General features: G+C 40.7%; 2 protein-coding genes across 4 annotated transcripts; one reads left to right on the top strand and one right to left on the bottom strand.

The window, feature by feature from the left end:
* The first annotated feature begins 23918 nt into the window (after window positions 1-23918).
* On the top strand, window positions 23919-63708 carry FAM98B (family with sequence similarity 98 member B). 2 transcript variants are annotated; one of them, XR_009606068.3, is made up of 9 exons: window positions 23919-24024; window positions 32336-32481; window positions 33588-33722; window positions 40596-40774; window positions 43588-43668; window positions 44233-44349; window positions 57148-57315; window positions 59609-61977; window positions 63430-63708. XR_009606068.3 is itself a non-coding variant. In XM_060618987.3 (8 exons), exons 1-8 carry the CDS (start codon window positions 23954-23956, stop codon window positions 60014-60016), a joined length of 1305 nt encoding a protein of 434 aa, XP_060474970.1. In that variant the 5' UTR covers window positions 23919-23953; the 3' UTR covers window positions 60017-63708. The 2 variants fall into 2 exon arrangements, 1 of the variants encoding a protein (XP_060474970.1); XM_060618987.3 differs by having other exon boundaries at window positions 59609-63708.
* A 1515-nt stretch (window positions 63709-65223) lies between these two features.
* On the bottom strand, window positions 65224-143566 carry RASGRP1 (RAS guanyl releasing protein 1). Of its 2 annotated transcripts, none has more exons than XM_081795885.1 (17): window positions 143336-143566; window positions 138723-138907; window positions 99484-99589; window positions 93750-93812; window positions 92650-92781; window positions 90389-90542; window positions 86146-86319; window positions 85053-85169; window positions 82598-82873; window positions 81198-81278; window positions 79828-79932; window positions 79002-79111; window positions 78078-78222; window positions 77089-77125; window positions 76190-76342; window positions 74660-75045; window positions 65224-66063 (listed from the first exon to the last, which is right to left on the bottom strand). In XM_081795885.1, the coding sequence occupies exons 1-17, from the start codon at window positions 143368-143370 to the stop codon at window positions 65929-65931; spliced, it is 2394 nt and encodes a 797-aa protein (XP_081652011.1). In that variant the 5' UTR covers window positions 143371-143566; the 3' UTR covers window positions 65224-65928. The 2 variants fall into 2 exon arrangements, with proteins under 2 accessions (XP_081652011.1, XP_060474968.3); XM_060618985.3 differs by lacking the exon at window positions 143336-143566 and adding an exon at window positions 141060-141266.
* Between the last annotated feature and the right edge of the window lie 613 nt (window positions 143567-144179).

The following is a 144179-nucleotide window of genomic DNA, read 5'->3' as shown; positions in this document are numbered from 1 at the left end:
TGCAGCAAAAGGAGTCAAAAGAATATCAAAGTAATGGCTACATGTTCTGGAAGATGTAGAAAAGTTGCTTCCAGTTTGGGTAAACGAGAAGCAACCAGAAGGTGATACTGTGACTGAGAACTTTATCTGTGAGAAGGCAAAGGCCTTGTACACCAACCGTGTCAGTGAACTGCCAGGTACGTCAACAGAAAATAAGAAGGCTTCAAGGCCAGCAGGGGATGGTTTGATAACTTTAAGAGGAGAAGTGGCATTCATAGTGTTGTGAGGCATGGAGACACTGTGAGTTCAGCCACTAAGGCAGCTGAGGCATTTGCTACTGAGTTCCAGAAGCTCATGTTTTCCAAATGTTACCTGCTGGACTGATTTTTTTTTTAACTGCAATGAGATGGGGCTTTTTTGGAAAAAGATGCCAAAGAGGACTTACCTTACAGAAGAAGAAAATCTAATGTCTGGTCACAAGCCCATGAAAGACCGTCTCACCTTCTTGTTTTGTGCTAATGCAAGCGGGGACTTCAAAGTCAAGCCCCTGCTCATGAGTATCATTCCGAGAATCCACGAGCCTTCAAGAAAGGCAGGGTGCAGAGGAGCCAATGTTATGTGGAGGTCCAACAGCAAGGCTGGAGTCACTCATACCTTGTTCACTGAGTGGATCAACAAGGTCTTTGGTCCTTCAGTGAAGAAATACCTTTTAGGAAAGAATCTGCCACTCAAAGCCTTGCTGGTTATGGATAATGCCACTGCTCATCCTCCAGGCTTTGAAGACAACTTACTGAAGGAATTCGAGTTCATTAAGGTCAAGTTTGTTTCTCCCAACACCACTCCAATCCTCCAGCCCATGATTTCAAACTTTAAAAAACTTTATACCAAAGCACTATTTCAGTGAACCTTGAGATGACCGAAGTAACAAAGCTTACCCTCCAAGAGTTTTGGAAAATTCATTTCTGAATCGTGAACTGCCTCAAGATCATTGATAAAGCCTGGGATGGGGTCACCAAGAGAACCCCCAAATCTGCTTGGAGAAAACTGTGCTCTGATTGTGTTCTTGGACATGACTTAGAGGGGCTTGCCCACCAACAGGAGCCATCAGTTGTCAATGAAATTGTGTCCTTGGGGAAGACCAGGGGACTAGAGGTGAATAAGGAGGACATTCAGGAGCTGGTGGAGGAACATGGCCAGGAGCTGTCTACCGATGTACTGATGGATCTGCATCACCAGCAACAGCAAGAGGTTATGGAGGAGATCTCATCTGCAGAAGGGGAGGAGAAAAAGGCAGAGTAATCTCTCACTTCATATGAGATTAGGAAGATGTGTAAAACGTGGGAAACAGTGAAGAATTTTATAGAAAAGCCCCAGCTGAATAAGGTTGTAGCAGTGAGAGCGATGACTCTGTTTAACAACAATGTAATGTCACATTTCCATGAAATCCTCAAAAGGAGGCAAAAGCAAGTGGCATTGGATAGGTTCCTTGTTAAAGTTGCACGAAAAGAAAACGATTCCATTGATCTAATAGGTAGCAGTGATTCTGTTAGTGAGAGTGAAAGTCGTCCTGCACAATGACCCTCTTCTTGCTCATCTCCCTCACACCAGTCACAAAGGTTTTCAAAAGTAAGTGCAGGTTAATTTATTTTTCTTTATATTTTGTATTTTCTGTATTATTTGGTATTATATTACAGTACTATAATGATTTTTATGTGAATATTTTTGGGTTGTCGAATGAATCATCTGAGTTTCCATTATTTCTTATGGGGAAATTCACTTTGATATACAAGTACGTTGGATTACAAGCCTATTTATGGAACAAATTATGCTCACAAACCAAGGTTTTACTGTATTTGTTTCTACTTATTTAGGTCTTCTTTATTTTCTGTTGGAAATATTTTGTAGTTTTAATGTACAGATCTACATACCTTTTGTTGTATTTATGTCTAAATATACTTCATATATTTTGATGCTATAGAATTAGTGGTTTTAAGTTTCAATTGCTGTTTGTTCCTTGTTATAGAAATACAACTGATTCTAAAATCATTTTTATTGACATATGACATTATATTAGTTTCAGGTATACAACATAATGATTCAATACATGTATATCATGAAGTAGTTACCACAATAAGTCTGGTTAACTTCTATCACCAAACATAGCTACATTTTTTTTCTTATGATGAGAACTTTTAAGATGTACTCTCTTAGCAACTTTCAAATACATAATATTATTAGCTATAATCATTACGCCATACATTATATCTCTAGGCTTATTTATTTTATAATCAAAAGTTTGTACCTTTTGGCCACCTTCACCCATTTTGTCCATCCTCCCAGCCCCCACCTATGGCAACCATCAATCTGTTCTCTGTATACATGAGTTTGTTAAAAAACAACAACAACAACACCGAATTCCTTTTAATTTCACACACAGGTGATCTCATACAGTTATTTGTCTTTCTCTGAGTTATTTCACTTAGCATAATGCCCTAAAAGTCTATCCTTATTGTTGCAAATGTCAGGATTTCCTTCTTTTTTATGGCTGAATAGTATTTCATTGTATATATATCCCATATTCTTTTTTTTAAATAGATTTTATTTTTTACAGCAGTTTTTTAAACTTGTTTTATTTTTTATTTTTTTAAATTTACATCCAAATTAGTTAGAATATAGTCAAACAATGATTTCAGGAGTAGATTCCTTAGTGCCCCTTACCCAGTTAGCCCATCCCCCCTCCCAAACCTCTCCCGTAACCCTCAGTTTGTTCTCCATATTTATGAGTCTCTTCTGTTTTGTCCTCCTCCCTGTTTTTATATTATTTTTGTTTCCCTTCCCTTATGTTCATCTGTTTTGTCTCTTAAAGTCCTCTTATGAGTGAAGTCATATGATTTTTGTCTTTCTCTAACTGACTAATTTCACTTAGCATAATACCCTCCAGTTCCATCTACATAGTTGCAAATGGCAAGATTTCATTCTTTTTGATTTCCGAGTAATACTCCATTGTGTGTGTGTGTGTGTATATATATATATATATATATATATATATATATACACCACATCTTCTTTATCCATTCATCCATCGATGGACATTTGGGCACTTTGGCTATTGTAGATAGTGCTGCTATACACATGGGGGTGCATGCATCCCTTCGAAACAGCACCCCTGTATCCCGTGGATAAATGCCTAGTAGTGTAATTGCTGGGACGTAGGGTATTTCTATTTTTAGTTTTTTGAGGAACCTCATACTGTTTTCCAGAGTGGCTCCACCAGCTTGCCTTCCCACCAACAACGCAAAAGAGATCCTCTTTCTCCACATCCTCGCCAACATCTGCTGTTGCCTGAGTTGTTAATGTTAGCCATTCTGACAGGTGTCAGGTGGTATCTCCTTGTGGTTTTGATTTGTATTTCCCTGATGAGGAGGGATGTTAAGCATTTTTTCATGTGTCGGTTGGCCATCTGGATGTCTTCTTTGGAGAAGTGTCCATTTCTTCACTGGATTGTTTTTTGGGTGTTGAGTTTGATAAGTTCTTGATAGATTTTGGATACTAACCCTTTATCTGATATGTCCTTTGCAAATATCATCTCCCATTCTGTCAGTTGCCTTTTAGTTTTGCTGATTGTTTCCTTTGCTGCGCAGCAGCTTTTTATTTTGATGAGGTCCCAGTAGTTCATTTTTGCCCTTGTCTCCAGAGATGTGTTGAGTAAGAAGTTGCTGCAGGCAAGATCAAAGAGGTTTTTGCCTGCTTTCTCCTTGAGGATTTTGATGGCTTCCTGTCTTACATTGAGGTCTTTCATCCATTTTGAGTTTATTTTAGTGTGTGGTGTAAGAAAGTGGTCCAGGTTCATTCTTCTGCATGTTGCTGTCCAGTGTTCCCAGCACCACTTGCTGAAGAGACTGTCTCTATTCCATTGGATATTCTTTCCTGCTTTGTCAAAGATGAGTTGGCCATACGTTTGCAGGTCCATTTCTGGATTCTGTTCCATTGATCTGAGGGTCTGTTCTTGTGCCAGTTCCATACTGTCTTGCTGATTACAGCTTTGTAATACAGCTTGAAGTCTGGGGTTGGGATGCCTGCAGCTTTGGTTTTCTTTTTCAAGATTACTTTGGTTATTTGGGGTCTTTTCTGGTTCCATACAAATTTTAGGATAGTTTGTTCTAGCTCTGTAAAGAATGCTGCTGTTATTTTGATAGGGATTGCATTGGATATGTAGATTGCTTGGGTACTATTGACACTTTAACAATATTTGTTCTTCATATCCAGGAGCATAGAACATCTTTCCATTTTTTTGTGTCTTCCTCAGTTTCTTTCATAAGATTTTATAGTTTTCAGTGTATAGATTTTTTAGTTCTTTGGTTAGATTTATTCCTAGGTATTTTATGGGTTTTGTGCAACTGTAAATGGGATCGATTCCTTGATTTGTCTTTCTGTCACTTCATGGTTGGTGTATAGGAATGCAAGTGATTTCTGTGCATTGATTTTATATCCTGCAACTTTGTTGAATTCATGAATTCTCGCAGTTTTTTGGTGGAATCTTTTGGGTTTTCCATATAGAGTATCATGTCATCTGTGAAGAGTGAGAGTTTGACCTCCTCCTGGCTGATTTGGATGCCTTTTATTTTTTTGTGTGTTGTCTGATTGCAGAGGCTAAGACTTCCAATACTATGTTGAATAATAGTGGCAAGAGTGGACATGCCTGTCTTGTTCCCTAACTTATGGGGAAAGCTCTCAGTTTTTCCCCATTGAGGATGATATTAGCACTGGGTCATTTCTATATGGCTTTTATGATCTCGAGGTATGCTCCTTCTATCCCTACTTTCTTGAGGATTTTTATCAAGAAAGGATGCTGTATTTTGTCAAATGCTTTCTCTGCATCTATTGAGAGGATCATATGGTTCTTGTCCTTTATTTTATTGATGTGATGAATCACATTAATTGTTTTGTGGATATTGAACCAGCCCTGCATCCCAGTTATAAATCCCGCTTGGTCGTGATGAATAATTTTTTAAATGTATTGTTCGATCCGGTTGGCTAATATCTTGTTGAGGATTTTTGCCTCCATGTTCATCAGGGAAATTGGTCTATAGTTCTCCTTTTTAGTGGGGTCTCTGCCTGGTTTTGGAATCAAGGTAATGCTGGCTTCATAGAAAGAGTTTGGAAGTTTTCCTTCCGTTTCTATTTTTTGGAAGAGCTTCAAGAGAATAGGTGTTAACTCTTCCTCAAATGTTTGGTAGAATCCCCTGGAAAGCCATCTGGCCTTGGACTCTTGTTTTTTGGAAGATTTTTTATTACTAATTCAATTTCTTACTGGTTATGGGTCTATTCAAATTTTCTATTTCTTCCTATTTCAGTTTTGGTAGTGTATATGTTTCTAAGAATTTGTCCTTTTATTCCAGATTGCCCATTTTATTGGCATATAATTGCTCACAATATTCTCTTATTATTGTTTTTATTTCAGCTGGGTTGGTTGTGATCTCTCCCCTTTCATTCTTGATTTTATTTATTTGGGTCCTTTCCTTTTTCTTTTTGATCCAACTGGCTAATGGTTTATCAATTTTGTTAATTCTTTAAAAGAACCAGCTTCTGGTTTCATTGATCTGTTCTGTTTTTTTTTGTTTGTTTGTTTGTTTGTTTTGATAGCATTAATTTTGGCTCTAATCTTTATTATTTCTTGTCTTCTGCTCGTTATGAGTTTTATTTGCTCTTCTTTTTCCAGCTCCTTAAGGCGTAAGGTTAGGTTGTGTATCTGAGATCTTTCTTCCTTCTTTAGGAAGGCCTGGATTGCTATATACTTTCCTCTTATGACTGCATTTGCTGCGGCCCAGAGGTTTTGGGTTGTGGTGTTACCACTTTCATTGACCTTTATATGCTGTTTAATTTGCTCTTTAACTTCTTGGTTAGCCCATTCATTCTTTAGTAGGATGTTCTTCAGTATCCAAGTATTTGTTACCTTTCCAAATTTTTTCTTGTGGTTGATTTTGAGTTTCATAGTGTTGTGGTCTGAAAATATGCACGGTATGATCTTGATCTTTTTGTACTTACTTAGGGCTGATTTGTGTCCCAGTATATGATCTATTTTGGAGAACGTTCCATATGCACTGGAGAAGAATGTATATTCTGCTGCTTTAGGATGAAATGTTCTGAATATATCTGTTAAGTCCATCAGGTCCAGTGTGTCATTCAAAGCCATTGTTTCCTTATTGATTTTTTGATTAGATGACCTGTCCATTGCTATGAGTGGGGTGTTTAAGTCTCCTACTATTATGGTATTACTATCGATGAGTTTCTTTATGTTTGTGATGAATTGATTTATATATTTGGGCGCTGTTACATTTGGCGCATGAATGTTTACAATTGTTAGGTCTTTTTGGTGGATAGACCCCTTGATTATGATATAATGCCCTTCTGCATCTCTTGATATAGTCTTTATTTTAAAGTTTAGGGGTGCCTGGGTGGCTCAGTCAGTTAAGCGTCTGACTTCAGCTCAGGTCATGATCTCAAAGTCCGTGAGTTCAAGCCCCACGTCGGGCTATGTGCTCACAGCTCAGAACCTGGAGCCTGCTTCGAATTCTCTGTCTCCCTCTCTCTCTGACCCTCCCCTGTTCATGCTCTGTCTCTCTCTGTCTCAAAACTAAATAAACATTAAAAAATAAAAAAAAAAATAAAGTCTAGATTGTCTGATGTAAGTATGACTACTCTTTCTTTTGTTGACCATTAGCATGATAGATGGTTCTCCATCCCCTTATTTTCAATATGAAGGTGTCTTTAGGTCTACAGTGGGTCTCTTGTAAACAGCAAATAGATGGATCTTGTTTTCTTATCCATTCTGTTACCCTATACCTTTTGATTGGAGCATTGAGTCTATTGGCATTTAGAGTGAGTACTGAAAGATATTAATTTATTGCCATTATGATGCTTGTAGAGTTGGAGTTTCTGGTGGTGTTCTCTGGTCCTTTCTAATCTTTGTTGCCTTTGGTATTTATATATGTATATGTGTGTGTGTGTGTGTGTGTGTGTGTGTGTGTGTGTGTGTGTATTTTTTTTATCTTTTCTCCCCCTCAGAGAGTCCCCCTTAAAATTTCTTGCAGGGCTGGTTTAGTGGTCACAAACTCCTTTAATTTTTGTTTGTCTGGGAAAATTTTTATCTCTCCTTATATTTTGAATGACAGCCTTGCTGGATAAAGAATTCTTAGCTACATATTTTTCTGATTCAGCACACTGAATATATCCTGCCATTCCTTTCTGGCCTGCCAAGTTTCTGTGGATAGGTCTGCTGCAAATCTGATCTGTCTTCCCTTGTAGGTTCAGGACTTTTTTTTCCCTTGCTGCTTTCATGATTCTCTCCTTGCCTGGGTATTTTGTGAATTTTACTATGATATTCCTTGTTGATGGTCAGTTTTTGTTGAATCTAATGGAGGTCCCCTGTGCTTCCTGGATTTTGATGTCTGCATCTTTCCCCAGGTTAGGAACATTTTCCACTATGATTTGCTCACCTAACCCTTTTATCCCTATTTCTCTCTCTTCCTCTTCTGGGACCCCTATGATTCTGATCTTGTTCCTTTTTAATGAGTCACTGATCTCTCTAATTCTTAAATCGTGCTCTTCTGCCTTAATCTCCCTCTTTTTTTCTGCCTCATTATTCTCTATAAGTTTGTCCTCTATATTGCTAATTCTCTGTTCTGCCTCATCCATCCTTGCCGCCATGGCATCCATTAGAGATTGCAGCTTAGTTATAGCATTTTTAATTTCATTCTATTTTTTACTTCTTTTATCTCTGCATAAAGGGATTCTAATTTATTTTCAACTCCAGCTAGTATTCTTCTTATCATGATTCTAAATTCTCATTCAGACATCTTGCTTGTGTCTGTGTTGGTTAAATCCCTGGCTTTCATTTCTTCATGCTCTTTCTTTTGGGGTGAATTCCTTCATTTTGTCATTTTGAAGGGAGAAAGGGAATTAATGAGGTAGAAAAATTAAAATTAAAAAAATATTAAAATTAAAAACTTAAACACACACACGCACACACACACACAAAATCTAATAAATGATGCTAGATCCTAGGTGTTTTTTGGTCTGGGTGTTGAAAGTGGTTTGACAGATTAGAGAAAAAAGGGAGGGGGGAGGAAATTGTTTGAGAATTTGGAAAAATGAATACACTGAAGTAGACTAAAATGAGATGATGGGAGTAAAATAGAATCTGAAAAAATTTACACAAAAGTAAAGAATATAGTACCAAAAAAATTAATGAAAAATATTTTTAATAAAAATTAAAAATAAAAATGAATTTTTTTCTCTTTCTGTATTCAAGAAAAAGAAATGAAAAAAAGAGAAAAAATCCAAAATTGTTTGAAAATTTGAGAAAGTGAATACACTGTAGTAGACTAAATAAAATGATGGAAGTAAAATAGAATTTGAAAAAATTTACATAAAAGCAAAGAAAATGTATAGTAAAAAAAATTAAAGAAGAATATTTTTAATAGAAATTGAAAGTAAAAGTGAAGTTTTTCACTTTCTGCATTCTATAAAAAGAAAAGAAACAAAAATGAGAAAAAAAGAAAAAAGAAAACAAGCAAATTGTTTGAAAATTTGAAAAGGTGAATACATTGAAGTAGACTAAGATAGAATGATAGAAGATAGAGTTTGAAAAAATTTGCACAAAAGTAAAAATAGAGTAAAAAAATTAAAGAAAAATATTTTTAATAAAAATTGAAAATAAAAATGAATTTTTTCTCTTTCTGTAGTCAAGAAAAAGAATAGTGTAAAAGAGAAAAAAAAAGAAATAAAATGGAATAGATGGACCTGCTAACAGATTGAAATAGGACTGAAATTACTTCATTTTTCCTTAGAAGTCAGACTATATAGCGCTTCATAGTTCATAAACTAGGCGGTGAGACTTGTGTTCTTGAAGAGCGAGGTTGGGCCATTTGGGCAGGGCTCAGTGTAATGGCTCCATTCTCCACTAGATGGTGCTGCTAGCCTACCGGAGTGGATTGTTGCGGGGCTCATAGGTGCGTATGCGCATGCGGGGGAGCGGTGAAAATGGCGTCACCCAGCTACCCAGTCTCTAGTATGGGAACTTTGTTCTCTCTGATCAGCAATCAAACACCCATCCTCTGTCTTCAGCTTTGTCCACTCCCTGCTTTTTCACTGTCCGGGACTAAGCTCCAGGCAGTACCTCTCTCCCGCGTTTTGTCTCAGATGCGGCTGTTTTCCCTGGTCCCTAACTTCTGAGGGACTGTGGCTTTGACCTGTTCCGCTCCTCTACAGAGGGTCTCACTGAGCAATGGAGCAATGGCTGAATGCCACCTGCACCCAGGAAAGTTCATGAGACCGTGCTGCTGCCGATGCCCCGAGACTGCGGCCAGGTGCCAGCCTGCCTCAGAAAAAGCATTTCGGGGATTGTGGAAAATCACAACACACATCTGGCACCAGGCTTCACCCTTAATGTACTTGTTCCAGCACCAGCGAATGTGGCTGTTCTCTGGGGTCTGTTGGGACCAGGTGGCCTCAACAGTTTCTACCAAATGTCCTTCCAGCAGTGGAACCGCTTTTCCCCGTGTGGCCCGGGAGAACCTCCTGGACCCCACTCTGTCCCTGGGGAATCGCCCTTCCCACCAGAGTGTCACCAGGTATTGAGCTGCGGAGTTGCAGACTTTGCGCTCCCCTTGTTTACAGTATTAATGGAATTTAAACCCTCTCATTTCTCTTTTCTCCCTTTTTAGTTAGTCCCTGTGGCTGTTTCCAGTTTTCCACTTTCTCTCCAGCTTCTTTTGGGGAGGGGTGCTTTTCCCATAATCTCTCCTGCCCCCATCTCCGTCCTCTCACTGCCTGCAAAGGTTGTTCCCTGCCCACTGCCAGCTTCTCTCTCCCCAAGTTCACCTCTCCACGCCACATACCTGCTGAATTCTGTGGTTTAGGTTGTGCGGATTGTTGTGCTAATCCTCCAATCAGCTTTCTAGGTGTGTAGGATGGTTTAGTGTTGGTCTGGCTGTATTTCATAGACGTGAGACACAACAAAAAACTTCCATGCTGTCCCACCATCTTGGCTCCTCCCCCATATTCTTTATTCACTCATCCAACAATGGACACTTAAGCTGTTTTCATGTTTTGACTATTGCTAAGTAATGCTCAACAAAAAGGGGAGTGTAGCTATCTTTTGAGTTAGTATTTTTGCTTCCTTTGAATAAATTCTTAGAATTGGACTTGCTGGGTCATATAATAGTTCTATTTTTAATTTTTTAAGGAATATCCATACTATTTTCTATAGGGGCTGCATCAATTTACATTCCCATTAGCAGTGCACAAGAATTCTCTTTTCTCCACATCTTTGTCAACATTTGTTATCTCTTGTCCTTTTTCTTTTAAGTTTGTTTGTTTGTTTATTTTGAGAGAGAAACAGCACAAGTAGGGAATGGGAAGAGAGAGGGAAAGAGAGAGAATCCCAAGCAGGCTCCACACTGCCAGTGCAGAGCCCGAGGTAGGGCTCGAAACCACAAAGCCATGAAATCATGACCTAAGCCAAAACCAAGAGTCAGACACTTAATCAATTGAGCCACCTGTGTGCCCCTCTTGTCTTTTAATAAAGCCGTTCTAATAGGTCTGAGGTGTTATCTCATTGTGTTTTGCATTTGAATTTCCCTGATGATGAGTAATGTTGAATATCTTTTAATATGCCTGTTTGCCATCTGTATGTCTTCTTTGGAAAAAAAAAAGTCTATTCAGTCTGTGTCCATTTTTAAATTGTTTTTTTTTTCATTTTTAAATTGTTTATTGGCATTGAGTTGAATGAGTTCTTTATATATTTTGGGTATGAACCCCTTATCACAAATATCATTTGCCGATATCTTCTCCTGTTCAGTACATTGCCTTTCATTTTGTTGATGATTTCCTTCACTGTGCAAAGCTTTTTAGTTTGATGTAGGCCCACTTGTTTATTTTTGTTTTTGTTGCCCTTTTCTGGGGAGACAGATCCAGAAAAAATATAGCTAAGACCAATGTCAAAGACTTTACTGCCTATGTTTCTTTTAGGAGTTTTATAATCTCAGGTCTTACATTTAGGTCTTCAATCCATTTTGGGTTTATTTTTGTATACAGTGTAAGAAAGTGGTGCAAATTCATTCTTGTGCATGTAGGTGTCCAGTTTTTCCAGAACCATTTATTAAAGAGACTGCTTCTCTCCATTTTCTTGTCTTCTTAGTCATAGGATAATTGACCGTGTATGTGTGGGTTTATTTTTGGGCTATTATGTTCTATCGATCTGTGTGCCTGTTTTTGTGCCAGTGCCATACTATTTTGATCACTATAGCATTGTGTACAGTTTAAAATCATGGAGCATGATATGTCCAGCTTTATTCTTCTTTGTCAAGATTTATTTTGCTATTTGGGATCTTTCTTGGTTCCTTACAAATGTTAGGATTATTGCTCTATTTCTGTGAAAAAGGTCATTGGAATTTTGGTAGGGATTGCATTGAATCTGTAGATTGCTTTGAGTAGTGTGGACATTTAACATTAATTCTTCCAGTTCACGAGCATGGTGTATCTTTCAATTTATTTGTGTCTTCTTCAATATCTTTCATCATTGCCTTATATTTTTCAGGGAATAGTTGTATTTTTATTTTTCACTTCCTTGGGTAAATTTATTTCTAGGTATCTTATTCTTTTTGAGAAATTATAAATAGAATTGTTTTGTTAATATCTCTTTCTGATAGTTCATTTTTTTAGTGTACAGAAACACAACCAATTTCTGTATATTAATTTGTATTCTGCAACTTTACTGAATTCATGTATTCATTCTAATAGCTTTTTGGTAGAGTCCTTGGGGCTTTATTTTTTATTTTTTAAAAATTTTTTTAACATTTATTTATTTTTAAGACAGAGAGAGACAGAGCATGAACGGGGGAGGGGCAGAGAGAGACACACACACAGAATCGGAAGCAGGCTCCAGGCTCTGAGCCATCAGCCCAGAGCCTGACGTGGGCTCGAACTCACGGACCGCGAGATCGTGACCTGAGCCGAAGTCGGACGCTCAACCGACTGAGCCACCCAGGCGCCCCAAGTCTTTGGGGCTTTATATATGGTATCATGTCATCTGCACATAGTGACAGTTTTATTTCTTCCTTGCCAATTTGGATGGTTTTTATTTCTTTTTCTTGTCTGATCCCTATAGCTAGGATTTTGAATAGTCTATTGAATAAAGGTGGCAAGAGTGGCATCCTTGTCTTATATCTGATTTTGGAAGAAAAGCTTTCAGCTTTTTATTATTGAATATGATGTTAATTGTGGGTTTGTTATCTATGGCCTTTATTATGTGGGGTTGTTCCCATTATATCCACTATGTAAGAATTTTTATCATGAATAGATGTGGAATTTTGTCAGATACTTTTTCTGCATCTGTTGAGGTGATCATATGATGAGCCTTCATTTTCTTAACATGGAGTATCAGGTTGACTGATTAGTGGTTGATTGATTGGTTACTGAACCATTCTTTCATCCTTGGAATAAATCCCACTTGATCATGGTGTATGATTCTTTTAATGTATTGTTGAATTAGTTTTGCTAATATTTTGTTGGGGATTTTTCCATCTATGTTCTTCAGGAATATTAGCCTGTAATACTCTCTTTTTGTAGCGCCTTTGTCTGGTTTTGGTTTCAGGGTAATGCTGGCCTTGTGGAATGAGTTTGGAAGCATTTCTTCCCCTTCAGTTTTTTGGAACTGTTTAAGAGGGATAGGTATTAATTCTTTAAATGTTTGGTGGAATTCACCTGTGAAGCTGTCTGGTCTTGGACTTTTGTTGGTTTTGAGTATTTTGATTACAGACTCAATTTCATTACTACTAATTGGTCTGTTCAGATTTTCTACTGCTTCCTGATTCAATTTTGGAAGACTGCATGTTTCTAGGAATTTATCCATTGTCCAATGTTCATTGTCCAATTTGTTGGTGTATAATTGTTAATAGTCTCTTATAATCCTTTTCATTTCTGTGGTGCTGGTTCTACTTCTCTTTCAGTTCTGATTTTATTTACTTGGGACCTCTTGCTTTTTTTGATGAGTCTGGCAAAGATTTATCGATTTTGTTTAACTTTCCAAAGAACCAACTCTTAGTTTCATTAATCTTTTGTACTTTTTTTTCCCTCTGTATTTCATTTATTTCTGCTCTGATCTTTATTTAGTCCTTCCTGCTACTAATTTTTTGTTTTGTTTTGTTTTGTTTTGTTCTTCTTTTTCTATTGCCTTTCATGTAAGGTTAGATAGTTTACTTGAGACTTTCCTTATTTCTTGAGATAGACCTGTATTGCTATAAACTTCCCTCTTAGAACTGATTTTGCTGCATGCCATAAATTTTGGAACATTGTATTTCCATTTTCATTTGTCTCAAGGTATTTTTTGATGTCCTCTGATTTTTACATTCAACTCATTGGTTGTTTATTAGCATGATGTTTATCCTCCATGTGATTGTGTTTTTTTCCAGTTTTTTTTTTTTTTGTGACTGATTTCTAGTTTCATACTGTTGTAATAAGATAAAATGCTTGATATGATTTCTATCGTCTTAAATTTACTGAGACACATTTTGTGGCCTAACATGATCTATCCTGGAGAATATTTCATTTGGTTTGCTAATATTTTAATGAGTATTTTTGCATCTATGTTCATCAGGAATATTGGCCTACAATTTTGTTTTCTTGTGGTGTATTTGTCCAGTTTCAGCATCAGGCTAATGTTGGTCTCATAAAAGGAGTTTGGAAGTGTTCCCTCCTCTTCTATTTTTTGAAATATTTTGAGAAGCATTGGTATTAACTTTCCTTCCTTCTTCCTTCCTTCCTTCCTTCCTTCTTTCCTTCCTTCATTGTTGTTTTTATTTAAATTCAAGCTAGTTAACATATGGTGCAGTATTGGTTTCAGGAGTAGAATTTAGTGATTCATCACTTACTTATAACACCCGTTGCTCATCCCAATAAGCGCCCTCCTTAATGTGCATCACCCATTTAGCCCACCCCTCCAGCAACCCTCGGTTTGTTCTCTGTATCTAAGAGTCTTTTATGGTTTGCTTTCTTCTCTGTTTCTATCTTATTTTGTTTTTCTTTCCCTTCCCCTATGTTTATCTGTTGTATTTCTTAAATTCTACATATGAGTGAAATCATATGGTATTTTTCTTTCTCTGACTGACTTACCTCGCTTTGCATAATAAACTCTAGAGTCATCCATGTTGTTGCAAATGGCAAGATTTCATTTTTTTTATTGCTGAGTAATAATATTCCATTGTATGTATGTGTATATATATATATATATATATATATATATATATATATATACACACCACATCTTTAGCCATTCATCAGTTGATGGACATTTAGCCTCTTTCCATAGCTTGGCTATTGTTGATAGCACTACAATAAACATTGGGGTGCATGTGCCTTTTCAAATCAGCATTTTTGTATCCTTTGGATAAATTCCTAGTAGTGCTGAATTTTACGGTAGTTTTACTTTTAATTTTTTGAGGAACCTCCATACTGCTTTCCAGAGTGGCAGCACCAATTTGCATTCCCATCAACAGTGCAAAAGTGTTCCCATTTCTCCACATGCTCACCAACATCTGTTGTTTCCTGAGTTGTTAATTTTAGCCATTTTGATAGGTGTGAGGTGGTATCTCATTGTGGTTTTTATTTGTATTTCCCTGAAGGTTAGTGATGAGCATCTTTACATGTGTCTGTTTTCCATCTGGATGTCTTCTTTGGAAAAGTATCTATTTATGTCATCTACCCACTTCTTCACTGGATTGTTTGTTTTTTTGGGTGTTGAGTTTGGTTAAGTTCTTTACAGATTTTGTCTACTAACCCTTTATCCTATATGTCATTTGCAAATCTCTTGTCCCATTCCATCAGCTGTCTTTTAGTTTTATTGATTGTTTTCCTCACTGTGTAGAAGCTTTTCATCTTGATGAGGTCCCAATAGTTCATTTTTTCTTTTGTCTCCCTTGCCTCTGGAAACATGTCTAGTATGAAGTTGTTGCACCAAGGTCAGAGAAGTTGCTGCCTGTTTCCTCCTGTAGGATTTTGATGGTTTCCTGTTTTACATTTCGGTCTTTCATACATTTTGAATTTATTTTTGTGTACAGTGTAAGAAAGTGCTCTAGTTTCATTCTTCTGCATGTTGCTGTCCAATTTTCCCTGCATAATTTGCTGAAGACACTGTCTTTTTTCCACTGGATATTCTTTCCTGCTTTGTCAAAGATTAGTTGGCCATACATTTGTTGGTCTATTTCTGGGTTCTCTATTCTGTTCCACTGATTTATATGTGTCTGTTTTTGTGCTAGTACCATACTGTCTTGATGATAACAGTTTTGTAATACAGCTTGAAGTCCAGAATTGTGATGCCTCCAGCTTTGGTTTTCTTTTTCAACATTACTTTGGTAATTTGGTGTCTTTTCTGGTTCCATACACATTTTAGAGTTATTTGTTCTGCTCTGTGAAGAATGCTGATGTTATTTTGATAGGGATTGTATTGGATGTGCAAATCGCATTGGGTAGTATAGACATTTTAACAATATTTGTTATTCTAGCCCATGAGCATAGAATGGTTTTCCACTTCTTTGTATCTTCTTCAATTTCTTTCATAAGCTTTCTATAGTTTTCAGCACACAGATCTTTTCCTCTTTGGTTAGGTTTATTCCTAGTATCTTATGCTTTTTGGTGTAATTGTAAGTGGGATCAATTCCTTGATTTCTCTTTCTGCTGCTTCATTGTTGGTGTATAGAAATGCAACCAATTTCTGTATGTTGATTTTATATCCTGAAACTTTGCTACATTTATGTATCTGTAATAGCAGTTTCTTGGTGAAGTCTTTCAGGTTTTCCACATAGAGTATCATGTTGTCTGTGAAGAATGGAAGTTTACCTTCTTCCTTGCCAATTTGTATGCCTTTTATTTATTTTTGTTGTCTAACTGCTGAGGATAGGACTTCCAGTATGATGTTGAACAACAGTGGTGAGAGTGGACATTTCTGTCGTGTTCCTGATCTCAGAGGGAAAGCTCTCAGTTTTTCCCCATTGAGGATGATATTAGCTCTGGGTCTTTGATATATGGCCTTTATGATGTTGAGGTATGTTCCTTCTATCCTTACCCTCTTGAGGGTTTTTATCAAGAAAGGATGCTGTATTTTGTCAAATGCTTTCTGCTATGGTTAACTTTAAATGTTTGGTAGAATTCACCAGTGAAGCCATCTGATTCTTGACTTTTGTTTTTTTGAATCAGTAATTAAAAACCTCCAATCTCCTTAGTAGTAATTATTCTGTTCATATTTTTTATTTCTTCATGATTCATTTTTGGTAGATTGTATGTTTCTGGGACTGTATCCATTTCTTCTACATTGTCCAATTTGTTGGTGTGTATTTGTTCATAGTTTCTTTTATCCTTTGTATTATTGTGGAATCATTTATACCATCTTTTTTTCCGTCTTATTATTTATTTGAGTCCTGTCTTTTTTTTCTTGGTGAGTCTAGCTAAAGGTTGGTCAGTTTTGTTTTTTGTTTCAAAAACCAGCTCTTAGTTTCATTGTTATTATTTTATTTGGTTTTTTGTCATTTAGTCCCTGTTTCATTTATTTTTATTTTTTGCTTAATCATTTTATTTTATTTTTTATTTTTTTAAAATTTACATTCAAATTAGTTAACATATAGTGGAACAGTGATTTCAGGAGTAGATTCCTTAGTGCCCCTTACCCAGGTAGCCCATACCCCCTCCCACAACCCCTCCAGTAATCCTCATTTTGTTCTCCATATTTATGAGTCTCTTCTGTTTTGTCCCCCTCCCTGTTTTTATATTATTTTTGTTTCTCTTCCCTTAGGTTCATCTTTTTTGTCTCTTAAAGTCCTCATGTGCATGAAGTCATATGATTTTTGTCTTTCTCTGACTAATTTCACTTAGCATAATACCCTCTAGTTCCATCCACGTAGTTGTAAATAGCAAGATTTCATTCTTTTTGATTGCCAGGTAATACTCCACTGTATATATATACCACATCTTCTTTATCCATTCATCCATCGATGGACATTTGGGCTCTTTCCATATTTTGGCTATTGTTGATAGTGCTGCTATAAATACGGGGGTGCATGTGCCCCTTTGAAACAGCACACCTGTATCCCGTGGATAAATGCCTAGTAGTGCAATTGCTGGGTCGTAGGGTAGTTCTATTTTTAGTTTTTTGAGGAACCTCCTTACTGTTTTCCAGAATGGCTGCACCAGCCTGCATTCCTACTGTTTCATTTATTTTTGACCTAATCTTTGTTAATTCCTTCTTTCTACTAACTTCAGGCTTTGTTTTTCCTATTTTAGTTCCTTGAAGTGTAAAGTTAGGTTATTTGAGAATTTTCTTGTTTTTTTTTTAATTTTTTTTAACGTTTATTCATTTTTGAGAGACAGAGACAGAGTGCTAGTGGGGGAGGGGCAGAGAGAGAGAGGGAGACACAGAATCTGAAGCAGGCTCCAGGCTCTGAGCTGTCAGCACAGAGTCTGACGCGGGGCTCGAACTCATGATGCGAGATCATGACCTGAGCCGAAGTTGGATGCCTAACCCACTGAGCCACCCAGGAGCCCCAAGAACTTTCTTGTTTCTTAATATAGGCATTTATTGCAATGAACTTCCCTCTTTGGACTACTTTTGCAGCATCCCATAAGTTTTGGTATGTTTCATTTCCATTTTTATTTATCTCAAGGTAGTTTTCAATTTCTAATTTGATATCTTCTTTAACCCCTTGGTTGTTCACTAGCATACTGTTCAATGCCCACATATTTGTGAGTTTTCCAGTTTTCTTCATCTAATTGGTTTCTAGTTTCATACCATTGTGGTTGGAAAAGATGCTTGATATGATTTCAGTCTTCTTAAGTTTATTAAGACTTGCTTTGTGGTCTAACATATAATCTTTCCTAAAGAATGTTCCATGTGTGCTCGAAAAGTATGTGTATTCTGTTGTTTTGGGATGAAATATTCTGTACACATCTGTAAGTTCATCTGGTCTAATGTGCAGTTCAGGCCAATGTTTCCTTATTGATTTTTGTGTGGATGAACTATCCATTGACAAAAGTAGGGTATTAAAGTTTCCTACTATTATCATATTGCTGCCTATTTCTCCCTTTAGTTCTGTTAATATTTTTCGATACATTTAGGTGATCCTATGATAGGTTAATAAATGTTTACAAATATAATATCCTTTTATTGGCTTGACACTTCCCCTTATTTCATACTGATAAAGATAATGTCACGCTCATTCTCTCAAGGAAGATGGGGTAATATTAGACCAAATGACCCTGCTCCTGGACTGACTGTGAGACCAGTTACTTTAAAGCATGGAGAAGGCATGCATGTCTAACTTGAAGTTGTGTTAGGAAAGGTGAATGGGGAATGGATGTCAGGGTGGCACCCGAGCATTTCTAATAAATCTGATTGATCGGAGGAAGCCCAACTAGATGAAGTTCTAGTGTGAGGGATTTTTTTCCCCAATGGTTGTGGGAAGCAATTATTATTATTTTTTGCCTTTGAATATAAATGAAGAAGCATGTAGCTTTGGTTCTACTGGCCACGAGTCATCCTGAAAATGAAAGCAGCGATGGGACCAAAGCACAGGGATTCATAGAGAAATGGATAATTAGAGCTGGAACCCTGACTAATCTATGTGTGAGGCTTTATCTTGGACTTTTCAGGTACCCAAGCCAATAAATTCCCATTATTACTTAAGCTAATCTGAGTTGAGTTTTTGTTGCTGATTTATTTTTATTTTGTTGTGACTTAGTACATTTCTAAACAACAGAATTCTGAGATATAAAGGCTGATACAACGTCACAGGCCAATATTACAGTCTCCAGCACTAGAAAACATTGAACTTTCAGGAAAGAGCCAGTAATAAGAGAGTTATATCTAGCCAGCAAGTGGGATAAAGGGGATTCAGTTAGGTACTTTTTGCCAGATGTTTCTAACTGGGGAGATAAGTCTTTTGAAAGAGTATTATGGTAGAAAAAAATGTTATGGCTTTACCAACAATTTATTTTTGTCTTCTAGGCACATAGGAAGACCTGTCTCTGAAGACAGGTTGGGATAATATGTCTGTGACTGAGTTTTAATCTGTGAAGTATAGGCAGATGTGATATATTTTCTTCTAGTCCTTACCATGAAAGTCTGTGTATAATCTGTCATTCTCATTTTCATTTCTATGTAGACTTTGGTTGCCGTTTATCAAAATAGCAGAGTTTGAGAAGAATCTCAGGTTCCTGAATTACTACATAGAAAATCATTTTTTTGGTTAGCTACTGCTGCATAGTAAACTGCCTCAAAGGATATTGGCTTAAACAACAGTGTATGATTATTTGTTATGATTCTGCCATAACAAATGGGCTTACCTGGTGGTTCCCACTTGAGATCTCTCATGCAATTATAGGCAATTGTTGGCTGAGACCATGGTCATCTGATGGTCAACTGACACGGATGACCAGAAGGTACACTCACACTGACAGCTGAGGCTGGCTATCTGCTGGTTATCCCCCTGGGGCTGACAACTGAAGTGCCTATATGTGGCCACTCTGTGGCTCAAGAACCTCTTGGCCTTGTGCCTGAGTTCCAAAAGGAACCATACTGGAAGTGTACATTCTAAGAGGCAGGAAATGGAAGCAGCCGACAAGTTAAGGACTTTACCTGGAGGGGCACAGCATCATTTTCAGCATATTTTATTGATTAAAGGAGCCGCTAGCCCTGCCTCAATTCAATGGGGAAATAAACTACTTCTTGTTGTGGCAATGGCAAAGCCACTTTGCCAAAGATAATATGGTACTGGTGACATTGTCACGACCATCTCTGGGAATATGATATGTCATACCCTCCCAGCAAACACTTCATTGAACTATGACACAGGTAGACATAAACTTAATTCACTGAGATTTTGAGATGGTTACAGCAATCAGTTTATTCTATTGTACATAATATTAAAAATGTTTTTGAGTATAGTTGACACATAATGTTACATTAGTTTCAGGTATACAACATAGTGATTCATCATCTCTATACTTTATGCGGTGCTCACCACAAATGTTGCTACCATCTGTCACCATGCAACACTACTACATTATCATTAACTATATTCCCTATTGCTGTATCTCTTATTCATATCACTTATTCACTCTGTAACTGGAAGCCTGTACCATACATAATATTGCATTAAATGGGGACTACACCTTTTTTCTCTGGGGTTCACAATAATGCCTCTTCCCAGCTTGAGCCTTCTCCTACACATGAAGATAGTATAATTCAAACAGAATATTTAGTCCTAGGTGCAAGGAGGTACCTGCTGTATCCACTTAAAAAGCCATTTGGTGCACTAAGTTCCAGCTGCCAACTTGAAGGTCTGGCTTGAGTTGCACTGGAAAATAGTCATATTACAGGTGGTGCCATGCATGGAACTAGTATAACTTCCCACCTCCAGACCTTTGGTCAGTTCAAGTCCGACATCCATCTCAAATCCTGGGTTCTATTATGCAAATTGAAGGATCTTATTTCAAACGCCAGTGTGTTTTCCAAATGTGCTCCCCTCCTAATTTCAAGGATAGTAAACGTTCAAATAAATTTTATACATTGCATTACTTATAAACATCCCTCAAGAGATTCTTAGAGCCCTTGCTGTATATTTCTTTGTATATACCACAAAGTATGTATATTAGTTCTGTTAATATTTTTTAATACATTAAGGTGATCCTATGATGGATTCATATATGTTTACAAATATAATATCCTTTTATTGGCTTGACACTTCCCCCTTATTTCATACTGATAAAGATTATGTCACGCTCATTCTCACAAGGAAGATGGGATAATATTAGACCAAATGACCCTGCTCCTGGACTGACAGTGAGACCAGTTACTTTAAAGCATGGAGAAGGCATGCATGTCTAACTTGAAATTGTTAGGAAAGGTGAATGGGAGCCCTTGCTGTATATTTCTTTGTGTATACCGCTTCAAATCCTTTGCATGGTAACTATATATTGGTCAAGGGTACAGTCTCACATTTCTACCCCCTTAGAGTCCTTTTTCTGTTGTTGAGGAATCCACAGAGCTGGTACCAAGAAGAGTGTATGGCTACTGTTGTTTTCTCTAGTTTGTATGATGCTCAATAGAAGCTCTGACTTTCTGCACATACAGTCTAGGAGGGCCCACGCATTCTTGGCAACTAGTAAGGTAGAGGTAGTTTCCTTGGTCCAGAAGATAAGTTTGAATACAGAATATTTTTTTCTGAATATATCAGTCTGTATTGAGATCAGTGAGATAGGTTCCTGGGTTGTTGTAAAAAAGTAGTTTTTGCTGTAGAGCCTCCAGTGGTTCAGTGTTGGAATTCATAAACTCCTCTTTGCCTTTGGATGGTACAAGAAGGACCAACTTAATGGGCATGTGACCTGTGCAGTTGCACCAAACCTGCCCTTACCAGAGTTCTACTCTGGGTTTAATGCTCTGCTTTTGCTATCTTGAGATTCTTTTTTTTTTTTTTTAATTTTTAAAAAAATTTTAATATTTATTTTTGAGAGACAGAGACAGAGACAGAGACAGAGAGAGAGAGAGAGAGAGAGAGAGAGCAGAGGAGGGGCAGAGAGGGAGGGAGACACAGCTTCTGAAGCAGGCTCCAGGCTCCGAGCTGTCAACACAGAGCCTGATGTGGGGTCGAACTTAGAAACTGTGACCATGACCTGAGCCGACTGAGCCACCGACTGAGCCACCAGGTACCCTGCTATCTGGGTGCACAACATTATATAATCAGTCCTGAGTTCAAGGACTAGCATTTCCTCTCTCTAATCAAACCAATCAGTAGTTGTCTAATCATGTCCCTAAACTACTACTGATGTCATTAGCATAAAACTAAACTGAATGAAATTTAGGAATTTCCCAGAAGTTAATAGTTTCTGATAGGTGATATTTGGGCCAGAAATTATAGAATATTCACAGCATCAAATAACAATGTGTCTCTGAATACTGTGGTTCTGTTCTATTATGGTCCATTCCATTCATTCCACAAATAGTTACTGAACACTCTCTAGAAAGGAGGACACTGTTCAACAGAGAAACTGATCAGAAGCCAGTGTAGGAATTTGTCTGAAGTGTTCTTCCTCAGTGATTTTAATAAGTAGCTTGATTTCTTTAATAGACATGGAACTATTCATATTTAAGTTCTTCCTTATATTATTTCTTTTAAATTGTTTCTCAAAGAATGTATCAATTTCATCTAAATTTTCAAATTTGTCTGCATAAAGTTGTCCCTGAAATCTTATTAACTGTCTATTGTCTGATGAATAGTAAGGATGTTCCCTTTTTCATTTTGGATATTGGTTATTTGTGTCATCATCTTTTATTTTCTTGATCAACTTGGCTAAAGATTTGTCAGTATTATTGGTTTTTGCAAAAAAAGATGCAAATTTGGCTTAATTTTCCCTATTTTCTCCCATTTTGATGATGTCTGTCATTGATGTCTCTTATCTTTATTATTTCTTTTTGTTTTTGAGGATTTAATTTCCTTTGTTTTTCAGCTTCTTGAGATTCACACTTAGATAATTAATTTTTAATCTTTTTTCATTAATAATATTTACAGGTAATGTGATCTAAGAATGAGTCTAGACTCTCTTCTTGCATCCCTTTTACTTTTTCCATATATCTGTCACATCTTTTTTCTTGTATTTTTAATCTTTTTTTCAGTGCCTCACTTTAAAGAAAAAATAGCAGAACATTCAAGATCAACGTTAATAAAGAACAGTTACCTCATTTCTATATGACATTAATAGCCACTTTTTTTGGCCAAGATTACTAAAAACAGTACTTTGTATGACTCTGCAACTTTTTGAGGGAGGCAATAACTCCTCAGAATATACATTCTCTCTCTCTGATTTAGAGATGAATTCCAATACATTCAACTGCAAGTAATTTTATATTTAAGCCTGGGTTATATGGTAGATCAGTCATTATTGAAATTGATTCAAATTTATAGTTAAGTGACCGTCAGAGAGTTTTACAGTTTTATTGGTAAGCTTTTTATCTGTAGCAATAACAGACAGGTAAGAGCATTACTCTTAGTGGACTGGGGCAAGCGACGCTATGCAAGGCAGCGATATTACCTCACAAGGGCCAATAGTTAATGTGTCTTGCACAACTTTCCATAGTCCCGCTGGATATTCGTGTAGGTGATATAACTGTTAATAATGATTTTACCCTATATCCGACTCTATTTTACATATGAACCCTAAAATGTTTTTTGCGTGGTTTACATAGAGACTGAATTCTCCATGAACAGTACATAGAAGGAATAGTGTTTTGTTTTTTTGGGACTTTATGGAGAGTTAGTCACAATTTTAGAAGATCGCATCATCTACCCTACTTTGCCTTTGGTATTTTTGTTTCTTACACAACACATGCTCCGTATGTGTGTTTAAGAGGTTTCTACAGATAGAAACAAGCACCTGATTACTTGGTTGACCTACCTTTCACAGTGTATGTATTGTCATACATTACTTTCCCTTTATTTCTTCTTTAAAGTTGGAGCATTGCAGTACATACTGATTTAAATATAGGTGTAGATACGTAATATTATATACCAGTTTTACTCCAGATAATGATTTCATTTCAGGACTTTTGTTACTAAAAGGTCCGGAGTCTGATAGGTTGAGAACAACTTGGGTAGAATCACGATATTTCCTAAGATTGATGTCAACACAGAAAAGAGCCAGCACAAAGAAATCTTTTTATTATTATAATTTATCGTAATTAAAAAAACTTCGCACTGTTACGTAAAGCGGTTTCAGGCACAGAGCTCCGATTGCCTCCGGCCGGAACGGTTACGCCCCAACTCAGCGGCGCTCCTAAGCAGTCCTGGCGGAGACTCCACCCGGAACTTTGGCGCCGTGACGCAGGTTTCCGGCGGGCTTCTTAGAGCGCCGAACAGCGTTGGGCCCAAGGACCATGAGAGGGCCGGAGTCGGGTCCCGAACCTACGATGGAAGGGGACGTGTTGGACACCCTGGAGGCGCTGGGGTGAGTATTCCCAGGGACGCCCTCCCCTGAAAACGTAAAGCTCTCCCTCCGTTTGGCCGCTGGGGTCTCCTCCCCGTGGGCCTCTGCTGGGCGCGGGCAGCTGGGTGGAGGCCTTCCCAGCCGCGCTCCCGCCGGCGCCGACGGAGTTAAGAGGGAGGCGGGAGAGAAATCCGTTTGAGGGGTGGAGCGGGGCCGGCGAGCTGGGGCGCGTGGCCCCCTCTTCCAAACTCTTGGCCCCGAAACTCCGCAGCCGGGCCCCGCGGCGTTGGTGCGGAGCAGCCAGGTTAGCGCCAGCCTCGCCGAGGAGCGTGTCCCTGCGCCGCGGCTGGTATTTTTGTTGACGTAGTGGTCGCGCACTGGGGCGATGGGTGCTGGAACCCCAACTGCGGCTGGGGACTGTTGTCCCTGCGATGTACAACCTGTGGCTTAATTAGGGTTCGGGAGCGAATCTCCTGCTTCCTTGACCGGAGAAAGTGTCTTTAAGTTGGTGTGGGTCCATTCATTCTACCGTTTCATCCGTTCGTTTAACATGCGGCCGTGGTGTTAATACGTATTAATTAACGCATGTTTATGTGCTAAGGCGGAGGAAAAAGACCGTTTTCAGATTACTAGTAGCTCACATAGTTGGGGCTACAAAGAGTCTACTGGAATTTACAATTCAGGATGCTAAGTGCCATGAGAACTCCTAGAATGATGTTAATGCTTTGAAGCACGGGGATCATGAGGTGCAAAGTCTCCCTCAGCCTCATCCTGTTTTTACTCCCAGCTGTTGTCCGTATCTCAAACTACCTTGTCCCGTGTATTTATCCTCTCTCGCAGTGCCCCCACCTCCTCCCGCTCCAGGAAGTCAGGCGCCTTACCTGTCTTGTTCCCAGCAACGTCCTACAGTGACGGCCTGTACAATAAATTATGGTTCGATGAATGGGTAAATGAAAAAAAGTTCAAGGAAGAGAATGCACACAGATAGAGATAGGGCCAGATAGTTGGGAGTCAAAAAATACTCCTTACTTAAATTTAGAGATTGGAACCATCTGCGCGTTGTTTGCCCTGCCACGTGCTGGAGTTTCTTGAATGGGATAGGCTGTGTCTTTGCAGTTCTATTGTGAAGCTTGAAACCCCCACCCACTTTATTATTTTTTTTTTTTCCTAAAACTGCACTTGCTCTTCTGTCAGTTGCTTCATTTGGACCCCAATAATACCTACTTGACAATGTTACAGAGCCTTGCACTTCGTAGATCGGAATAAATGTTTGTCAAATGAAAGAACTGAGTCAGATTATTTAAGGGGTATTTTTACTCTGTGAAATCTCTTGGAAATTTTCACTTAATTTGGTTACAGAAGTAGCCAAAACAAGAAGTTAAAATACTTACTAGAAGTGTGTAGGCCCCAAATAGTTTGAGATCCTGAGTACTCCAGATAAAAATAGTATGATTATGTAAATAGTTTATGAAAAAGAGAAAGTCAGTGCTTTTTTTCTCTTCCTTCATTCCTTTAATTGTGCCTATTATAGGTGTTTTGAAAAATGAAGTTTGCTATAACCTTGACTTTTATCAAGGAAAACTAGTTTCAGATTATTCAGTATGGAAAATAAAACAGTTTATGTATGTTAGAACTGATTTTTCCTGGAATATGTGAGGAAATGATTTTGAAGTTTGAGTTTTCTTACAATGATAATGAAATACAGAAAGCAGTTTTTACTTAAAATATGTGTTGTAATTGAGCACTAGGTTTTAAAATATCCATGTAGTTTGTGAATAATGCATTTTCTGTTGTGATTAAAACACTGAGGGTATCAGTGAAAGTACTTTATCAAGTAAAATTAGAAATTAAAGGGAGGAATTAAAAGGGAAAATATGTGAAAGAACAGTTCGGTGATATACTGAAAACTGGGTAGGAATAACTGTTTCCTCGTGAGTTCAAGCTCATGATTTCAGAGTTCTTTTTTAGTTTTGACAGTCTGATTTTGTAGAGTAGATCTCAGCCCTGGTTGTACATCAGAATCATGTACGGAGCTTGTGAAATAAAATGTTCCAGGCTGTTATGTACCAGACTGACTGGATCATGATCTTCCAGGGTGCATACAGGCATGCATATTTTGAAAAAGCTTCACAGCTTATTTGAGAATCACCATTATGGAAGGGGGTTTATTTCGAATATTTACTGACCACAACTCTGTGTTGCACCTTGTTCTGAGAAGTCGGTGGTGAGCAAAATAGAATTGAGCCCTGTCTGGATGGACAGTCTAGTGGAGACACAGACGTGATCACACAAACATGATAAACTGTATTAAATGCTTTAAAGGAAAAAAAGGGTGGCATAACATGACAGGAGGACCTATGTAAGGGCAGGACAGGAGCAGGACAGGAGTAAGCTAGGTGAAGTTGGATGGGAAAGGAGGACAAGGGTGTCCTTAAAGTGAGAACAAAATAATGGAAGATCCTGAAGTGGAAAGAAGCTTGCTGTATTGTTTGGAGGGCAGAGAGCAAGGGCCAAGATAGTGGAAAATTGGATTGAAGAGTTAGGTGAGGACCAAGGCATGCAACACTTTTTAGGCTGTGTTCTGGATTTTGTTCTTTGTCCTAACAGCAGTGGGGCATGATTGAAGGATTTTAAATAAAAAGGGGAGAGAACAGATGTCCAGTTTCAAGAGTTACCTCAGTAAGGTGGAGAATGGATGGGAGAATTTAGTTAATAGTCAAGACAAGAAGTGATGGGTGCTTTGTGGAAGTGGATATGGAAAGAAGTGCACTGCAGAACTTAGTGGTTGCTTGGATATTGGAGCTGAAGAACATGATGGGATCAATGACTCATTTCTTCAGTAAGTATTTATTGAACCAAAATGAAAGGATGCACCTTGGAATCTAAATTGGATAGGGAAGAAAATGAAGACAGCAGAGAGAGCTAGTCAATACAGAGATTATGGAGGGACCAATAGAATGGAGGTAGAGATGAGATCCAAGAATAGTTGTCAGTGAGTGGTCAAAAGGGCAAGCCCAAGGATAGGTAGTAGGTTGTGGTTGAATTAATGATTTTGCAGGTGGAGTAGTTCCCGGTAATGGTAAGGTCTAAGGGGTGGCTTACTGACATGAAGTGGCAAAGGTCGGAAAAGAGAAAGTTCAGGAATTAGAGCTGAGGTTATTGTATAGGTTATTGTTATTGTATTGTCAATGGCAGAAATAGGGATGGAGAGGAAAACTGAGAGCAGGGAATTTTGGAGAGTGTCCAAACAATAGGTGAAAACCACAAGAGAAAGAAGGTGGCAAATCTGACTGGCCTGAACCTAGAGAGACCAGGAATATTTATAAGATGATGGGGGAGCAGTGATATGGATGCTGTTTGGGGAAGCAAAAAGGGCAGAAACCTTACCATCTGCTCCTGAAGAACTTCAGAGAGTAAAATCACCAAAGCTAGAGGTGGCAGGGATAATCTTTCTGAGAAGAGAGGGACAATCTAGGAGAGTTGTTCATGGAAGAAACCTACGTGTAAGAGTCTGGGATGCAGGAAGTGGAGAGCTGGATTAGAGGCAAGCCAGTAGGGTATGTAAATGATAGTGGGAAGGAAAGGGTCTCATACTGTGTATGTTGGCTGATGGAAAAGAGAAAGTAAATTAGGCAGTGGCTGTGTATTTGTGGAGGTTTGCCAATGGCCTTAATGGACTTGAAGATTTGGATCACCCAGATTGAAGCAGGGCCAGACCAGCAACTGTGGGGAAGTCTAGGCTTAGGGGAGGTGTCCCCAGTATTTGGAATAATAGCACTTTCTTAATTACATAAAAATACATAGAACAAACTAAGAGCATATAATAATCCCTATCTTATAGGATATTGTGGCAATTAAATGAGGTAATTAAATTAAATACATAAAGCACACAGCACTGGCCTACCATAAGAGCAGTTTGTGGTATTACTACTAAAACTATGATTATTATTAGTCAGTTTGGTTAAATGCACTTTTTCTTGTTTTTATTTTTATTTACTTATTTATTTTTTTAAGTACCAGACAGGAGTTCTTTTTTAACATTTTATTTATTTTTGAGACAGAGAGAGACAGAGCATGAACAGGGGGAGGGTCAGAGAGAGAGGGAGACACAGAATCTGAAACAGGCTCCAGGCTCTGAGCTATCAGCACACAGCCCGACACGGGGCTCAAACTCACAGACCGCGAGATCATGACCTGAGCCGAAGTCAGACAGTTAACCGACTGAGCCACCCAGGCGCCCCTCTTGTTTTTATTTTTTACCTCATGTGATGAGCTGAGGCATTGAGATTTGTGGTTTTTTTCTCTTCTAAATTATTTTTGATGATTTAAAAAGTTTAATTGAATTTTATAAGTGGCATATCAGTTAAAAATAATTTATCACCAATGATATGAATTAATTAAATTTATTTAGGAGTTTATGATTATTTCTTTACTGCAGAAGTGAAAGCAAGTAGGGGGAAAGAAGATGTTTACTATTCAATCTCACTAAGAGGCACTGTAAGATCTGGAGGAAAGGTAACATATGGAGGAACCAGTCTTGCCTATAGGAACAGGGGCAGTGGTCTAGTCCTAGCTCTGCCTTTACTTGGCTGCATCACCTGGCCAGGTTATTTGCTTAGTTTCCTTATTAGTATAGACAGAAGTGTGACTTCATGTGGAGTGTGTGGGTTCAAATCTGGATTTAAATCCTAGAGTCATCACCTAGTTACTTCTGATCCTATAGAATTGAGATAATGCTGACTCCAAAGCATTGCTGTAAAGGCTAAATGATTTATAAATAAATATAATCATCAATATCTGTACTGTATATCTATCTATGTTTGCCCATTACTGTGCCTAGCCTGCTACTTAAGGCAGGTACCTTAACCTCATTAGGCCTTAATTTTTTAATTTTTATTTTGGGTGGGGAGGGGCAGAGAGAAGAGAGAGAGAGAGAGAGAGAGAGAGTCTGTGCACATTGTGGAACCTGATGCAGGGCTTGATCCCATGACCCTGAGATCTTGACCTGAGCCGAAATCAAGAGTGAGATGCCCAACGGACTGAGCCACCCAGGTGTCCAAAGCCTTAATTTCTTACCTGCAAAATGGGGATTTGAAAATACCTTCATGAGCTCTGACCAGAGAATTCAGAGAAAAAGATGTGCAAATGGCCTTTAAACATATGAAAAGACGTACAGCCTTGCTTTTAAGAGAAATGTAAATTAAAACTATATTGAGATACCAGATGGTCAAAAATCTGAATGTTTGACAACTTTGGTGAGTTGTGTGGGAATGGGTACTCTTACACCTTGATGGTACAGCCCCTGTAGAGGAATATTTAATAATATCTAGCAAAGTTAGATATCCATTTACCCTTTGACCCAACAGTCTGACCTCTAGAAATCTATCGCAGGTAAAAACTGACAAAAATTTGCTAAATTTTTCTTCTCTCTCTCTTTTTTTTTTTTTTTAATGTTTATTTTTGAGAGAGAGAGAGAGAGAGAGAGAGAGCTAGAGAGCCAGTGCAAGTGGGGGAGAGGCAGACAGAGCAGGACACAGGATTCCAAGTGGGCTCTGCGCATTAACAGCAGCGAGCCCTATGTGAGGCTTGAACTCATGAACTGTGAAATTATGACCTGAGCTGAAGTCAGATGCTCAACCGACTGAGCCACCCAGATGCACCCCAAATTTTTTCTGATAGCACACAATACTACAAATAACCCAAATGTCCTTAACTGGGGGCCTAGTACTCCCGACAGTGGAGTACTATATAACTGTAAAATAATTGGGCAGTGTCTCTGCTGATCTCCAGTACAGTTGACCCTTTAGCAACATGGATTTGAACTGTATGGGTCCACGTGTACATGGACTTTTTTCAAAAAAATATATGTATAATACTGTAAAACTCCTATGATTTTTTTTTTAGCTTGCTTTATTGTAAGAATATGTATGTGATACATAATAACATACCAAGTACGTGTTAGTTGGTTTTTTATATTATTAGTAAAGCTTCCAGTTAGCAGTAGGCTATTAGTAGTTATGTTTTTCAGGAGTCCAAAGTTATATGCAGGGTTAGGATTGGCACCCCTTACCCCTTGTTTTTGGGTCTGCTATATATGTAAATGTATGTGTATGAGTGTGTATATGTTTAAAGCAAGGAATAGGACAGTGTGTAGTAGACTGCCTTTACCTAAAAAAGTATACATGCGTTTATATTTTAAAACATTATGGAATGACCACCCCTAATAAACATGCATGGGAAGGAAGGAACAGAGTAGAGGGAACGAGATTAAGATTGCAAGCTAAGTTTGTTGAATATTCCTGGTTTTCTAAATTAGACTGTGAAATAATGTATATGTTTTACATAATTATAAAGCAAAATTAAATAAAATGAAATCAAAGCAAGAAAAATTGCTGAAAATTGAAAGCAAAATGAAACAAATGTTTACCAGTATATGGAGTAGGTGGTTTCATCCCATGGAAAGGGATTGTTTTTTCCTACATCCTTACTGGAATATATTCTTTTTTTTTAAGCTTATTTATTTATTTTTAATTTTTTTTATTTATTATTTTTGAGAGAGTGAGCAGGGAAGGAGCAGAGAGAGAGAGAGAGAGAGAGAGAGAGAAAGAGAGAGAGAGAATCCGAAGCTGGCTCTGTGCTGACAGCAGAGAGTCTGATGGGGGCTGCAACTCATGAACCATGAGATCATGACCTGAGCCAAAGCCAGCCGCTTAACTTACTGAGCCACCCAAGTGCCCTTAGTTTATTTATTTATTTATTTTGAGGTGGACAGAGAGAGAGCATGCGTGAGTGTGAGAGGGCGAGAGAGAGAATCCCAAGCAGACTCTGTACCAGCAGCACTGAGCCTGATGTGGGGCTTGAACTCACTGAGATCACGACCTGAGCCAGAACCAAGAGTTGGACGCTTAACTGACTGAGCCACTCAGGTGCCCCTTAATAGAATATATTCTAAAGATAAAAAAAATTGTTTTCAGTAATTTTATTGTTAGTTATTTGATTTTCCCATTCTGAAGCTATCTGTAAATCTATTTTTATGTGTAGTAGGATTCTGTAAATGTCATTACAAACCAGAATTTCATTCTGATAGATAATAGAAATGTAAAACAGAATAAGTAAATATCCTACAATTCTAAGTTTGAATTAGAAATAGCAATGTGAACTCCTGATGTAATTTCTCTTAAAAAGATACATGTACAATGACTTACCTTTAGTATCAGATTGTGTACTCTTAAGTATGATTAAAAAGAATCAGGGCTTTTTGGAGAAATGGCCAATTACAGGTATAGGGCAGGAACATCTTGTCATAGAAAGCAAGGAAAGAATTCAGAGAATACAGGGAATAAAAGCATTCCGTGGCCAATATGAATGGGCTCCCACTAAGCAGAGGTAGGACAATTTAAGTATCCATACATGCATACATACATACATACATAAGTGGCACTGGATTAAATTTAAATATGTTAAAATCTAAAAGTTTATAATGTAAAAAAAAATAGTTGCAGGAAGAACAATAAAAGTAGAAAACTGGTATATAATTCAATGAAGTTAATATATAAAATTAGAAAATTTTAGGTTTATTCAAATACATTTTGTAGCAGTGTTTAAAAGTACAAAATTATAAAATAAATGGTTTAGGTTAAAATGATCTCATACGTAGGTCCTTTTCAGTTTTAATTTTTTAATTTAAAATTTGCATCTGGGTGTCTGGGTGATTCAGTCAGTTAAATTTCTGACTTCTGCTCAGGTCATGGTGTCAAGGTTAGTGAGTTCGAGTCCTGCCTTGGATGAGCCCCGCTTCTCTCTCTCCCCCTCCCCCTCCCTGTCTCCATCTCTCTGCGCTTTGTGGGATTCTGTGTTTCTGCCCCTCGCTCACTTGGGCTCTCTCAAAAAATAAAATAAAATTTGTGTCTGTTCTTTTTTTGCTAAATTTTTTTTTGCTTATTTTGTAACTAGTATATGGTTATTAGACTGCTCTATTTGACTTTGTGTTAGTTGTAATATTTATCTTAAAATTGGTTAATAATGTTACTAAAACATGATAAAATGTTGACAAAAAGCCAAATGCCAATTAAATAGGGCAGAAATTGGCAAACCATGTCTATAACAGACCTAATAGTAATTTTAGGCTTTGCTGACCATACTATCAACTCTGCAGTTGCAACATGAAAGCAGCCAGAGATAGTTTGTAAATGGATACATTTATTGGCTATGTTCCAGTAAAACTTTATTTATAAAAATAGGCCCCAGGCCTTGATATATAGAGTACTACCAGTTTGGTTTTTTTGTTTTTTTTTTTTTTTTTTTTTTACACCTTTTACATCTTTCTTTCTAGGTACAAGGGACCACTGTTAGAAGAGCAAGCCCTTACCAAGGCAGCAGAGGGTGGACTGTCTTCGCCTGAATTTTCAGAGCTCTGTGTTTGGTTAGGCTCTCAGATAAAATCATTGTGCAACTTGGAAGAAAGTATCACTTCAGCTGGTATTGCCATTGTATTTTGTTTTTCTGTAGTAGTAAAATGAAATGATGGCTTATGATTTATAGTTTTACCTGCAATGTGCCTGCAAAGAAAAATCAGTAACATTATGAAGAACTGCAGTATGTGAAACTGAATACCTTTGGGTTAAATTTTACAGTAATTCAAAATTGGTTCTTAAATTTATATAAGATTATAAACAACAACTGTTTACGATCTTAACCTTAGTATCATTCTTCAGAGAAAGTAGAGTCTGAATTTGATTATTTAAAAGGTTAAATTTTTGAATGTTGCTTACTTTGAATTTAGGTTTTGTTTTTGTTGTTAAGGTACATGTAATTCCTAATTTAAATTGAATTACCATGCCTGTAATTCAGGACATGGATTCACGTAGAAATACTTCTCTAAAAAACTCCTGTGCTAGATCAGAAATGTTTGTTTAATTTGTTACTGTCTTGGTAACTGGAGTCCTTGTGGCTCTTTGGTGGAATTTCAGATAGCAAATTAAAATGAAAAATAAAAAATTGAGCACTTGATAGGGTACAAAGTAACCTTCTCTTCTGGAGCTGTCCTTTTAAATTGTTTTCCTTTCTTGACAAATCCAGTAGAATTCCCTTGAAGCAAAGTAAAATTAGCTGCATTGAAAACATGTGGCACAAATTCATACATCATTAGATTATGAAAGATAAGCAGTGAAGCTCAAATGATTGCATTTTTTATCTGAATCCATAGAAATACAATAGAAATACATCATTTGCTGTGAAGCCACTTATTATAGTCACAGTAACACTTTCGGTATTTCATTTACTGACGTAAAATAGTTGCAGTTTATCTGCTTTTGTGGAAAGTCCATTGGAAAACAGGGATTGAAATATAAAAATACTTATGTCATGATTAGATACTTAAGTTCTTAAATTTAAGTGTTCCTTTTTTTATGTAGAAATTGATTATCTATACCTTAGCATGGGGGTGTCACACATGTAAGGATTTTACGTCAAATTGAAAATTTTTAATTAAGTATAAAATTGAAATCAACTAGCGGTAGATTTTATAGTTTCAGATTATATGGTAAAGTGTTCGGTAAGTGTTTTATGGTTTTTCTTTTTTAAAGGGAGAGATGATCTAGAAAGCTTCCAGCTTGAGATAAGTGGGTTTTTAAAAGAAATGGCATGTCCGTATTCTGTACTCATATCAGGAGATATTAAGGACCGTTTAAAAAAGAAGGATGACTGTTTGAAGCTTCTATGTAAGTTATCTTTCTTTGAACATTTAAACTCATGTGTTGGATGTGGTTTTTGTTATGTTCAAGATTTAGAAATTTGATTAATGAAGTTTTGGACATTTTGTATGTTAAACAGATTTTAATATTTGACTTAAAATATGAAGCTGACTTAGCAATACTTATATAAATGTGTAAATTCTAATGTGCTGAGATTTCTAACACTTAAGATTTATTTGGCCATTGTAGAATGCTGTGTTTGTGATTTATATACTGTTTTAGTAGTTTTTTCTTCATGTAATTCATCACTCAGCATTTATACCTAAATGAATAGGTTGGTGATTTAGAGCCCTGTTTATTCTTAAAACTCTGAAACTAGGCAGTTAAGTGCATTATTAGATCTTGTTTTTAGTGCTAGGCATTGAATGAGAGTTGGTTCAAAAATATTTACTGATCTATTATTAAACTGAAAACTGCTCTAGGCACTAGGGTTATATCAGTTTTTAAAACGATTGTGCCCTCTGGCCATTTGAATTCTAGTGAGTGTGACCTGTTTTTGTCAGGGGTGAGTTTGGAATATAGATTACCCTATATCCAAACAATTACCACAACTAATCCATTTATTTGTATTGGGGTCCTTTAAACATTTTTAAAATTCAGTTAATTTCATGCTGTTTTCAAAGTTCTACAGACAATGGTCATTTGAAAGAATTTTTCTAGCATCTGTTAGTGAAGATTTCTGTTATTTTAGGTTGTACCGTTTATAAAAAACTCCATTTGATATATTTCTCATAGGCTGTAGTGTTTGTTTAATTGGCGCAGAAATCATAAGTGTTAAGTGGTGGTGATAGAAGTGTTGACATTTGAATTGTCTTGTGTGGGTTGCAGGGGATAAAAATTATGCTCCCCCCCCCCCCCCACCTCCCAACACCCTTTTCTTACACTGTTTCCCCATCTTCCTCCCATTCAGTAGGAGTCACTGATTTAAGGAACCATTGTTAGTGATGGGAGAGCACAGTAACCCTTGGGGACAGAAAGGAAGCTGAGAAGCCTTGGCCCAGAGGAACATGGGCGCTCTGTTAGTGAGAACTGTGTGCTCCATTGTGTTTCCCTTTTTGCCTTATCTGCTGAAAATCTGAACGATAATAGCAATACAGGTTTCTGGTACAAGTAAAAATAAGGAGGTAAAAGAGAAATTGGTATAATTTTTTCTGATGATGAAAACGTATGCCTGGAAGATGGGGCAAAACAGAAGTAGTGTTAAACAGGTACAGTATCAGTTAGGGAAGATAAAAATGTTTTTGAGTTGGGTGATGGTTGCCTACCAGTGCAAATATACTTAATGCTGTTGTATGTTTATAAATGGAATGGTAAATTTTATGTTATGTGTTTAAAATTATATGTTCATAGAATTCTTATAAAGTACAGAGAATTGTTAAGAAGAAAATCATTGATAATCTCACTCCTCAGAATCATCAATTGTTTTTGGTGTTATTTTCTTTTCCTTCTCTTTTTCCTTTGTACACACACATGTAAGTAAGATTAAGAGCCTATCGTAGATGCAGCTCCTTGTCTTCCTCCTTCTCATTTAATGTATTGTGAGCATTTCCCCATCACTTAATATTTTTTTGGAAAGAATAATTTAAATGGCTACAGAGCATTCTATGCTATGGACATAACATTTTTGTACAATGGGTGTTTAGATTCTTTTCTGTTTTTAATTGTTCATGTTTTTGGCTACTTTTACTTAAAGATTATAAACATGTAAAAATAAACTCTAGGTATATATTACCATATTTTGTTCCAGAGTTGTTACACCAGTTCCCAATCTTACTGCCATCTCTTCTGTCTTTGTCTTGACTCTGTGTTTAAAACGTAATGATGCAGTAAGTCTCTTCATACTTTTCTTGCAGTGTTTGCAACACGTATAAAACAAAAAGGGCCAAAGTCCTTAGTATGTGAAGAGCTTTCATAAATCCAGAAGAAAAAGATAAAAACTCAGTGGAAAAATGCGTAAAGTGCGAAAGAAATGAACTGGCACTCCACAGAAAAAAGTTTTTAAAAAATTGCTTCTAATCGTGAAAAGATGTATCACTCAAAGTTAAAGAGTTACAAAAATAAAATGACAGGATACCATTTTTCACTTAACAGACAAGTAAATAACAAAAATTAAAGAAAAATGTGATGATACAAGTTTGGGGGAATATGCATCCTCATATACTGATAGGCATTAAAATGTGAGAGAATAACTGTTAGAACAGTTTTTTATTTTATTTATTTTATATATTTTATTTCACTTAATTATTTGAGGGCAAATTCTCAATATCACAATTAAAATTCACCTACCTTTTAACTCGGAAATCCTGTAACTAGGAATACATATTTATTTCCCTAAGTGTACACAGATATATGAAAAGGGTGTTCATTATGGCATTATTCATAGTAGTTAAATAGAAATGGTATATCTTTGCAGTGATGCCACTATATAGCCATTAGATTGAAAATAGATCAAATGTGATGGTATGGAATGATTTCTGAGATGTATTGGTAAGTTTTAAAAATATATACAGATATGTGCAGTACACTCGTTGATATAAAAGAAACAAAAGCATGTAGATGGTAGATAGGCATTCTCAATATACATACACATATGCCTAAAATGATATCCCAGACATTAATGTTGATTGCCTTTGGAGAAGGGGAATCTGAAGATCTGTGGTGGGAAGAAGACTTTTCACTGTATTGTTTACCATCTGCATGGATTAGCCTTTTAAATACTAGACTGAACTCTTGTTTGTAGTATTACATAGAGCACGTTCCCACAGAACAAAGGCAGACCAGCTTAGATTCTGTCCAGAGTACACATTTTTGAAGAACTGGTGATCTGTTTGAATGAAGTTTTGAAATCAGAGGGACCTTGGCATAGTCTTCATAAGTACAGTTTGATACATACTGTCTTCACTTTTTGTGAGCTCCTTAGACTATCATGTGTAGATCGCAGGGAAAAGTCTTTAAATCAGTGGCTCTCAATCCTGCCTGCCCATGAGAATCACCTTGGGTCTAACATCATACACATACTTAACTCCTACTGGTTCAGAATCTGCTGGTTCAGAATCTTTGAGGGTCGGAGATGTTGTGTATTCATTTCCAGATCACTGCAGTAAAGTGAATATCACAGTAAAGCGAATCAAATTAATTTTTTGGTTTCCCAGTAATATATATTGGGTTACCCCAGTAAATATAAAAGTTACATTTACAGTATACTGCAGTTTTTTAAGTGTGCAGTAGCATTATGTCTGAAAAAAACCCAATGTACATTAATTAAAAAATGCTTTATTCCAAAAAAATGCCAGCTATCATTCAACTTTCAGTAAGTTGTAATCTTTTGCTGCCAGAGGGTCTTGACTCTATATGCGAATGGCCTCTGATCGATCATGTTGGTGGTTGCTCAGGGTTGGGGTGGCTGTGGCACTTGCTTAAAACAAGGCGACAGCGAAGTGTGCTGCATGAGTGGACTCTTTTACAAACATTTTCTCTATAAAATGCGATGCTGTTTGACAGCATTTTACCCACAGTAGAACTTCTTTCAAAATTGGAGTCCATCTTCTCAAACCCTGCTGCTTTATCAATTAAATTTATGGAATATTCTAAATCTCATGTTGTCATTTCAACAATCTTCACAGTATTTCACCATGGGAAGATTCCATCTCAAGTTACCATTTTCTTATCCATCTCGTCATCTGTTACGGTTTGTCATGAGATTGTAGCAGTTCAGTCACATCTTCAGTTCTGCTTCTAGTTCCCTTGCTGTTCCCACAACATCTGCAGTCTTCAGCCTTCAAAGCCATCCATGAGGTTCAGAGTCACCTTTTTCCAGACTCCCGTTAATGTTGGTATTTTGATCTCTTTCCTTGAATCATAAATGTTCTTAATGACATCTAGAGTAACGAATCCTTTCCAGAAGGTTTTCAATTTACTTTGCCTGGATCATCAGAGGAATCACTATGGCAGCTGTAGCCTTAAGGATTATATTTCATAAATAGTAAGACTTAAAAGTCACAATTACTCCTTGATCTGTGGGCTGCAGAATGGATATTGTGTCAGCAGACATGAAAACAGCATTAATCTCATTGTACATTTCTACGAGAGCCCTTGGGTGCATTGTCCATGAGCAGTCGTATTTTGAAGGAAATCTTTTCTTTTGAATAGTAGGTCTCAACAGTGGGCTTAAAATAGTCAATAAACCATGCTGTAAATGGATGTGCTTTCACCCAGGTTTTGTTGTTCTATTCATACAGCACGGGCACAGTAGGTGTAGCATAGTTCGTAAGGGTCCTACGATTTTTACAGTGGTAAATGAGCATTGGCTTCAAGTCCCCAACTGCATTAGCCCCTAACAAGAGGATCAGCCTGTCCTTTGAAGCCAGGTATTGATTTCTCTCTAACTACGAAAAATCCTACATAGCATCTTTCAATAGAAGGCTGTTTCATCTGCACTGAAAATCTGTTGTTTAGTGTAGCCACCTTCATTAATTGTCTTAGCTACATCTTCTGGATAGATATCCAGGGTAGCTTCCTGCAACTTCTATATCACACTTGTTGCTTCACCTTGTACTTCATGCTGTGGAGACACCTTTTTTCCTTAAACTTCATGAATCAACCTCTGCTAGCTTCAAATTCAAACTTCTTTTCTGCAGATTCTTCACCTTTGTTAGCCTTCATAGAATTGAAGGGCATTAGGGCCTTGCTCTGGATTAGATTGGCTTAAGGAATGTTGTAGCTGGGTTTGATCTTGTATTCACACCACTAAAATTTTCTCCATATCAGCAGTCAGGCTGTTGCACCTTCTTATTCTTGTGTTCACTGGAGTAGCACTTTTTTAATCTCCTTCAAAAATTACCAAAATGAGGGGGGACGGACGCCTTGGTAGCTCAGTTAAACGTCCAACTCTTAATTTTGGCTCAGGTCATGATCTCACAGTTCAGTTCATGAGAGTAAGCTCCGCGCTGTCAGTGCCAAGCCCGCTTGGGATTCTTTTTCTCCTTCCCTCTCTGGCCCCTCCTGTGCCCATGCCCCCTCCTTCTCTCCCTCCCTCCCTCTGTCTTTCCCTTCACCCCCCACCCAAATAAATAATAAGCTTAAAAAAAAAAAGTACCAAAATGTGACGCAGGGATACAAAGTGAGCAATGTTGGAAAAATGGCAATGGCACTGATAGACTTGTTCAGCACAGGGTTGCCACAAACCCACCATTTGTAAAAACGCAATCATTTGTGAAGTGTAGTAAAGTGCAGTAAAACTACTTTCAAACAGTTTCTCAGATATTTCTCAGGTGAAGTTGAAATTACTGTATTGTGGGGTGTGTAGGTAGTATGTGTGCATAACTTTATTTATTTAAAAAAATTTTTAGCATTTATTTTTGAGAGAGACAGAGCCAGAACGTGAGTGGGGGAGGGGCAGAGAAAGAGGGAGACAGAATCCGAAGCAGGCTTGGATGTCAGCTGTGCTGACAGCTCAGAGCCTGATGCGGGGCTCAAACCCACAGACGTGAGATCATGACCTGAGCTGAAGTCAGATGCTTCACTGACTGAGCCACCTATGTACCCCTGTGTGTGCATGACTTTAAACAAAAACAAAATTCAGTATTTTAAACACTATAGAATTTAAAACAAAACTGTAATCATGTAAGAGTTTTAAGTAATTTGCTTAAATATGGCTATTGAAAGGATTAAATGACATGGCAGTGAAGGGACTTGTGAACAGCCAGGGGTGGTCTTTTCTAAAGGCCAGTGGTTATTCAAACCACTCTGTCAGCTTATAGGTTGGTTAGAGCTAACATTCTCCCCTGGGTTGAGCACTCTGTTCATATGAGAAAATATTTTCACTTTTACACTTATACGTTCTTAAATTGTTGATTTACTACTGGTAGGTCTCTCCTACTAGACTTTAAACTCTGCAGTAGGTACTATCCCATTTTTTAAAAGTTTCCTCCTGCCCTCTTTAATTTGTCTTTGTGATAAGAATACTTAACATAATGGTCTACCCTCTTAGCAAATTAAAAAAAAAAATATTTTTTTTAATGTTTATTTTTGAGAGACAGAGCATGAGCAGGGGAAGGGCAGAGAGAGAGACACACAGAATCTGAAGCAGGCTTCAGGCTCTGAGCTGTCAGTGCAGGATCCGATGCAGGGCTTGAACTCCAGAACTGTGAGATCATGACTTGAGCTGAAGTCAGAAGCTTAACCGACTAAGCCACCCAGCAAATTTTTAAGTATATGATACAGTATTATTGTTAACTAGTCACTTTCCTATAAAGTTGGTCTCTGGGACTAAATCATCTTGTATAATTGACGAAAATTTATCAGACTTTGCTTGTGATGACTCTGCCAAGTCCTTCTGATTTGAAAGCTTCATTAAAACAGATAACCTGTTTTTCAGAAATTTATATTTGATAACTTCCAGTTTTCCCCCTCCGCCAGCCCCTGGCCACCACCATTCTACCCTCTGCTTTATGAATTTGACTGTGTTAGATTGCTCAGAAAAGTGATATTGCATAGTATTTGTCCTTCTGTGTTTGGCTTATTTCCCTTTGCCTAGTGTCCTTCAGTTTCATCTGTGTGGTCGCAAATGGCTGGATTTCCTTTTTTTTTTTTTTTTTTTTTTTTTTAAGGCTGAGTAATATTCCATTGTATGTATATACCACATTTTCTTTATTCATCTGTTGAAGGGCACTTAAATTGTTACCATATCTTGGCTATTGTGAACAGTACTGCAGAGAACAGGGCAGTGCAAATCTCTTTGAGATCCTGATTTCAGTTCCTTTGGATATATACCTAAAAGTGGGATTTTTAAGAAGTTCTTGCATGTTTTAACATTATTCATTTTTCCTTTTTTCATTATAGTGTTTTTAAGTACAGAGCTTCAAGCTTTACAGATACTACAGAATAAGAAACGTAAAAATTCTCAATTAGATAAAAACAGTGAAATTTATCAAGAAGTTGAAGCTATCTGTGATACTCTTGGTGTACCCAAGTCAGCAACTTCTGACATTCCGCTTATGCTAAACCAAGTGGAATCAAAGGTATCGTATTTATTTTTCATTTCCCAAAAATGGAACTAAATGCTAACATGTAAATGTACTGAAAATGAAAATATTTCCTTTAAGATGCATTCCATTTCAAGAGAAGTTTATCTTCCTGTAAAGTAAATTTTGGATTCTGAGTTCATATGCGTATGTGACTTAATTTGCCAATAGCTAATATTCAGGAATCAGATCTTAATGAGTGAGGGCCTTTAGGCTTTGCAAGAGTATTCTGTGATAGAAATCACTTTGCAAGTTAAAGGATCCCTTTCCTAAGTAAAGTTAGAATGTAGTATAATGAAGTAGAGTAATCCAAAGTTGAAGGCAAACTACATTTTTAAAAAAATGGATATTGTTAATAGAATTGTAATGGGGTTGTCTTTGGCAGTGAGCAATCACAGTTTCTGGTGGATAGGTATTTAGGAAATGTTTGTTGTATAGAAAATAAATGAATGAATAAGTATCCTGATGTAGTTAAAAACAACCACAAGCTGTGTACCTCAAACTTTGTGAAATTTTCTCTTCAATTATTAAACTACTCTTCTTCCCTGTTGAGCCACATATTAGAGAGAATGCTACCCTTGCAGTCCAAATTCCAGCCTGTTTCCTAGGATTCCTCTAGGGGAATAACACAGGATTCATTTTAAAGGAAAAGAACGTTCTTACTCTCAAGAACAGGTTAAAGCTCCATTTTTATACATGCTGTGTTATACTAAATTCTTGGATAAAATATTCCTGCATTGATAATTTAGGAACTGAAAAGATAAAAAGATTTGTCTTAATTGAACATAACAGAATTTTGCTGTCATTAAGATGAAAACACAATTTTAAAAACATTTTTTCTTTTTGTGGAACCTGCAGACCAAAGAATAACTCTTTTTGAATCACTCAAAAGTGTTATGGAGTTAACAAGTTACTCTTCAATGCTTTTCTCTTTTCCTCTGGATTAAGAATGATCTAGGGTTGGCTAAAATGTCTGGGATAATTTCACCTTGAGACAGGTATCTAGGCTTTTTCTAATCTTCCTGTGCTTCTACATATTGATCCCCAAAAGGCTTTTCTTTTTTATGGGTCTCAGTTACAATTAAAAATATCCCTGAACCTGTTGTTTCTCTACTTGTAGTAGGCTATGCATTATGCCTACGTTCAAGTGCTGGCAGGCTAATCTGAAGGTACTTGCTACTGTGGCCATGATGGCCAAATATTTTCCTAAAAGGACTTTGTTCTCCATTCCTTATTGAATATGCTTTGTCACCATTGGGAAAGAAAATTAGTGTTTTCTAACTTGAAGCTGTTCAAGTGTGACTCTAAAGTAATTATAGTAATATTAATGGCAAACATATACATTTACTGTTGTAAATGTTTACATATAATAATTCATTTAATTCTCACGTCACATATCATGAGGTAGTTGCTATTATCTACAACAGCCATATGAGGAAACTGAGGTGCTGAAAGATGGAATAAATTGGACAAGCAAGTTTCTAAGTAGTAGTGGCAGACCTGAAGTTTAAATACAGGCAACCTCCAGAGTCTGTGCTCTTAACTTCCTCTCTGAGTTGAACTCTCAGACTTACTGAAACTGTTGTCCAATGTTGAAATCCTGGGAATGGAACTGAGCATGATTAGATGTAAGAAGTTATAAGTAAACATTCAGAATCCCTCTCGAGTGAGGAGTTACAACTCAGACTTTTAGTAACATATGAAATAATCAAAATTGGAGGTGTTTGCAATAGTTGGTAAATCTACAGAAGTTGAGTATCTTAAGAAAATAAGTTAATTCTTTATAATAAGTAAGAATTGTATTGTTGTAGAGTAGATTTGCCATGAAGCTAATAGAGCTTAAGCTTTGGGGCCTCTCATTTGTACAAGGCTTTCTAAGCTAATTTTTTAAAAAATAGCTTTCTCAAGGTAGAGTTTACATGTCATAAACTTCACTCACTTAAAATAGGTAATTAAATGAATGTTATTTAGAGAGTACAACCATCATCAAAATCTAATTTTAGAACATTTCCATCAGCCTCCAAAGAAACCTTCTGTCCATTTACAGTCACTCCCCATCACTACCAGCAGTTTCCAAGTTAATTTTGTGTTCACGGTTTTTAACTTTTTCTTAAAGAATGCCCTTAACATTAAATAAGCTTGATATTCCTCAAAATCTGAACTGTCTTGATTGTACCTTATAACTAAGAAACTGTAGATATATCATTCTGTTTTGAAATTGTTTTTAGATAATGAAAATTTCTTCAGTTAGGGTGAGCCCAACTTAGGCTATCATTTCTCAGTTGTTTTGTTCGGGATAAATTACTGTTATTGGAATGGCTGATATTGCTAGAGCAAAAACAAATGTCTAATAACTTCTTTACTAAAACAAAAGTGTTTCAAGTAATTCAAATTAGTGGCTTTGCAAAAGTTATGAAATGTGTATGTGGTGACTATAATTTAGAGGACTTGCTCTCTTGCGTTTGGCTGAACAATGAAACCAGAATGCTTGCACTTGGCATGTATGCAGAAGTATGCATAAGAGTGTGCCATTTCAAGGAGAAGCTCCCCAAATTATTTCACATAAGGCCACACAGATTCTCATAGTAAAACCTTTCAGTAGCTACTTCTTTAGTCGTCTATATACATTATTTCTTATTCTGGAAAAGAAGATACTCTGCACTGTGCTGATATTCTTTCCTAGTATGTGAAGGTATATTTCATTTATTTTACTTTAACATTTCACTTATTCAGCATTCAAAACAGCATTTTAAGGATAATGTTTTAAATTAGGGATATACTTTTTCACAATCTTTTATGTTTACTTTTAGGTGAAGGATATTCTCTCAAAAGTCCAGAAAAATCATGTGGGAAAACCACTGCTGAAAATTGATTTAAATCTGGAACAGGCGGTAAAATACCTTGCTTTATTCGCTTTATGTAATTAAATTAGTGAATATGACTTAATTTTATTAGTGGACACCTAGATTTTACAATGGGTAGCATACCTTTATTACTTTAGAGAATTAAAATGGATTGACATCCTAGAGTAATAGGTCCTGGCATTTCAGATTATAAATTGTCCAAGAGTATAGATAGCACCCAGTATGTTAGCATAGTTGTGATTAGAAAAAGATAGTAGCTCAAAAGCCAACAAGGTGGAAATTTTTGGCATTTTCTTTCCTTATTGGTCCAGACCACTTAGCAAGTAGATGTTTTACTTAAAACGCTTGATTGAAGATGAGGTAAAGTCTCTCAGTTGTAGAGTTTAATTCATATGTTTAGCATTTCTGAATATCATAAATGTTCTCTCAGATACTCTTTATTATTAAAAAAAATTTACCATAAAGTTTCATGGGATCAGAAAATGGTTACGAGGCACAGTATCTTTCGAATCAGGAGGTATTGACCACAGTTTTCAAATTTCTGTGTATACAGAGTGTAAAGTTTATGATTTTTGTTTCTGAATTCTTTAGGAACAACTAGAAAGAATCAATGAAGCTCTTTCCTGTGAATATGAATGCCGCCGGCGGATGTTGATGAAACGATTAGATGTGACAGTGCAGTCCTTTGGTTGGTCTGATAGAGCAAAGGTAGGGCTGTTTTCCCATTTGTGTCCTGTAGGTGGTACTCTGTGACAGCTCTTCAGGCTGCACTGTTTGTCATTATGTAATTGTGCCACATTTGCACTTACCACTTACTCTGAAGCACATGCCCAGGCCAACTACTGCTCTTACATAATGATCCTAGTCTTTTGTAAATCCCTGTTTGCAGATATCTTGATTTCTTTCCAAATATTTTCACATTGATTTTAAACTACTACATGTTGTGATTTATGCAATGATAGGCATAAAAGAAGGGGTATCATATGAGGCAGTGAGATAGATACAGTAAACAACCGGTCAAGAAAGGAGACCATTGGAATAGGTGTAGGTAGTGCTGATGCCAGAACAAGTCTTCTGAAAGGTGTTGTAAGGCTCTGGACTGTGTTCTGGTTTAAGAGGAGGTTGGATGGTGGGGGCATTCCCAAATAATGGATTTATCACATAGCTTTCTAGGGAGCTGTCTCCCATCACTCCCATTTTATGCCTTTAAACTGTATTCAGGCTTCGTCTGGGTACCCTGCCCCACTCTGCATCATAGTCTAGAAACTCTCCAGACAGTAAGCTGGGACAGTTAATAGGGCTCGCATCCTTTGCGTCCCCTGTTTCAGGGATTACTGTTCTGTGCTCCTTGATGTCCAGTGTGTGGAAATCACTAGTTCACATGGGTTGTCCACTTTTGTTTCAGGTGGGATGGTAAATCTGGTGCCTCTTACTCTCACATCATACCATCATCATCGTCGTCATCGTTATCGTTACGTTTTTTTGTATTGACTAGGCAGTTCTACCCCATGTTGTATCAGCTGGGGCACTTGTGCAGCTTTATTCAGCTGATGCTGGGACTGGGCTGGAATATTCAAGATGGTTGTCTCATACGTGTGGGTTCTGCTGATTGTTGGTGTGCTTTGCCTGTCTTGGTTCTTAAGTGGTCTCTGTTTCTACGTGGTGTTTTGTATTGGTTTACTATGGCTGCTGTAACAAATTAGCATACACTTAGTGGCTTAAATAATGAACATTTATTCTTACAGTTCTAGAGATCAGAAGTCCTAAAATGAAGGTATTAGCAAGGTTGCATTCCTCCAGATACTATAGGGGAGAATCTCTTTCCTTTATATTTTCTAGCTTCTTAATGCTACCTGCATAGCTTGACTCGACTCGTGACGTCATCCTTTTATCTTCAAAACTAGTAGTGTAAGATCTTCCAGTCTTTCTGTTTCCATTGTCACATCACTTTTTGTGTCTCTCTTACAAGTATTCTTATGATTATACCGGGCCCACTCACATAGTACAGGATAATGTTTGTATCTGAAAATCTTTGAATTAATCACATCTACAGCTGTCAGGTAACATATTCCAGGAATTAGGATGTAGACATCTTTAGGGGAGCTGTTTTTTAATTTACCAGACACCTCATCTTCCTCACCACTATAGGAGGTGATTTTTCTGAATCCTTGCATTCTGAAAATGTATTTATTCTCTTGTCACATTTGATTGATAGTGTGGGTAAATATAAAAATCTAGGTTGAACCTATTTTTCCCTAAAAATACTGAAGGCATTGATTCATTGTTTTCTAGTGTTTCGTGCTACTGGTGAGAAACCTGATGTAGTTCTGTGTCCTTTTGGATAACTTTTAAAATTTTTTCTTGGGAGACTTTTGGGCTTTTTCTTTAGCTTTGGAGTTCTGAAATTTCATAGTAAGTATTTGTATGGATCTTTTCCATTCATTGTGCTAAAACAGTAAATGGACCTTTGAATGTATAGACTCTTATCTTTTATATTTTTCTTCATTAATCTCTTTCATTTTGTTTTATTTTCTCTTTTTGAAATTCTTATTAGATTTTGGACATCCTGTATACATCCACTTAAGTTGCTTTATTTTTTCTCCCATTTTCTATCTGTTTTCCTTTTTTGATACGTTTTCTTAGAAATGCCCTCAATTCGGGGCGCCTGGGTGGCTCGGTCGGTTAAGCATCCAACTTCGGCTCAGGTCACGATCTCGCGGTCCCTGAGTTCGGGCCCCGCGTCGGGCTCTGTGCTGACGGCTCAGAGCCTGGAGCCTGTTTCGGATTCTGTGTCTCCCTCTCTCTGACCCTCCCCCATTAATGCTCGTGCTCTCTCTGTCTCAAAAATAAATAGACGTTAAAAAAAAAAAAATTAAAAAAAAAAAAATGCCCTCAATTTTTTTTTTTTTTTTTAATTTTTTTTAACGTTTATTTATTTTTGAGACAGAGAGAGACAGAGCATGAATGGGGGAGGGGCAGAGAGAGAGGGAGACACAGAATCCGAAGCAGGCTCCAGGCTCTGAGCCATCAGCCCAGAGCCCGACACGGGGCTCAAACTCACAGACCGCGAGATCGTGACCTGAGCTGAAGTCAGACGTTTAACTGACTGAGCCACCCAGGCGCCCCCTCAATTTTATTTTGTATTTGGTATCGAATTTTTGTTTCTGCCATCATTTTTTAATTTCCAGGGAATCTTTTTGATCCTGTAGTTTTCCTTTTTTTCATATTTTTTTTCTTGTTTTATGGATGTATTATCATCTTAAATAAAAATGAAAAATTAAAAAAAAAAGGGTCTTAAATTATCTCTGTTTCCTCCAGCGTAATTTTTTATTGGTTTTTCTTAGTCTCTTGCTTATGGTGGTTTTCCTCAAATGCAGGATGGTTCTTGGTTGCTCATATTAAGAGCAAGATATTGAAAAGCTGTGTGCTTTGCTTTTTAGATTTCACATATAAGTAAAATCGTAGGGTATTTACCTTTCTCTGTCTGGCTTATTTCACTTAGCATTAAACCCTCTAGATCCACTCATGTTGTTGCAAATGGCCAGACTTCATTCTTTATTATGTCTGAATAATATTCCATTATTTGTTTATATACATATGTGTATACACACAGACAATCTCTCCACATCTTTTTTTATCCATTCATCTATCAGTGTCCCCCGATAGGTTGCTTCCTTATCTTGGTTATTATAAGTAATGCTGCAGTGAACATAGGGGTGCGTGTATTTTTTCAAATTAGTGGGTTTTTTCCTTTGGGTAAATAGCCAGAAGTGGTATTACTGGATCATATGGTAGTTCCTATTTTTAATTTTTTGAGGACCCTTCATAATGTTTTCCACAGTTTCTGCACCAATTTATGTTTCCACCAACAGTGCATGAGGGTTCCCTTTTCTCCACATTGTTGCCAACATTTTTTATTTCTTGTCTTTTTGATAGTAGCCATTCTGACAGGTATGAGATGTTATCTCATTGTGGTTTTGATTTGTATTTCACTCATGATGAGTGATACTGAACATCTTTTCATGTGCCTGTTGGCCATCTATAGGTCTTCTTTGAAGAAATGTCTATGTAGGTCCTCTGCCTTTTTAATACGATTTTTTTGGATACTGAGTTGAATGAGTCCTTTATGTATTTTGGATGTTAAACCCTTATTGGTAATATCCTTTCAACCATACCTTCAGTAGGTTGCTGTTTAGTTCTGTTGATTTCCTTTGCTATGAAGAAGGTGTCCTCTTTGGTGTCATCTCATTTGTTTATTTTTGCTTTTGCAGTCCTTGCCTGGGAAGACAGATCGAAAAAATACTGCTGAGACTGATACCAAATAGTTTACTAATTGTTTTCTTTCAGGAATTTTATGGGTTCAGGTCTTAATTTAAGCGTTTAATCCATTTTGAGTTTATTTTTGTGTATGGTGTAAGAAGATAGTCCAGATTCGTTTTTGTACATGTAGCTGTCCAGTTTTCCATTTATTGAAGAGACTGTCCTTTCCACATTGTATATTCTTGCCTTCTTTGTTGTAGATTAATTGACCGTAAAGCATGCATTTATTTCTGGACTCCCTGTTGTGTTAAGATGATCTATGTGTCTGGTTTTTGTACTACCAAACTGTTTTGATTATTATAGTTTGTGTACAGTTTAAAATCAGGGAACATGATATGTACAGTTTTGTTCTTTTTCACAATTCCTTTTGCGAATTGGGGCCTTTTCTGGTTACGTAGGAATTTTAGTACTATTTTATAGTAGTGGTATTCTGGTTCTGTGAAAAATACTGTTGGGGTTTTGATAGAGATTGCATTGAATCTGTAGATTGCTTTGGGTAGTATGGACATTTTAATAATACTAATTCTTCTGATTCATGAGCATGGTACATCTTTCCATTTATTTGTATTCAGTTGCTTTCATCAGTGTCTTGTAATTTTCACTGTACAAGTTTTTCCCCTCATTGGTAAATTTTATTCCTAAGCCTTTATTCCTAGGGTTTTGATTTGTTTTTTTATGCAGTTGTAAATAGATTTGTTTTCTTAATAACTTTCAGATAGTTGTTACTAATATATATAAACAACAGATTTCTTTATATTATCATACAACTTTACTGAGTTCATTTATTGGTTTTAATAGTTTTTTGGTGGAGTCTTTAGGATTTTCTGGATACAATATCAGGTCATCTACACTTAATGACAGTTTTGCTGCTGCTTTCCAGTTTGAATGCCACATTTTTTTCCCCTCCTTGCCTAATTGCCCTGGCTAGGACTTCCTCCATCTTAGAGGGCAGTCTTTCAGCTTTTCACTTTTGAGTGTGATGTTTGCAAAGGTTTTGTCTTATATGGCTTTTATTTTGTTGAGGTATGTTACCCACTGTGTTGAGAGTTTTTACCATTAATGGATGTTGAATTTTGTCAGATGTTTTTTTCTGCATCTATTGAGATGATCGATCATATGATGTTTTCTTTCTTTTTTTTTTTTTTTTTTTTTTTTAAGAAAGAGTGTGAGAGAGAGTATGTGTGAGAGGGGAAGGACAGAGGGAGAGGGAGAGAGCATCTTAAGCAGGCTCCAGGCTGGGCATGGACCCTGATGCGGGCTCAATCTCAGAACTGTGAGGTTATAACCTGAGCTGAAATCAAAAGTCAGATGTTTAACAAACTGAGCCACCCAGGCTTCCTGCCCAATCATAAGATTTTCATCCTTCATTTTGTTAATGTGATGTATCTTGTTTGATTTACAGATGTTAAACCATCTTGTGTCTGTAGAATAAATCCCACTTGATTATGGTGTATATTCATTTTAATGTAATGTTGAATTCGTTTTGCTAATCATTTGTTGAGGAGTTTTGTATCTGTGTTTATCAGGGATATTGGCCTGTAATTTTTTTGTTAGTGCCTTTGTCTGGTTTCAGGGTAATGGTGGCTTTGTAAAATGAGTATGGAAACATTCCATCCTCTTCAGTTTTATGGAATAATTTGAGAAGGGAATGGCAATTAACTCTTTGAATGTTTGGTAGAATTTAGCTTTGAAGCTGTCTGCTCCTGAACTTTTTTTGTTGGGAGTTGTTTGATTCCTGATTAAACTTCATTGCTAATAATCAGTCTATTCAGATTTTCTCTTTCTTCATGATTCAGTCTTGGAAGATTTTATGTTTCTAGGAATTTATGAATTTCTTCTGAGTTGTCCAATTTGTTGGCATATAATTGTTCAATAATCATCTCTTAGGGTCCTTTGTATTTCAATGCTACCAATTGTAATTTCTCTTTCATTTCTTAGTTCTGTTTGGGATATTTTCTGGATGGGTCTGGCAAAAGGTTTTTTTTTTTTTTTTTTTTGGATGAGTCTGGCAAAAGGCTTATCAATTTTGTTTATATTTTCAAATAACCAGCTCTTTGTTCCATTGATCTTTTCTGTTTTTTGTTTTTTTTTTTTAATCTCTAGTGCATTTATTTCTGTTTTGATCTTTATTATTTCCTTCCTTCTGTTAACTTTGGGCTTTGTTCTCCTTTTTCTAGTTCCGTTAGGTGTAGAATATTTGAGGTTTCTCTTGTTTTTTGAGGTAAGCCTTTATTGCTGTGAACTTCTGTCTTAGAACTGCTTTTGTTTTATCCCAAAGATTTTGGAATATTGTGTTTCCATTTTCATTGTCCCAGTATTTTTTTCTTTTTTTCTTTGATTTCTTTGTTGACTCATTGTTTTTTGTTTTTTTTTTTTTTAACACGTTTAATTCCACACGTTTATTTTTTCAGGTTTTCTTTTTTTTTTTTTTTTAATACTTATTTTTGAGAGAGAGAACGAGAGAACGAGCAGGGGAGGGGCAGAGAGAGAGGGAGACACAAGATCAGAAGCAGGCTCCAGGCTCTGAGCTGTCAGCACAGAGCCCAATGCAGGGCTTGAACCCACAGACCACGAGATCATGACCTGAACCCAAGTTGGATCTTAACCAACTTAGCCACCCAGGCACACCTCCGATTTTCTTCTTGTAATTGATTTCTAGTTTCGTGCTGTTGTCGTTGGAAAAGGTGCCTTCTAGGACTTCAGTCTTCTTAAATTTATTGAGATTTCTGTGGCCTAACATGCCATCTGTCCTGGGGAATTTTTTGTGTGCACTTGAAAAGAATGTATGTTCTGCTTTTTTATGTAATGTTTTGTATATATTTATTAAGTCCATTTGGTCTAATGTATTAAGGCCAGTGTTTCCTTGTTGATTTTTCTATCTGGATGATCTATCCATAGGTGTAAGTGGGGAGTTAAAGTCCCCCACTATTATTGTGTTGCTCTCAACTTTTCCTTTTATGTCTGTTAATATTTGCTTTATATATCTAGGTACTTTCTTGTTGGGTACATAAATATTTACAAATGTTATATCCTTCTGTTGGATTGACCTCCTTTTCATTGTGCAATACCCCTGTTTATCTTCTGTTATGGTGTTTGTTTTAAAGTCTGTTTTGTCTGATAAAAGTATTGGTATCCAGTTTTCATTTCCATTTGAATGGAATACCTTTTTTTATTCCATCACTTTCATCCTTTTTTATCTTTAGATCTACAGTGAGTGTCAAGTAAGCAGCATATAAATGGTCCTTGTTCTTTTATCTGTTCAAAACGTACAGGTACCTTTTGATTGGAGAATTTGTTCCATTAACATTTAAAGTAACTATTGATAGGTATGTACTTAATTGCCATTTTGTTCATTGTTTTCTGGTTATTTTTATAGTTCTTCCCTGTCTTCTTCCCTTGCTCTCTTTCCCTGTAGTTTGATGCCTTTCTTCAGTGTTAGGTTTAGCTTCTCTTTGCTTTATTTTTTGTGTATCTATTAATAAGGTTTTTGGTTATGGTTACTATGAGTTTCACATGTAACCTATATATATAGTGGTCTATTTTAAGTTGATGGTCACTTAGAATATGTTAATGAATGCATACTCTGCCTTGCCACCAGTGTTTTATGTTTCTGGCATCATATATTGTGTCATTTTATTTTATATATCCCTTAACTAATTATTGTAGTTATAGTTGTTTTTACTACTGTTGTCTTTTAGCTTTCATACTAGCTTTCATACTAGCATTATAAGTGGTTGATCCACTCCCTACCTTTATTATGTAATTGCTTTTACCAGTGAGATTTTTTTCTTTCATATATTTCCTTATTTCTAGTCATGGCCTTTTATTTCTACTTAAAGAATCCTTTTAATGTTTCTTTTGGGATCTGGCAAGTGTTGATGAACTCTGTTAACTTTATCTTGTCTGGGAAACTCTTACCTCCCTGTCAATCCTGAATGATAACTGTGCTGGATAGCATATTCTTGGTTGTAAGTTTTCCTTTCAGCACATTGAATATATCATGTCACTCCCTTCTGGTCTGCAGGCTTTTTGCTGAAAAATCAGCTGATAGCGTTATGAGAGTTTCCTTGTATATAACTAGTTGTTTTTCACTTTCTGTAAGTTTCTCTCTTTATCTTTAACTTTTGATATTTTAATTATCAATGTGCAATGGTATGGATCTCTTTATTTGGGTTTTTCTTTGCTTCCTGGACCTGAATGTCTGTTTCCTTCCTTAGGGAAATATTCAGCCATTATTCTTTCAAATAAGTTTTCTTGCCTGTTTTTTCTACTTTTCTCATTCTGGAACCCCTAGAATGTGAATATTAGTACATTTGATATCTTGGAGGTCCCTTAAACTATCCTCATTTTTAAAAGTTCTTTTTTCTTTTTGTTGTTCTGATGGTGGTGATTTACAGTACCTTATCTTCCAGGTCACTTTCTGTTCTTCTTTATCATCTAATATGCTTTTTGATTCCCTCTGTCTTTTTTGTTTCATTTGTTGCATGTTTCAGCTTTGATTAGTACTGTCTTACACTTTTGAACAGTAGTACTGTCTTACACTTTATCCATTCTTCTGAGTTTGATGAGCATCTTTATGCCCATTGACTTTGAACTCTGTTTAAGATAACTTCTGTTTCATTCAAAGCTTTTGTTGAGGTTTTGTTTTGTTCTTTTTTTTAAGTTTTTTGTTTTTTTTTTTTTTACATTTCTTTATTTTTGAGAGACAGAGTGAGACAGTGCATGAGTCGGGAAGGGGCAGAGAGAGGAGACACAGTATCTGAAGCAGCCTCCAGGCTCTGAGCAAGCTGTCAGCACAGAGCCTGACACGGGACTTGAACCCATGAACTGTGAGATCATGACCTGAGCTGAAGTTGGGCACTCAACTGACTGAGCCACCCAGGCGCCTGTTTTGTTCTTTTATTTGGAATATATTTCTGTGTTTCCTCATTTTGTCTGACTCTGTTTCTATGTGTTGAGCAAATTGGCTACCTCTCTCCGGATCTTAAAGGAGTGGTTTTATATAGGAGATGTCCTATGGGGCCCAGAAGTGCACTCCCTCCTCATCACCAGAGCCACATGCTCAAGAGGCATTTTCTGTGTGAGCTACGTATACCTCCCTGTTCTAGGACTCGGCCAGTGGGTGAGGCTTTCAGTGGGGTGCCAGCAGCATTAGCATGTTAGATTGAGAGTTCCAAGATGGCACCTGCTAGCATCAGCACTAGCAAAGTAGAATGTGATCTTCAAAAGGGCCCCTGACGGTGTTTTCTGTCTCTAGAGTGTGTCTTAGCAATTGCCTGCCTGTCTGAGCAGCATGAGCCCTCTAAGAGCAGGTTCTCTGTTCCCTGTAGCTCTATGGTTTTCCTGGATGTAATCTCTGTTTTCCAAGTCTGGCTTTGGGGCTCTCTTCTCTCTTGTGCAGGATCTAGAGGTTGGAGTACCTGTGTGGACCTCCAACCCTTCACTCCTCAGGAAGAAGTTCCATGTTTTTGAAATTCTTTCCTGTCTGTGGATTGCTGTGTTGTGGTGTGGGTTTTTTCCCCCCCTCTGGGGGGGGGGGGGGAGGAGGTCTCTGCCACTTTGATTCCTCTTAGTCCCTCCTTGTGGAGGCTCTGTTCATTCAGTTTTCAGGGCTTTTTTTTTGAGGGAATTATTCTATATATAGTTTCATATTTGTTTTGACCAGGGGAGGTAGTGAGTTCAGGATCCTCCTGTGCCACCATCTGAACTGTCCTCTGAGAAACATTTGAGCATAGGAATCATAGAATAGCTATAAGGCAGAGTTGTAGAGCTGTCATTCATGTATTTTCTTTCAAAAAACATTTATTCAGCACCTCATATGTGTCAATCACTGTATGGGAGGTACCAGTTTTATAAATTTAATAGTTTGTTTATATATTGGGTCTCCAGCTTAACCTGATAGAATTTTAATGATGAAAAGGAATTTAAGAATATAAGGAAAACTATGAAATGTAGTGCACTAAAAGGATCTTAATATACTAATTTAGGATACTTTCAGTATGGACCTTAAGTTTACACAGAAATCCAAATCAAGTTTTTTTTTTTTTAATTTTTTTTCATGTTTATTTTTGAGAGAAAGAGAGAGAGAGAGAGAGCATGAGCAGGGGAGGGGCAGAGGGAGACTGAGACACAGAATTTGAAGCAGGCTCCTGGCTCTGAGCTGTTAGCACAGATTATGACCTGAGCTGGCAGGCTCAAAAACAAGTTTTGACAGGTTGTTTTCTTTGAACATTTGGAGTGGCATGGACTCATGGGCACGTTGACTGTTTACTAGCCTTCATCTTGGGGACTTTGAGAAAATATGCCTGTAGGAAGTAACTTGATATTTATCTTCTCATCTTGGTTTTTTTTCTTCATGTTTTAGGTAAAGGAGGTTGTGTTTTTGTTCTTTATTCCTTAGTTTGGATGATTTTTAAAAATCTTTTTCTTAGGGTCAGTTTGTCTTTTCATTTGATCCTTTTCAATTGATTATATGAATACATGCATTGGACCCCAGGTTTTCTTGTTAAATTTAACACATCATTATTATTTTCCCCCTATTTCATGTGTCTGAGATTGTCGAATGACTCATAAAATATTGTTCTATAGCATTTAAACTCTGCAGGATATTTTACCATCTAGGTATACTCTGTTGGTATTGAGGTTTTCTTTAATTTTATCTGTTTGACCCTTAATGAAATCCTTGGCAGCTGAATATTTGTTCATGTCCATGATACATTTCTAAAATGGGATTTTTTGATGAAATAATATGTATAAGTAGATTTTAATATTTTTGATGCATACTGCAGAGTTGCCCTTCAGAAAGATTATATATATTAGTATGGATAATCTGATTTCTTTTCTCTGTTATTTTGTTAGTATTGAGATAGGACTGTGAGTATAATTTTATAGTTTGCTTTTTTCACTGAACATATTGTGATCATTGTCCTGTATCTCTAAAAGTTTTAATACTCTTTTTAAGTTAATTTTTAATTTATTTTTTTTGAGATATGATTCACCATCTTAAAGTGTACGTACGGTTCAGTGGCTTTTAGTTTATTTACTATATTTTTGTTACCATTACTACTGTCTAGTTCCAGAACATTTCCATCACCCTAAAAAGAAACATGTACCCATTCTCTGGCAGCTGCCACTATGATCTGCTTTCTGTCTCTTTGGATTTACCTATTCTGACAGTTCTTATAAGTGGAATCATACACTATGTGGCATTTTATGTCTGGCTCCTTACCATAATGCTTTCAAGATTCATCCGTTGTTTTTTAATATAACAGTACTTCCTTTCAGTATCCTTTTTATGGCTGCATTATATTTTATCATATATAGATGCCATAGTTTACTTTTTTATTTTATACATTTTTTTCCTGTGTTAATTGCTAGGAATACTAATATATGTAATTTTTATTTGTAAATTTCAAAGTATATTCCTATGGTGGATTCCTAAGTGGAAATTTACTGTGTCAAAGGTTATGACTCTTTAAAAAAAAAAAAAAAAAAAAATTTTTTTTAATTTATTTTTTTGAGAGAGCGAGAGTGCAGAGCCTGACACAGGGATCCAACCCACAAACTGTGAGGTCATGACCTGAGCTGAGATCAAGAGTTGGATGCTTAACCAAGTGTGCTACCCAGGTGTCCCAAAGCTTATGACTCTTGATGCTCTTGATTCACATGGCCAAATTGTTTTCTGGAAGGTTTTTATGAATTTAAACTCCGGCCAATAGAGTAAATGAAATTTTGTCCTCACTTTAGTTTGTTTAATATTTAGAATATTAACAGTTTGATTGCTAACTTGATGGTTAAAAAGACTAAATTGTTTTAAGTTGTATATTTTCATTATTAGTGAAGTTTAACTTTTTTCCATAAGCTTATTAGTCATTTGAATTTCCTCTTGTTTCGAAATTTCTTTTTGTCTTGCCTTTTTTCCCCTTTGGGTCTTCCTGTTTTCCTTTTGATTGAGCTTTTTATATATTAAGGAAGTTAGCTAGTTGATTTATTTGTGGAATATATTTACACCACTTGTTTTATGTTTTTGATGTATAGAAATTTTAATCTTTATGATATAGGTAAGTTTTTCAATTTAAATTAAAACTTGAAACACTGAACTCTTTAGTGTATTTGGAATTCTCTGTTATATGGTATGCCTTATTACTGTTCCATTGTTCAACAGTTCATTCCAACACCATTTAAAAATTAATCCATTCCTTTCTCACTGATTTTTTTTTTACTCCCTTCCCCCATTTCTCACTGATCTTTGATGCCTCCTCTGTCATTTCTTGCATTCATATATTTATGAGGTTCTGAATCTCATTTGCCTATTTTGTTTCATCAGTCTATTTTTACCCCAAGTCCTATTTAGGCTGAGGTAGGATAGTGTATTGTTATCTCTACCTGTGCCTGGGGTAAGGCAGGGTCAGCTGGAGCCAGGCACAGCTGGGACTCTGTGTATTTTGGGGGAACTGTTTAAGCTTTCCCGGTCTCATTTCTTTTTCCATCTGCAAAAGGGGATAATAAAAGCAACCATTTTTTAAAAGGTATTTTAAGAATTAGAAATGATTATTAAGTGGACAGTATCCTGGCATATTTAATAACTACTCAAGGAATGTGAGCTGTTAAGACTGATGATGATATATCATATATTAATATTTAGCCCTCTTTCAAAATTCTTTCAGTTGTATTTACATATATAGCTTCTGGATTAACTTTAGATTCCTTTTTTCTCCCCATCCTATCACAAACCATTCCAGTAGGATTATGATACATTTATAAGCTAATGTGGTGGGAAAATGACATTACTCGCTGTCCCTATCCAGAAACTTGGCATTTCTCTCTATTCACTCAAGTTTTCCTTTTGTTTTTATAAGCTTTACTTAATGTCTCCTTCTTAAAGGTCCTATAAGTGATTTTTGGTTAAAGTTATTTTCAGCTATTTTGTTATTAGCTATGGATGGAATCTTTTTGTGTGTGTTACTTTTTTAATGACTTGTTATTGGTAGTTATGCGTTCTTTAGGGATCTGTTGGTCTGTTTTTTTCATTCTGCATACAAATGATGAGCTATTTAATATTTTGCTCTTTTCCATTTCTTTCCTTGTGCATGATCTCTTTTTTTTTTCTTTCTGAAGATTATGATTTATTGTTCTTTCACTGAAATGTTCTTTGGTTCCTTTTCCCCCCTAACTTTGGTTATTTAGGTAAAAACAGATGACATAGCAAGAATTTACCAGCCGAAGCGTTATGCTTTATCACCGAAGACAACGATTACATTGGCACATCTACTTGCTGCTCGTGAAGATCTATCCAAGATCATTAGAACAAGTAGCGGCTCCAGCCGAGAGAAGACGGCATGTGCCATTAATAAGGTTGGTTTTTCTTTTCAGTGCAATGGAGAATGAATTTATAATATCCTCATTTGATGTTTTTACAGATTTTAATCCATTTTTGTTGTGTAGCTTGGTAAACTCCTAGGAAAGAGAGTGGTGAAAGCATTTCAGTTCATCTAGGCTTAGTTATGTTTTGTGTGTGCATGTTCATTTGAATTTCTGTATTGATAAATTAAGCCACAGTTTAATTTGCATTGGAAGAATGAAGAATTGTTTTTGTCAATAGCTTTAGCAAGAATTAATTTGCCTTCTAAGAATGTCATTTTTTTTTTTTTTTTTTTTGTCAGTAAAAATGTGTAGTATTTAAGTACTAACAGATTCCTTATATACTTGGGAACGAAGGAAGAGTACTTGCTTGAGAGTCATACAGATCAGGATTCACATCCTAGCTGTATCATTTGCAGAGAGAAATCACCTTGGGCAAGTTACTGAGTGTTTTGGAGGTTCCATTTTCTGATTCAGAGTATAGATCCATTTCTCCAACACTGCTTTTAAACAAGCTCAAAGAGACCGAATCTTTTACTTTACAATAGCAGCAATAGTGATAAACTAATCTAGATTTGTCAGTTTGAGTGGCATGTATGGCAGAGTTTATTACAAAAGAGCAAAAAACCAGAAGGGATTTGGGCAATTTTAAAACATTGCTCCTCACTCGGTATAGTGAAAAAAGTATTCTCTATACAGGATGTCTTGCTAGAGGGGTGGTTTGTATGTAAAGTTAGTTATTGCTAAGTTAGTCACCAGTGTTTGTTCCTCTCTCTTCCATTTTAGATCATTCTCCTCTAGCTTCTGAAAGTATTGTCTTTAAATGTGTTACTTAGTATCTTCTATCAGGCGATGATCTAGTCTTGCCATATTAAGAGTTCTACTTCTTAAGTGACATTGTCCATCTCTTTTCCAAGTTTGTAGTCTAATTATTTGAAGGCAGTCTTACCAGTTCTTGCAACACTGTCCCCATATAGCCATCCACGTAGCATGTTTGATGGTGAGACCAATGAAAATAACAACCAAGAAAAGTTCTTTTTCATTGGTGATTGGGACATTATTGGTGACTTTAAAAGAGTGTTTGCATTCTTCAAACTTTGGCCCATAGTAAGGGTGTTGTACTTGTTTTTTGTTTATGACATAAATTACTAAAACATGGTTTTGATTAGAGGATCAATGGAAGTAGAACCCAGTTGATTTATAGGTCATTTTGGTTGAGGCATTTACTGTTGTACCTTCTTTCCTGAAAGAAACTAGCACGAAGCTAGTTTCCTAGCTTCCTTGCTCACCACTGTCTGTTTTTCTTTATGGGCATATCAAGTAGCTCCTTTATACAGAAGGCTGGGGACTTAAACCAAACTCTTCCCTGACTTATCCTTCAAAGTATTGTCAAGCATGGTTAAGAAAGCCTAGTTAAGTCTTTTTTTTCTGTATAATAATATAGTAACTGGTATCATTGAAAGTTTGTGAGGTTAAGTTTCAAAGAAGGGAATAGTTCATTGAGAATCCTTTTATCTCTGGAATAATACCTTGGATAATAGTCATTATATTCCTCTCTGACATCTCATTAAATCCACATGTCATTATATATACTTCATACTTTGTTAAAATAAAATGTGCTTAGAATATAGTCTTTTATTGGATAACCCATGACCAAATGAATGGCAGTGGAAAGTCCAGAGTTGTTGTATAGATAGGAAGTTAATTAATATAGGGTGAATAGTTTACGTATATTGAAAGTGTTCTGCTTAAAATATTTTAGTGTGGTGGGTACTACATTTGTTACAGAATTTGGTAAACAGAGGTGTGCAGCTCAGTCAGTTAAGTGTCTGACTCCTGATTTCAGCTTAGGTTCTGATCTCATGCTTGTGAGATTGAGCCCCACATCAGGCTCCACACTGGGCAGGGAGTCTGCTTAAGATTCTCTCTCCCTCTCCCTCTGCCCCTCCCCTGCTCATGCATGCACATGCATGGGCTCACTCTCTCTCAAAAAAAAAAAAAATTTTTTTTTTTGGTAAGCAAATATAAATAAGGAGAAATTAACAAAGCCTTTAAGTTTCTGAAATATTCCCCAGATTATTTAAAAATAATACCATGTTGTGAGGAATTTTTCACATATCACATATTTTCAATATTAATCTGTACTGCATGTCTGATACTTCCACGTCCTTAAATGTTTGGCTTCTTTTTCCTTATGAGAAGAGTAAGTTCAGTACCACTTAAATCCTTTATCTAAATTGTAACTTCTAAAATATTAGAAACTGAAAGACCATGTTTCTTCACACAGGTGCTGATGGGAAGGGTGCCTGACAGAGGAGGAAGGCCAAATGAAATTGAACCGCCGCCCCCGGAAATGCCCCCTTGGCAAAAGAGACAAGAAGGCGGCGGAAGGGGTGGTTGGGGTGGTGGGGGTGGTGGGGGTGGTCGAGGAGGTGGTGGGGGTGGAAGAGGTGGCTGGGGAGGTGGAGGAGGTTGGGGAGGTGGTGGGGGAGGAGGAGGAGGTGGTGGAGGAGGGTGGGGTGGAAGTGGGGGAGGGGGCGGTAGAGGAGGAGGTTTCCAAGGCAGGGGAGATTATGGTGGGAGGGGAGATTATGGTGGAAGAGGAGGAGGCTATGGTGGAAGAGGAGGGGGCTATGGGGGACGAGGTTATGGAGATCCATATGGGGGAGGTGGTGGTGGATATAGAAGGTATTAAAAACCACCAAAATTAGATAGCAGTGCTTACTTCTTAGTAGGGACATTAGGTGTAGTGTTCTAAGTAACATACTTGAATGTCAGCTTTCAAGTAAACACCATGTTAGCTTCCTTGTTATCATTCTTAAATTGGGTTAATATGTAAGAGCATTGTTTTTATACTACCATTTGATCTCTTAGACAAAGTGATGATTTTTCCATATTCTGTGTACCCTTGAGCATGTCTTTTTAAAAAACAAAAAATGAACAAAAATTATTTTTAAAAATGTAAATATTTATTACCATCAAACTTGGAAAATGGAAAGTATTTTATTGTCATGATTGAATTTAGATTGTTACCCGTATTTTATTCAGGTTTGAAACATAAATTACCCCACTTGTAATGGAAAGGAATATAGACTATTGCCTCATCTGTATTCCTGTGGCTGTGTTTTGTATTTGTTAATTATTCTTTATGAAATAGGGAAAGGGACTTATCTGATAGTTGTGTTCAATAGGTAGTTGTCATGACCTGTTTGCTCTTCTTTAGGAAACAATTTCTCGCCAGGCTTCTGTTAAAGTTCCATTAATTGAAGCTCACATCTACTTTTTGCAATGCATATTTGATTTATTTTCCAAGTGGATTTGAAACCTGGGATTTTGTTTGACAAAGCAAAGTTAAAGACTGAAGTCAGAATTTATTCTGAAGGGATTAAGACAAGTAATTTTACATTACGATGTAGAAAATACTCATATAAATTGGTCTCTTCATCACTTATGCCATCGCTTTAGGTGTTTGAATATTAAAAGGCAGGCTGAGCTGCACTGCTCAGGATTAGGGCAGTTATTTCCTGTTTCAGTCCATCAGAGGCAGGATTCAAGGCATCCCTTAGAAATTCTGATTCACAGCTAGATTTGGGAAACCGGCTTAGTGAATGGTTACATGTGGTCTGGTGGTTGGAACAGGTAAAGGTTTGGAGATGAGGAGTTGTGAATTTGAATCATGGCACTAGCCCAGGGGCGCTGTGAGGTGAACCGACCACAGCTCTCAAGGACTGATTTGTCCTCATCTGTCAGATGGGGATTGTGACACTTGATCTCTTCTCAAACTGTTTCATAAAGACCTAAGTACAGTGCGATTTGTTGAGGGCTGTTGTAAATGGTTTAAGAAGTGGGCTCAGTACTGCATTCTTCTTTTAGTAAAGAGAGCTAGATAAGATAGTCACACACGTTTTTTCATGTCCACTATAAAATGTCCTGGTGTGGGTGCCTGGTTAACACCTGTGCATAACAACTTCCTCTGATCTAACAAACTCAACAGATAGAAAGTGGAGTACCAGTGGACACATGGTATTTGGCATTTGGCAGTTTCGTTGTTGTTTTGCTTCCAGTAAACCCTATAGTGAAATCTAAAATAATGTTAAAACTTTAAGGGTAAATATACTGCAGTCTTTGCCATGTATTTTTCAAGCTAACTCTTCAAAGAAATTTGTTCAGGATAGGAAAACATAAACTTTAGGTTATTTGTAAAATAGATTTTTAAAATGTGTTTATATTTAATGAATATACTTAATTTCATTTGTGATAGTTGGAAAAAAAGGCTTTCCATAATTAAGAAAAAACTTTTTTCAATAGCTATGAACTCTGAAAAATAAATAATTTTTAAAAATACATAATCAAAGACTACTGGACTATAGTTGCTGATACAGAACGGGTTTCCAACTACTTTAACTTCTTTTATCACTAGAGGTTTATGGCAAATAATTGCAGAAACATTAATTTATCCATTTCTGTAACACCTCTGTGTACTTTCATAGGAGTGCTGTTGGGTTATCCACTGTACTCACTGTGTTATGCAAGTTTATCACTTGCTCCTGGAATTGTATTGGAGCTGGGACCACTGCTGTTTATACATTCCTATAAATGTCACTTGAGTGAAAACCAGGGTGATCTAGACCCTAATATCTTACTCTCTCCTGGAAGGTAGGATTTTCATGATACCTTTTTTCAGTAAAAATTTCATTTGTAGAAGAGTGTCCTGTGCAATATCTAGGCCAGCAATAGGCAATTTGGGGCTTTGATGTGAAGAGCCATAATGTAAAAATGTTTTATAAATTGAGGGCAATGCATATATAGAGTATGATGAATGGTACATGACTGCTTTCTGCAATCTAATACCTTTTGATGTGCCTACTCTTCTAATTTCATTTTTCCTATTCTCTCATTTATCCTCCTCTCCCACCCCCTACCTTAGTCTAGCCTTTGGTATCAAATAGCCCATGTACATATGACCTTACTGAGAGACTCTGCATTAAAGAAGTAACTAATCTCTTAAACATTAAAGAAAAGGGGGGTGGGGGTGGGGTGGGGAAACACCTGGGTAGCTCAGTCAGTTAAGCATCCAACTTCTGCTCAGATCATGATCTCATGGTTTGTGGGTTTGAGCCCTGTGTCGGGCTCTGTGCTGACCACTCAAAGGCTGGAGCCTGATTCGGATTCTGTGTTTCCCTCCCTCTCTGCCCCTCCCCTGCTCACACTGTCTCTTTCTCTCTCTAAAAAATAAACATTAAAAAAAAATAATCTCTTATCTGGACTATATAAAGAATTTGTGTTCCCATCCATTGTAGACGTGAGCTCTCAGCGAAAGAAGGGATCGGGTATTTTTTTTGAACCTATTCCCTTATGTTCTGTAGATCAGGGAAACCTTGCCTCTCTAAGCAGAAAAACACATTTTAAACCAAGAACACTTAATTACCTATGTGTCAAAAGAAGGTCGGTAACCCAAAAAAGATTTGTGACCAGAGAATGTTCTGAGCAATGAGAACTCCTTATAAGGAGCACAGGGTGGAGAAATTTGGGATGGGAACTGGGGATGGAAGAGAGGAAAGAGAGGAGGCAGTTTAATCTCTTCTTCAGAGTCAGGTTGTCAATGTGACTTGAAGTGTTACGAATTGCCAAAATGATAGATACACCCACATCCAAATGTACAAGAATGCATTCCTCAGAATTTGAGTGATTGGAATTTACCCCACTCTTTATTGGTCTGGTTAAACAAAAGTTGGCTGAGGATTAAGGGAAAGCTACGGCTATCTCTTAATCACTCTAAGTAATCATGAACACAAACGAATTGCTGTGGGTGGTCTACCCTGGACTGAACCACCCTCTCTACCAGTTTCACGCACAACTTCAAAGTTCTTTACTTGCTAGTTTTCTTAGAACTGTGGGATTAAAGACAAAAGCCACAGAGAAATGGCAAGCTCAAATTTGTCTCCTTCATTGTGAAATATTCATAGGCAATATTTTGGGACCACTGTGAGTCCTGATGCAGTAAGATGGGAAAAGGTCGAATATTTTTGAACTGTTATTTCTGCATGTTCTGAAACGATTTAGATAAGACTTCTACTGAATAATTAGTTGCTTTGCTTTTCCTTCCAGGAAAACTCAGTTTGGTTAATAAGCGAGTGGTGTCAGCTGTGGATTATAGTAAAAATTCAAGAGAAGCTTCTATATATTCATGAACTAGAAGAAACACAAGACAGCTATGTGGTAGAGATCCTAATATCTTTTATCATATAAATATTACACAAAGAAAACTTACATTAGATATTAAAAAAAAAAAAACCTTTACAATCTGTACACTTGTTTTTTTCCTTGCAGTTCTTTTACATTGTACATCCTTAGACAGAAATTCACAAGTGGTCAGTAAAAAGGCAAGTCAATTACCGAAGAAAATGAGAAGTAATGTTGTTGACAGAACAAGATTTATCCTTATTTTGACAGATAAATATGTGCTCAAACTTATTTCAAGTCCGTACAAGACAAAAATTGTATCCTAGGCTTGACCAAAATTTTTTCCAGATTATTTCTATATTCCACTAATCCCATGTAACTCAGTGCAAATAATACTAATTTACATACTGTTCTTCTTTGGCCCTTCCTGGACTGCAAAAACTTGTGATAAAACTGCTTCTTATCCATTTCAGTGATAAATTCTGGAATGTTTGAGACCTCTAGCCATACACATTTGACTGATTAACGGAGTTCTGACCTTTGGAGTTCTAGGATTACAGATTACACAGAAACTAACCTAGGGTCTGTATTTTGGAGGGTAAGGAGAATGAAAAAAAAATTTGTGTTAGATAACTATATAAAGAAATTGAGCTGTACCGCCTTTGGTCTTTATCAGAGGAAAAGAACAGTGAAGAGTATTTAAAGATTATCATAAATTTGTTCCAGATAAGGTAAGTAGCAAAGTGCTTCTTAAGTTAGATACCAGGTGATGGACTTAAGCAGCCTTCTGGGGGGATTTCTGAGTTTAGATTTAGGAAAGGGTAAATTTGTGTGTAAAGTAATTCTTTGAAACACTAACTGAAAGCTACTCACTAACTTTGTCACTAAAGCTCAGAGCAAGGAGGTATGCAAATGGGAACTGGTCTTTCATCAAAGAAACTTCTTAAATAGTCTGAATCCCCCAAGGAAACTATACTGTATATGTTCTTTGTATTCTGATTAAGATTTGGTGTTGTTGGCTTTAGGTTTGGAACTTTAAATTGTTGAGATTAAGTTCTTGGCTGTTGGTCAACTTGTATGAATTTCAAGTCTGCTTGGTACCAAGCTTTCCAACATGGAAGGTAAGTTCTCCTCAAAAAGAATGATAATTTGAACTTTTTAGAGAAATCAAGAATCTGATAAAGGAGTTTATAAACAGTTGCCCAACTAAACAAGCCCATTTATCATTAACCTTCATTACTAGAAAGCTCATCGGATTCTTGTGATTTTGCTCAACAATACAATTTATGTGGTGAGCTATTTCTTTATCTTGTAACAAACAAGTTTAAATTTGTGGATTTGTGTAAATGACTAAAAGTTGTTTAATTCCACATTTTATGAAGGAGGAGACAAAATTCCAAGCCACATGCATGCTTGATATTGTATATACATAATATACACATATACACTCTGGGCTGTTATTGAAGCCTCTGATCCAATTAGCTTATTTCTAAATAGTATTAAGACCGTATAAGCACAAATTCAGTTCAAAATAGTTAACTTCCAAAAAAAAAAAAAAAAAAAAAAAAAAGATGGCACATGAAAAGTTTGCCTGAAGTTCCTAATTCTAACCAATGTACATCTGTCTGTGAGGACAGACATCATATTTGTAGTATGTTTATTTTAGCTACCTGGCCAGTCATGTCTGAAGTGGTATTTGCCATGTTTCTAGGTGTTTAGTTTGGCTACTTATGACTATGTGACTAAAACTATGAGTTGACCTGTAATTGGGTAATGTTCCCCCCTGATCTGTGGCTTCATCTCTAGATGTTTATTCGTAGGTAGATATTCTCATGTGAGTATGAGCCTAGTGAGGAAGGAGTGGGAGAAGGCTAGTTGATCAAATCTGAGGTAGTGAAGTGGGAACCAGATTCAAAAAGAATGCTGGAATATAGAGGAAGTGAAGCTGTTTGTGGAATGTATTTTTCCACTGTAAGCAAGCTTTGGATGGAACAGGGTAAATCCCTCAGCTCCCAGAAAACCCACAGAAGGAAGCAAATTCATTTACCAGGGATTTTAGTTCTAAGGAGGAAGTAGCTAGGCAGGCCACATAGGAGAAGCTACCTTGTCAGAAAACTACAGCCATGTTTTTATCAAGCTGTAGGTATTAGTCCCAGGGTGGGGGGTGGCAGATGTTTGTGGTGTGAATGGCAAAAATTTTGCATTCTTCAGCTTTCCTCCCCTTTGATTCAAGTGACTGGAAGAGAAGACAGTTCCACTTACTAGGTTAAAGAAAAAAAAAAAAAAGTAACTTGCTTTTCTCTTTTAAAGTGACCTTTTAAAAGAGCTGGTTGATCTAAGGTACACCAGGTGTTTGTTATTTATTTTAGTTAAGTGAGATCTCTGATATACTCATCTACACATTGTGCTCCTTGAGATTCTTGGCTAAGAACAGTCACCCTGCTCCATCTGAGCTAAGACATGATTGCTTCTTGCAAGTTGGAGAGTTTCTATTTTCTTCTGTGCATATTTCAGTTGGATCTTTAGAGCGTCATTATCTGCTTTCAGGGTATTTATTTCCTAAAGGGAAAGGAGATGTATGTTAATAAAGCAGCAATGAATAGCAAATCAGTTCCAATATTGGGAGTACTACACTTGATTGGCATTTTCTATTCACTGTGGCTGAGAATTAAAAACTATTTTCGAGGCAGTTATTTTGCTCTGAATAGAACATAACAAGTTAAATACCAAATGAGCATGTGCAAACAGCAATTAGTTTTTGTTATCATATCAAAGATATGAATGGGTAGCAAGCAGAATACATCATTCCCAGACGATAGGTGGATAATAAAACCTTTGGATGTTGTATAGTGGGAGACCTAAACTTGGCAGAAACAGTCTGTGGTCAAGTCTGAGGTATGAAAACAGTGATTTAAATGAAATGAACTATGTCATATGATGGTTTTCTAATTTCCCCCCCAAATCATAGAAAACTAATGGACTCTCTTGATAAAGAATTTATCCTACCCCCTAAATGGGACTTTAGGTATCTAATTCTCTGTGGTAGTTAATTTCCACTTTTTGTTTTAAATTGAAATATATTTGACATATGACATTGTATAAATTTAAGATGTACAACATGTAAATTTGATAGTTAAATTTTAACACTGCCATTGTAGCAATAATCAGCACCTTTCATGTTAGTAATTTTCCTTTTTTAATAATTGGAATAATTTAAGATCTGGTGTCAGCAGGCTTCATTATAGTACAGTATTGTCTACATTCATTATACTACGCATTACATCTTTTGGGCTTATTTACCACTCATAAGTTTGTACCCTTAAACAACATCTGTACTCTCCACCCTTTTTCCCCTGATAACCACCATTTTTTTCTGTTTTTATAAGTTCGGCTTTTTAGAATTCTATGTACAAGTGATGTCATACAGAACTTGTCTTGCTCTGACTTACCTCACTTAGTATAATGTGCTCAGTGTCCATGTTGTTGCAAATTCCTTTCTTATGGCTAATACTGTGTGTGTGTGTGTGTGTGTGTGTGTGTGTGTGTGTGTGTGTGTGTGTTGTCCCTTCATTGATGAGGTATGGACACTTAGGTTGTTTCCATATCTTGGTTATTGTAAATAATGCTGCAGTAAACGTGGGGTGCAGATATCTTTTTGAGTTAGTGTTTCTGTGTTCTTCAGATAAATACCCAGAAGCAGAGTTGCTGGATCATATGATAGTTCTGTTTTTAATATTTGAGGAACCTTCACACTGTGTTCCATAGCGACTGCAGTAATTTACATTCTCACCAGCAGTGCATGAGGGTTCCTCCCTTTTCAGCACATCCTTGCAAGCACTTGCTCTCTAGTTTTCCTGATGCTAGACATTCTAACAGGTGTTAGTTGGTATCTCAATGTGTTTTGATTTTGCATTTCCTTGATGATGAGTGATAGTGAGCATCTTTTTTATGCACCTGTTGGCCATTTGTATGTATTCTGTAGAAAAGTGTGTCTTTAGTTCTTCTCATTTAAAAAAAAATTTTTTTTAATGTTTATTTTTGAGAGAGAGAGAGTGAACAAGAGAGGAGCAGAGAGAGAGACAGAATCCAAAGCAGGCTCCAGGCTCTAGCTGTCAGCACAGAGCCTGACACGGGGCTTGCACCCACAAACCGTGAGATCATGACCTGAGCTGAAGTCAGACGCTTAACCAACTGAGCCACCCAGGTGTCCCTAGTTCTTCTCATTTTTTAATCAGACTGTGTTGTTGTTACTGAGTTGTAGGCATCCTTTATATAATTTGGATAGCAGCCCTTTATCCAGTTTATGGTTTGCGAAAATTTTCTCCTATTCTGTATGTTGCCTTTTTATTGGATTAATTCATTTGCTTTTGCAAAACCTTTTAAGTTTGATGTAGTCTCATTTGTTGATTTGCTTTTGGTGTTACATCAAAAAAAAAAAAAAAAAGTCATTGCCAAGACCAGTGTTGAGGAGCTTCTTCCATATGTTTTCTTTTAGGAGTTTTATAGTTATCAGGTCTTATGTTTAAGTCTTTTATCCATTTTGAGTTAATTTTTGTGAGTGGTGTTAAGATAGGGGTCTAATTTCATTGCTCTTGCATGTACTTGTCCAGTTTTCCCAACGCTATTTGTTGAAGAGATTATCCTTTTCCCCCTTGGGTGCTCTTGGCGCCCTTATCAAATATTAGCTCACCGTATAAGCAACGTTTAATTCTGGGCTCTCTGTTCCACTGGTCTATGTGTCTGTTTTTGTGTCAGTACCATACTGATTTTATTGCTGTAGCATTGAGTATAGTTTGAAATCAGGAAGTATGATACCTCTGCCTTTATTCTTTTGCGGTTCCATACAAATTTTATGATTTTTTTTCCATTTCTGTGAAGAATGCCATTAGTATTTTAATAGGGATTTCATTGAATCTGTAGATGGCTTTGTGTAGTGTAGACATTTTAACAATTCTTCGGATCATGAACATGGGATATCTTTCCATTTGTGTCTTCAGTTTCTTTCAGCAGAGTCTTGTTTTCATTGTACAGAATTTTCACTTCCTTGGTTAAATTTATTCCTAAATATTTCATTGCTTCTGGTGTTACTGTGAATAGGACAGTTTTCTTTTTCAGATGTTTCATCCTTAGTGTGTAGAAATGCAGCTGATTTCTTTGTGTTGACTTTGTAGCCTGCAGCTATACCAAAATTGTTGATTAGTTCAAACAGTATTTTGGTTATTTTGGCAATTTTATATATACAGACTCATGTGCAAATATTGACAATTTTACTTCTTCCCTGATTTGGATGCTATTTTTTTTGTCTTGCCTAGCTGCTCTAAGATTTCCAGTGATATGTTGAATAAGAGTGGTGAGAGTAGGCATCCTTGTGTCTTGTTTATGATCTTAGTGAAAAAGCTTTAACTTTTTTCCCCATTCAGTGTAATGTTAGCTGTGGGTTTATCGTTTTGGGCCCTTATGTTGAGGTTTGTTCCTTCTATACCCAGTTTGGTGTTTTGTTTTGTTTTATGATGAAAGGATGTTTGCTGTATTTTGTCAAATGCCTTTTCTGCCTCTACTGAGATGATCATGTGATTTTTATCTTTCATTTTGCTAATGTGATACATTTATTGATTTGCCTATGTTATCTATTTGTATTCAGTGGATAAATCTTAGTTTGGTCATGGTGTATAATCCTTTTTATATGTTCTTGGATTTAGTTTGATATTTTGTTGAGGATGTTTACATCTGTATTTATCAGCAATACTGCTCTGTAGTTTTCTTGTGGTGTCCTAATCTGGCTCTGGTATCAGGGTAATGCTGTTCTCTTAGAATATGTTTGGAAGCATTTCTTCCTCATTTTTGGGGAAGATTGTGAGATGAACATTTGGTAGAATTTGCCAGTGAAGCTGTCTGATCTTGGGGCTTTCTCTGTTGGCTAGGTTTTGATTACTGATGTAATTTCTTTGCCCTTTATTGGTCTGTTTAGATTTTTATTTCTTTCTGATTCAGTCTTGGTAGGTTGTGTGTTTCTAGAAATTTATTTCTAGGTTATCTAATTTGTTGGCTTATAATTTTCATAGTGGTCTCTTATGGTCCGATTTGTGTAGTAACAGTTGCAGTGTCTCCTTTCACATTTTTTTAAATGTATGTATGTATGTTTGTTTTGAGAGAGAGAGCACACAGGGAGGGAGAGAGAGAGAGAGAATCTTAAGAGAGCCCCAACACTGGGCTCGATCTCAAAACCTGAGCTGATATCAAGAGTCGGACGCTTAACCGACTGAGCCACCCAGGTGCTCCTCTTTTTGCATTTCTAATTTTGAGACTTTTTTCTCCTTAGTTTGGCTAAGGGTTTGTCAATTTTATCTTTTCCAAGAACCAGGTTTTAGTTTAGTTGATCCTTTCTATTTTTCTGGACTCTTCTTCCTGCTAATTTTGGGCTTAGTTTGTTCTTTTTCTAATTCTTTTAGGTTGTGTATTTGAGAAATAATTTCTTCATATATGCATTTAACTGTAAAAGCTCTCTCAGAGCTGCTTTTGCTGCAGTCCATAATTTTTAAATTTCCTTTTGGTTTCTTGACTCATTTGTTCAGAAATGTGTTGTCTAGTTTCTAAATATTTATAGATTTTCCAGCTTTCCTCTGGTTGATTTCTAGTTTCAGACCATGTGGTCAGAAAAAAATGGTCTGATTTCAGTCTCCTTAAATTTGCTGAGATTTGTTTTGTGCCTATCATAATACTCTGTCCTAGAAAATGTTCTATGTGCACTTGAGAAGAATCTGTATTCTGCTGTTAGATGTTCTATATGTTAAGTCCGTTTGTTCAAGAATTTGGTTCAATTCCAACGTTTCCTTGTTAATTTTCTGTCTTGGTGACCTGTTTATCATTGACATTGGGGTATTGAAACTCCATGTTACCACTATTTTTGTCTACTTCTCCCTTTAGATATGGTCGTGTTTTAGCGTTCCCATATTGGGTGTGTACATATTACTGTTGTGTTATCTTGTTGCTGTATCATATCCTTTTATCATTATATGACGACCTTTGTTATGATTTTTGACTTGAAGTCTATTTTCTTTGATAAAAGTGTGGCTATTCCCGCTCTGTTTTGATTTCTGTTTGCGTGGAATATCCTCTTCCATTCCTTTACTTCCAGCTGTTTGGAGCTGAAATGAGTTTCCTTAGGCAGCATAGAATTGGGTCTTATTTTTTAACCATTGAGCCACTCTGTGACTTCTGATTGGTGAAACTAATCCATTTATATTGTAGAGTGATTATTCTTAGGTAAAGACTTACCACTGCCATCTTATTTGCCTTCTGGTTGTTTTATATCTCCATTTTCTCTTCCTCTCTATTTACCTTTGTAAAGTGATTTTTCCGTGGTGATTTGCAGTCTTTTTTTTTAATGTTTTGTGGTGGTCTTTTTTTGCTCTGTGGTTATGTGTCTTATGTATAAATCATAAATAAAATGGTCCTTTTTATCTTAAAAAATTTTTAATGTTTTTTTAAAAATTTTTTTAACTTTATTTTTGAGAGACAGAGTGTGAGTGCGGGAGGGGCAGAGAGAGGGAGACACAGAACTGGAAGCAGGCTCCAGGCTCTGAGCTGTGAGCACGGAGCCCAATGCAGGGCTTGAACCCACAAGGCGTGAGATCGTGACCTGAGGTGAGGTCGGACACTTAACCGACTGAGCCACCCAGGCACCCCAATATGTGTTTATTTTTGAGAGAGAGACAGCATGCGAGCAGAGAGGGAGACATAGAATTGAAAGCAGGCTTCAGGCTCTGAGCTGTTAGCACAGAGCCTGACTCAGGACTTGAACTCACGAACCACGAGATTGTGACCTGAGCTGAAGTCACACACTTAACCAACTGAGCCACCCAGGTGCCCCTTGGTCCTTTTTATTGTCTTTTTTTACCTATAAAGGTTCTACTCTTTTATTCCTTCCTTTTTATATTTTTTATGTCACAACTTATCTTTTTTTACTGTGAATTCATTGAGAAATTATAGTAGCTATAGTTCTCTTTAATGCTCCTTTCCTGAGGCCTTTATACTCTAAGAGGTTGAATACACCATTCTAATATAGTCACAGTTTTCTGTTTATTTCTCATTACTGGTGGAGTTTTATGTACTTTCATTTGCTTTTATGTCACTAATTAGCATCTTTTCATTTCAGTTTGGAGAACTACTTTCAGCATTTCTTGCAAGGCAGGTCTCATGGTGGTGAGTTCCTTCACATTTTGTCTGAGAAAGCATTTTACCTTTGTATCTGAAAGGTGAGTTGACTGAAAGGTATTCTTGATGGGCAATTTTTATCTTTTACTACTTTGGCATTCCACTCTCTCATGACCTTAGAGTGTCTGCTGAGAAACCTGATAGCTAATGGGGATCCCTTTGTAGGTTTCTCCTTTTTCTCCAGTCTCTAAGATTCTTTATCACTGACTTCTGACAGTTGCTTATAATGTCTTGAATAAGGTCTTTGTACATTAAGGTAATTGAGTGGTCCATTAGCTTCTTGGACTTGTGTTCTCCAATTTCTTCTCCATGTTGAAGAAATTCTCAGCTATTATTTCTCTAAATATGCTCTCTGCTCCCTTTTCCTTCTGGTAGCCCTGTTACAGTTTTCTCATGGTATCTGATAGCTTTTGCAGGGTTTCTTCACTTTTTAGTTCTCTTGCCTCTTCTGAATCATTTCTAAATTCCTATCCTCTAAGTTGTTAGTTTTTGATCTGATTTCCTAAGCTTTCTAGTCTACTGCATTCTTTATCTCATTGAATTCTTTAGCTCTGGAATCTGTTTTTTTTTTTTTTTTTTTAACTTCAATCTTTGTGGTAATTAACTCCTTCTGTTCATTAGTTTTATTCTTTGGTTTATTGAATTAGCTTTCTGAGTTGAATCTCTTCATAACAACTATTCTGAATTCTTGATCAGTTAAGATCCCAATATTCCATGCCTTTGAGTTTGGTTGCTGGAATATACTGTGATTTCTCAGAGTATTCGATGAAACGTGCCTCTGCCATCACATGTGAAGTAGCACACACTTTTCTTGCTGATTTTGTTACAGTTCAACAGACAGGCAGTTAAATCCTTTCTGTTTTTCCTAAGGTGGCCACATGCTGTAGCTCAAGTTTTGGGTTTTTTACCTGAGCTGACTTTGGTGGTGTACTTGGGAGTGTGTGCTAAAGTTGATGTACACAGTGCTGGAGGGGTGCCCGTGGCATGAGAGGGGATCCTCCATTGGGGGTGCTCCTGGAGGTCCGTGGGCAAACTTGCTGAAACCCCAAGGGAGGCAGCGGGGAGTGCGTTCCTTCAGTGCCAGTTGTTATTCTCGTCTGCCTCTTTTCGTTTCCTCTCTTTCCCCCTAGTCCCGGAGGTCCCTGTTTAGAAATCTGAGCGCTGTTGGAGACAAAGGGGTCCCTCCAAATGCAGCCTGTGCAGCCAGGTGGTTGGTCAGTCACCACTTGTGCTTTCCCTGTCCTCTGTGAGGGAGGATGCCTCCAAACGCCCCCCTGGCTGGCAGGACCTCCATCTTGCTTGCATGTCCACCCTGGTTTGCACTCTCCAGTAGTGCTCTCACCTGATCACGGCAAGATGGGCACACAGGGTCACCAGTTCCCTTGGATCCAGAGCCCGCTCTGAGGTCCTGGCCACCTATTTAAAAAAGTCTCCTGGGTACGTAACGCACTTTTTGTTTGGTTATGAATAACCAGTTTGTTGTAAATAAAGGGGCGAGTGAAAAGGTACAACTCCCGCTGCCATGATGACGTCTCTTGTCTTCGGACTTGGAATCCAGTGTTGTTATATCAGATTGATGACTCCCTCCCCACAAATGTGGGCAATTTCTGGGTGATTTGCATACAATGAGTTGTTTCTCAACAAAAATTAGCTAGCGATGTGCTAGGTAATGTGTCAGACGATAACAGTAATTATTCACAATCTGCAGCAAGTCGTAGAGAATATGGATTCTTGGCCTTGTATTTTAACACAAGAGCAAGTAAGGCGCAGTTTAACAGCTAGTTTAAGAAATGTCTGGGACTAGAATCACAAGTCTTTGTCCCCAAGACCAGAGTTCTTGTGTCTTAAAACATTCTGAGCAAGAGAATACTTTTCATCTAGAAAACCTGGTATTTTTTCATCTGTTCCTCTTAACATTATGTTTTGTTCAAAGCACCCAGAGTTTCACATACATTATCTAACTTGTTTCTTCAAATGTTTCTGTATTTCAGTTTCTAGGAGTCTTTGACAGGGAAGGAACAACACTGAGGACAAGGTAGGGAATTCTGAGGCCCTTTTGGGCAATTTCACTACATAGAATTATTTAAGGAATTCTAGCTACTGGATGTTGATTTTGAGTTTGTACTGATAGGCCTCCAAAAGTGAGTGATAATGTTAGATCTAAGCATCCCTAGTTACCCATCACTGGTAGGAACCTGAGCCACCCCTCACCATGACTCCAAATACTCAATCCTGTCAGCCAATTACTAACATCTTCTTTCTGTTTGAACTGCCTGTTGTCCTTTTACTTATCCTCTTCTTGCACTGTGCCCTTTTCTCTGTAGGGCATCTTATAACTAGGACCTCCTAAGCCTAACCAAAAAAAGGAAGCTCCTGGTACTATAATGGTTACCAGTTTATACATTATATTATATACAGCTGTGTATCTGCCAGATACTGTCTAATGTATTTACAAGATCAAGGTATTACAAGATGTACAAGATGTATTTACTTGCTCATTTATATTAAGAGGAAGGCTTACATGCTTTTTTGGGGAGACGCTTAGGCAACCGTAAAAGTCCCAAAACATCCTGATGAGTAGGTTAACAAAGACCTCTAGGGGAGGAGGATTTAATTTCATCTAGAAAAAGGGTGTGGTGTCAGCACAGCAGAGCTGACCAGTAGAAACTGGTTTTTCTCAAGGAGGCTGTTGTGAACACACTTTGGGCCTGGCACCAACACTTTAAAATGGTACCTTTCTGGCATATAGGGAGCCCTGTAGGTCTTATTCTACTCATGTAATGTGAGCCAGGGCCTCCACTGGTTTGAAAGACAGGCAGAATCCTTTCTGTTCTTTTGTGGCTCTATCCTACGAGTAATCAACCTGGTCAGCGTCTTCAGCGCTCTTCCCTGGGTTAGCCCCACTTCTCTCGGCGTCTGAAAGAAAAGAAAAGGAAGGTACCTGTTCCAGCTCTTGGTAGGTTGGCAGTCTGAGATGACGGAGATCCTCCTTTGATTTTATGAGGGATTCTTTATTCTCCCACTTGACAAAAGCCCGCTTTCTGACCAAGACTGGGCTGGGGCAAGGAGATGTGGGACTAGGAAGCACATACAGAGTATCCTGGGCTGTCTTCCTTGGGGAAGAGAGCACAAAGGGACCACAGGGACGCTCACTGCCAAGCCAAGGCGGGGATTCCGTCTGGGTGGCCTTGTGGGCCACAGTCCTCTTCAGCCGAACAGAAATCTTCTGTGAGGACACTCCCATGAGCATGATGGTCCGATCTTTACTTTCCTCACTGTGTTCCACAGCCTCCCCATTAGGGAATGTGAAAGGTCCCTCCTCAGGTGCTGTAGGAAGATATGTGGCATGTTGGTACTCTAGTCAGAAAAACAGACTCAACTGACAACTTTCTTATTCTAGGCCCAAAGTGGACTCATTTGCAGGCACCCTCTTTAGGGGATAAAGGCTACCAGAGCCACTGGTGCCAGGCTGCATCTACCCAGAGAAACAGGCATTTTTCTATTTGCACAGTTTCTGCAGGTAAGCTCAAGTCCCTGCCTCAGTGCAAGAGAAACGGTCTATGAATATTAAGTAAACATTTCAAAAAAAAAAAATTCTTTTTATTTGAGAGCATATGTGAATGAGGGGGAAGGGGCAGAGAAGAGAGACAATCCTGAGGAGGATCCACTCTTATAGCCCAGGTGATATGGGGCTCGAACTCAGCAACCGTGAGATCATGACCTGAGCTGAAATAAAGAGTCCAATGCTTAACCAACAGCCACCCAGGGGTCCCAGTCCATAAATATTTTCTGTGGACCCTGGGATTTGGGAGCTCTCACAGCATTCAAGGTTTGGTCCTATTATAGGAGCAGGTAGGAGTTTTCTTTGGGACCCATTTGTATAGTGGGAATAGCATAGGGAGATACTGGTTGGAAAGGAGAGAGGAATCATTCTGGTTTTCTTCTTCCACCCAACACCCTTGCCCAGGACCCAGTCTGGATAGTGTACAAATCCAACGTGGCTTCTGGACAACAAAAAAATTTCTAATACTAGAAACCTTATAAGGATCCTAGTTTAACTTTCCCCCAGAGGACATAATTTAACACTAAATTTTTACCCAAATAAAGTTCAAAACTGTAATTAACAGAAGTATCAGAATATTTAAATTACTGTATTTATCCTAAAGTAACAACCCTATATTTTTTGGAGGAGCGTTTTGGATGATATTTTGTATCTCCATCTTTTAATCTTTTCTTTAATAGGCCCCAGACCTTCATGCTGCTCTCTGCCACCTTTCTCCCACCAAAATTTGTATTTTATGTGACAGAATTGCGGTCCCTAAAGATGTTTAACTCTGAAAATGTGTCTTCCACAATGGTGTCTGTGGTGGTTTCTATTAAGAATGGGAAGGGCAAAGGTCATCTTTCCTCCCCGAAAACTTTACTCTTCCCACTTCAGTTTCCAAGAGGAATGTTCTCAGTGTCTGCTTACCATGGAGCAGGTCTTTGGCTCCCAGTGAGCAAAGGCTGGATGTTGGCCCTCCAGGGGTACTGTTCTCGGTTATTGCTGCTGGGTTCTTGGCTCGCTTCTTGCACTCAAACACAACCAGATCTTTGCACTGTTTGTGGCAGTTCATCCCGCAGTCTGTGGACAAGACAGCCTAGTCAGGAAGGCTTTGGCTTTCTTTTCCAGAGTCTCAAAACCACACTCACGCAGGGCTGTCTTGTCACACATGCCTGTCCTAGTCTGGAGCTAGGACACCTGCTATTCCTAATGAACCTAGTAGTCGTATTTGGTCAACTCTGGATCTTACCATCTTGCTGTAGCCCTTATCATGAGTCTCAAGCAGCATCCACTGTCTTGGAGACAAGTCATGTCCTAGTCATCCTGCATATACTGCCTACCTTAAGGAGACCCCCTAAAGGCTCCCAGCTCTTACTCTTTCTTCCTTGCAGTAAACGTCTCCTGTCCACTCCTGAATTTTTCTAGTCATAAGGAAGGACAATTAGGCCCTGAGGTATCTACTGATAAAAGGAAAACTGGCAAGGCCCTTTGGTAATCACTTCCATTCCCAAAGTGCCTTTCTTTAGGGACCCACCTTTTCATGACCATATGAAAGCCTCTCCTACCAGCGATCTCTGTTTCCAGAACAACCCACACAGAGAAAGGACCTTGCAAGGGGAAGCTTTGTAACTGGTCACCCAGGCATTCCTGTTCTCTTTGGTGGCAGTCACTCTCAGTGGGTGCTCTAGGGAAGCCAGTTTGGGGATGAGGCTGTAAGCTGCACTGAGAAGTGGATTCAATGGACAACTACTATGGGTAAAAAATGCTTTATTAGGAGAGCCTCAAAGACCAGAAAAAGCAAGACAATCCACAAAATTGAGCCTTACCTTTACATCGGTATCCTTGTTTGATCACTCCCCAGAGCTATGAGACAAGATAGGAGACAGTTAGAGCACACTATACATCCTTCGTCAATCTGGTATTAGGCGAGACATTGATACCCATTCTTTATTTTCCCTCATTGTGCTCTCTTCCTCAAGAAAGGAAAGCCTTATCTCCTGTCTTAACCCTCCTGAGTGTAAACTGCAAACACGAAGATTTTGTGATCACAGTCTCATGCTCTCAAGAAGCTCAGTAGTGTGGACTTATGGCCTAGGCTGCCTTTTTTTTTAAATTTTAATGTTTATTTCTGAAGGAAAGAGAGACAGAGCATGAGTGGGGGAAGAGCAGAGAGAGGGAAACACAGAATCCGAAGCAGGCTCTGAGCTGTCAGCACCGAGCCCTATGAGGGGCTCAAACTCACAAACTGTGAGATCATGACCTGAGCCGAAGTCGAACGCTTAACAGCCTGAGCTACACAGGCACCTCTATGGTCTAGGCCTTCTTGAGGCTTGAAGTAGATGAATCAAAGAACAAACAGGTTTCTCAGAACGCCAAACTAAAGAAAAAGTATACAGAATTCTGGGGTCAGGGATTAGGTTGGACAGGGCTGGGACAGAGGAGGGCCAGAGCTACATGGCTTCCTAACAGCAGTTCCTTTTGAAGGTGGAAGAGCAGGGATGTCTCCTATTTTTTTCTAACACTGGAAACAGCATCTGAATATAATTACTTAAAAAGTATGTCCCATATTCAACATTTCCTTACCATTTGTCCCAAGCCTCATGCACCAGAGGTAAAAACAATATCCGGAAGAAATGGTAACATTAAATTCAAGTTAACCATGCATCAAACCATTTGAGAACAAGGTTATTAGAGCTTAGGCTCTAAGCGGGCATAGTTGATAAGGGTTTTGAGGTCTGCGCCTGGCCTAAAATTCATTCATACCGTCTCATACCCCTCTTCAAGTTCGACCTGAAGCACTCTAGGAACAACTTACAAATCCAGCACAGTTGTCACAGAAAGTAGGTTTCAGGTAGGTGGTCTCTTGGAAGTTGTGAGGAAAGCCCAGGCCCAGCTTGGAGTAGATGGAGCTGGCTCTCATGAAGTAGGCCGTTATCTCCTCTCTGCTGATGAGGCCTTCCCTGCCAGCGAGCGACAGACCAGGTGTGAGTAGGGTCTGAGGTAGCGAGACTGGCTTCTAGCCTTAGAAACTCACCTTTTTTGTTTTACTTTTTAATTTTTTTTTTTTAAGTTGATTTATTTGAACAATCTCTATACCACACGTGGGGGCACGAACTCACTACCTCAAGGTCAGGAGCTGCACATGCTCCACCGACTGAGCTAGCCAGGCACCCCTCACTTTTGTTTCTATCCTTGCGTGGCAGTACAGCACATAGGACTGAGGATTACTTCCATGAGCCCTCTTAAATAGCGATACATGGACAGCATGTAATAAAGAGGTGACGTGGTAGTATTCACTTCTACAGCGGTGTTATCTGGCCAAAGTAGGTTTTCCTAGAAAATTGAAAGACTTGAAAAAAGAAATGGAAACTGCGTATAGGGAGAGAAATACCTTATGCTGCGGTTTGCCTTTAGACAGTACATGACATATAACTGGAACCCACCAGCCATACCTTTGATTTCACACAGAAAACCAAGAGAGCTTCTGTCAACTTCAGAAAAATAGGCAAGGTATTAATAAATAGTTGTTTCTCATAATCTGTAGCCAGAAGGAAGACTAAAGTTTTTCTTGTTTCTTGTTGACTAAACTGGCAGGTTTATGAAATTTTCAGTTCTGAGGCATTTAACACAGATGTGTTTTTTATTGTCCGTTGTGATCTGAACCAAAACCAGACAGGCATTCATGTGATGCTTGCTCCCTTAGCACCAGGAGCCTCATATTCCATACACAGACCCTCACCTGTCTTTGTCCATCACACAGAAGGAAAAGGGGAAACTGGCGGCAATCTTCTCAAACTCTTCCTGAGAAATGTATCCATCCTGGTCATGATCATAGTTCTTGAAGACCGACTGTGAAAAAAGGAGTTTCTCTGGTGATTACCAAAGCGAAACTGATCGTTTCTCCCTTTAGCCAAATAACAAAAGGTTGAGCATCTGATAAAAGCCTCTCCTCAGCCTGAATGAGAGGACACGGTTCCCTCAGGTCCATTAGTGTACCAATCGTGCCGTCTGCCCGGTGCCTGCGTGCTCCTAGCTCACTGCACAGGGGTGTCCCCTCTGCTCTGCCCCCCTTCCATTGCTTCTGTGAACAGCCCAGCTGCAAGTGCTCCCTGCCCTGTAGTCCTCTACTAATTATTCTGGCATGTACTGGCTCTCACTTTTCTGTTATGCTGGATTGGTCCATAAGGATGAATGTAGACACACCCTCTCCTCAGCAGTTAACTGTGAAGAGAATCAGGAGGGCCAAATTTGCAGTATTAGATTCTCCTTATTATCCTCATTTCTACTCAAACCCTTCTACCACCTCTCTGCCCCCAAATCCATGGCTATGCTCTCCTGCTTGGTCTCTAAGAGGAGACACACCCCCCGGCAACAGGAGGTCAAAGCGTGGTGGCAAAACGTAACCTATGAACTGTCCTGCAGGCACAATATGAGGTGTGCGCGAGGAACAAGTGTCAGGTTTCCCACCTTTGCGTGTCTGCCACCGTGTCCCCCCAGGCCGCATATAGAACTATGCCAGTTTGTATGTGCCTTGCTTCCATCTGCCGGAGCACAGCTGTACTTACATCCACCATCCTCTGGACGTGTTTGCTTATGGTCTTTGGGTCAGGTTTGGGAGATACTCCAGAAGCCCAGTCCACTACTACTGGGGGCTTTGAAGGTGTTAGTGGCTGAAATGAAATATTCAGAGAAATCCCTGTGACTATAAAGCACTACAACCAGCAGCAACTTCCTTTCCCACTACCTGATGGCTGCATCTATGGACAGCCCTCAACTATGTGCCAGGGCCAGGAGCTGAGAGCCGGTAGAACTGAAATCTTGAGCTGTAATCCTGGCTAATAACAACTGTTGTGCTTCATAGCTGACAAAATGCTCCTCACGTATATTATCTCCATCTACAGATAATTTAAACTTACCCATTAGACTTTCTGTCAAACTGTCAGCAAGGCTGGATCATTTAAATTTTCTCTCTGTTCTCTACTTACTGGTTAATAAAGATGTGGATGAGGAGAAAAACAGCTAAAAGGCAGGATAACACAAGGAAAAAAGCCTGAGGCCTGGACAAGCAGAGATGGAATCCATTCCTAAATATTTGAGACTTGACCCAAATGGGGGAAGGTACCCTTTCCATGGAAATGCCTCTAACACCCTGAAAGTGGAACCTGCCAAGTATTTTCAGTGAACAGCTTTCATTAGAGTAGGAGCTAGAACTTGATCTTTTCGGTTGTACAGACAGTATCATGTAGCCACCTGAACAGACAAATTGCATTTCTTATGTGTGGATAACTCTCTCCCCTGAGTACTATCTGGGGACTGGGCAGCTTCCCTGGAGACTGCAGGGGAATTCTGGTCCTTCACAAGGAAAACTGAAATTTTCACCTGCCTGTACGGGAGGTGGGGGGAGACAACCTGTGTAGATCCTTCCGTGCAGCACCAGGACTGCACTGTTGTGAGGACTTGTCAGCACAAGAGGTCAAAAGACCCAGGAGACTGTCCTTTCTGACCCAGATGAATACAGGATGATCTCTAAGGCTTTACTAACTAGTATATACTTATCATCAAAAAATCAGAGAAGAGAAACGAATGATGTGAGGATACTTTATAATAGGAAGGAGATGTCACTATGGCCCGTGACACCATCTCCCTCCTCAGTAAACCACTGACTGACTGCACCTGTCATTTGGATGTGCTTAGGGCATATATTTACAGTTCCTGTATTAGTCTCATCCCTTCAAGTAGACTGCAGGCTCTTTCTGGCCAAGAATTACTTGTACATATGGTGAAGTTTTCTCTGTGCCTAGCACAAGGTTGGGCAAAGTGGAAACACAGTACTTATCACATAAAGATTTGTTCCTTAAGATGATGACCTCAATGAGTAACTTGTAAAGCACCTGTTACATGCAGCAATCTTAGCATAAAAATATGAACAACTCACTGGGGCTCTGTGGTTCCTTGGTTCCCGGGCATAGGACAGCTCATAGATTTCATCTTCAGTGTAGTAGAGATCTAAGGACAACTGCAGATGAAAGCAGAACAGGGTTAACTGCTAGGATGTTGTTTGCCTTTCCCAGGGTTGATGGGTTTCTTTCTTGGTACCTCCTCCTCCTGTTTATTTACTCTTCTAGGCTCTTTGTTTTTAAAATTCGCAAAGCTTAGAGGGCGTAACACTTGGTACTGCAATAAGGCAAACATTACCTCCTCTTATTAAAATGTTTTAAATTTTGGAGAAGTTTCAAGATGTCCTCTTTTAAGATCTGATTTAATATTAAGCCTGTATCTAGAGCTTAGGCAAAAGGCCCTATGTGGTCAGATGGTCCACACCTCACTTGTTCTCTACAACAATCCAGTTTAAATGACAACAGGTATTATAAAATGATATTAAGACTTAATCAATTTCATATAACTAATCTTGTTTGTAACCTAGAGTCTACGGATGGCTTCAAGAGGTCCAGAACTCGTGTCTATTTTTCTGGGAAGTTCATGGTTTTCATCACATGATTTGTGATCCAAGAAAGTTAAGATTTGGTACATCTTTTTAACAGACAATGTCTAAGGCCAAGGCCTGCCAGAGTCATCTGGCCACTTAGCAAAAGGGCTAACATTAGACCCCAGCTGGCTGTGAATCCTGGGGCTCTATCAGAATCATGATGTGAGGGAGGAAGAGGCTGTAACAGTTACTCCATTCTACAAAAATACAGATAAAAAGTTGTATAATTTTGGAACTGAGAAGTTATAAGTTATCCCAGAGAGTAATCTCTGATTTACAGAGGAGAAAACAGATTTAGAGTTACATGCCCACAGTCACACAGTGGTGAGCTACAGAATCATGGTTCTGGAAGGGAGTTTATCTGACCACGCAAGTAGGCTCCTGCACCACCACATGTGTTCACCTATTCTTGACTCGAATGCCTCCATTTTGTTTGCTTTTTTTACTCACTGCCTTACCCTTTTGTAACTGAGAATACACTATCTCTCTTACGAAGCTTTGTATCCTAATTTGTTATCAGCTTCCTTCCTCCCAGAAAGTTGAGGAATGCTTTTGTAGCTGGGGGCAAGAAACAATTCTAGGATTCTGGAGGGCATACTGCTCAGGAGCATAACCTCTGGAGTCCTACCACCTGGGTGTGAACCCAGGTTCTGCTGCTTACTCACGTGTGGTCCTCTGACACGTCATATCCTTATGCCTCAGTATCCATGTCCAAACAACAGAGATGATGGTAGTACCTACTCCATTGTGTTTCATGAGAATGAACTGAGCTAATACTTGGTAAGGCGCAGAGAGTGGTGTGTGGCATACAGACAGCCCTCAGTAATTGCCTCCCGTGTGAGCCTCACCGTCAGCAGGTGCACCAAGTCCTTGTTGGCTTCCAAGGGTGGGGCCACCTCTTGCAGCTGGACCAGTTCGTTGATATGATTATAAAGAGCCAGCAGCTTGTGGACGTTCACCTTCCCATCCTCCAGGTAATCGGGCATGGCCTCGTACAGGGAGATGAGGTCCTTGAGGTGCACCCCCAGGATGGGGATCTTGAACTGGGTGCACTCCCCATAGGCTCGCCGGTAGTTGTCATAGTTTCTACAGGAGGACAGGAGCTCGGTCATCTCCCCCAGAACCTACAAAACAGAAGAGACCCATTCACAGGTGCCCACCAGGCAGGGTGTACTGTCTGCAGAGGCTACCTTGTTTCCTCTCAGCCTCTCCCACTATTTCACCCCATCCCTAATTTGTCAGGCAGGAGGTGATGCGCTAAAAGCTACAGACTGTGACTCCCAGATTAAAAAACGTCTAGCTGATTTCAAATGTCAGAGTGTATTTACACACACAAAGTATGCTTTACTTGATTGTACTATATAACTGGGAAATTTTAAGTGAGGTCTTACTTTTATACTGAAATTTAAACATAAAAATAAAAACCTGAGATAAAAATGAAAACGGTCCAAGAATATACAGCAGAGAGTAAGTGTCCCCCTGACCTCTGTCCCCACGCCATGCAGTTCCCCTCCCTAGTATCCTCTGAATGCTTCCAGAGACGTGTGGAATGTGATGTTGGAAAAGTGCTGACCGTCGCAGGCATGGGGAACAGCTGGGAGCTTCAGTGGTCTATTGCGCATTTGTCTGACTTACGCTGCCCTCTGTGGGCCTTCTCTCAGCGGTTCTCAGAACAGGCCTACGTCAAGGAAGCAGGTGACGTTCCACTCACAGACTGAAATCCTGAACCAGAGACTGAACCAATAGACCAATTTCCAGCAGAAGGCATGTGACAAGGTGAGGCTGAGGCCCTGGGGAGCTCTTCATTAGGGCTTCCGGCCCAGGAAAGGGCAGGTCTGTACAGCATAAAAAGGGAGCAGCCACCTCTGGTGTTCTTGTCAAATACACCTGGTTCAAGGTGGCAGTCTGCAGAACCCCAATCCCCATGCACGATGGCTGGCTTCCTCACAGGCAAAGATGGGAAGTAAAGACCACTAATTATGTTACAGCACAAAATATTTTAAACACTGCTGGTAATTCCTTTAATAAAATTGTGGCCTAAGAAGTACCATTTCTCCTCAGTGAAGAATTTGAGGTTTGAAGTTAGCCTCCCCCATTCACAATGAGCTGGCAAGACAGCCTCTTCCTCACCTCTGAGCCAACAGTGCTCACATGATGAGAGACTAGCAGCAAAAATGAGATAGTTTTGTTCTCCTTAGAAGGTGAAATAAACTACTAGGGGATGAGGGGATACTTGATTTAAGTCTGGCTGCAGACCACCCTGAGGGTCAAGCAGCTACAGACAAGAAAGCACTGCTGTGGAGGGACCCAAGGCTAAGAGGAGCAAGGTGTATCTTGTAAGTGAAACAGCACAAGAGCAGATTAATCTCCATGACTGTCTCCCTCTGTGACTTCTGAGACATGAAGAACCTTTTCAGTGGTTCCACCGAGTTCTGGCAGAACTAGTAGGGAATTGGGAGGTGGGGGTGGGGTGAGAGCAGGGATGATGAATCTGAGACTCCCCAGAAGGAGGCTGAAGACCCGGGAAAAACGGGGCAATGAGACACAGGCACGTCTCCCTAAGAAGAGTCTCTGTCCATGCAGTTTGGGAGGCCTGGGGTTGAGGTTAGTAAGGGGGTCCTCTCCCACAAGATGGAAGTGCTCAAAAGAGCAGTTAATCTGGTCCACACCAGAGCTGCGTTCTTATCTCCAGTGCGTCTTAGTGGCTTGTATTCATCACAACAGCCCTATGCTATAAAGAGCTAAAGTCTATTCTGTAACATCTAAAGAATGTAGAAAAGTGCATAGGACATTTAAGAAAAATACTCCTCAACAAAACACTATCTTTTACAAAGTGGCACCTGAAAAGGTCATTTTCAACTATCCAGGATGTCATTCTCCATGGGATTTGAATAGGTAGGTTTCAAATGTGTTGCTCGCTGTACACGTCTCACATGCAAACTGAACTACAGTCAACTGAAGCACTATTTAGGAAAACATTTTGGAACAAGTTGCTGGAGGAAGAGAGTCAGTATTAAAGACGGTGACTCCGAATATTCACAGGCGTGGAGAGAGACACATTCTTTCAACTGATCAGTTGGAACGTGTAGTAATGCTGAGCCCAGACTGAATCACAGTGACTCTCAGACCTGGGTCGTTCCCATCCTATGGGTTTTCTTGGGGTTTGCCTCCTTGGCAGTTTGCCTAATTGACAAAGGGTGATGTGCTCCGGAAAGGCTCTCTGGGTTGCCTCTTAAGGGGGAAATGTTGATGCTTGTCCCTGGAATGGTACTAAGGGGCCCCGGAGAAGCCAGTAGCACTGACCTTATTGATTTCATGTGGGACGTGCGAACTTGTCTCCTTGAGCCTGGAGATTGAGCTGTGACACAGCCCACCTATCACAGCCATCAATGTATTGAAGTTCTGTAGCTGGTGGAGCTTCTGTGACACAAAAGAGATGAGAGTAGTCAATATACATATCAGTTACATGCCTCTCAATTCTGCAAGTCTTCCTAATACCAAAGCCTAGCAATGAGGTGTTGCAGTTGTCGGACCACTTTCCCCCTTAGGCTTAATTTCAGACCAAAGGTCCCAAATTTAGCGCAGTGTCACATCTTCCTTTGTTGCACTGGATCTGCGGACCATCCTCTACATCAGTGGTTTCTAAGAACCGCCCAAAGTACTTGTTTAACCCAAAGATTTCTGGATCCAAGCACAGCTATTTGGATTCCTGGGATCTACGGCTGACCTTAGGGATAAACATTTAGGTAATATCAGAGTAGGTGGGCCATGTACTGACTTTGAGAAGCACTGGTCTTGACCACCTAGAGCTAATATTTTATATCCTTGATCCTAAATAACCAGACTTGTATTTTTAAGGACAAAGACTGTATTTTCTGTGCAATGTCAGTGTCTATGCAAGACAGTAACTGGGAAAGGAGGTAGAATCTCCGGAATTTCAATTATGTGTTCGTACTACCTTGTTTTCCTCTTATCAAATGCTTAAACTCTGCCTTCAGACATTAAACGCAGCCATTCGACACGATATGGGCTCAAAGACCTAAGAACTGAGGTGGTCCAGCTCCAGGAAATCCTGGAAAATTTCCCTTTGCTGTGAGGGCCAGACTGGGGGCAACAATACAGGCTGATAAGCATCTTCTGAAATCAGATGTTAAAAGATCTAAACAGATCTAAAACTGTATCCTGATCCCTGAGATAGTATGTATGGTCCTCACCATACTGCCCTTATGTGGGAAAGAGACAATTATCATATCTAAATCTGGGAACAGTTCAAGGCACATAAACTCCACCATGCTTTAGGAGAGGAAAGCAGCCCTAATTGATAGACTAGGTTGGAGGAAAGAGGGGATACTTTAGCTCATTGCCCAAGCCAAAATTCTTAACTCTAATCACTCACCTGAGCCACCTGGATGAACTTGATGAAGACTTCTGCCCGGAGCTGCGGGGTGGGGCGGCTGAGAACCATCAGCTGTACCCACTGGGAGATGCCGTTACACAGGGCAATGGACCGCTCCATGGTGGGGTTCTCCTTCACACAACTGTTCACAAGGTAATTCTGATAATCGGAGAACTGGGGAAAAAGAAATCCATCAGGACTGCCTCTGGTATTCTGGGAGATCCGAGGGGCACATCACCTCTGCTCAGTTGATTCTACGGGACAGGGGAGCTCTCGTCTTCTCCTTGCATGTCTTCCACTTGGCTGATGAGAATGGTGGGAAGGAAATGTTTCTTACTCTACCCACAGCATGGCCTCTCTCCATCAAAAGTCATCAGGCATAAGTGGATGTGTACACACACTAGTTAACCCAAATACTGTATTTGAGTAGCTACTGATTGTGTCCCTTCTAAATTCTAAAGAATATAGAACAGAAATCTCAGTATAGACAGTCCCTGCCTAGAATGGTTTGATTTAGGATTTTTTTTTTTTTTATTGTACAATGTTGCAAAAGCCATATGCATTCGCAAGAAACCATACTTTGAATTTTGAATCTGGACCTTTTCCCAGACTAGCCATATGCAGTACAAAACTTGTGATGCTGGGCAGCGAGCTGCAGCTCCCAGGCAGCCGTGTGATCAGGAGGGTAAACAACTGATCTGCTTACAACCATCTGTACTCATAACCAGTGTTTTCTACTTTCAGTATTCAATAAACTACAGCAGATATTCAACATTTTATTACAAATAGGCTTTGCATCAGATTTTGCCCAAGTGTAGGCTAATGTAAGTGTTCCAAGTACATTTAAGGTAGGCTAGGCCGAGCTATGATGCTGACAGCTTAGATGTATTACATGCATTTCGAGGTAACGATATTTTCAACTTGAGTAAGATCTGTACTAGTTCCAACTCTGTTGCTGAAATTAAGGGGACGAGCAGATAATCCCCTCACAAAAATCTTTTTCTGTCTCCCCTGCACCCCCAACTGTTTCTTAACTTAAAAATGGGATAATAGGGGTGCCTGGTGGCTCAGTTGGTTGAGCGTCTGACTTCGGCTCAGGTCATGATCTCAGTTTGTGAGTGTGAGCCCTGCATTACACTCTCTGCTGTCAGCACAGAGCCTGCTTCGGATCCTCTCCCTCTCTCTCTGCCCCTTCCCTGCTCATGCTCTCATTCCCTCTCAAAAATAAACAACCATCTTAAAAAGATGGGAGAATAAAATCTGGCCTATCCAGGTCACGGAATTGTTAATGAACACAACAATGTGTGAAAGCTCTTTACCTTTTCAGAGCGCTGCACACGTGAGGTGCTACTGACAGGGTAATTATTAACCTCATGCTGAAACAAACCTGTTTGGATTTCCTTCAACTCACCAGCTCAGGCAGAGGCCACATGAGTGGGGTACATGAAACCTGCTTAGCTATTACAACATAGTGACCACAGTTTTCCAAGTGGACAAAGGTACTGACTATGGCTGACGGTGAACAGCTTATGTGAAACTGGAAATGTGTCAGGAGATCGCTGTCTAAGCAATGATTGCAGCTATCTTGTCCCTATCGCAAACCATCCTCTGTTCAGATAGTATGACCACGAGGGACGAGTCGTCTACTCTGCTCTAGCAGGCCTGTGGAAGCTTTTGGTGCGGTTTCCCAGGGATGTTGAGCTCTCTGCTTCTGAACTCCCCTTTGAAATCAGATGTGACACGGTTTAGCCAGGAGAACATTGGGTGCAAGTGATGGGGCTTTTGAGGGAAAGATATAAGAGCCAGTGAATGATGTGCCGCGTTGCCTTTCCAATGGCACAGAGATGGCAGAAATTCGTGTCAAGATGAAGCCTCCTACTTCTGGGTCCCTGAGTGACTGGGATCCACAGAGGCCCTGCTGACCCACATTAGCCTTCTACTGTCAGTAAAAAATAAACTTGCCTTGTTAAACCACTGAGATTGGGCGGGGTGGGGGCGGGGGGGTTGTTACTTCAGTAGACGAACCGTAGTCCTGCCTGACTTGTAAGCAATACACTTATGAGAAAAACTCATAACCTAAACCAAATACATGCAAATTAGCTGAGCCCCATTTTGCTGTGCTGTGATTGCTGATGGGTGGAAAAATAAGAGCAGACCAAAAGTACTCAAGATGGACACATAAGTTGGGGCACCCAGGTGGCTCAGTCAGTTAAGCGTCTGACTCTCGGTTTTGGCTCAGGTCATGATATCAGGGTTTGTGAGTTTGAGTCCCACGCAGTGCTCTGCGCTGAGAGCTGTGGGGCCTGCGTAGGATTCTCTCTCTCTCTCTGCCCTTCCCCCATGGGCTCCCCCTCCCCCTTTCTAAATCAATCAATCAATCCATGAAAGAACAAAAGAGGGACACATAAGCAATCTTACTGGTTCTGAGACAAAGTTCCCATGACTCATTCCAGTGAATACATTCATATACCCTTCTCTCTATAACACTGAATCCACTTGTTTTTAAATATAAGTAGTACTGTCATAAGTACTATAATAAGCAGGAAGTAGCAAATGACAGTTCATAGCAGAGAGAAATTTCCCTCCACCTCTATGTTGGAGGGACACTACTGTTTGGGAAAACTGCTTAGAACTGTGTAGGTAAAACAAAATACCCCAAGTCCTCTTCTGTGAAGGCATCATGCCACCCCGAAGAAATAAAAATTTAAACTGATGTTTTCATTTGCAAATAGAATGTGGTCCCAACTCGGGCAGAGCACTAGCTCAGAGTCCTAGTTCAACAGCAGTTTCTTCCGCTTCTGCCCGTCTGAGCACTGGCGTCGTGCAGACATCCCAGAGACCTGCTGGAGCCACCGCGCCAGCTGGGGCCTGGCACAGCTCAGATTCCCCGTGTGATAAATGGCTCTTTTCAGTGTCCCTCCCTGTGACACGGGAGGCACTGCCAAATAGAAACTCCCCGGGAGGAGCTTCCCAGTCAGGGCCTGTGGTTCTGTCGGGGTGGGGGGCGGGGGTTGGTTTGCCAGTGAATCAGTGCTTGGAGGCTTGTCTCCACATGGGAGTTGGGGGGCTGGCTGAATGGCCCCTCGGCTGTGTGTAAACGGGACGATGTCAACAGCATGGGAGAAAAGATGAAATAACTCTGTAACCTGGTTTGTAGTTCTCCTTCCAGACACAAGCAGGCTCAATAAGTTGGCGCTGAGTGACAAAGAGTCATGCGGCCCCAGCCCTGGTCTAACAGGCCGAGTGACCTTGTTTAGGCCACTTTCTGAGCAGCCCGTCCCCTCATCTGGGGAACACAGGTCATTCTAAGAAACGCATCTGGCAACTAGGTAGTCTGTATTTTTAGAGCAAAGTTGAAGACTGTCTTTTGGCAGGGGTGGACACAGAGTGGACGACAGGTGTCATTTCTCAGGAAAGCATACTGGCCAGCGAGGGTCTGTTGGCATCTGACATGCCGACAAGTTCTCTTGTACAGAACCAGCATTCTTTGGTATCACATAGGGAGTTTTAAGGAGCAAGGTTTGGGTCAGCATGGTTTATCTCTAGAATCATGGGTGACTGCTGGGCCCTGTCAGCACTCTGTCAAGAACTCGCCTATATTCTGGGCTAGAAAATTAGTATATACTTTATTTCAGGATTTCCCAGAGCTATTCAAAGCCTATCCTAGAATCAAACTCTGTAAGGACATATCCTCATTTTTTTTTTTTTTTTAAGGAAAATTTAAAGTGGTATCCACTTATTATCCCACAAATAGTTGCACGGGTTTTTTTTTGTATGGATATACAAGCTTTACAGCATACACAATTATCCTATATAATGTCCCACTGCTGTAAGTGTAGTTCAAATAAACATATTTCCATGCAAAAAAAAAAATAAAAATAAAAAAATAAAAAAAATAAAAATCTGGAAGCCTAATGGTTATCAAGGGTAAGGTGTGTGTGTGTGTACGTGTGCGTGTGTATACTTGTCTATGTATGCGTGCAGGGTGTCACCTGTGCCCACAGAACTCTCACCTGAGTGAGTGGTGGGATGGCATGGAGGACAGGAGTTGAGGAACACAGCAGAGAAACAAAGAAATTTCTAGTGTACTCGTTTTCCAGACTCTACAAAGTCTGATGGGAAAGCCTGAGCTTTGGAGGGGTGGAGGGACTCCAGGGTTACATGGCAGATGAGCTGCTGAATTGCTCTGCTTATTTTCTGAAACAGCACAGGGAAGTTTTCCTCCCGCCCCTTGGGTACATACGGATATCCTCCGGAAGGACTTGAACTCAAGGTACGTGAGGTGCTCGGATAACTCTTCTGGTTCCAGGTGGTCAAAGAGCAGGGAGACTTTACGCTTCTTGCTGGTGTTCGATTTTATCCTTTGAGTCAGTTTCCTGGACCAGTCACGGGCATTGCTTTTGGGGGCAAACATGAAAGGGAGAAGATGGGGAAAAAGAGTAAGTCAGAATTATTTTTTAATTCGAGTAAATCTACAAGAATATACAAAGCACCGTTAGCGAACTGTCTTCGACCAAAACAAAGCATTAATACTTTTCTCAAATCAACTTTTTTTTCTAGGGCATCAACAAGGAAAGCCTTGCTTGTTTTCAACAAACCTTCTGAACATGTCAAGGGGAACTGGGTAGAATGTGTCTACTTTAAGGCCGTGGGAAAGACAGTCTCGGGCATTGGTCACAGTTTCCTGGCCTTTCATCCTTGCTTTCCTTTGTGCCCTGGCATGTCTGCTGTCTCCATGCCCTCCATGTATCCCTTCGTTCTCCTGATGGTGATGGGGACTCTCTCTTTGGGTTGGAGATCTCAGCTTTGGTGCCAGGAGAGCGCAGAGAACCACAGAGATGAGAAGCTGTGCTTCAGGGAATCGTGCACAAATGTGTGGTCACTCTGAGCAGACTTGTGGCATTTCCCTCAGATATTCCCAGCCACTGCAATGACCAAGGAAGCCTACCTAACCCTAGAGTGCCCCCCCAATCCCTACATTTTCTTGTAATTCTTATAATTTCTTATAATCGATCGGTGTGTTTCAATTTCCCTAAGTTAGCAGAAGGAAGCAGCCATATTTTGAGAGGCAGCAGGGTGAACATCTGTGTTTCCCAAACTGGTATTTAGGAGCACCCTGTCTCTTGACAAAGGGTTCTGTGCTCAAATGAGTCTGGGAAATGCTACAGATTCTGTAGCCCCGTTGGCTAATGAACACTTTACAGGGTGAGATGTGCTGCAAAAGGGAAGCTTCACTCACTACCTCTCAAGCAGATCTAGTCAGGCACTATCCTACTGACTACTTCCCAAAGAACTTACTGTGGGAAATCCTGGTAGAAAAAAGCCAGCTAGGTACATACTGGGACGAAGACACTGGGGTGTGAGAACTGCCCTGTGCCCCAGGTTCTATAACTTTAAAAAGAGAACACTGTTACTTTGAAATTTTATTTTATATTAAAAATTTTTGTTTTTAAGTTTTTTAAAAATTTATTTATTTTTGAGAGAGAGAGTGTGTGAGTGGGGCAGGGGCAGAGAGGGAGACAGAGGGTCTGAAGCAGTCTCTGCACTGACAGCACAGAGCCCAGCGTGGGGCTCGAACCCAGGAACTGTGAGATCATGACCTGAGCCGAAGTCTGACACTTAACCGACTGAGCCACCAAGGCACCACTCTGTGAAATTTTATCTTTCAAGTTGTAAATTCTAAGCAGAGAAGTACAGAGAATCCAAACTGGCATACAGAAAAATATTTGGGGCTGTGAAATGTGATTCTGAAGTCATTTCTGTGTGGCTATGGGACAGCACATTGCCAGGGCTGTCACAGTCCTGCTTCGGCTCTGCCACTAACTGTGTGACCCCAAATGACCTTGCCAAGCCTCCATTTCCTGGGGTGTTGGATGAAATGATCTCCAGAATATGCTTCAATCCTAGAAGTCTATATTCCAGGGATGTGTATTATTCCAAAACAAAGTGGCCATACTGAGAAAACCTTAGCACGCAGTGTGTGTGTGCATGGTCCTCTCCCTGACTTAGGAAAGGCTCTCCTGCTTCCAGAGTGGGCCAGTCTCATAGATAGGAAATCCAAGGTATGATCTGAAATATTCCTGTGAGCCTTCCCATCTCTGCAAGTCTAAGCGTCTGTCGTGGACACCCATACAGGTTAGAAACCCTCAATGCATTTTTGCACCGCCCCTTCCTCACTGACAAGGGCCCACACCTGAGGCATGTGCTGCTGAGGAAGCTTAGGCAGGTGCTTTCAGTTTCTCAGGACCTGGGTGCATTTTAGTCAGTACCTTGCTACCTGATTTCTTTTCCACTGGGACTTTTTTTTTCTTCTGCTCTTGGATATTAGTCACTTATATAGCTTTATCTGCTTTCCTATTAAATGTCAGTCTTTTCACTTTTCAGCCGATCAGATGCAATCTGAGCCTGTGTGAGGGGCTTCTCCGAGTGGGCCAAGAGCAGCTGTCAGAGGCGGCACAGAAGGGGGGGTGGTTTGGAAAGGCGAGCCCGAACCCGGACACTCACATCTGGGTCGTGTCAATCAGACGGCGGTGTAGCTCCTCCCCGTTGGCCTTCACCAGTTCCTGGAACTCCTCCATGGTGTGTGTCAAGCTGGCATCCATTTTAAACATGATCCAGAATTCTGTTATCCAGTACCTAAAAGGTGGGAGTTAAAAAAAAAAAAAAAAAAAAAAACAATCCAAAACTGCAGCCGAGGACTCGTGCTTTGGTGGGTTCTTCCCCATGAAGAGGAATGAGGAAGACACAGAGGCTGGCCTGTCCTTCTACATGCCTGGGAACACAGAATATATATTCTATATACAGAATATGAGGGGGTGGGGGATGGGAAGAAAACCACCTGCTGGCAGTCCTCTGCCCCTGCACACCGGCATGCTGTGATAGGAGGGGCGAGTCATAACAGAAAAAGCCATGACAAAGATTTAGGCACAAGCATGTGTATCACAGATAATTAGAAGGAGCACAGCTACAGACAGACCAAATGTCCAAAGACAGGGTAGTGCACATGTAAGTTACACTCTATCAGATCTCACAATATTATATGGCCATTAAAAATACTGTCTACAAAAAGTTTTTAATGACAGAAGAAGATTCCTATGATATGAAGTCAAGTGAAAAATATAGGACACAAAATTCTATATGTATTTTGATCTCAGCTATGTTAAAAAAAATCTGCTTAGAAAAAGGACAGAGGAAATATCCCAAAATGTGGGGTGGGATATGAATAACTATTACTAAAGTTACCCTCTCTTCTGTATTTTCAAAATGCTCTAATATGACCTGTGTTACTTTTATAATTAGGAATAAAAATGAAAAAGAGAAGAGATCCTTCCTTATCTCTGTATCTCTCCCTACTGCCATTTGATATCAAAATGCTATCAGACTGAAGAAAAGGCTGGTATGAAATAGTAAAGCTCAGCCATGCTAGAAAAACACTGCTCCAATAAGGGATCTCCAGCACGCAGCACTGCCCTTTCCAGTCTCCCAGAGGTGATGTATGGACAGGACAGGATAGGTGGGGAGCACAAGGAAAAAACTAACACCCCTTGCTTCAGTCTTTCATTTCCGCCCGCTCCACAAGTCCGAACTGCACCCACAAACATTACCTTACAAAATAGCAGATCTTCAGGCAAAGCCCTGGCGAATTCTTTGCCAAGGCATCCTTATAGGTAGGGCTGTGGTTAAGGGAAATAAAAGCCTCTGTTACAGAAACCAAACAACTTCTTATCTGTGGAAGTATTTGCTAAAACTACCCCCCTCCCAGATGTTTTCTTCTCTTTCTGGCCATAGGATAAAAACCAACTTGATGTGTGCAGCTGTCTGCATATTATCACCTTGGAAGGGTGACAGTGGTGACCTTCCATGTAGCCCACACTGAAATGGCTTGTGGAAAGAAGGAGAAGTCCTTTGCAGAAGGAAAAGTGGGAAGCCAACAGCATGGAAAGGTCCCAGCACAAGTGGCCTCTATGAAGTGAAGGGGCAAAAGGCCTCCTGCCCATGCCCAAGAGATGAGGACTCCCACTGAAACAACTTAAAAAGAGGAGCCCCTCTCTTTTAAAGTGATTCCAGTAATGGATAAACAATTTGTGCTCTAAGTTAGAAGGGGAATGAATATTCAGATATATTGTCATGATAATTAAAAGCAGTAATGTGAAAAATGGTAACATATGCGCCTAAGGGGCTCAGTAGATGGACCTCGTAAGTTGTGATGGCAAGTCAGACAAAGCCATGTGAACAATCCAAAATACAATCATTGATCACGTTTAAGGATCCATGGCATTCGGAATATTCCATGAGAAGGGTGCCATCCTAAGAATATCAAAGAATAGTAAGATCCCATTAAGTTTGCAGGTCTTTAGAAATACATGGGAAGAATATTTCTTTTATGAGCCAAAGAAATGCAAAATCCAATCCAATGGTGAACCTAGGTGGATCTACCATGTTTGGTCGACAGACTGAGGAATCAGGCTGGTATGTGCACTGTGCGCCCCCGCAAGGCGATGCCTTCTTTCCCTGTTAAAAACTGTGCCACCATAACTGCAATACAGGGTTCGGTGATTCCCAGGCCCTACTGGGAATGCAGTAGGAGTAGTCCAGTGAGGAGGCCAGTGAGTAAGATGGCAGAGATCTCAATGGGACGGAGTGGTCTTCCTTCAGTGGGAATGTGTATCCTAAACCTCTGAAAAACTCACACGTAAATACAGAAAAGGGAAAGTCCACATCTTAGGATTAGTATTTTTTGATTAGGAAGGAATCTGAGCATTTGGGGATTTTGTCTCCCTATAATATTTTAGAGCATATTAGAACGATAGTCTTGAAACTTTGATTTGGAATGTATAATTAAGTGCTTTAGACTTGTGCTTTTAAACTGAAATCTTACTAAGTTTAATCATAGTTTTGGAACTTCTAAAATAATGGTAACTGTTTATAACTTCAATGTACTATTATAAAAACCATTTAGAATTCAGGAAGGCATCTTAAGTATTTAAAAATAATCCAAAATTTAAAATTCATAATTGTAGTTTAAAACCATTGGAAGTACTTAATTACCATTATTCAAATTAACCAAACATTTTTCAAGGTCCCTTAAAAATGCTTGGTGAAACATGTTAGGCTTATAGAAAGAATAATATTTGCAAGCTAAACCTGAATCCCTAAAGAAGAGCTATGGTTGTAAAATTTGTACTTTTAACAAAATGACTTGAATTTAAAAACTAAATTTTAATAGATTCACTGCCTATAAAATCTGTCTCCAGAAGCACCAAAACAAAAACAAAACACAAAAACCCACGTGCATAACAACATGGACAATAAAAATAAAAACCCCAGGAAACCAGCAAACTGCATGCAATAAAAGGCTTTGATGACTGCCTTTCTTTGGGCATAAAAGAGTGAACCAGAATGACTTTACATTTCTTATGCTGCACTGCTGAGGAAATGTCTGCCTTCAGTGCCAAGAGATTCAAGCACAAGGCACATTCCAGATCAATAGGTCTCAGGTTCTATACTTCTATTACTTGATGTACTTCTCGAAATTTTTGTCTTCCTTTCTAATGGGGAAGGCAGAGAAAACATACTTCTCCTTTAAAACAACCAAGTAGATCTATAAATCAACATGGTGCCCTTTACTATGGACTTTTCTTCCTCCCAGTCACTCCCTGTCCTTCCCTCCCTTTGACCATCCATCCCTGTGAACGAGGGCCGAGGGCGGGGCAGAACCTGTGTGAACCGGTCAGTGTGCATGCGGGTGCTCCGCATGCAGAGGGCAGGCAGGCAGGGCCCCCATCTTAAGGGCAGAACCTCCCCGCTCATCAGAGCCCCTAAACCATAGCGAAGGCAGCCCTGAAGTGAGGCAGAGCACCCGCTTTCTCCCTTTGGGAGAGAAGGGGAACACCCAGTATATGCAGGCCAGTAAAAGAGGCTCAGGGGTCTGTCTGCCTTGCAAGGCTTAAGGTCATTGTTTGCTGGAAGCTTCAGGCTCCACGCATTTTCCTTCTCTTCACAGCTGGTACCAGGACTATGAAGTACAGTACAGTTCTGACTGTACTTTTCAGGCATTTGAGCCATTCAAAGCATGTTTCAAAATCCCAATCTTTTTTTTTTTTTTAACAGTGAAAAATCAGGAAACAACAGGAAACCCTTAGCTTATTTAACTAATAATTCTATTACTCCCAGGTCAGAAAACAGAGACAGACACATGAAGAGAAAATCATTCTGCCTCCAGTGTTTAACCTGGGTTTCAATGGTAGGCAGTCTTATTTCATATTCCCTTCTTAGAATCTCTTTCACCACCCCAGACCTGAGCAAAGCTTGAGTTTTTCACCTAAAAGTCCCAATATAGAAAGAGTATCCAATGTTTTTCCATGAATGGTAAGGCAACATTTGTTGTATCCAATCATGAGATGGTCCCTGAGCTAAGTTCTAGAGAAACAAAGATAAATAAGCTTTGGTTCCTGATGTCGATGGACACACAGATTAGTAGAGGAGACATGTAAGTGGATAAGTTACAGCATATATATTTTTAATATATGTTAAAAATTTATATATTTTTCTTAAGTTGACTTGTAATCAAATTAATTTTTAGTACCTTTGCAACTTCCTATATTACTAACACAAATCAAACAGCAGCTAGACGCAAAGTTTCAGCAATCGACTTGAAACAGTCATCTATAAAGATCAGAGCACATATGTATCACACTGGCAAAACTCAGACAGAAGTCTTGGTAGGTCAATTTACTTAGCTAACAGAATAGAAATACCTCACACTTTTTGCAGTCACGGATGGAAAGCTTTTCAAGGCAGGTTACATCCGGACCAGAGAGGTGAGACACAATGACTTTAGCAATACAAAACTAAAGTCACAGGAATTAGATTTTCAAAGCATTATTTAAAAACACTAGATGTATCTTTAAAAGGGAGGGGTGTGTGGAGGCCTGAAAAGGTCAGGAAAGACTTCACAGAAGGATCCTGAAAGAGTCTGCTTGCTAGGCAATGAGGGAGGCAAAGGCATCCCAGGCACAGGTGTACTGAGCAGTTCCAGGTCGGGAAGAAAGGGCTTCTGGGAGAGCTGCAGGGTGGAGCTGAACGGACACCCCGACTCAGACTGTGGAGGCCTTGTCCTGGCAGCTGAGGAGTGGGGCGTTACCCGTGCAGCCTACAGGGGCTCTGGAGCAACGGGCTTATGTGACGTGCTTCTCCGGAAAGTAACGTCCAAGGTGGCTTGTGAACTGGCACGTGGGGGAGAACAGCAGTCCCAGAGAGGGGCCTAGGAGAGAAGATGGAGGCCCACATGAAGCCCTGAGTGGCGGGGGGGGGGGGGAGGGGGGGCGGGGCAGGGGGAGAGAAGAAAACAGCTAAGAGTCATTTCTGAAGGAGAAGCCCTGGGACTGAGTAGTGGACTCTGTAGGAGGTGAAAGGCAGGGAGGAGTCAAGTGTGCTTCTGAGGTTTCTGGTTGGGGCGATTGGATGGGCGATGACACCATGCACTGAAACTGAAACTGAAACTGAAACTGAAACTGCAGGTGTCAGAGCAGAATTAATGGGCAGTAGTTGGAGATGAAGCTGGTGAGAAAACGAATTAAGGCTTGAGCATATTAAGATCCAAGTGTTGGCAGGACAAATTAGTCCAGATATTTTTTACAAAATGGCTTGGGTTAAAGAAATATAGATTTGAAAGTCCATGGCACCAAAGGATGGAGGTGGAGAGCCTGGTGGGGAATCACCCAGGAAGGAGGTAGAGTGAGAAGTAAACCAGGACACTGTCCCCTTATTTAAGATGTGCTCAGAGAAGGTGCCAGATGGGAAGTCAGAGGAGGGGCGGCTCAGGAAGGAGGAGAGCCAGGGGGCACCGCCTGGGAGCCCTGCGGGAAAGGGTTTGGAGAAGCAGGAGATTGTCCACAAAGCCCGGAGTAAGCAAGGACAGAAAAGAGCCCCTGGCCTTAGCCACCAGGAGGCCACTGGTGCCACCAGGAGGCCACTGGTGACATCAGAGGAAAGTCTGAGCACGGGCGGGGGCCCAGGCTCAGTTAAGGAGTGAGTGGGAGTTGAGAGATTGGAGATAGTGAGTGCAGACTATTTTAAGACATTTGTGCATCAAATTTCTAACCCTAACAATGGAACAGAGGGAAGGCAGGGCTGAGAAGTTTATTTTTAGGTTGGGGAGACTTGAATGCTTAGGCTAAGGGGCAGGTGCCATTGAGGAGGCAGAGGTGAAAGTGGAGGAAAGGGACAGGGGTGAGGGGTCAAACCTTTGGGGGGTGGGAGAGACCAGGGGGAGGGGAGAGGGTCTGCCCACCATGGGGACAGCCAGGGGCACAATTGAGTCCCTAGACCAACAAGTGTTTCACTGAGGAGTTTTTAATCACTGATACTGTTTAGAACTGTTGGTACGTGGAGTTAACAAAAAGTCAGAAGACTGTGAGTCAGCTTTATGACGGTTTAAAAATTCTCTGCAGACCAGACACCCACTTACGACCTGCACCTCTTATTACAGAGACCCCTCCCAATGCTCTTCCCTTGGAATGCTGCTGGAAACATCTCCTTTGATCTGAAACGTAAAGATTTATAAGTAGGGTTATAGAAGAGATTCAGTCTCTTCTGGTGGCTTTTACCTTCTGGTGTGCCATGAGATGAAATGGGAGGGGGGTCAGGGGAGGGGTAAAGGATCAGAAGAGCCACCACTCGTGACTCAGTGCCAGGGACCCGGGCTTCAGGTGCTCAACGGTCTCACCCCAACTACAGCCACAGCTTACACTGTGCTCCGCGAGCAGGAGAGGGCAGGCTCCTTCTCCACCCTACTCACTTTGCACCCCGTAAGACAGTTAAAATCCAGCCAGGTTTGCTGGGCTGAGAGCCATCTCTGCCTGAAGCAGAAGCACCAGCAGACTCCAGCTACTGGGGTGTCGTGCAGCTCTTTCCAGAACCTGGGGAAAATTGAGGAATTGGACAGGAAAGCCAGTTTCTCATCTGAGTTATGACTGCACCCCCCCGTCAGTTTGCACAGGATGAACAGGGATTCTTACTAACCTATAGGACATGTATTTTTACTAGCCAGACATGCTGAAGACCACTGTGTTTGCCCATTGCTTTGACTACTTGCCAGAGAAATCAGCATTGCTAACACGGCCCCACCCAACAGAAGTGACACATACGTGTGCATGTGCACGCGGACACCCAAGACACACAGACAAACCCCATACCTCTCAAAGGACATTTGGACCCATTTACCACTCAGGGTTATTCCAAACCAATCAACATGAAAGCAAATTTCGAATCTCAAGATTTGAAATACTTTTGAATGAATCCCGCTTGGGGACCATCAGCTACTGTGCTAAAGGATATAGGGTGACAACTTTCTGGAGCAGTTCAGCAGAGGAAATGATAATTCGGTGCATGGCCAGCATGACTTGCAACAGTTGGTTACTTCGACACAGGTTTCCATCTGCATCTGAAAGCATAAAGAGCAGCATCTGAGCAAGGCCCCCGTGAGAAATGAGTCCCCTGCGGGACACGTGACAACCCTCCGTCACTTGAAGGTGGACGGCCAGAGAGGGGGTGCTCCACACAGTGCTCTTCTCCCCTGTCTTGAGCACTGCACACCCCTCCCTTCTCTGCTTCTTACCCTTCTGCTGCATTCCCCGCTTCCCAAATTGTCCATTTTGATGTTCTTTAACCACCCCACCCGAAAGATGGGAGAATTTTGGGAAAGGGATAAAATTTGCACTGTATCCTTGAGCCTCTGTTGGAAGCAGAAGCAGATACAAGTTTTGTGGGGCCTAAAGTGCATATAATGGGGGGGGGGCTTTCTAGGGTCAGAGTGAAAAAACACAGTCTTAACAGATTACAGTTAAACATACTACTTTTGTAAAATTGACAAGAACACACGATGGCAAGAATATACGACTGTGGCTCTCCCATGGCCTTGGAAGGTATTCACGCCAGTGAGGGGCCCTGAACAAGCTTTCCTAGTTTCAGAGCAATATGCCTCTGGATGAAAATAAAGGAGGAAGACTATGGACAAACATTACATTTGGAGATTTATGGGTGGGTTACAAGTATCCATGATGGTTCACTTCAAAGATCATGGCTAGCTAGGTTTTCCAAGTCTCAGCAGGAACCAAATAACGAGATGCATTCTATACATGGCATTGGGTGTAAATACTCCCCTTGGAGTGGTTTTCAAAATCTTTTCAACAGCTGTGGCCTGAAGTATTGGTTATTTGCGGCCAGATCTATTCTCTGTCCTTCACCATGGATTGCATAACCCTTGCCAGCCAGCTTCCAGTTGGGTTCAGCCATGGGGAAGCATCAGCAACAGATGCGAGGGGGGAGGACTCAAGATATTTCTCTCTCATCCCCTCTCTGCTTTGGCGCTACTTCCCTGATAGCAGCTATAGGCCTCTTCAATGAATGACCACACTGGCTGGCCACTTCCCCATGACTCCAGCTCTCATTGGATCTAACACTTTTAATCTTCCTTGACCCTGTGGCCCTAGGTGGTGGCGATGGGGGTGGGGGGTAACTTGTGGTTGTTGACAGCCTGGGTGCAGCGTCCCTTAACAGCATCCTCATCTCTGTGAGGAGTTCCTTCGTTTGAGTGCTTTCATTTAAACAAACCACATGAATTCGCTTCTCTGACGGGAACTTGAATGATTCCGGGCACAGTATCAGATGGAAGAACAGACACGACTTGCCCTGCCATTTCATCTCTCTGAGGGCACCAAATGATAAATGAAGGACATGGGGCTCAGGATTCAGAAAGTCCTGGCTCATCCTCAAATGATGACCTGAAGTCACAGTTCACTGAGAAAATATGAGTGAATGGACATGATCACTTACCTTCCCCTCACCAACCCCGCCAATTCGTGCGCATGCTCTTACTCTCACTGCCTGCCCTCCCATTTCCATGAGAGGCCTCGCAGAGGCCATGGTTTCCACCATGCCTGGGGTCTCCTCCGTTCTCTAGGGTGATGATCCTGCCTTCGCCCACTTTCTCTCCTGCATTCTCAACTCTTCTCTCTCTCCTGCCTTACTTACCCATGGCATTTAAACATTACCCCCGCCTTGCCCCAATCTCCTATTTAAAACAAAATGAAACAAAACCTTAAGCTCTCACCACCTCTAAGACTTCTCCGTTTCTCTGTTCCCCTTTGTAGCAGAACCTGTCATCAATTTCTCACCTGCCATTTATTTTCAACCGTCCCATTTTGACTTTTATCTCCGTCCTCCCACTAAATATTTTATTCTCAGGGTCACCAAATCCAATAGTTTCTTTCTCTGGCTTCATGTTAACTTTATGAGTCAAGTTGCATTCAGCCCAACCCAACCTAAGTTGACAACCATCTTTCCCGGAACACTTGCTTCTCTTGGCTTCCACGACATCACACTGTCTCAGTTTCTCTCTCACGCTCGTCTTCTGTCTCCTCTTCCTCTGCTGAGCATTTAAATGTCACCATGCTCTGTGGCTTAATCCTCCCACTTCTTTTCAAAATAATTTAAAAATTTTGAAACTTGTTAAATTTTAAATTGAAAATTTTAACTTTTTAACTTTCTTCTAGGTGAACTCATCTACTCCTATGGCTAAAATCCCACATCTATTTGCTGATGACTGCCCAACTCTTATCTGTAGCCTGAGTACCAAACTAACATGTCCAACATCCTCCTTGGCAAAGTTACTCAGACGTCCAATTTCAAACTTAACTAACTCATCCCAACAAAACTCTTGACCTCTCTCTCTCTCTCTCTCCCCCCCAGCCCATTCCTCCTCCTCCTCCTCTCAGGAAATGACAGCACCAACTACACTCAGTTACCCCAACAGAAAACCTAGGAGTCATCCTTAATTTGTCACTTTCCCTCACACACAATCCATCAGCAAGTCTTGAATTCTACTTGCAAAATGTCACCAGTATCACGTGACCAAGAGTGACCTAAAAGACCCCCTGCTTCCCGTCTTGTCCCCCTATAATCCATTCTCCACACACACGCCAGGAGTGAGCCCCTAAAACCCATATACCAGGTCATGTCCTTCATACACTTTCATGGATTCCATTACACTTGTAACAAAACACAAAATCCTTGCTGTAGCCAGTGAAGTTCCATATGTTCTGCCCCGTTCTACTATCCCCCACTTCATTTCACACCACATCACTCCTCTCCATCCCTCTATTTACACCGCAGACCTTCCAAGGTTATTCATGCACCTTATGGCCTTTGCATTTGATATTTCCTGCAATGTGGTCTTTTTTTCTCTTGGCCTATTCATGTCATTCGGGTCTCAGTTTCAACATCACATCCTTGGAGAGGTCTTCCTTGAACCACCTGAGGTGGCCATTCCCCTGCCTGAGATTCTGCACAGCACTTATCATCCATTATTAGAAGTTATCTTTTTGTTTGTTATTTTCTGAGTCTCCACTAGAAATATACGCTTCATGAGACCTGAGCCCTGTCTGTTTTTCCCATGACCATATTTCCAGGGCCTAGAACAAGGAGGATACATGGCAGGTATTCATTAAATAGTTGTTGAGTCAATGAGTGAACTGTATGAAACAGGAGAACCCTTAACTTTTCATGTTTTTGGATATTCAGTTTGCTTTGTCATGAGCTATTTTGCTGATGAGATGCATAATCTACACACTTGTTTTCTCAAGGTTACAACTTGAGAAACTGGGGCACCTAGGTGGCTCAGTCAGAGCATCCAAATCTTGATTTCAGCTCAGGTAATGATCTCATGGTTTGCGGGATCGAGCCCTGCATTGGACTGATGATGGCACGGAGCCTGTTTGGGATTCTCTCTCTCCCTCTCTCTGCCATTGCCCTGCTCATACTCTCTCCCCCTCTCTCCAAAATAAATGAACTTTAAAAAGAAAAAAACAAAACTTGGCAAATCATCTTTATGAAGTATTCAGTTAGGCTGGTTATAGTTCTGTTACTCTTTCATCAATTCTTCTCAACTTAGTGAGGAAGGGTTAATATCATGTTGGGCATTTTCACCACGAGCATCTTGGCCCACAAGTGTTTTTGCCACAAAACTAATAGTCTTTAAGGCCATTTTGTCGTACAAGATTTAAAAAACTAACCAGAGGGCACCTGGGTGGCTCAGTAGGTTAAGCATCTGACTTCGGCTCAGGTCATGATCTCGCAGTTTTCGAGTTTGAGCCCTGCGTTGGGCTCTGTGCTGACAGCTCGGAGCCTGGAGCCTCCTTCAGATTGTGTGTCTCCCTCTCTCTCTGTCCCTCCCCTGCTCGCACTCTGTCTCTCAAAAAATAAATAAACAAACATTGAAAAAATAACTGGTGGACAGTTTGGCCTCATCTCTCCTTCATGCAGCACTTCCATTTTACAGGCTATAAAGCTCAGCCCTCATAATGGTCTATACAGTGGCAGAGTTTTGAACCTACATTTCCAGCCAAACTTGGAATGTCTGCTAGTGGACATGTGACAATATGCCAAGGACAAGCGACAGTGGAGAAGGCTTTCAAAACGCAATACAAATCTCAGCTACAAGTATGCATCCTAGTATTTCGAAATGGATACCTCTCTTAATGAAGGAAGAAATTTTAGCCACAAATCAAACAAAAGAAAGAAAAAAAAGGATAATACTATGAATGAAAGACTTTGAAGACTATGCTTAGATGTAATACACAAAATAAACTCAGTTATTTGCACAGTATGGCCAACACATATTTTAAACGTACTCAAACATTTTGTATTTTGCAATACTGTTTTTAATTTTGTTATTCATTTTTCATGTTTTTAATGAATGTCCCTCTTCTGTTTTTTTTTTTTTGTGATTTTATCTTTTTTGGAAAATTGTGTTTCAGCTGATTAGTTATGCAGTGAAAATGCTTGTGGTAAAAATGCTCACGGCAAATGTGTTTGTACAGCAACTACACGGAACTGGTTAGTTTTCCTCTCTCTGTTTTCTGGCTTAACTTCTGTAATGGTTATCTCTTGCCACAAAAATTCCAGATAACAAACCACCCAACACTCAGTGACTTCAGAAAGTAATCAATTATTTTTTCTCAAGTGCTATGAATTGGCTGTGGACAGGGGATCGGCACATAGAGGCTGGGCTTTGCTGGGGGCCTCTGTTCTGCAGACCTCCCAGCTGCCCTGGACCAGTGGGCTAGTTGCGGTATGTTCTTTCATGGTGACGGCAGGGCACCAAAGGGCATCTGGAAATACTGAAGGCCTCTTCAGCTTAGGTTTGGAACTGGCATGCTGTCGCTTCTGCCTTATTCTGCTGGCCACAGCACGTCACACTGCGGGGTCTCCAGTGAAGGAGCAGGGACCTTAAAGTTTCGTGAAAAATATCACTGACACTGAGAAAGTGGAAAATGGGGGTAAGGGGCTAATGCAATCACATCTTACCACAGTTATGAGGGGATAACTTTTCAGTTCAGCATCTGACAATATAGTTTTTATAATGCTCCGTTCCTCACCAGGGTAGTAGCATCATGTTCCAAATACTAAGGTAAAAAGCAGGGGAACTGAAACATATTTGTAGGGTATGCACTGGAATATCACAGGAGCTACAGACACAGTCACAGGCTTTTTCAGTATAGACACGCTTGCTATGTTCTTTGTGGCTGGCCGGCATCTTTCCGTGCATGCTCACGTATTGGGGGAAGGGGCTTAGAAGTGTCCTGGGTGAGATCAAAACCAAGTGACCTATGGAAGGATTCGAGGAGCTAACTAGGTCTGCCACCGAGAAAATCAAGGAGGGATACCAGGATTGTCTTCACATATCTGGGGTACTATTTGTGGGAGAAGGTTTAGATTTGTTCTGTGTGGCCACAAATGGCAGAATCAGAGAGAATGAACCAGAAGAGGATGAGAAAGAAAGAGGGTTGTGCACCACATGGAGCAGAAGGTTCGAACCAACAGGACTGCGACAACGGAAGCACTCCCATCACAGAGATATTCACGAGGAGGCTGCAGAGGGACACTTGATTACATCATTTTGACTGGCATAGCAGCTATTATCTATTGAAGTCCTACCAATTCCAGGAGCTGTGCTAAGCACCTTCATGATGTTATTTCTAATTCTGAAAATAATTTGGCAATATTGCTCAAAACTTATAGCCGAGGAAATCGTAGTATAGAAAGATGAGGTAATCTGTTCTGGGTCAAAGAGAAAAAGAGTTAGGATCTGGCTCCAGGTCTGTTTGATTCTAGAACTCCAGCTCTTTCCACTACATTCAGCTGCCTGCTGCCCGGCCATTTGTCAGGACAGGGAATTCAAGGGTTAAATGAGGGGGCTGAAGGAGATGAGCTTTAAGATCTCTTCCAGTGCTCAGGGCTGAATCTAAGAGATGCTGCTGGGATACAGGGTCGGAATTAATGCACATTTGGAAGAATAGCTTTTGTACTCCTGGTGATTTCTGAAAAACTCTTGCATGCCTTGGCTGATTGATATTGATCATTAAAGTTGTCCTTCAGTAAGAAGAGGGCTGTACCCAAGATTCAAAACCATATTCACTCTCCACTTTTGCCTTGTAGCCCCTCTTCCAGAGTTCCATGACGTTCCCCCACTGTGGCTCTGTGGGAGTGAAGGCTGGCAAATGGTAAGGCCAGGAGGGGATGACTCACTTGGCAAAGAGAGGCAGGAATGGGGTGAGGGAGGAAGAACTCTACATCTACATCCAGAACCCCCTTCTTGGTTCTGTTTCACCAGGAGAATTTCTGCATGTTCACTTGCCCTCGTTACCACCACATCTCCCCAACGCTATCTTCGGCCTCCGTGTGACCTCATTAAGGATGTATTCCCTTCCTGACTTCATCTCACAGAACAAGCACCTCTTCCTTTTTGAGAGGAAGTGCCTCCCTTTCAAAGTCAGATTTCTAAGTGGGTGGTCAAGGGGGATTTACCTTCCAGACTGCAAGATTTAATTTTGATATTTTGATATAATTGCTGTAAGCTGATTTAAATATTTCAATGAATAATTTCATTTTGTTTGCATCTTTAGGCTTTTAAAAATGCAGGGTGTCATACTAAAAATTCTAATAAGTAAAATGTGCAATGCATAATAAAATGTGCATATTTTCTCAGTACCATCTGCTCCTCCTAACACTTTAGGGGAGACTTCTTTAAAGGGCTGAAACCTCAGTGGGTACAAAATGTCAATCTTATATAATCTATCACTAGACTTGGGGAGTAACGTATGCTGTTAGGGAGGTATATTAAAGACCCACCCAACCTGTGAAAAAAGAAAAGCCATGTGGCTTCCAGAAAGTCGTGTGTCTATGAACCAAAAAACCCATTTTCCATCATTAGACTCAGTGGCGGCCATGACTACACTATAGGGAATCACAGAATCTCAGGGTGGAGAAGACCTCTGACATCTTCTACCTCAACCTTCTATCTCATGCATTGTTTCTTCCTAAAAGCACCACAGGTAACTTGTTACCTAGTATCTACTTGCACATTTCCAATGGAAGCATATGGCTCCCTAATTATTCCATATAGTGACTTTTCATTCTACTTCAACCGGAAACATTTTTGATGCAATTAACCAATAGTGGTTAGTGGTAATCTACTCTGTGCAAGGTGCTATCTTAGATCCCAAAGGAAAGCTGAGGAGCTCTAAGGAAGCCCCTTGTCATTAAGGAGTCAACAATCTGGTTGGGGAATAAGACATACCCAAGACACATGATAATATCAGGCAGTAGATATTAAGGGCGAAGCTCTTACAGAGAGCACACGGAAGGATGCAAAGTTCAGAGGAAGCAGAGACCCATCCACTCATGATGGTTCAGAAAGCATCTTGATACCCGTGGTGAAGTGACCCAGAACTTTGAGATTATTCAAGAGATCATATGGTTCAGTCCTTTGCCCCTCAATCACTCTGTACACTCTTTTCTTCCTTTCCTTGGTTTAATCTTAAATATATGCCTCTCATAGCAACAAACTACTCCCTAATGATTAGAATCCCGTGAGAGTAAATCTGTACTCAGCCACATTCCAGGCCCTGCTTCTTGCTGACAAGTGGGGTGACCTGCCTACAGCACAGGCTCACCTGGGGATGAGGCACAAATCACTTGCTCCAAGATGGACATAAAATATGGCCCACCCCAGAGAAACTGCAGAACAGAGTCTTTGCTTCCTCTTTGTTTTGGTTTCCACAGAAATCTCTTGACACAGAAGTCTCATGACCAAAGACAAAAGGTCAGAAATTGGCTTATCACAGGTAGGCCAGCTGTCACCATTGGGGGCATAACACAAAGTAACAGGTATGTCAAAACCAGTGACCAGAAAATGGTAATGGGAACACTATGGACGGAAAACCATGACAGCAGAGGTGAATCCAGAACCCAGAGCAGGGCAGAAGCTGCTAATGGAGGTCAGTGTCTCCAGAAATGAGAAGAATGGATCCAGGGAGAAGCTGACAGACACACACAGAATTATGAAGTGTAACACTTCATAAATGTTTTAAAGAAATAAAATCTACTTGACAGCAAGACTATTACATTCATTAAATCCTGTTTGGAGAAGGTAAAAAATCAGCAAGCTGAAAAAACAACTTAACAGTTTGTCATTGTCCTTGGTTTTGTTTTGCTTTCTGGTGCCAACAGCTGCCACTGGGGCAGCAAGTGCACATGAAGGAGGAACAGGGTGATGCGTGCCTTCAACTCTCACAACTTCTACCACCTGCACAGCTTCCAACACGTGTCGGATACCACCTTGCTCTTGCTTTGGTGCCCCAGCCCCTCAAGCCTGGGGGCAGGAGAACAAGCAGGAGGAAGCGAGTGATCTACCAGGATGGAGTCATACTTCACAGGGCAAGGGAGACAATCAGTACGGCCACTGCCAGCGGTACGCTGGTGGGAGTTTAGAGACCAGCTCTCCTGGGGGTGAGGGGGACCCTGATTTGTAGTGTTTGCAGACTTCCATGACCTAAATACTCCCATTACGGCCAATTCCAAGCTACTAGCACAAAGCCACTGAGCGCGGAGCTGGGGTGAGATGCTCGCAGTCAGCTCTGGCCAGATGCAAACTCTAGCAGCAGACCCAAAGTCGACACCATCGGTCTTGCCCAGCGTCCTGCTGTACTTCTTCCTATCAGGTGCTCCTGACTCCTCACCTCATGCCTTCTGGGCCTCGCCTAGTGTCAGAATGAACAGTTAATCCAGATCAAGAAGCTCCTCGGGTGGAGGAGGGTGAACCCTCTCAGAGAGATCTACATCACAGCAGCGATTTCTTGAAGTGGTTAGTGCTCTAACCCAGGACAAACATTTTAATGTAAGGTGAGGATGTGGCAGAAGGGAGGCTCCCAGTGCCTTGTAAATCCAGCCCTGCTCTTACTCCCTCTGGGATAACCTGGCATATCACACCCAGGACAAAGGCATGGAGCCTGCCTTGTGAGTGCGAGGATGTAGGACTAGTTAGAATATTTCCTATTCTGTGGCCCAGTACAGTGTCCAGGAGCTCTGAGTATCTTGGTTGAATTTGGCTTTTAATTATTTATTTGCAATGGCCGGGGAATGCCATGACATAGACAATACACAAGCCTCAAGTGAACCATGACCTGCAATTTCAAACTTCTGCAACTGGCCTTTAAAAAGCAGAGTATTACCCAAGTGGGGAAGAGGCTGGTTAGGCTCACCTCTTTTCTCTGCTCCCACCCAACCCCTGGGGGGTGATGACAGCCAAGGCGAGGGACTCAGAGAAGGGGAAAACCTGGCTCAGCAGCCTCTACAATAAAGGGGATCTGGTCTAATTAGGCCTCTCTCGACTCCTGACCCAGAGAGGCCAACCAGGGAGATGCCTGGTGAAGGAAAAGAACCTGTGCACCATCCCTTCATTCTACCTACTTTCCATCCTGTTGGGGCAGAGCTGTGGATTTGGGGGGTGGGGGTGGCAGGCATTTCAAGTGGAACAGCATCTACTTACACGCATGCATACACACACACACACACACACACACACACACGCTGTCCCTGAAGCCAGTGGAGAACTGCGCTCGTCTCCCCAGATGACAACACCTAATAGCAATAGTTTGTTTTTATAACACTTAGTTTTCACATACAGAATCACCTGTGTGGAACGTGGGAGTTTCACAACTCTGTGCTGTCTCAGGAACCGTTGGCTCAAGTTTAAAGATGAAGAAATAAGGTAATCATGCCTTGGCCATGGTCACAGTGCTGGTGAGTGGAGGCTCCTGGACAGAAATGATCCTCTGGCCCCCAGCCCAGGGCTCTTACCTTGGCACCAGTGTCTCTTCAGGGATTAGGTGAATGGGGTGAAGACTGGTTATATTGGGAAGAGCTCTACCTTTTTGGCCATCCATGCTACCAGGCTAACTCCTTTACCGGCAGCCCCACTTCTGCTTCTCTGTCCAAGAAGCCCTGCACCCATACAGACCAACCTTCTCACTACAATCACGACACATTCCCTAACAATCACCCTGGAGAGCCTAACAAACCTACCACTTTTCATGGCATCAACACAAGGCAGCTATTGCTGGCACAATTTAGCTAGGACAACCAGAACCCAGAATTCCTGGTGAGCCAACGGCCATGTGGGTGGAAATGCCAAGGCCCCTGGGAGCTCCCAGCCCTCCCGTGTCGGCCTGCCTCCCCCTCTCTGGTGCAGCAGGTGCTCTCTCCACTCCCTTGGCCAAGCCATCAGCAGGAACGTTCCTCCCTGGGCACGGCTTTTCTTCCAAAGCGTGAAGCTCTATGTAAAAGATGACCCAGATTTTTCGGATGAGCGACTGCAATCTATAAATGTCTAACCAAGTGCATGAATCGCCTAATGTGAAAAAGAGCTCTTAGCTGTGTCGCCTCTGCTGAGCAAGACAGCTGGCCTTCCCTGGAGATTGCTGCCTCAATCTGGACCTGTCACGTCTGAAGAATAAGGGGGCTGAGGGAAGCTGTCCTCGTCAGTTCTGCAGATTGCACACAGTTCTTGAGATGGGAGCTGGGGAACTGGGCTGGCACCTAGAGAACAGGGAGGGAGAGGTGTGACAGGTGCTGGGTGGGCCCCCGTGATCTGACCCTGGGACAACATCATGATCTCAAACTCTGTGAGCCACTGTTGGAAGATAGCACCAACCAAACCCAGCATGCAGCTGCTTCTCTGGGTCCAAATTCCTGGGAGCAAATTATCTGCCTGGGTAGCTATGCTGCCGTTTGAGTCTTTGGTGAGCTACCGTCAGTAGAGCCTACTTGGCTCAAGCAGTCATCTTCCCCCACCACAGCAGCACAGGGATGTGTCAGGCAGAGACCTGTCTTGGCTCCCCAGAGGACACAGACAGCTGCCAGCAGGTGGCCGGGAGAGAGGCCAGCAAAGGGGGAGTGGACACAAAGAAAAAGAGACAAACGCAAACAAAACAGGGAGGAAAATCTGGGACAGCACTCTTCCCTTGCTCGCTGGAGCACATTCCTATGGCTTCATTCTTGACTGTTACATTTTGAGCCTTTTTTGCATATTTGTTGTCAGGCCGAATAGGTACTAAGAAGCAGCCTGGGGAACTTCCCAAATGCTCTCCAGGGAAAGAATTAGTACAAGGCCTGGCTGAGATGGATTGGTTAGCCTCACAGTCCACCTTCTTCAACAAGTTTTTCTCAGTGTGTGTGACTTGATCCTAACAAACCTCGTTCCAGGGCATGACAGAACTGAGGCAATCGCTATGTACTGACATCAGAAAGCACTACGCTGAGTATAGTCTCATCACAAACTGTGCTTTCACCAAAGACTCGGCTCTCAGTGTATAATCCCCTGCAGCGAGCAGCCCTATACGAGACCATCATCAGATCACCATGTAGGCGAAAGCCACTCAGCGAAGTCTTTTGCAATCAGACAGAAGTTACTGTGAAAGTCTCATCCCGCCTTCTTTGGTTGTATAGGATTAGATTACGTTTGACTAAATACAGAAAGGTGCTCAGTAAACTGTGAGGCACCCCGACAGTTGGTGAATTGTTCTTATTTCTCTTGCTGGGTTTGGAATACCATTTTGTTTTTCTTGTTGCTCCTGTTAGTCTCCAGCTACTCCGGATGGAACTCTTGACTCTTCATGAAACACTATAACCATAACTCAAAGAGTGGCTATCCACTGTGGTATGAAATGCTGCCTGTGCCAATGAGACTGGATTTGGTTTCCTCTCAGGCACGGTCCCGCTCCATGGCAGAGTTAGTTGGGGGCCTTCCTAACTTCCTTGCAATCCTAGGTTTGAAGTGCACCTACCCTTCAGACTCTCAAGACAGAAGGACAGCTCAGAGTTTAGTGAGGTGCCAGAGAAATCTGCATGAGGACCTGAGAAATGAGCCTGGTCCTAATAGACCTACACACCTTACTATCCAGAGAGAACAGATAGTAAGACAGCCTTACTATCCAGAGAGAACTGCAGGGATGGGCAAAGAATCTCTTACAGTCTGAGGGGCAAAAGAAACTTCCCTCTACTCAGGAGCCAAGAGCCAAATAAGAATGTTCCAAAACACCCCAACTGGTGTTGGGTGCTGTCACCACCTTACAGAAACTGGTGTTGTCACCATCTTACAGAAATAGCCCAAATGCAGCAGTGAAACACAATGCTGATACCAACTAGAAGATGGAAGAGCCAGGAGGATATTTGGCATTGCTGGAGTAAATGCGGCATTGGACTAGAAGAAATGAACCACGTTCACATGTTAGCCTGACCCTGTCTCCTTCTCTGCGTCTTTTTGTTAACACACATGAAATGCTTCTTGTGTGTAAGACAGTCTTTACGTGTATTAACTCTATGACATAGGTGATATTATTATCTGACAGATTAAGAAAGACACTGAAGCAGAAAGGGGCTGAGCTAACTTCCCCGAGTTCAGTTATGAAGTGGCAGACCAGGGATTTGAACCCAGGCTGCCAAGACCTCAGATAGCTCTGATCATTTCTGAGCCACAGCCTGCTCATTTGCATAGTGAGAACTTGGCAATGTCCTGCCCCCATGCCGCCCAGTAGAGAGATAATCAGGAGATCAGTCGAGATAAGGAAGGAGCTGTGATATCTTCTGGGGAGAACAAGGTCCTGAACTGAGTCCAAACTATGTAACATCTGGTTGACTTGTGGGTCCTGAATATCTAGGCTGCCTGACAGTTGTCACGTAGGCACATGAAACCCTCAGTCTGTTGCTGAAGTGCATTTATTGGTGCTTTCTTGCTGACCACAGTCTCCTCAGATGCTAGCTCTTTTGAGCCTCATGGCAAATCGGTTGGACAGGTATTATTTTTATTATTTTTTGGGAGGTGGGGGGTGGAAATGGGAGAGTAAAGCAGTGTGATCTGCCTCAAGTGACACATCTGATGAGTGACTGCTGGGGCTTACATTCTGGTCTTTTGACACAAGCCCTGCCCTTTCCACCGAATGCCACTGCTTCTCATTCTGAGAGGCGTGACGATTAAAGGCACATCCTTCACCTCAGCACCTGACGGTTGCTGGATCCAGCTTAGACTGTAAATGAGAATACTAACATCAACAACTGCCACCATGGATTGAGCATCCCATGTGCCAGGTATTCTAATTATTACCACCTATGTACGCTAGATGATTCTCCATTTCACACATGAAGAAACACTCAAGAGAAGTAAAATAACTCAGGACTGGTCCCAAAGAGAAGAGGCTGGGAGGAAAGGGAACTACTGTCCTGGTTATCGTTGTTTGTTTTTTAAAAATATTTAATTATTTTGAGAGAGAGAAAGGGAGGGAAGGCGGGTGGGCGAGCATGCAAGTGGGGCAGGGGCAGAGAGAGAGAGAGGGAGAGAGAATCCCAAGCGGGATCTGTGCTATCAAGCAAGCCTGATGTGGGACTCCAACTCATGAGCTGTGAGATCATGATCTGAGCCAAAATCAAAAGTCAGATGCTCAAACGACTGAGCCACCCAGGCACCCCTGTCCTGGTTATAATTCTGACTCCAGGGTTTTTAGTCTATGATGGAAACCATCAGTTTCCTACAGTCTCTAGTCCCCTACTGTACCCATTAACACTGGGTTCATTACCTTCACTTAAATCATAGTGTATAAGAATAGCCATTGGCTAGCAACCACTGTTAACACACAACAGTAAGTACACACTTACTGTGAAGAGTTAAATGCCTTTAGAAGGAAGAAACAGCTAAGGATTTATATTCCCAGGACCTGGAGAATGTGAGAGGATGCGGGGGGGTGGGGGGTGATGACGAGGAAATTTTAACACAGTTTTTAAAAAGAAAGGGTGAAAACAAGAGTTGAGAAACTATAAGGACAAAGCAGGAACTAAGATTTAGACTGTTATTTCAATCTGTGTTAATGTCACTGGCATTTAATTCCTTCCATTCACAGATCTAGACAGAACAGTCCCTTGACACAGTAACAATAAGAGCTTCTCAGATACCTTTAAGAATCCTTCGTCTTAAGGTCACTGTGCCATAGAACAATATGTCCTCAAGTGAGGAGCCGGATCAAGATGGCAGAGTAGGAGGGTCCTGAACTCAGCGCCTTCCACAGACACAAGAAGCCTGCAACTACATACACAGTAACTCTGAGAGTGACCTGGAGCAGAACAGCTCGTGCACAGCTAAAGATATAAAGAAAAAGTCATATCGAGAGGGGTAGGTGTGGCAGAGATGCCGTCTGGGCAGCACCTACACCCCCAGCATGGCAGTGCACAAGTGAGAGGGTACTGAGGTCCTCTCCGAGGAGTGAGGGGCTTGAGTTCCACCTCGGGCACACCCCACCACTGGGGACCTGCACCCCCACAGATGAGCCCCCATAAAGTCTGGCTTTCAAAATCAGCAAGGCTTAATGCAGACAGAACTAGAGGGCTAAAGGAAATCAAGACTCCACTCTTAAAGGGTCCACACATAATCTCACTCGCTCCAAGACCCAGCACAGAGATGGCAGATGAAAAAATGTCTGGGCCACATGTAAAGGAGATTTACTGATTTTTGAGCATGTGCTAGAAGGGTAGGGATTTGTAGGAACTTTCTCTGGGAATGAAGTGCTTGTAGGCATGACTTTTTTTTTGTCCCCCCTCTGCTTTTGTCTAGCTGGTCCAACAGTGGTGGGTGCCAGTTCTGACACTCTCTATCTACCTTGCTAGCAATCGTCATCCAACACCACTGTTCCCCTGCAGACCTGTCCCACCCAACTCGCCTATGTTGGCAGGCACCCCTCCAAGGGGGCTCTTGCCCTGCCACACCTGGCAGGCATCCTTGGCTGAGACAATGCCCTCTCCAAGTGGCTCCTGTCACATCACACCCAGAAGTTGGCCTCAGCCAGGACTGGCACCAGGCCCGAGTGTCTCCCACTATGCCACACCCAGCAGGTGGCCTCAGGTGGGACCAACGCCCCTCCAAAACACCTCCTACCATTGGGGGGGGGTGGGGGTAGCATCCTGGCCCACCAGTGTACCCATAACAGTCATGGCTAGGCTTTACAGTCAGCCCTTCCCTCCACCACACACACAGCAGTTGCAGCCTATCCACAACAGGAGGGTGCATATATCCCACACAGGAGATGCCTGTGGAGCACCTTGTTCTGGTGACCAGAGGTATTGTGCTTCTGGGCCCCACAGACACCTTCTACATAAGGCCAGTCCTTCAGGACCCAGAAATGGAGTTAATCTACTGAATACATAGAAAAAAACACAGAGAGTTCAATAAAACGAGGAGACAGAGATATGGTTAAAAAGAGAGAACAAGACAAAAACCTCAGAAAAAGAACTAAAAGAATGGAAATAAGCAATACCTCTGATCAAGAGTTCAAAGTAATGGTCATAAAGATGCTCACTGCACTTGGGAGAAGAATGGATGAATATGGTCACAATTTCAACAAAGAGAAAATATAATACCAGTATTATACTAGAGGAAACCAACAACAGATTACAAGATGCAGAAGAACAGATCAGTAATCTGGAAGACAGCACAGTGGAAATCATCCATAGTGAATAGCAGAAAGAAAAAAGAATTTAAAACTGAGGACAGGTTATGGGACCCTTGGGACATCAAGTGTACTAACATTTGCATTACAGGAATCCCAGAATGAGAAGAGAGAAAGAGGCAGAAAACTTATTTGAAAAAATAATTGAAATCTTCTCTAACCTGGGGAAGGAAACAGACGTTTAGATCCAGGAACTGCAGGAAGCTCCAAACAAGATGAACCCAAGGAGGTCCACACCAACACACATGATAATTGAAATGTCTAAAAGTTACAGGCACCTGGGTGGCTCAGCTGGTTAAACGGCCAACTCTTGGTTTCAGTTCAGGTCATGATATCACAATTCGTGAGTTGGAGGGCCACCCGCCCCCCACCCCCACCCCCACCGGGCTCGGCACTGACAGTATGGAGCTTGCTCGGGATCCTTTCTCCCTCTGTCTCTGCTCCTCCCTGGCTTGTGCTCTGCCTTTCAAAATAAATAAAAAACAAGAATAAAATAAAATGTCAAAAGTTAAAGAGAGAATATTAAAAGCAGCAAAAGAAAAGCAACTAGTTACATACAAGGGAGTATCTACAAGACTATCAGATGATTTTTCAGCAGAAACTTTGCAGTGCAGAAGAGAGTGTCATGATATATTCAAAGTGTAACAGTGGGGAGGAATCTACAACTAAGAATATTCTACCTGGCAAGGTTACCTATTAAGAATTGAAGGAGATAGAGTTTCCCAGACAAACAAAAGCTAAAGTAGTTCATCACCACTAAACTGGCCTTGAAAGAAATGTCAAAGAGACTTCTCTAAGAAGAAAAGTAAATGCTATAAGTAGAAGAAAATTAGGAAAGAAAAAATGTCACTGGTAAAAGCAAACATATACTAAGGGTAATGGATCAGCCATCTATAAAAGCCAGTATGAAGGCTAAAAGAAAAGAGTAGTAAAAACAACAGGATCTACAATAATTAGTTAAGTGATACACAAAATAAAAATGTAAAATATGTCAAATACATAAAACATTTAGGGGACAGGAGGTAAAAATGTAGTGCTTTTAGAATGTGTTTGAACTGTGTGCTGTGCACATAGGGTGTTATATATGAACCTCATGGTAACCACAAACCCAAAACCTAAAATAGATACACACACACAAAAGGAACCCAAAAATAACATTAAAGAAAGTCATCAAATTATATGGGAAGAGACAGAAAGAAACAGAGATGAACTAGGAAAACAACCATACAAAACAATTTACAAAATAACAATAAGTACATATATATCAATAATTGGACGACCTAGAAGGTATAAATTCCCAGAAGCACATAATCTTCCAAGATTGAATCAAGAAGAAATTGGAAATCTGTATAGAATTATTACCGTTAATGAAATTAAACCAGTAGTTTCCCAGAACTAGAATGAATCATCCTAAAATTTGTATGGAACCACAAAACATCCCAAGAGCCAAAAGTAATCTTGAGAAAGAGGAACAAAGCTGGAGGTATCACAATCCCAGATTTCAAGATATACTATAAAGCTATAGCAACTAAAACAGTACGAGAGTGACACAAAAACAGACACCTAGAAAAATGGAACAGAGAGCCCAGAAATAAACCCATGTATATACAGTAAATTAATCTATGACAAAGGAGACAAGACGACACAATAGGGAAAAGACAGCCTCTTCAATAAATGGTGCAGGGAAAACTCGACAGCTACATGCACAAGAATGAAACTGGACCACTTTCTGACACCATACAAAAAATAAACTCAAAGTGGACTGAAGACCTAAATAGAAAGTCTGAAACCTTACAACTCCTAAAAGAAAACATAGGCAGTAAATTCTTGGACATCTTGGTTTTAGCAATATTTTTTTTTTTTTGGCTCTGTCCCCTCAGGCAGTTAACAAAAGCAAAAATAAATAATTAGGACTAGATCAGACTAAAAAATTCTGCACAGCAAAGGAAACCATTAACAAAACAAAAAGGCAACCTATTGCATAGGAGAAAATATTTGCAAATGATATACCTGACAAGGTGTTAATATCCAAAATATGTAAAATACTGATATAGCTTAACACCTCCCCAAAAATGTGACTAAAGAATAGGCAGAGGGCACAAATAGACATTCTTCCAAAGAAGACATCCAGATGGCCTACAGATAAATAAGAAGATGCTCATCATCACTCATCATCAGGGAAATGCCAATCAAAACCATAATAAATTATCACCTCATCCCTGTCAGAATGGCTATTATCAAAAAGATAAATAACCAGTGTTGGGGTGCCTGGATGGCTCAGTTGGTTAAGCATATGATTTCGGCTCAAGTCATGATCTTAAGGTTTGTGGATTCAAGCACCTCATTGGGCCCTGTGTTGACAGCTCAGAGCCTAGAGCCTGCTTCAGATTCTGGATCTCCCTCTCTGCCCCTCCCCCGCTCATGCTTGCTAGCTCTTTCTCTCTGTCTCTCAAAAATAAAATAAAAATGTTAAAAAAAAAAAGAAAGAAATAACCAGTGTTGGTGAGAATGTAAAGGAAACCCTCCTGTGCTGCTAGTGGAAAGGTAAACTTGTCCAGCCACTATAGAAAACAGTATGGAGTTTCCTCAAAAAATTAAAAATAGAAATATCATATCTAGCAATTCTACTTCTTGGTATATATCTGAAGAAAACAAAAACAGTAAATCAAAAAGATATATACAACTCTATGTTCATTACAGCATTATTTATGATAGCCAAACTAGGAAGCAACCTATTTGTCCAGTGATAGAGGAATGGATAAAGAAAATGTGGTATGCATATACAATAGACTATTTCTCAACCACAAAAAAGAATGAAATCTTGCCATTTGCAACAGCATGGATGGGCCTAGAAGGTGTTAGGTGAAATAAGCCAGAGATAAACAAATACCTTATGATTACTTATATGTGGAATCTGAGAAACAAAAGAAAGGAACAAACAAAAGAAAACAGAAAAAGACTCATAAATATAGAGAATAACCTGAGGGTTGCCAGAGGAGAGGGGACTAGGGGGATGGGTGAAATAGGCAAAAGGGGTTAAGAGGTACAGTCTTCCAGTTATAAAATAAACAAATCACAGGGATATAAACTACAGTACAGAAAATATAGTCAGTAATATTGTAATCACTTTTATGGTGACAGATGGTAACCGGATTTCCAGTGATCATTCTGTAATATAGATAAATAGCAAATCACTATATAGTACACCTAAAACTAATATAATATTGTATGTCAACTATACTCCAATAAAAAATAAGACAAAGCCCTCAGTGAGAAAATTTTTAGACTAATGTTCAAAAAGCATTTTCTAGTCTTTTCATTTTGATCAGATCTTCCAAAACTTATTTACTGAAAAATTTACATTTTCAGAACTGAAAAGTAAGGGGAGATGCTTGAACAAGTTGAGATCCTGAGTTTCTGTGGGATGTAATAGGTTGATGGCAAGATTTCTCTAATTTTTTAGCCTGTTCAACTGACCAACACCTCCTCAGTCAGCTCCTGGGATCCTGCTCAGAGCACAGGACAAGGCAATGCAAACGGGCAGGACAACCAACCTCACACACATACCCCAGAAATCCCACTCAACAACCCTGACTTGGTTTGCGTAACACTTTTCACTTTACAAAATACTTTCACCTGCATATCTCATTGGACTATCACAATAAACTTGGGAGGTGGCTAGGGACTCTATCTCTTTTACAGATGAGAAAGGCACAACAGGGCAGATGTTCAATCTGCCCAACTGGCATCTGTTCAGGTTGATGAGGGCCTGTGCCATATGGGTTATTAAGTATTTTGCATATCACTCCTGGATAAACTGGCTCATAGATAACACCATCACCAAAGAGCAGAGTTGGGAGTTTCAGGTTTGGATGTTCTTATCATCAGTCGAGGGATTTTGTTTAAAGAGTGCTGTGACAGGTATGGGGTGGGGGGTGTGCAGAGAGAACCAGGATCCTGTCCCACTAAGTATTCAGGAGCTACCAGGTCTAAAAAAATACGGTACAAATACAGCAAGGGCCTGGAGAGAGGTACCAACAGAACACTAAGGCAGTGTGGAGGAGGGCTCAAATTTTGACAGATGAAAATGGAAGTGAGCATATTCTGGGCTGGGGGAGAAATGGCTTTGTGGGAAACGAGACAGTTACAAGTATATCTGGGAAAAGATGTAAAGCCTAGTTTGGCTGAATCAGAAAGCACTGGTCAGGCAGGGAGAGAAATGTGGAAATGGAGATTAGGGTTGCACTGTGGGGACTTCACACACTAAACTTGGGAGCTGCCCTTACTGTGACCTTCACCTTCACCTTCTGCCTGAACAGATGGTCTACAGAAGAAGCAAAGCAGTGTCCTCTCACCTAGCATTCTGTTCCAATTACCACATTTTGCACCTTACAACCTTGGCCCTTCTTTTTTCAAGGTGGATCATCTCTAAAGAACCTTGAACTTATTTTAATTTCTATGTGCATATTTCCCCCTAACCACAAAGACCCAAAGAGACCCAGCCACCAAGGGAAGGCTAGAAAGTGTGTATGTATATGTATGTGCACTTGCTGTCACAGTGAGGTCATATCAGAGTATGAAATGCTGTTCTTCATTAAACTCAACTAATTTTCAATTAAAGAAGACAGTTATTTGCAATTATTATCACTCCCACCTCACTTTGCCAGCCTTAGCATCTTAATTCTGAACTTCCTTCCCCATCCACACCCTTCCCCATCTGCTCTAGAAGCTGAGGAACCATACGGAAGCCATCCATGATTACAAAGGAGCAAAGACTTTAGGGCTCCCTGGATCTGTCACAGAGATGCTGGACCACTCACTTTCAAACAAATTCAGACCCCCCAAATGTGTAAGAAGTCAGCAGGGAGGGGGGCTGAAAGTTGGCAAGGCTTTCGCTTCACCTGCTGGGCTGAGTTTTATCACAGTGGGGGTAAATATCCTCATTTCATCTTTGGTCCCTTAGAAGCACCACCTGGCATATCTGCCCAATCCATACTAGTGACTTAAGTAAAATTATAATTTTCGGCCAGTCCAGAGAGGTCTAGAGCTGAATATGAAGCAGGTGAGCACTTCAATGCTTTCCCTACCTGGTGTGTTTTTTCCCTTTCCCTTCTGCCTCTCCGCACATGTGGTTACTTACAGAAACCATAGGAAAGGTGTCCCTATTAAGGTGTTGGAGACTTCAATAATCGTCAACCACTATTTACATAATAACAGTCATTCTGAAAAGAGATAACATAATAGAAAATGTTCCCAATAGTGTAAAATTTTGGGCTTTGGTAGGTGAAGTGGATCCCCCCCACCGTGAGGAGGCCTTAATGAAGAGTTTCAGGGAGGGAGGGGGGTTGGAAATCAGTGGTTTTCTATATTAGAAAGAATATGTTCAGGCTTATCCAGAAGCAAATGAACGTATCAAACCTGATTTTTCAAGACCTCCTGGGTAGCTTAAAAACAAGCAAGAATAAACCAGACAACCTCCCCAAAAACAGGTTCCAAGCCCCCATCTCATACCTGCTAGCATCAAGATAGCTGGGGATGGGGCACAGAATTTTTTTTTAAATCTCTTTAGGGATCTGATGATCGGTCAAGTTTGATTAGGCTGATTGAGACTGTTTAGTTCATTCCACACCCTGGGGTAGGTCTGCAAGCTATGATATGACCCCGTGAGGACACATCCAATTCCAGAGATCAGTGGTGAGGTCTTTTGGCTGTTTTCAGGGCTAGACGCAAGGGAAGTAAACAGGCGACCTGGTATCAACATTACCGATGCCCAGTGGGCCTTGGTTAGTTCTAACTTATAAAGCACAATCAGAAGCACATCAGAAATCAATGTGGGGTGTGCCAGAGGACCATGATCAAAGGTAATTGATCTGGGCCACAGGGAGCTTCCTACTGTTAACTAGCAAAGCTTTCTTCTCAATCGGGCTTGCACAGCCGTATGCTGAGGTGGTATTTTACCCCTGAAGCAGAGATGAGGGCCTTTCAAACTCTCCAAAATAAGGATGTCAGCTCTCCTGGGGTCTTCACAGGCTCTCCTCATTAATGGTGTTTGTCTATGGTGATGTGCAGGCAGTCTTCTTCCCCTCTGCCCCTGGTATGGTAGGAAGTGTTCACTGGGGTCTATCACTTCCCAGGCGTGATGAAGGGACACCAAAAGTTCAATCCCATGGATGACCCTGGTCTACTTTGTTTAAACTGGGGCATTTTATCCATGATATTAAAACACTTCTCATTCCCTTTCTCACCACCCAATTCTTGGCTTTTTACCACTAACAACACTTCTGCCAGGGAGAGAACTCACAGGGGGATTGATTGAACGCTAGTTATTTTATAGCATTTCAGCAACTCTGGTAAAACAATCGGAACAAACTCAAAAGAATGATTAAAAAACAAAATATGTGGGTGGTCTTATTTATCTCCCTACCCTTGCCCTAGGAGTCATCACAGGGGAGCCCTGGCCTCTGAGTTATTAGACATTTTGTCCCTCAGATCTTGTTCCTCACATTTTAGAGCACACACAACCACAGAGGAACCCAAAGGATTAGACCAGAGGTGAACCAGAAGTTAGTCATCTGCTGCTGCCTTCAAAAGTCTTGCTCTGCCTTCTAGCAAACCCTGCCATGGGGCCACGGATTGTTAAAAGGAGACCTCCCCTCTCTTAAAGTTCCTACAGAATGAACTTCTACAGTTTTCTCATCACCTGTTTGGGTGCTGCCGTTGTCTTTCTTTAAAATAACTTTTTCTATCTTAATTGAGGTACAGTGAAAGGCACATATCTTAATGTACAGTTTGACATCTTCTGACAAATACATACATCCATGTAACCCAGACTCCTCTCAACACTTAGCATATTTCTATGACTCAGTAAATTCCCTAATCTTCCCAGTCAGCTCCTCCAACTCGACCCACCATGAAGCCACTATTGTAATTTTTTCATATCACAGATTTAGTTTTGCCTATTTTAGAACTTCACATGATTGGAATCATACAGTATGTATTTTTGTGTGTAACAAAGCAAAATGTTTTAGAGGTTAACCCATGTTAACTGTATCAGTGGTCCATTCCTTTTTATTGCTGGGTGGGTATGTTATTCTATAAATAACATTCTTCTTATTCTTTTTGATGTTCAGTGGCATTTGGGTTGCTTTCAGCATGGGATTTTTGGGTCTACAGCTGCTATGGTCCCTCTTACACAAGTCATATTGCGGATACATGTTCTCATTCCTCTTGCGTAAACACCTAGGAGTGGAAGTGATGGGCCATCGGGTAGATGTATACTTAACTTTATAAAAAACTGAACAGTTTTTAAAGTGATCAGATCATTTCACAACACCATCTGTAATGTTTAAGAGTTCCAGATGCTCCGCCTCCTCACCTATTGCTGTTGTCAGTCTTCAGTGTTAGCCTTTCTAGTGGGCGCCTGGTGGTATCTCAGATTATAATTCACATTTTCCAGTAATGTTGAGGATTTTTCATGTGTTTATTTGCATTTATGTATCTTCCTTTGTGAAGCTGGAGTTCAACTATTTTTCCATGCAATTACATTGGTCTTTACTATTCGGTTGCTGCAGTTCTTTATATATAGATTTTGAATAAAGGTTCTTGAAAGGTATGTAATGCCAAGCATTTTCCCCCATTCTGTGGCTTGGCCATTTACTTATTTAATGGTATCCTTTGATGAGCAGAATTTTTTTATTTTTATGAAGTCCAACTTACAAAATATATCATTAATGGCAAGTCCTTTGCATTATGTCTAAAAATACCTGCCCCAAGTTTGCAAAAATATTCCTCTAAATTTCTTTCTAGAAACTTTATTGTTTTAACTTTATATTCAAGTCCCAGACTCATCTCAAATTATTTTTTGTATATGGTATGAAATATAGGTAATGGTTTGTTTGTTTTCATGGATATCACTTGTTCTGTCACCATTTGTTGACATTCCTTTTTCCGTTGACTTGCTTTGGTACATTGCCCATGTATGTGGATTTATTTCTGGATTCATTATTCTGTTCCACTGATATATTTTTCTTCACAGTCTTGATTGTTGTAGCTTTACAGTTAATCTTTAAATCAGGCACTGTAAAATTTCCAACTTTACTTTTCTTTTTCAGGTTGTTTTGGCTGTCCCAGGTCCCTTCATCTCCATATCAGCTCTAGTTGTGTCACCTGAAACTCTAGTTTTTGTTCCATTTTTTTCCCCAGTCTTTTCTGAGATACTGACTTGCCTTCAAATTCACAGATCTTCCATTTCTCAGTATCCAATGGAGTATATTAAGCCCATCTGGTGAATTTTTCCTTTTGGTGTATTTTTCACTTCTAGAATTTCCACTTGATTCCTTTTATTGTTTCCATTTCTCTATTGAGGTTGCCCATCTGTTCACCTTATTTTTAAAGATTTTATTTTTAAGTAATCTCTACCCAAAGTGGGGCTCAAACCCACAACCTCAAGATCAAGAGTATACACTCCACCAACTGAGCCAGCCAGGCACCCCACTCCCCATTCATCTTATTTTAAATCCTTCAACATCTTTATAATAGTTGTCTTAAATTCCTTATATACTAATTCCAACATCTGCATCAACTCAGTTCATTTCTATTAACCTTCTTTCTTCTGGTCATGGGTCATATTTTCCTGCAGTTTGATGTTACATGCTGGACACAGTGGACACAATTCTGAGAATTTGGATCACATTTCTTTGCAGAGGCAGTTAATTTATGGGAACCTCAAACTGATCCCGTCAAGGCTTAGATTTAGGCTTTATTAGGATGGGTCAAGACTAGCTCTTATTCTAGGGCTAGAGTACCTCAACGCCTATGTTGCAATCTTTTTTATGTTTCAACTGAATGCCCAAAGTGTTCTCTCTCTCCATTCTGGCCAGTTGTAACTGCAGTATTTCTCAGGCGATGAAACTTCTTCTGTCTCACAGACCTCCTTAACTATTTGGTGTCATGGATTCCCACCATGTTTAGTATTTGGCCTAAGACTAAAGGAGATCCCTTCTCCCTAGTACCCAACTCCACCAATGCCAGCCATCCCAGAAGCCCTGAATATAAACTCTGTTTCTTCTGTCAGGTAAGACACTGCTATCTGGGCCCTAGTTCCCTATACCACAATTTGTAAAGTGCCCCAAAGCAGAGAGCCAAGATGAATTTTGGGTTTACCTTGTGTCTTTTGATTTCATCCACAATTACAACTCTGTCCTGTCATTCAATACCTGAAAATACCTGCTTCACATATTTTGTCCAGTTACATAGTTGTTTACAGAAGGAAAATAATTCTAGTACCCAATATTTAATTACAGCCAAACCTGGAAGTTCTTATTTTGATGTTTAATACCTTTACGAACGGGAAGCTTCAGTTGTTTGCTGAAATTTAAATCCATTTATTCTTCATCCTCTTGGAGGTAAAGAATTCATACCAACTCTTCTTTGCTTAACACTATCAGGGCATACGTATGCCCAACACTGTTAAGTCAAAGAAGAAAGAAAAAGCCACTTATTTGTCTTCTTTTCAGGTGCTGCCATCTTATATTCTCATAGATTCTATTTCTATATCATTTCTTAACTGTTTATCTCCTCTATCTTGTCTCTAACATTCCATTCCTATCTTAAGACCCAGAGACTAAACCTGAATTTAATAACACTTTGTACTCTAGTGTTTGGTCAGGTCTTGGTGCAATAGACAGATATTGTTTTGTATGCCCAGAACATCAGCCTTCCTTTGGGAAACATTACTTCCCCAACTTCACTCATGTGGTTCTAGAGAGAAAGGCTCCATTCTTAAATGACTCCACCCTTGTGACCACAGATCACTGGTTCAAGTAGCAGCCTCAATTGGAACCAATCAAGTTCTTCCCTGGCAATTTTTTCGTTGAAGTTGAGGGGGGAAAAATTAAATCTCTAATGGTAAGAGATGCAAGATTTGCAGATGTTAGTGCCATACTTCCTGTCCATGAAGGAAACAAATCTTCACTGAAAGAGAATGATTAACTGCCAAACAGAAGCAAGCCAGTGAGAGAAGAGAAAGAGAACAGATAGAAGAAGGGGAACAGTAAGGGCAGAGAAAGAGACAGAGACATGTTAGTGTCTCCTGATAATGTTCTAGTCCCTAATTTCAGATGTTCCCAAGGCCTCCACAGGCATCCTATAGGCATCCTAAGGCATCTTCTCGTGCCTTAGTTATATGAAATACTTACATTCCTTTTAATAAATTCCATAGGATAGTTCATGTTAGATTTCTGTCATTGTTCTAATAGTTTGAGAAATGAGAGAATTGCTTTATTTACTGAACAACTTATTTGCTGAACTATTAATGTAGCTCAAGTTCATGTAAAATTTTAAAATATGTATAGCACTATTTCCTAGGCTCATGCTTGTCTATCATTATAACATCCTGGTTATTTCTTTGACAAAGCCATTCCAGCCACATATCTCCATCTTAAATCTCCAAAATGTGGTTTTGGATCCTTTGGCAGTTTGTATTAATCTGAGAGACTGATTCACTAACATTCGAGTCCATGGCAATAATGATTACTACTATTTTTGAGTATCTACTGTGTAATGGCATTTTGATAATATTTTCCATAAATGCTTTATTTATAATAAGAGACCATATTTAATTTTCACCCAAACTAAAACCTTTCATATTTTTCACCCTTACCATCTATCTTGCAGATGAGAAAATGACAGTAAAACAGCCTGTCACAGGCCAGCCTCTGGTGAGTGGTAGAGTCAGGACAGATCCCAAAGACCATGGTGCTATGTGGTCTCCCATGGGTCCCTCTGCAGTCTGCTCACTACCTTGCTGAAATCAGGCTGTGCCAAAGCCATGGCATTTTCCAGATCAAAACTGGCTGTGTGAGGGGTGAGGTGCGGTGGGGAGAGACTACAACATTCTCTCACTTCACTCCAACTCCCACCTGTGATGATGGGGTTGAAGATCAAAGTGTTCGGTTTTATTTTTTGTCTTTCTGGATACAAGAAATTCAACATCTCTATGCTGAATAGAGAACAGGCTGCATGTGATGGGGAAAATCGAGTACGGGACATGAATAAATAATTTCAGTGATATGGAAACAAAGTACCCCATTTTTATTCTTTACTCTCTGCTTCCCTCCTTAACACAAACCTGGTACTCTAGCTCATCATCCAAGAAAGTTAGAACAATACATTCCTTTGAATTTTCTTTAGTTCTTAATCATCTACTTTTCTTAGGTTTGAGAACACTTTTCAAGATCTTATGGAAAGTTATATTTATTTCTAAGATTTTATTTTTTTTAAGTAATCTCTACACCCAATGCTAAGCTTGAACTCACAACCTCAAGAGTTGCATGATCTACCGACTGGCACTCCAAGATCTTATGGAAAATTATAAGCGTTTACCACAATGGACAAAACAATGTGGAGAACCTCTACGGGTTTGGCCAGCTTCAACAACTATCAACACATGGCCAATTTTGGTCCATGTGTACCCCACTCACTTCTCTGTCTCATATTAGTTTAAAACAAATCCCAAATGCGATATTTCAACAGTAACTATTTCAGTATAGACTTTTAAGAATAAGGACTCTTAAGAAAAAATGCATTAACATGCCTAAAACAAAATGAATAGTAATTCCCTAACATGAGAATTATCCAGTCAGCATACAAATTTCCAAATACAAATAATCATATACTAACATAATTACCAGTGTATGTGTGTATGTATATGCACATTCACACATGCACACAATTTTTAGAAAAAATATTCATACACTATGACTGGGTGAAATGTCCCTTAAGTCTCTCTCAATCCAGAGAGTTCTTCTCTAGCTTTCTTGCAATTTTGAGGGCACAGTTTCTTAGTTAACTAAAGCTAAGTCCATCTCAGGTAGATATTGGTGGTTTCAGACCAGGTAAGGGGACTCAAAGCCACTGGGGACAGAGAGGGTTGGGGAACCATGGGTATAGTAAGTGTAGGGAGTTTTCCTTTGGGGCTTGAAGCAGGACCAAACAGGTGAAGCCCAGAGTCAGGTGCTGAGACCAAGTACTCAGCTTACCCTTGGCATTAACTGAAGGGCCCGGCAGCCAGCAGCATGAGTACCACAACTAAGTTCTGGGAGATAGCACATAGAAGCTGGAGGGACTCACTGTGTGACCTGAACTACCTGGGAGTAGAGGTAAATGGTAAACCCACCAAGGCAGGTTTGGATGGAGTAAATCTGGAACCCATGATGCTAATGAACTGGGGAGTAAGAGGGCAAGGGAGCACGAAAACCCCCCTATATACCTGGCATTAAATAACTGGAGGTAAAACTGACCAAAATGATTAACTGCTCATCAGATTTAAGAACTTTCTGTAGACTGTACTGAAGTCTAACACAACAGACTCATAAATGCTAATTCTGGAATATTTCTTGGCCTCCTAAATGCTGTGGGTGCCCTCTTAAAACTTAGAAAAATGAGTCCTGGATGGTGGTTCAGAGTGATCAGTGAAGGGAAGCCAGACATGGCTACCTTTTCTCCTCCACCCCGGAAATTCCCAGATGACTTCATCTCTGAGCGCTTGACTACTCTGGTTAGCCCATTCTCTCCTTCACTATGAAACTGGCAATCTCTGCTTCTCCCTCCACCCATCAAGAACAGTGCCTCGGGGCGCCTGGGTGGCGCAGTCGGTTAAGCGTCCGACTTCAGCCAGGTCACGATCTCGCGGTCCGTGAGTTCGAGCCCCGCGTCGGGCTCTGGGCTGATGGCTCGGAGCCTGGAGCCTGTTTCCGATTCTGTGACTCCCTCTCTCTCTGCCCCTCCCCCGTTCATGCTCTGTCTCTCTCTGTCCCAAAAATAAATAAAAAAAAAAAAAAAAAAAAAAAAAAGAACAGTGCCTCAATCATCAGTTGATGGACATTTAGGCTCTTTCCATAATTTGGTTATTGTTGAAAGTGATGCTATAAACATTGGGGTACAAGTGCCCCTATGCATCAGCACTTCTGTATCCCTTGGGTAAATTCAGTGATTGTGGTTTATATACACAATGGAATACTACTTGGCAATGAGAAAGAATGAAATATAGCCTTTTGTAGCAACGTGGATGGAACTGGAGAGTGTTATGCTAAGTGAAATAAGTCATACAGAGAAAGACAGATACCATATGTTTTCACTCTTATGTGGATCCTGAGAAACTTAACAGAAGGCTATGGGGGAGGGGAAGGAAAAAAAAAAAAGTTAGACAGGGAGAGCCAAACCATAAGAGACTCTTAAAAACTGAGAATAAACTGCGGGTTGATGGGGTTGGGAGGGAGGGAGGGAAGGGTGGGTGATGGACATTGAAGAGGGTACCTGTTGGGATGAGCACTGGGTGTTGTATGGAAACCAATTTGACAATAAATTTCATTAAAGAAAAAAAAAAAGGATAGTGCCTCAAGTCCTCACTTTTTTTGTCCACTTCAATTAATCATTGGTATCCCTCCAATCCAAACTCCATCCTGGCAGTATCTTCTGCTTCAAGATTTTGGAAAGAACCTCAGCAAGGCCCTTGACCACTCTCTGGAAAAAACCAAAGTACTCAACGTGGCCTATGCCACACCACTGCCCAGCACCTCTCTTACTCTGCAGAAGAATCACAGATGTACCAAACTGTGGCATCTTTGTGTTTCTGCTATGTATCTTTCCCAGTGGCTACTTCTTAAGATTCTCTCAGAAAGTTAATAAAGACAGGAGATTTTTTTCATTGTTTCTGAAAGCAAAGCTTCTCTTCAACAAAAGCCATCTGACTTTCTCTGTGCATTAAAAACAAAACAAACCTTCACATCTAGAATTTTAAGCTAATGGAAGCATTTTTTTGTTTCCTTGATTTATCATAACTCTAATCAGTCATGCTTATAGCACTTAGCATTAGAAAGAAATGAGTAGCTACTTTTCTTGATCCTTGTTAGGCTCATTTTACTTGCCAAACAACCTTCAACTTTATGTCCCACATTTGAAGAGATTATGGCAAAACTTTAAAAAAAAATCAATTTGATGATTGAGTAGCAACTTTGTATGCTAGCATACCTCTTTACCAATACTAATATTGGTTTTAAGATAACAATTGTTTAAAATGTGAATTATGGAAAACATAGAGTTAATAACAGTAAGTCTACCAGAGAAAAGTCAATAAGACTACAGTACATGTAAACATGAACGGAAGAGAATCGAGGGAGATATACCAAACAACGTTCATAGTGCTTATCTTGCTCTTGGTGGTAGAAAGGAGGACTGCAATTTTGTTCTTTTTGCTCATCTGTATTTTCTAAATTTTCTGTAGTGAACACAATTTTTAAAGTTATTAAAATGTGAAAATTAAATATGAGAGCTAAGTGTCAGTTAGATCTTTGTAAATACAAGAACTTATAAAAGGGTGGGGATTAAGTGATAATATGTATCTATAACATATTAATACGAACACCATATTGTTCACAGTAAATACTCAAGTTAACTACTACTAAAATAGTTTAAAAGTCTATATAAGTGGTAAATTTTATGCTATGTACATTTTATGATAGTAAAAACATGTAAGAATATAGACTCACTCTATATTAATAATTTAGGAAAAAATGGATTTAAATTTGGTTGGTTATCTAAGTCTCCACCCTAAGGGTACTGGCTTCAAATAGAACAAAGTATTTTCTTTAAACATAGAAATAACTTGTAAAGAACTTTCTTCAAATTCACATTCAATATCATGATCAAGAAGACCTTATGATACCTTCTCCCAGACACTGTCACTTTCAGAAGTCACTTCAATGCCATCATGGCGAGGGGAAACTGAGGCCCTGAGTGACAAAGTGACTGTCCAGACTCTCTGGTTTTAAGTCAATGAGTCTCAGAAACAAAACTGGAGGCTTTTCTTCAGCAAAAACCTACTGACAAGCTTTCACTGATCATTCACAAGAGTGGGTTACAGAACTGTATCATACAATAGATTTATTCAAACTTTGATTAAAATGACAATGGAGCATTCGCTGTATCTGTGTAAAAAGGATATTTTTAAAGAAAATTCTGAGTTAATAAAGCAAAAGATTTTAAACATGTGGTGCAATTTAACTACATAAAAATGTAAAATTTTTAGACATTAATATCCCAAAACCAACGTAAAATATGAAAATAGGATTGGGGTGGGAGGGATGCCTATAGAAAATGGTATTCAAAGAGCTTTTCATTTAAAAAGCTTTTGCAGGGGTGCCTGGGTGGCTCAGTCGGTTGGGCGTCCGACTTCGGCTCAGGTCATGATCTCACGGTCCGTGAGTTCGAGCCCCGCGTCAGGCTCTGTGCTGACAGTTCAGAGCCCGGAGCCTGTTTCGGATTCTGTGTCTCCCTCTCTCTCTGACCCTCCCCCATTCAAGCTCTGTCTCTCTCTGTCTCAAAAATAAATAAACGTTAAAAAAAATGTTTAAAAAAATAAATAAAAAGCTTTTGCAAACCTCTAATAATAAGAACATTAAACAGAGAGTGATAAAGGGTTATGAATAGTTCACAAAACTGGAAATATAGTTGGAAAAGAAACTTATGAAAACATATTCAACAAAAGCTTGGAATTATTTATATATATATAATAAATACCGATCTACCTATCTATCCAACTACCAATAGCACCTGTTACCATGTAGTGGGAAATGGAGGCAAACAAGTACATAGATGGACTCAGAAACAGAGCATATAACACGTGGAGAACGGAGGTCACAAAACTGAGGTCTGGCTGGTCAGAAATGAGAGACAGCTGAATCATGGGGAATGTTTAGAGGAGGTAAACCAAAAAGGCAAAAATGAAAACAAACAGTTTCAACTTCTGAGTGAGACAGTTTTAGTTTTAAGTTCCACTGTCACTTTAAGAAAAGTTTTCAACTTCAGCCACATTTGATTTTCTTATCTCTAAGCTGAGGTGAACTGTTCCTTTTCTTTGAAGAGCACATGGAGTTGTTGTATATGACTGTTACATGAAGGAAGCCAAAGGATGACAAAATATTTCTCCTAATTAGGGGATACAAAATAACATTTCTGGTTTTACCACAGACACCTCGCTATGTAAGTAAACCCTGCAGCTGGGAGTAAGTGCTACGCTCAGAAACCGTTAACAGTGGCCTTTCCAGGGACAGGGTTCAACAGAAAGCCCTGATTAGTAACTAGTGTATGTGAAGCCCTGATTAATAGACAAACATTTATTCCATGGTATAAACACCCCAAACCCAGGCCAATTTCAAGCAATCAGCATGACTTCACGGATCAGGGGGTGGGGAGGAGAGGCATATACTACAGCATACCACCGTGTAGCATTCATACCGTGTGGGGACCACAGGCATAACCTCGGGAGAATAGTGATTAATAGTAAAATGTGGTCATGCATTAGGAAATGATGAGTTTTGAGGGTTCTTACCTTCATTTAAAAAAAATATTTATTTTTGAGAGAGAGAACGAGAGAGAGACGGAGAATGAGCAGGGAAGGGGCAGACAGAGACACAGACAGACAGACCCCCCCCCCCCCCCCACACACACACAGAAACTGAAGCAGGCTCCAGGCTCTGAGCAGACAGCACAGAGCCTGACATGGGGCTTGAACTCACAAACCGTAAGATCATGACCCGAGCGGAAGCCAGAGGCTTAACCAACTGAGCCACCCAGGAGCCCCTTCATTTTTTAAAATGTTTATTTATTTTTGAGAGAGAGAGAGAGAGAGAGTGAGTGAGTGTGCAGGGGAGAGGAAGAGAGAGAGGGAGACAGAGAATCCCAAGCAGGCTCTGTGCTGTTAGCACAGAGCCGGACTTGGGGCTTGAGTTCACAAACCGTGAGATGATGACCTGAGCTGAAACTGAGAGGCAGATGCTCAACTGAGGCCACCCAGGAGTCCCTTCATTTTTTAAAATGTTTATTTATTTTTGAAAGAGAGAGGAGAGAGGAGAGAGGAGAGAGGAGAGAGGAGAGAGGAGAGAGGGGAGAGGGGAGAGGGAGAGGGAGAGGGAGAGGGAGAGGGAGAGGGAGAGGGAGAGGGAGAGGGAGAGGGAGAGGGAGAGGGAGAGGGAGAGAGAGCGAGCAGGGGAGAGGCAGAGAGAAAGGGAGACAGAGAATCCCAATTCTCTGGGATTGAGGGACAGAGAATCCCTGATTCTGACAGAGAATCAGGCTCTGTGCTGTTAGCACAGAGCCTGACTTGGGGCTCGAGCTCACAAACCGTGAGACCATGACCCGAGCTGAAACTGAGTCAGACGCTCAACTGAGGCCACCCAGGTGCCCCTCTTACCTTCATTTTTAATATATAATTTCAGGTTTTTAATGGTGGTTGTGTCTAACAACTGGCTTGAAAACTCCTGAAAATCTAATACTGCTTTTGCAGATTAAGAGCTTCAGCACTGTAACGGCACTAAACCGAGTATGGTGCTGGTGAAGCCAGCCTTGCTTGGGCTCTTCGTTTTCCCCTGTTGTCTCCCTCTCTAGGACAACCCCAGCTAGGTGGTAGCCCAAACTACCTGCAGAACAAGCCACCAAATCCAGCAGCTGTAACTGCGCCAGCAGAAGAGGGTCGGTCCCACCACCAGGAGGAGGGCCTGGGGCAGGACCCGCACTTCAGACCACCTCCAGTGGCCTCCGCCCAATCACTGCTGTTTCGGTCAACTACTGATTACAGTGCTTTTGCTTTCACATCCTTTCCTGATGTGTTTCCATCACAGACTCAACAACCTTCATGTCAACAAGTGGCCTTAAAACATCTGTTGGCAAAGCAGCACTTTTGGAGAAGTACTTAGATGAAGCACCTCTCCCGTTTCCCAGCATAGCCACGCTCTGTCCTATGGGGGACAAGCATACAACGGGGTCCAGTGCCCTAAGCACTCCAGTAAACTGGTCTGAGCATGGCTTAAAGGCAGAAATGCAGGCGAGGAATGCTGCCTTTGAGTGCAAAGAACCAAACTGTAGTTGTAAGGAACACCCACGCTGTCTATTTCCACGGCCAAACCGCTGACAGGCAGGAAGTTTGGAAGGAAGTTGGCACAGTTGAGAAGGGATAGCAAGTGTGCTGTAGGACAGTATTTCTCACAATCAGTTCGTGGGTCACCTCCATCAAAACCACAGCGACTGCTGGCTGAATGAAAATCTCTGGAGTTGACCCTCAGGAATCTAAATGCACACACCCCACCCCTGATGATTACTGTTCATGTTCAAGTTGGAGAACCTCTGGTAGAGTAGAAAGAACAAGAGCGTCGGGGACAAGATGACCACAGTTCAGATCCCAGTGGCTCTCCAACTAATGAACTGGGCCAAGTTCCCCAGGTTATGTGACACCCCGAGCTCCCACTCCCTATTAATTAGGATTGTTGTAAAGATTGATGGGCCCAGTTCAGGTAAACGCACAGTACCCTACAGCCCATAAGAAGTAAGTGTTCAACCAACGTCAGTCCACTGTCTGTCTATGTCTCCCAGTGGTAACCCTCATCTCTCTGGACAGAGGAAAGCTTGCCGTCAACACCACCAGGCAGGAGAGACAGATTCGAGTGACAGGGGTTTCCTATCTCCTTCTTTCTTGAGCCTGGCAGTCACTGTACCTCACACCCATGAGAGGCAGACACGCCAGGCTGGGCACTGGGTGATGCCAGCCTGTCGAAGATGCAGCAAAGGTACTGCTTGGAATAAATAGCATCTGGATCACAGGATGTGAATTTGCTCCAGAGGGCTAATGACAGGCACGCCCTGGAGCTGTTCTGATGCCTAGAAGCCTTAGAACATGCGTGTCCCAAGGACCATCCTTTGTATGTGACACCCAAGCACCTGGGGGTTCCACTGAGGAGGCTACTGGGTCACCTTGGGTCTTCTTCACAAAGGACCTGTGTTCAACAATGGACAAGGCTTTCAGTCCCTTCTTGACACTACACTTGGCTTTGTTCCTTGGAGTTGCCCGTCCTTGGGTCTGAGTGCCCTTCGATATCATGGCCCTTGGCTTCTGGTCTTGTGTTCCTGTTGCCTCTGGACACCTCACTGTGGTGCACAGACTGTAACCTGCAGAGTGGTAAGAAATCCCTAGCCTTCCCTTTGCCACAGAGGGAACTGTGTGTGGTCCCAAAAAGTGTGTGTTTGCCTTCTTTGGCTCCAATTTTTAAAAGTGGGTGTAATGTTTTGCCCTTAACAAGCTGAGGTCTATAAAATACGTCTAACATCTAAGTGTTCCGTGCTGCAGAAAATATACCTATTAGTTTGGGAGGCCTTTGTATAGCATTAGCACAATACCTATGGGAAATTTTAATTAACACTTTGCTCAAGATAGTATTTCAGGCAGACATATATATGTGGGGTCCAATGAACAGTCCTCATATTGAATGAGTTTAACTTCTAATCTGGGGGAGACCAGGCCTGCAGAAGGTGGGCACAGGGTTCAGGTATGTCCCGTGTGGCATGCAGGTATCCCATGCACGAAGAGGGGCCTTCCTGGGAGAGGGGTCTGAGTGAGCCCCAGCTCAGGTTGCAAGGGACTGCTGGGGACAGAGGAAAAAGCACTCGAGCATGTTTTCTCTCTAGACTGAGGGCACGAGGCAAATTGCGTCAATTCTCAGAGGCCCAATTTATTTTCTCATTTGTCCAGGGGAGACAATACCACCTGACCCTCCAATTTCAGAGCTGTTTTGAGTTTAAAAGAAAACCAATACATATGGAGCTCCAATAAAAAATAAACAACGCTCTATAAATATAAAGGTATCAGCTAAGCTGCGTTTCCCTTCACACTGACAGGTACGACAGAGACACTGAATGTCCGCCTACACCCCACCTGGGAGCAGGAGGGTTCCTTGCTGAGGGTCCCTTTCTGGGACACGTTCACAGCTTTCTTTCTGATGCTGCTGAAAGTTGTCTGGCATTCAGAAGGGAACAAGGGAAGTTTTGTGAATTTGGACATGAGAAGCCTTCCGTTTGGCCCCAAATGCTGGCAGCCCTCTTAAAAAGTGAAAACATTAAAAACCAGATGATCTCATAGGTCTTTTCTACCCCTGAAACAGATGGTGTGATTCACATACATTTGACATAAATGTACCAGGTTGTGATGATTTGCCTCATTATGCTCAGCTGAAGAGTGGATTAACGGGCAATAATTTGCTGAGAATGTAAAGCATGACCTCCAATTAAAACAGAAGGTGGGAGTGGGTTGTCTCATGGTTAAAGCAATGAACTATGACTCAAGGCTCTGAGTTTCTAATCACAGATCTGTAACCCTGTATGTGACAATAGGAGGCTTGCTGTGAGACCTTCAAGACTACCCTTAATATGTATGTGCTGGTCACCCATCCTTAAAAGCACTGTCATAAGTCCTCTCTCTGAGAACAGTGTGGGTGGTAATTAATGGTTAATAACACTAAAGAGAGAGGCATCAGTAAAGATGCTAAATCCAAATGTCTATGATACCTCAGCGAGTATTCAGGCTATTACCTAGAGATGCTAGAAATATGCAAGTTCCACAGTTTCCAGAAGGTCTCTCTGTTGCTTTCCCCCTTCAAGTCAACCATCTACCCCATCCAGCACTGCGCAACAGACTTTCTGCCATACATGATGGAAATATTTTGTTTATTCTGTTCAGCAGCAGCTACCACTTGCAGATACTGAGCACTTGAAATATGCCGGGTGAGGCTTAGGAACTACATTTTACATTTACTTTAATTTTAATTAGTTGAAATGTATATGTAAATAGCCAGATCTGGCTAATAGAAACCATACTGCACCATACTGCTTTAGCTAATTCAAACCTCCTCAAAGCATCTGCATGAAGGTGCAGCTGAAAAGGTAGTAGAAATTAACTAATTAGTCTTTATGCTCAAAACAGGTGTTTTTTCCTTTTTTTTTCTCCCCCCAAGTTGGTGGGAGAGTGGCTGCAACCAGAGTCTGAAGTGCAAGATTACCAAAACCAAACCAATAATAAAAGTCTCCCCACATGTCTGTACCATTTCCCTCTCTTTTCACAGGCATTAAAATAAGACATCTCAACTCATTAACAAAAAACTAAGCTAGACTGCTTTCTTCTAAAGCAAAACTTTCCGATACAAACATGGGAAAATAACTAGTAAGAAGAGGTTCAAGAGAAACAGAAGGCTCACTCTACTATTTTCGGATCACCTCTGAGGAGACCTCCAGAAGCACCGGCAGGCACTCTGCCACGGATTATTCTTTGTCAAGAGCTGCTCATGATCCCCAGCTCTGCTCACCTCTGTTGTTCGAACTCCGCTCCCCTCCCTTCCCCGGCGACACATGGCCACGATACCCCATGAGTGAAAATCACGTGCTGTCTCTCACTCCCTCCAGACATAGCATGTCTTTTCTTTTCCACCTCTCTCATATAAATTCTGTGGCAGGAAACCGTGCATGCATACTATGCAAAACTTTGAGATCTTACCCACCTTTCCCCTGCAATCCCATGGCCAAAGAGGAGTTTGAACAGTGGCTGTTCTCCCTAATCCATCCTTACCCTTGAAATGAACTTTCTCAAAACTCCACATGTATAAAGAATTTATTCTTCCTACATGCCTTGGATTATTTCCCTGCCTTGTGTATCTACCTTTTTTCCCTTGAAAGGTGCATTTCTCAGGTATTCTAAGCTCTGATACTGAAACAGGGGTCTGATCACAATAATTCTCCTTGTGCACTGCCTAGCCTGTGTCTGTGGCCATTAGGGGCTTAATCAGTGCTTCCTCAGGGTGGATAAGACTCTTGGACTCTATGGGATTTTTAAAGCTTTTGGGTTTTAGGGCACTTTTTTCAGTTCAACATATTCCAGAAAACAATACATCTTTTGCCTCTGTAGGATTTGTTGAGGGGAGTGGATTAGGCTTGGTTCTTTTGGGGAAGGACTTCAGAACTGGTCATCTATTTCTCAGGTAGATGTCATGATTATTGGAAGGTTAGGAAAACAGCTTTGACCTCAGCCAGCAGTTGCCTGATTGGCACAAGAGGAAGAAAGTTAGTGATAAATACATTCCCGGTCCCCATTTTCTCAAAAGTGAAATGGAAAAAGAATAAACATCCTTATTCCTGAAACAGCAACAGTGCCCTGCAAAAAGACTGGTATGTAGGACTACCAAGACTGCGTGAGGATCTTTGTAGCTCATTCCAGTTGGGAGCCAGTTGAAAGTAAGACCCAGGAAGAACAATGGCTCCTCATAGCCACCTGCCTGCTAGTCTCCTGACTTCTAGGTTCACCTCCTTGCTCGTGTATTTTCTAAGATTATTTTAAAACAGACAATCATTCATTCCATTCATTCAGTTAATTTTTCTTAACTGAAAAATTAGAGTGTAAATACATACAAATTTAATTAAAATTTGAGGCTCACCTAGTAATAATAAAAGTGCTCCCTCTTTTCCAAGTTAAAAAGCCTACAACAATATTGCAGTGTTCTCAAAGTGAGTATGTGGGTCAGCTACATCAGCATCACCTGGGAACTTGTTAGAAATGTAAATCCTTGCGCCCCACCCCAGATCCACCAGAGGAGAAACTCTGGGGGCAGGGCCCAGCAATCTGTGTTCATAAAAAAGATAACCTCCGTGTGATTCTGCACCAACATGTGAGAACTGCTGCTTTAAACCAATGTGGAAATCATAAGAACTACTCAATTTTGTACTTGTAGTGTACTAAACAAGTATCCCTAAGATGTCAAATCTTTCCCGATTCCATAAATAAGGTCTGGCCCAATGGTAAACATGTCCAGCCAAGAATCCCTAGTTCTGAATTCTAACTGATTTGCGTGTTGTGCTGCCTGGGATCGGGTCGAGCCTCCCCTACATCCCCCAGGAGGCTCCACGAGGGTCTAAGATGGGCAGGCACTTCTGAGCTGAGCCACCTGTGCTCATCTGCTTCCTGGTGGGAGACGCAGGGGCTCAAAGGGGGCACAGAGGGGGGAGCAGTGATGCTGGAAATCTATGAATTTTCCATCGATCTTAATAATTCCTTTTTTGAGGGGAACCAATATATAGTATTTTTCAATCACTATTTCACAAATCACAATCCAAAAAAAGACAGTGCTTATAAGATTTTTTTTAAAAAATGGGCATCTTTGCAGATAACCGCTCGTGAGCTGCATGAAACCGTGCACCCTTCAGGCTGAGAATGGTGATGACAGAGGGCAGCATTCTAGAGAAGTCACGGTCCATGTGTGTGTCTGCTTACCCCCCGCCCAGATCCCTGACCCCCAATCACAAATACTTCCTAACCAGTATCTTCCAGTCACAGACATTCTGGCTTTAAATCCTGTCCTTTCCTAGTCCCTCACAACTACCCTCCAATTGTAAGGGGGATTATTACACTCTATCATCCACATGATCCAAAGGCTTTCAAATTTCTGTTTGATAACAGTGTTTGCTCACGTAACCTTGTATTTGTGTGCCCTACGAACACAAGGGCAGACGAATGTCAAAGCACCAGAGGCACAGTAGCATTTTATGAGATTTCTCATCACAGGAACAACCTCCATCCTAAGAGAAATGGAAATGCAAACTCTCCTCCGTAACTTTTCTCACTTGAAATCACGCCTCTCATCACGACCTATTACACCCACACAGTCATGTGCCATAGGCACTGCACACGGTCTCCAACATTTCAAAGGCTCAAAAGATATTTTTAAAGCCAAAATACAATCTAGGTTGCTATTCCACAAAGCAACTTTTTAAGGAAGAACAAAGTAATAGATTTTTATGCATGTGGGTAGTTAGCGAACTCACCAAAAGACTGAATGCAGCTGTCGATGAGATCGTCCAGGCTGGCTCCTTTGGCTAAATGTCCCAGAGACACCATCATGCGGAACTGGGTGATCTGGGCCAGGCTGGGATGAGAAGGGAAGGGGCTGCTGGCTGACTTTGCCTCTAGTTTTGCTTTAGTGGCAGCTCTGCAGCCATGAGAAGGTTTCCTGGGGAAAAAGGGGAGGCAGTGAGTGCAAGCCAAGCAGCCAGGGGACAGACAGACTGGCAGCTCCAAGCTCTGAAGGCAGATTGGGCAGGAAAGGAGTAGAGATAAGACAATTAATCCTGAGAGTTGGGCTGATAGAAGACATACCCCTCCCACTTGGCAAACGCACCAAACGGACTGGTTGGCTGTTAAAGAGACATCTCCCAAGCAAATAATAAGGTAAGATTTCAGGGCTGCAACGAGGGCTCTTCAGTCTGGGATTAGAATTGCTTTGGCTTGCTGGCTCTGGCTCCTGAACCAGAGAGGCACAGGCCAGGCCACGTAGGTAGTCCTTAGCTCCTACCAATATTTTAGCTGGAAGTCCACTGACTTGGGTCTGAAGCATTGTTTTATTTGGTCTCATCTTCAACTAAATTCATTCATCTTGAGTAATACCAGAGATGCTGCAGAAGGTCAGGTGGCCTCAAAAACACCTCTGAACTTTAGGGGAGAAGTCAAAGACTAAGGACCCATGTGCAAGGGAGAGGATTTACAGTGGAGGTGTTCAGATTTTCAGCTAATCTTGCCTTTCTCACAAATCTTGAAGATTCCGTTTTCCATTGTTGATAATACTGGCAATCATTATATGTCAGTTTTTACCACTAAATATTATCATTCCAACAAGTCCTTAATTGGGGAATACTGATTTAAAAAAAAAAAAAGCAGAGCTTATGTGAGCTTTATTTCAGAACTGAATGTAAAAGGAGAAGTCTGGATCTGGAAATGGCTTAGGAATCCAATAGGTCACCTATGTTCTCTCTCAATTAGCTTTTGTCTTTGGTCATGACCTCATCAGTACAGGTCAAGTTGTTTGCAAAATGATGAAGTATTTTACTTTCTTTCCTATTTAAACACACAGATGCATATCTATAATCTTTTCAGGTTTAACAGTGATGGGTGTCATTGCTGGTTAACTTCTTTGAACATATAATTAATTCTGTGGCTTTGGTTATTTCAGAGTTTACGACCGAAGAGGAGACAAAAAAATTTGTACCTCAAATCCATAACTTTAGCCACTCACTATATATTTTGATAAACACATAAGGGCATTAGTTAATAAGTACTTATTCTATTAGTAAGACACTGTGATAGGCCAGAGGGGAAGGGGACTGGAGTGAGACAGTCTATGTGAGGTACTCTGTAAACTGTAAGACATACTCCTTACATTAGTTATTGCTGCTGTTGTAGAAAGGTAAACTAGAAGTTCCTTAATTCAAAAGTCTAGTTGGAGAATCAGACCTACACCATGAAAAGACAGCTCTATAAATCTTAAGTGTCCTGTGGGTGTCAAGCCTAAGAAGCATGATGTTCTCAGAAGAGAGAGAACCAGTTCCAGGTGGAGTGTTGGGGGAAGCTGCTCCAGTAAGATATAATCTCATCCCCCAGAAGGGGCTGAAATGCTTTGATCAAAATGAAATGCTGGGGGCACACATGGATTCTCTGCTAAAAGAGAGTGTACTGAACTACGGGCCACCCAGTACACAGCCAGACTAGTGGAGGGAAGACCATGCCCTCTGATCTGTTTCAAACTAGCTCCATGGCGCTGGTCCGGCAGTGACCACTGGACTCTGCTTTTGGCCTGGGGTGGGCCCAGTGAAATTGCATCAACAACTGGCTACTCAGAATCTACTAACCCAAGGAAGTGATTTCTGAAAGATCAAGTTGGTGTTACAGGACTTAAGTTTCTGACCATTACTGATTTTTATCCAGGCCCTGTGATAACCCCAGGATCAGATCAGTATCTGAAATCAAGAGAAAGTAATAATGACCATAATGAACTTAGCACCTATGATATCACATGCACCATACTGGGAGGTTTAAATGATTTTTAAAGCCTACACCCCAGAAAGAGATCACCTCCATTACATGAAGTTGAAACTGAATCTAAAAGCTGCTAAATGACATAGCTACGGCTGTACAGCTCATATGTGCTAGATCTGGGATTTGTACCTGATGCCTCTCTGGCTTTATTTGATAAATATTTACTGTGCTTGGGACCATACAACTTTCACTACATTAGAATTAGAAGGAGACTGCCACAGAGAGGCTGAAAAGTTTAAGACTCAAAAATCATCCAAAAGCATAGCTGATAACATAAAGTCTCCACCTCATACCCTCCTGTGGGCCCCTTGAACAGTCTTCAGAGCTGGGCAGGCTCTTGATGGTCACGTTCCAAACTTTCATATACATATGTGGAGGTCCAGGCTCAGAAAGGCAATGCCACTGGAGCAGAGGCTGGTAGAAGCTGGGCCTCCTCCGCCCCACGCTTGGTTCCCCGGCCAGGCTCCCTTCCCCTCCTAGAAGTACAGACAACTCTCTAAACCTGGTGCTCGTTGTCCAGTGTTGGAAACACTTCTGCCTCCGTTGCTGCCTTTCCACCATGAAGACCCCCCACCAAGGCAAAGGCAGGAAAGATGAAAATGAAGTCCTTCTCAAGAGAAGTCTTTTTCTCTTAGGCCTTCCAAAGAGAGGCGGCCACTGGACTCAACCGCAGGCCACAGGCCCTATCTCCATATACGGCTCTTTCCCCTGGGGCTGCGAGGTGTTAATCTCTGTCTCTCAACTGTGGGATCCAGGAAACATTCCATTTTCTCTCTCGGTTGGTGGCATCGACCACTGAGGACTCTGAAAAGTGCGCTGGCTCTAATTCTGGTAATGCTTCCTAATGTCAGCCGTAGGGGAAACCACTATGGCTCACAAGGTGATTCTTAGAGGCAGATGCTTTTATCAGAACTAAGAGGGAACTAAGGGTAGATCCACACAGAAAGAAAAAGAGTGTGAAGGGAGTATTTAGGGTAGGGGGAAGGGAAGGTGAGAAATGTAATCTGGGAGAATGGAGGCCAAAGAGACGCACAGTTTGGGCCCAAAACACCAGGGAGAAGAGATGCTACTAAAAACCACACTGCATCCCGAGAGGTCTGGGAAGATAGGGTTATCTGCGCCATAAAGTAGGAAACTTGGCTCTTTGGCTGCTCAGTCTCTTGACTGCTGCTTCCTGACAAACCTTCAAACCACTCGGTCTTCTGGTGAAAGGCCTACAGATAAGGATGTAGAAAATGTTTCATTATAGGTAGATCTAAGAGTATTTAAAAAATCATAGAAAGAATACTCTAAGTCTCCAAAGGCATATTTTTAAAGGACTGGAGCCAAATGTTCCCATGTAAATTAAAACATAAAATAAAAAAATAAGGCCAAAGAGAAACACATTAACTTGAAGGGGTTTTCTGAGACTATGAGTGGCCAAGGCTGCATGGAATTTGCCTCAGGAAGCAAGGAGGCGGTGGAAACTCTGACCTGGCTCAGGTGAAATCCTCTCCAGCACAGGTGCCTCAGCAGAGGGCACACACTTTCAGGTTGAACTTTTTAGGAAAACTAGCCAAGAAGAGTGAGTTAAGCGATGAAACGGAGGAATGAGAACACAGACTTCCACAACTTTCTCTGCAGCAGAAGATGGCTTTGCTTGGCTTCTGGTTAGGATTCTTTCCAGTCCTGTCCTCTCCCTCAGCCCTCTAATGTATACTCAATTTAACTTACAGACACCCCTCCCCTCAATCTAGGGAAGGTGCAGGGCTGCACCCCGGGGCAAACACCGTCAGGGTGCCCGACTGCAGAAAGGGCCAAGAACCTTCGGCTCCAAAAAAGTCCAGCAGAGCAAAGCTTCCTGCCTCTCGCGGGCATGTCTTTGCGAGCCGGTCACACTCGAGTCCACGTGGAGGAAGTTGGGAAGAGCGCACTGACGTGCTGTGCCCAGGCCCTCCCTGCTCTAAGGGGGCACACTCAAAGTTGCCTGCAACCCACCCCCCCCCCCCCAGGCCTCTTTCCCCTGCCAAAAGACTTTGCACTACCACACTAACTTCATCTTCGAGACGCTCCTAACACATCTCTCTAGAATCGCAGTGGGGGTGGAGGGGCGCATAGTTTCCACCCAGAAGGCTGTATGTTTCAGGGACCGCCACTCGCTCCCTGCAAACGGCCGCTGGCCTTTCCGGGCCCTGCCCCGGATCCGCAGGGCAGGGAGAGGCCGGCAGGTGGCGCTGCCGGAGCCCCGGGACCGCAGCAGGTGCGGGTGGTACGGAAAGTCCGCGAGTGGGAGAGACCCAGGTGCCGGACGCCGGGGAGCCGGGACGGGGTGGGGAGGGCCGTCGGTGCAACTCCGGAGCTCGTGGCGCGCACGACCCAGCTCCCCGCCCCTCTTGCCCGGTCGCCCGCTTCCCCGGACTTGAGCCGAGACCCTGGCCTGCTGCCGCCCGGACCCCGGGTCAGCAACTTCCCGTAGAAGGAGGCACCCATGTCGCCCGCCCCACTCACCCCCGTCCCCTGAGAGGGCTCGCGGGGTCACCCGCCCCAAGGAAGGAAGACGGCGCCGCCGAGGCCCCGGGCCCCTACTCACCTCGGAGCCTCTCTCGCCTTGCCCAGGGTGCCCATGGCCGCGGCCGGCGCTCCCGCGGCCGCCTCACCTAGCGCGGCGGGACGGGCTCCGCGGGGCGCGGCGCATCGCCACCGCCGCCGCCGCCTGCCGGGCCCCTCCGCCCCCGGCCGCCCACACGCCGCTCTCGCAGCCGGCGAGCCCGCCCGAGGCGCACCCGCAGGCACAAAGTTTCTGTGAGCGCGCCCTCTCGCCCTCACGCGCGCGCGCACTCTCTCGCCCGCACCAACCACCTGACACGCGCTGATGCTATCGGTGTAGGAAATGTGTGGCGCTCTCGGGCTGCTCTCCGAAGCCCGCCCCCATCCAGCGCGAGCGCCCCGCGGCGCAGCCCGCCGCTCCCCGCCCCCGGGTCAAGTCTGAAGGGGAGCCGAGGGCTGGGGAAGCTGCGGGGGCACCGCGGGGGAGGTGCGAGCCCGGCGGCGCGCTGGGGTCCCCGCCCCCGCATTCCAGTCCGGCCTCGCGGAGGACCCCGGGGCCCTTCGCAGGCCCCCTTGTACGTGTCAGAGGGCAGCCGGGGCGGGGTAAGGAACTAACGCTCAGGTGTGGATCTGCCTTAGCCCGCTCCTCCTGGGCCTTCTTGGTAGCAATTTGCGGGACTTTGGCCGGAGATTGGCGCCCTGCACTCCCGCGGGAGGCGGCGGGAGCGGAGGTGCGCTCCAGAAGTGTGATCCGTATTTGGCGGGAGACGGCTGGCCGCCTGGCGACTGTGGGTGTGGGAGATGCGGGGAGGGGGGGCGGTGGAGAGAACTTTCTTACAGCGGACCGAGCCAGGAATGGCGGCCTAGCTCTGCTTGTCCAAAAGATA

This window comes from Panthera onca, chromosome B3, assembly GCF_046562875.1.
Source record: "Panthera onca isolate mPanOnc1 chromosome B3, mPanOnc1 haplotype 2, whole genome shotgun sequence".
Lineage (NCBI taxonomy): Eukaryota > Metazoa > Chordata > Mammalia > Carnivora > Felidae > Panthera > Panthera onca.
Note: the sequence above shows the minus strand (reverse complement) of the source record. Positions and strands in the feature narration are given on the sequence as shown.

Excerpts from the sequence above, each read along its gene's own strand:
- FAM98B (XM_060618987.3), top strand. The coding sequence starts at position 23,954 with ATGAGAGGGCCGGAGTCGGGTCCCGAACCTACGATGGAAGGGGACGTG. Across the intron at positions 32,482-33,587 it reads AGAAAGTATCACTTCAGCTG|GGAGAGATGATCTAGAAAGC; the intron begins GTATTGCCATTG and ends TCTTTTTTAAAG. Across the intron at positions 43,669-44,232 it reads ATTTAAATCTGGAACAGGCG|GAACAACTAGAAAGAATCAA; the intron begins GTAAAATACCTT and ends TGAATTCTTTAG.
- RASGRP1 (XM_081795885.1), bottom strand. The coding sequence starts at position 143,370 with ATGGGCACCCTGGGCAAGGCGAGAGAGGCTCCGAG. Across the intron at positions 138,908-143,335 it reads AAGGCGAGAGAGGCTCCGAG|GAAACCTTCTCATGGCTGCA; the intron begins GTGAGTAGGGGC and ends CTTTTTCCCCAG. Across the intron at positions 76,343-77,088 it reads ACAAGGATACCGATGTAAAG|ACTGCGGGATGAACTGCCAC; the intron begins GTAAGGCTCAAT and ends TCTTGTCCACAG.